Genomic DNA, 144,179 nt, shown 5'->3' with positions numbered 1-144,179 from the left:
CCCCCTCCACAGTGTAATTTCATACAGATGCAGCAGGGGCTCGCTGCAGTTTCCTGGTGTTTCTTTCCTCTGATCACATTCAGAAGAATGGCAGTGAATCTCTGGGAGGGGCTGTGTCTGAGGACTGAGAAGGAGAACTGGTCCCAGCTGCCCCATTCGATGTACAGAGGTGTATTACGGCTGTAAAGGCATCACATGTGGAAGAGCATCAGTTCCCTTCTTTATCAGCACTACTGTGGGTGGGAGGTGGTGCCTAACATTCGGCTGAATTCAAATTTGTGCTGGATTTTAATGAGGGAGGAGAGGGGAGGCTTTTTGATTGACTGCTGCTCTGGATCCTCTCCTCCTCTACCAACTCTCATGGTGATGGGAGAGCAGAGGAGTCTTCTCTGGCTGCAGCCTACAACATGTAGAAGGGGAACAGATTACTCTCCCTTACTTCCCCCGGACAGTTTAGAGCTGGTGGATAACCAGAAACTAAGCAGTCTTCTTCCCATACCAGGCAGAAGGACTGCTGTAGACAGACAAGCTGAACGCCATCCTTCTTTTCTCCAATACCGCTCCACAGACAGTGACCTGAGCACAATCTTCTCTGCTGTACCCTGCTGCCCTGATTGCCTCTAGGGACTTTTGGCAGATGTGGGAACACACGAGCAGGGAACCACTGAGCACCTTCAGTCACTGGCAAACCCATGTATGAGCTATGTTAGTTGGGGTTTGGGGCCAGATTTAACCTAGGGGACACCCAGCACACGCAGTGGGATTCCTGACCATCTTGGCTAATAGCCATTGATGGACCTATCATCTATGACTCTATCCAAATCTTTTTGAACCCAATTATACTTTTGGACTTCACAACATCCCCTTGCAATAAGTTTCATGGTTTGCCTGCACTGCATGAAGTACTTACTTAGGCCTGTTTTAAACCTGCTGCCTATTAATTTCATTGGGTGACCCCTGGGTCTTGTGCCTTATGAAGAGAGAAATAACAGCCCTGTTCATTTTCTCCATATTCATGATTTTATAGACCTTTATCATATCCCCCCTTAGCAATCTCTTTGTCATTCAATGGCATTACTTGTGCAGTCAGGTACTAGGATTTGATGTGACATCAGAATATGGCCCTAAATGTCAGGGAGTCATTGATAGAATTCCTAGAAGAGAGGAATCTACAATGGTCTCAGATCTGTGCACTGGGGCACACAGTCTGTTGTGACAGAGTTAGCAATACTCAAAATGAGCAAAGGGTGAGGATGTGTGGGAAGGATGGTCTCTTGTTCTGTATGTCCATGCTTGGGATTTATGGGCTGCAAGGCACCTCTGCATTCCTCTTGGGGGGCTACTCATATCATGAGTTGCAATGTAAGAGGATGGAGTTGCTGATCTCCCTCCTTCTCAAGTTGGTGGGGAGGGGAAGAGTGTAGATGAAGCCTTGACTCTGTCCCCATCATGGAATCCCAGGGTTAGAAGGGACCTCAGGAGGTCATCTACTCCCACCCCCTCCTCAAAGCAGGACCAATCCCCAGACAGATTTTTGACTCGGATCCCTAAATAGCTCTCTCAAAGATTGAGCTCACAACCCTGGGTTTAGCAGGGCAATGCTTAAACCACTGAGCTATCCCTACCCCACAGTGCTAGGCTAGTGCGTAGTGGGAAGCAATCGGATATTGGTATAGACAAGGAGCAGATTACTTCTTCCTGGGAGCAAATGAGGAAAACAGAGAGAATTATGACTCTCCGTCACAATTTGCTTCCTGGCCTGCTTCTGGGGCAGCTTTTAGTCCAGCACCTCAACCAGATGTGCCAGAGTTGGCACTGCCCAGCCCAGACACCCACAGGCAGCTGATGGGTCCCTCACCCTCAGGTGAATCCACTTAGCTTTCTTTTGTGAAGTGAAAACCAGTTCTTGTGATCAGACAACACAGGAGTTTGACCAAACCTAACATTCTCATGGTAAAATCAACATATTTTCTTTTGCTTTTCAGGAAACTGACAAAATGGGTTTCTGCTGCTAAAAGTGCAGTAATACTTCATCTGAGCCAGAACAGGATAGGCAAAACCCACCCTGCCTACCCAGAGACTACAGCCCCCACATGCTTAATAGCCCTCAGCCATCAGATGCAACTATAAACAACATAGAGAAGAAAGCAGATTAATCCCAGCTGTCCTTTGTCAACACCACAATGGTGAGACAGAAATAAGACTTGCTGGAGAGGCAAACTATGTGCTCAGATTCAAAGGCCTGTGACTTTATTAGAGGCACTTTCTAAGCCAGCGTTTCTCAAATGTGGCCACCAGGGACTTCTCTTGTGGCCACAAACTCCTGGGCAGTGATGGGGAGGCGCAAAGCAGTGCCCCCCCATCCTCCAGGGCCACGAGCAGTGGTTGGACCCTGCCCACCTTTGGAGACACAAAAGCTGGAGGAGCAGACAGCCAGCCAGTTTGTTCCCACCTTCCCAGGGTTTGTGGGGTCAGGCTCCAGCTCTTGGGTGGCAGGCTCCAGTCCTGGGGCTTCAGGCTCCCTTCCCTGGCCATACAGTGGTAGGTTCTGGCCCCAAGGTTATCCCCCTTCCAGGCACCTGCTGCTTCCATATCCACCTCCCCATCCAGGGCTTGCTGGGGCTGAGTAAGTCTGCTGTGAAAAGTGATATATTTATATGATTGTTAATATCACTTTTCACAGCAGACTCAGTAACTAGCGCATCTTGAAAAAAAGAAAACAACCAAAAGAAAGCCAAAGACAAGAACATATAAAGCACCTTATTTGTGTTTCTATTATGTTTAGGTCCAGTAAAGAATAGGGACAACTGTACATTATGTGTATTATTGAGTCTGGGGGAAAAATCCTACGTAAACAGATTGCAATGATTTGGACGTGTATATGATCATATTTATTTGTTTTTCCTAAAGTTAATTAAGTATTTTAGGAAAAATTGTCAGGGCGGCCACCAGCAAGAGATGGTGGCTGCATTCTGAGGCCACCAAAAAAAATTGTTGTGAGACCCTCTGTTCTAAGCAATGCTGTAAATGCACTAAAAGGGGTTTAGAAGAGGCTATACATCAGGTGGTAGGTGAGCTCCATGCTGTCCCATGAAAGGTGAGCACAAAGAAAAAACATAGTGAAATCACAAACCCAAATGCAGCAAGGAAAACTGGACCAATGCCTAGGAAAGCCAAGCCTGGATTCCTAGGGAATGATACCGTCATTGCCATGAAATCTAATCAAACAAAAGAGAAAATCTGAGTGGGTTTTCTCACTTTCTTCTAGAAATCTACAAGCAACTCAGAACGCAGGAGAGAAAAATCACCCTTTGAGGATTGTTTATGGACTCTCCAAAGGCTCTGGAAACAGCAAAGACAATTCATCCTGGAACAACAGACCCTACCTTTTTAATGCTCACATACCTCCATTTTAGATCTTTGAGTCTATCTTTGTCCCTCTCATTAGTGAGAAAGAGGATTTTTATTTTTTTTCTCCCTCGGGCAAAACTTCTTAGGTATAGAAGAAACATCATTGCAGACAGGCCTGTAGCAATAGGTTCTTGCAGCAGATCTAATCAAAGAAAAGGCAACACTATCCAGGATGGAAATCTACCAAGCAGAGAATGGGGTTATACATCCCAGAGAGATGAAGCAAGTTGTGCTTCTTTACAGAGTGATGGTATCTCTCTTCAAAAATCAGCAGAAACTTATTTTTAAAATTCCCTTTGCCTTAGAATCATAGAATCTCAGGGTTGGAAGGGACCTCAGGAGGTCATCTAGTGCAACCCCTGACAGATTTTTGCCCCAGATCCCTAAATGGCCCCCTCAAGGATTGAATTTACAGCCCTGGGTTTAGAAGACTAATGCTCAAACCACTGAGCTATCCCTCCCCCCTGCTTAAGCAATAGCAGGCTTTTTCCAAGCTCATTTCCAAAATTTTAAACTCTCGGTCTATTCTGGGGTACGAGAATTGTTCAAAAACTGGAATTTCTGTTCTGTGGGAAATTCTAATATTTTGAAATTGGCTTTCACTCTGAACTGGAATGAAAAAAACTGATACCTTGTCATTTGGAGACATTTCAATTTGGAAAGAATGTTTAATCATTTCATTTAGATAATGTGGAAATGTTTTGTTTGGAAACATCATATACTAACCAAACAGGAACTATAATATATATGGGATAACATTAAATACAATATACAGGATGAACTAAAATGAGAAAGTTGAAATGAAATGGTTTTATCTTACCAAAATGCAACACTTGGACATTAAAACAAAGCAAGAAATTAAAAAAAAAGAAGATTCATTTAATTTCCCCACACTCGGCATTTTCATTGAAATCAGCACATTCTCGTGAACCATTTTGATAAAAGTACATTTTTCAATGTACTGTTCCATCAAAAAAAAATGTCAACTAGCAATGTTGGCACAGCTATACCAGCTCAGCAGTGAGTCAGGCTGTCGGCTATTAGTTATGACTTCCTATGTCAGATTTACCTCTCTGTCGTCATCTTACCTGCTAAGTCTTGCTAAGCTGGATCATTGGTAGCATTGGCACAAGGGCTCACATTGCACCATGGAAATCAATGGGAGTTTTGTTACTGACATCAATGGGGCCATAGTAGGGGCCATAAAATTTGGATGTACTTTGATGTCAACAGACAATAACACTCCCTGACGCTAACTAGCGAGGGTAGCACTTTATGAGATTTTTTAAAATAAAGTGTCTATCCATTCCTTCTAACGTGTCCCTTTCCAATGTTCTGGACGTGAGGCAACAATTGATATGTTGGGAACTAGGGAGGGCATAATTGTCTCTTGTTTGGATAATAATGATACACCTCTACCTCGATAGAACTCTGTCCTTGGGAGCCAAAAAATCTTACTGTGTTAGAGGTGAAATCATGTTATATTGAACTTGCTTTGATCCACCAGAGTGTGCAGTCCACCTCCCCCGGAGCACTGCTTTACCGCATTATATCTGAATTTGTGTTATATCAGGTGGCACTATATCGAGGTAGCAGTGTATTTGAATGCAAAAACTATGATTAATATAAAGGTAAGGTTGAGAAATCAAGTGTTCGAAGGCCAGGCAGTTCTACAAAGAAAGGTTTTTACTGCACTGTTAATTCAGCCAGTTGGCCCCTTTTTTGGTACAATGTAAATTCCATAAAGTGGAAAGTGTTAAGATTTATATGTAACAAGGAAAGCATGGTGTTAATACCACGTGTGCAACATAGCCAAGTTCATGCTGCCTCAGTCTATTCACATTGCCAAACTTCCAGGCAGAGTGCTTGAATTCTCAGCCCAGATGCTATGTTTAAACCACTTAAAAAAAAAATTTAATGGGCCAGATACATCCCTATATCAGTTGTGTAATATGCATCCCTCTGTGTGCCTGAGCCCCAGCGAATGTGTGTCCGTAACAGGCTCCAGCTACAGAACTTGCCTTGCTAGCTCGAACTGTAAAGGACGTCCACACAGCATTTTGGAGCTGGGGAAGTGAACTTTCCAGCCCAGGGCAACGGACTCTGGCCAGCAGGGCTCATGCTAGCACACTAAAGATAGCAGTGTAGCAGTATTTTGGAGTTGCAGCTCCGAGCCCAAGTTGCAGTGTCAAAGCACTGCCTACCTAGCTCTTTTTAGAGCGCTAGCCTGAGTCTGTTGGCCTGGGCTGGGAGGCTTGCCCTATCAGGCTCCAAAATGCTGCACCGACATAGCTAGAGAGAGAGAGAGAGATGCCTTTACCTCTGGAGAGACTCTAGTAAATCCCTGCGTGTGGGCCAAGATGGCAGTAATCATGGAAATGGGAATTTACCCAGGATTTGAACTGCTTGGGTTGAGCTTCTTCTGTCCAGAAGGTGTGTGTAACTCATGGGCTAGCGTGTGTTGTGTCCCTCTGTGTGTCTGATCTTCAGAGGATGTGAGTCTGTTACAGAGCCTGACTTCTTAGCTCCAGCTGTCAAGGCACAGGCATTTAGCTCTGTAGGTTCCTGGTTAAGTCATTGGTGTGCTGACCAAGATGGCAGCTCCCACGCTGGGAGATGTAGGAGACATTCAGGGGCTACACAAACTTGCAGCCCTGTTGCAGTGGGCCCAGTGGGGTTCTGCTGGTGCACAGAATCAGCATCAAGACTTATGTCCACATTGGCCACACACACCATCTCTCTTCTGGCCTGTTCTTCTCCACATCTGTGACCCATCCCAGAATATCACTTTACCTGGGGCTGCTATAGAAGTGGCACAGAGCTAGCAGACCTTACTCTGTGCTTAGAAGAACCCCACCCACTGCAGATTTTCCCCAGGTATTTCTTGCAAGTGCATCATGGCCAATTTTGGGCAGCCTAGGTGGTGCAGAGGTGCTCAGGACAATGATGAAATGAACCCACGCTATCTGAGTTCTGTTAAAGAAAGAAGCCTGTTTAATCATTTTGAGGCTGTCTTCTAGTTGCTAAAGCACTTTGGCTCAAATCCTGCTGTCCACAAAATTTGGCCCTTGAGATGTTCCTCAGCAACGTTCACTCTTCTCAGAGCGTCCTCAGCCATCTAAGCAGCAGTATGAATCATTAACATTCAACCACTGAACCAAATTTGAAACTAACTTGCATTTCAAGGGATTCTTCTTCATTTCCTGGCTTACTGCATAGTGCTGGCTGATGTTGCTGTGTGCTACTAAACAGCTGCTGTGTTCCATCTTGGTAGTAGCTGCATCTGAGTGGTGGGTGAAGTGTTTCTTACGCAGGTTATGATCCATCAAAACTCTTACACACATGCGTAACTTGAAGTGTGTGCTTAAATCCCCACTGAAATCAATGGGACTTAAGCAAGTGTTTCATTAAATTGAGGCTGCACAGTGTCCCTGCTCTACCTCATACATGTGCTGTGAAGTTTAGGTAATGAATACACATGAATGAGATCCTCATTGGAAAGATGCTGGTGAGGCATCAAGTTTTCTAATTCATAGAAAGTAAATGGTTAGATGACACCATTTTGTATTTTTCAGCATAGTGCTGGGATTTGTAACAAAAAACTAAAAAAAAATAAATCACATTTGCAGTAGGACTTCTTCCAAATAAACTACAAAGCAATGCAAATAAATTGAGATGCACAGCATCCCTCCCACATACACTATAAATAACAGAAAACAATATACCTAGACCACAGAGACAAAGGGTTAGATTCACAGAGGCATTTAGGTGTGGCCCCTTTGAGCATCATCACGCCTAACTTTTAGGTGTCTAGAAAATCACTGAGGCTATGAGATCATCTTCACACATGGCACTACAGTGGCATAGTGAAGTGTGCTCCTACGCCGACAGAAGAGCTTCTCCCGTCAGTGTAGTTAATCCACCTCCCTGAAAGGTGGTAACTCTGTCAGCGGGAGAAGCCCTCCCTTTGACTTAGCGCTGTCTATACAGGGAAGTTAGATCAGTATAACTATGTAGCTCAGGAGGGGTGGATTTTTCACATCCCTGAATGATGTAGCTATACCTATATAGTTCTGTAGTGTAGACCTGGTTTATGTCCACACTTAAAATGCTACAGTGGCAAAGCTGCAGCTACACCCCTGTAGCACTTCAGTGTAGACATTCACTACAGTGCTAGGAGAGGTTCTTCCATCTCTGTATTTACTCCATCTCCCAGAGAGGCAGTAGCTAGGTTGATAGACAAATTCTTCCATTGATCTAGTGCTGTCTACACTGGGGGTTAGGTCGGCGTCATTGCAGTGCTCATAGCTGTGGATTTTTCACACTCCTGAGAGATGTAGCTATGCTGATGTGAGTTTTTAGCATAGACAGCCCTGAGATGCACAAAGCCTGAGTTGGGAGCCTAGGTTCCCTATACAATGAATGGGGAGAGACCAGTGCCTCAGAATGGGATGCACCAAGGCCAGGTAGGGAGCCACCTAAGGTAGGGAGATGCCAAGGAGATCCAGGGGGAGAAGGGATTTGAAGAGGAATCTGCCATCTCTCTGGTGGGTGCTCTAGCCTTTAGGCTATGGGACGTTCTAATGGGATGCTCCCTCAGGCTCTCCCATTGATGATGCTCCACTCTGGCTAAATAAATAAAATATACATTGGAGCAGGCGAATTAGTTCCTGGGTCTTCACCTCCTAGGGGAGTGCTCTAACCTCAAGGCTACATCATTCTCATGCTTGTGCTTTCTCTCTCTCTGGCCAAGTGACACTTCCTTATTTATTCTGTGTGGAACAACGTCAATGGGAGAGATCGAGGAAGCCCCACATTAGACTATCACATAGCAGAGTGACTGGGCCACCCATCTGAGAGGTGGCAGATGAACTGGAGTGGGGAGGTCTCACATCCTGGGTGAGTATCTCATAACTGCTGGGCTGAAAGTTACAAGGAAGGTCATTCTGCTCTGAACATACTTCCTGGATCAGGCCCAGCAGGCGAGTTAGGCAAAGGAATGTCTGTCTTTGCCTGCTTTCTGCCTTGTTCTGAGACTTAATTGCCCAGACGCTCAGAAGCAGAAATAGAGGCAGCTAGGAAAATGTACTGCAAAAGTTTAGACACTGAGCAAGTTATAAAGTTTGACGGCAGCTGAGCAGGGGTTTTATGAAACCCAGTGATGCCTGACTCTAGGATTTAGGCACATAAGTGATTTTATGAATCTAACCCTAAGGGAACAGGAAGCATCCTTGTCTTGAATCTCATTCTGAAGAGTGCCACAGATTCATTGATCTAATCGACGTATGTTTCTCTCTCTGTCTATAAGACAGGTGGCATTAGCCAGATTTCAGAGGTGACCTTTCATCTGTTCACGCTAAACAAGTCAGTCTTTCCAGCCACTGAGCAGATGAAACTCACGTGCTGGCTGTATGGAGCTGCTCCAGAGTCTTGCTGTGAGCATCCCACTCCATATCTGAGGTGGAGCAGGGCGAAGGAGCAGGCCTGTAAAACTTACCGCCCACTCCTTTCCCCTCCAGACCTGTCTTTATTTCCACCTAGGGTAACTGTGGGAAATCGGAGTGGGAGTCAGTGTCTCTCCTTGGGGCCTTAATACCACATGCACTGTGGTAGGCAGGGCCGGCTCCAGGCCACAGTGTGCCAAGTGCGTGCTTGAGGCAGCATGCCACGGGGGGTGCTCTGCCGGTTGCCGGGAGGGTGGCAGGCGGCTCCGCTGGAGCTCCCTCAGGCGTCCCTGTGGAGGATCCGCTGGTCCCGCGGCTCCGGTGGAGCATCCGCAGGCACGCCTGCGGGAGGTCCACTGGAGCCGCAGGACCGGCGAGTGGCAGAGCACCCCCTGCGGCATTCTGCCGTGCTTGGGGCGGCGAAATTGCTAGAGCCGGCCCCAGTGGTAGGTCCCAGCCTATGCTCTAGTTTGTGGAGTTTCCATTTTATTCATTTTCCGGGGGGGGGGGAAATAAAAAGACTACTAAGAAAAACGTCAGAATAATTAGAAGCTGTTGCACAATGAGACACCTGGCACAAAATGGCTACCACATTCTATCCCTGAGGCAACAACACAGCGGCTCAGCTGTGGGCTATGTTTTCTAAAGCGCTTTGAGATCCTAGGGGGCATGCAATATTGATTTGCTCATTCTTGCACTTGGCCAGATGGGAGGAATGCCTTGGTTTGCCTGGGGATTGCCAGCCACCAGTTCCCATTTCAGCTTGAACAAGGTCGCTCAGCAGCGAACACCACGGATGGTATAATTGATCGCATCCCCCAGCCCTTTCAAACGGTTGCTCTTTTCTGATGGCGGTTGCCTACCCACTCTTTCCTGGAAGCCGGTTGTCTTTGAGGCTTTGTTCTGTTTGCTAGGTAGGAGGGAACTGTTAGATCTGTACACGGAGACGGAGAGAGAGAGAGAACATGACGTCCACTCTAAAACCCAAACCCTGGGAGTCATCTGCATTGGCCAGGGATCAAAGGAGCTGTTCCATTTTTAACTGCTGCCCTGCCCCACCTTACTATAGCAGTGCATCCAAGCATGTTTTCCCATCATTTCATTGTGTGCCAAAGGATAAACAAAAGCCACCCCCTCAGTCTGAGAGAAGGATGCATTCTTGAGAACTGCAAACCGTCCCATACAGATAACTGCCTTTCCCACTGCGGGCTGTGACGGCTTCTGTAAACCTTGCCTGAGCCAGCTTTCCTGAGCTCACATGACATAACCGCATCCCAAAGGAGATGGATGGCTTTATTTTTGTTAAGAACAAACCTACAGATGTTGGCTTTAACCAAAAAAAAAAAAAAAAAGAGTCAGTGTGTGTGATTGAAAGGAGCGGGGAGAACAGGCCAGAGATTCATACAGAGAAGTAATGTATACAAGCAGCTTAAAATAACACCAGTGGAAGCTGACATCATTTGCTTACTAAGAGCCAATTGCGCCTGGGTCTGCATAATGGTGGAAAGGCCTGCGGGCTGAAAGGGGTCCTGCTCCATCACTGCTTTGGCCCTTGTGTAGGTCTCTGGTGCCACACAGGAGTCTGCCCTCCCTGCCAATGAGGACTTGGGTCTCCATTGTTTGCGACAGGGTTAGAACTCCCAATGGGGGACAAAGACAAGTCCTGGCTTTACCCCACTCCATGACTGGGGGCATATCAAAGGGCATGTTCTCCCAGGCAGCAGTTTAGCCTTCAATGGGAACTAGCAAAGCTTTGCCATCAAGGGCAAAGGCAAGAACAGTATCTTACTATTAACCTAGAATCTTTAATCATAGATAAATTTCCTTTTCCTCTCCCTTCCGTGTCCCTGTGCAAATTCTACCTTGGTGGGGCCATTTCTGAAAGCTTCCATAGCCATCCCATTGCGACAGCTGTGTGAGGGGGACCAGCCAAAGCAGAACCTGCTCCTATCAGCTGTTCACCAGTTTCACCAAAATCCCCACAATGCCTTCTCGTCTGGTGGGGCTCTCCACTGAAGTTCAGCTTCTGCTGCTTGGAACCCCTTCGCAGAACGTGGCTACGTGGACCGTACAGTCCGGGGTGCTGGAGAGGCTGCCTGGCATGCACCTTTCACGGGGGAGAGAAACTGTTAAACTGGGATGAAGAGATGTTTATTTTATTGCACTGTTAGTTTCTGAGTGGGGCAGAGCCCCTGGGCACAGCCATCACTGTTTGGGTTTTGGAAGGAGGAGGTTAAGGGCCAGATGTGCACAGAGGTGTGGTGGTATGGGGGAGGGATAGCTGAGTGGTTTGAGCAGTGGCCTGCTAAACCCAGGGTTATGAGTTCAATCCTTGAATGGGTCATTTAGGGATCTGGGGCAAAAATATGTCTGGGGATTGATCCTGCTTTGAGTAGGGGGGTAGACTAGATGAGGTCCCTGACATTCTATGATTCTATACTCCACTGCAGGGGACATTTCAGAAGTCATCATGCCTCTATGAATTGTCAGCTCCAGGGAGCCCACCCTGTGCTCTCCATTTTGGGACTGACCCTGAATCTGCCTACTACCATCACCACTATGCAAAGGCCAGGCAAAAATTTAGCTGTGAAGAACCTGCTTAAGGCCACACAGCAATTCCAAGACAGAACCTTGATCCCTTGCCTCCCAGTCTTATGTTCTAACCGCAAAACCTTCTTGCCACCTAGAGAATTCATAGCCAAATGATAGAACCTGCAACAACAAGTGGTAAATATTACCAGTTTGACCGACCTTGCTCAGATTCACCAAAGAAGAAATTTGGACAGATGTCCTGAGGAGACAAAGGGTTGACGCCAAAGAGTGGTATGGTCTAACAGTGGTCTGATCAGAAGGATAGGAGCCTGGAGTGCCTGAGTTTTAATTCAGGGACACTGACTCCTCCTGGAGCCTTGGGGAAACCATTTAGGCCCAGATTTAAGAGCCTAAATCTGTTTCAAAGGTGAATTAGGCACTTAGGCACTTAATTCCCATTGACAGTTAATGAGATTTTAGCTCCTAAGTGCCTAAATCCCTTTGAAAGTGAGATTTAGGCTACTAAATCAGTTAGGCATTGCAGTGAGGAGCACAGCACTACCTATCTTTCTTTCATAATCTGGGTGTTAGCCTTTCTGTGCCTCAGTTTCCCATCTGTAAAATGGGGATAATACTCCCCTGCGTTAGAGAAGTGCTACAAGGACTCATTGATTAAAGCTTGTAAAGTGCTTTACGGATGCAATTTAGAACTTCAGAGGAAACAAATGTTGAACAAAATCTGTAAACTGGCGTATAACTTATTTTAACTTCCAACATTTAGTGTTGTGCTTGCAAAGAGAAAGTCATACATGCTCTCTTCCTTTTTATGTCCCTAACAAAGAATTGGGGAGGGCTGTCCTTCTGTGGCAGGGATGGGAGAACTGCTTCACATCAAACTGATCTAAACTGGACCCAAACTCTTTTCTACATTACAAACACCTCACACATTATACTTACCAGGGTCCTAACCTGTGAAGGCCCTATCTAGAGGCATGTAACAAGGTGCACTTTCTTACCACTCTGTTGCCTCCTCGGGGCCCATCACGGGATTAGCTCTCCACATGGTCTGAGGCCCCTTCCTGCAAGTGTTCAGTCAGTTGTCCCGCTCACTCACTCCATGGACTCTCTCATGTCTCCACAGCTGCAGTGATTTCCTCTTCAGGACTTAGGCCTCCAGCCCCACCTGCTTCTGTCCAGGTGAGCTTCATCCTCAATTAAGCCTCATTGTCTCCTTGATCCCCTTCAGGTGCAGCCTGTGGCTAATTGGTCAGAGCAAGTGTGGGGCCAATGCCCCATCACAAGGTAAATGGATAGTTCCTGCTCTGAGACCCATCCAGCCCTTGGCCCTTCTGCTGAGGCTGCTGTGGCTAGCGAGCATCCAGTTTTTATGGTGCGTTTGTTGTGCCTGGGATGCGCTTACCTGACTATCAGGAAATGGAGTGAGACCATCAACTCCTTGTGCACAAGCCATCAGATGGTAACAACTTTCAGCCGCTAGCGTTGGCTTGAGTTGGAGTCGAAAAGGCAATGGCCAGATGAATGGCTCCGTATCTCAGAGCCGCCCGGTCCCCCACGTTTTGGGGAAGTTTTAAGTTTCACCCTGAAATAGTCAGCAAATGAAATGCACATTTGTTGCCGGCTGATAACGGTCTGAGCCGTTCTGTAAATCCCCTCCCCAGGAAGCATTAACAGCAAGGACCTCTCATAATAGGCCCCTCATTGCATTTCCATCCCACAAAGGGCTGGTGTTATCTCCTGGGTGGTTGCTTGGGGGCTGTTCAGACCAGGGTCACACAAAGGTGCTTCAATGAATATTAAGGAATGACGCCCCGATCCCCAAAGATATGGAGGTACCTGACTAATGGGAGTCCGGTGCCTAATAGCTCTGAGGATCTGGGCTGAAGTGTCCCACTAACCACTGAAGAATGTCTCCTTTTTACAGACAGAGATGCAAAAAGGCCAGGTTCAGTCCTGCTGCGGGGCCAGTGGAATCGAGTTCACTTACGCCTGGATTGAATTTGGCCTGGAGATGTCTGAGAGGGATTCAGGGCCCTTCATAGTATGTCTACACTGCAAAAAAAAAAACCCCACACCCACAGCTGCAAGTCTGAGAGCTCAAGTCAGCTGACCTGGGCTCATGGGGTTCGCACCGGAAGGGCTATAGCAGTATAAGACACTGGGGCTTGGGCTGGAGCTCAGACTCAAACCCTGCCAGAGGAGAGGGTCTCAGAGCCCACTATCCAGCCCTAGCACTTAATGCCTACACTGCTATTTTTAGCCCCATAGTTTGAGGCCAAGTCAGATGACGTGGGCTCTGAGACTCGCTGCCATGGGTCTTTTTTTTTATGCTATGTAGACACATTCTTATGCACTGGCTTGTATGGGAGAGAGTGGAGTCACATCAGCTCCATTGAGAGCTCAGGGATGGATTGGACCTGAGGTGAGCCATTCCTTCTCTCTGTTCCCCAGTGCATGGGGTGGGGATGGGGGTTATCTGGTGACCAGGCAGCAATGCAGGCAGATTTGGAGGGAGGAAGGCTATGGCTCCGTCTCCTCCTCACCTCTAGGAATGGTCTTTGGGAAATTTTCACCCCGTGGATGTCAGAAGAAGTCTCTGCACTACTGTGCTTGGCCTTTGTAAAGGAAACATAAGAGGAGTGAGCTCCTGGTGCCCTCCTGGCCCTACATGCACTTCCTCTAGGCTGAGACACAATCTGCTCCTATGCAATCCAGCCAGGGTCTAAGGGTCACATGAATGTCAAAATTCCCATCCTGAGACTGGAAGAAGAGCGCCGTGTAGCTCGACAGCTTACTCCTTCCACCGACAGCAGGTTGGTCCAATAAAAGATATGACCTCCCTCACCATGTCTCTCTACAATTATCAACATTCACGGGACCAGGATTTAGCCCCACATATGTGGGATCAGATCCTTCCACAAGTGTCTAGCCATCCTAGCCCATGCTTAACCCTAATGCCATCCTTCCCCGTCTGTTGAGATCAGTTAACTCTAATTCAACAAACCCTATTTACCCCCACAGCTCATTTCTAGCCGCCCCCTTCTGCTTTGGAGCTGCCTTTTAGCATTGTGGGTGTGTCACGGAGTGTGGGGGAGTCCGGTCCTGCACCCCTCTTCCTGGGACTCACAGTGACTCTTAGCCAGCCAGTAAAACAGAAGGTTTATTGGACAACAGGAACACAGGTTACAGCAGAGCTTGCAGGCACAGTCAGGACCCCTCCACCGAGTCCTTCTGGGCTTTCAGGGTGCTTGAATCCTAGCTAGGATACCCTGAATTCCGCCCACACAGCCCCAAGCCCAAACTCAAACTGCCTCCCTCTTGCCACACCCTTCCTTTTTTTCCTTCCCAGGCAAAGGTGTTGACCTTTCCCCTCCCTTACCTAGCTCAGGTTACAGGCCCTGGCATCGTCCATCCTCTAAAGTCCTCCCCTGGTCTCCCACTCCCCACACAGACAGTCCTACTGCATCACATCATGTTCCTCATTTTGGGAGCTCTGTCTCACATGATAAAGGCCTGCGTCCCACAGCTGGACTTTGGCAGCAGGCTGAGAGCTGCATAACAGACACAAAGCTTGTTCTTTACAGACGCGTTCCACTCCCTCTAGATGGCCTTGTATTCATCTCTGCTATTCTGCCAGCAAAGAGGAAAAGAAACACAGTGACCATTAGCAGCAGGGAAACCCTTCATGGATTAATCATAGATTATTAGGGTTGGAAGGGAGCTCAGGAGATCATCTAGTCCAACCCCCTGCTCAACGCAGGACCAATCCCCAACTACATCCCCAAATGGCCCCCTCAAGGACTGAACTCACAACCCTGGGTTTAGCAAGCCAATGCTCAAACCAAGCTATCTTTCCCCCTAGAAGCAAAGGAATTGATTCTCATTTACACTATAGCTCCTTTACACCATTCAGCCAAAGTAAAGGGCTTTAAACACCCACAGCAGCAGCAGCAATAGTAACAGGACAAAATGGACATCAGTATGTTAGACTAGCATCTTATTTGGCAATTTGGCATCCTCCCTTAAGACCTGGAGAAATGTCCAGATTTTTGCTTGGCAAAATGTTGTGGTCGTGTTGTGGTCTTTTCCATATGCTTTAGCAGTGGGTCATTTTATTCCAGCATGCACGCACTTCTCAAGTTCCACCGCAAATTTGCAAATTTGCGGTCATTTGAGTGAAAGCTTGCCCACATTAATGAAAAACTTGATGTTCGCATAAAACAAAATTCCCTTTTTAAAAAAAAATAAAAACCTTAAACTGCTTAAGGCTACATTCGTCTCACAGTTTTTGCGGGAGTCATGGTTAAAATAATAATAATGATATCCATGACTTTTTGACATTTGGGGATTATGGCATGCGAGTGGGTAGATGTGATGGTAATGTTGTGCTAAATTTACCGAGAACCTTGAGTGCTGCCAAGTTAACCTCTGGGCTCGAGAGGGAGAGAGAGAAAAGTAGCAGCTTAAGGACAAATCCTGCCTCCCTTAATGACATTGAGTAGTACCTTATGCTATGACTTTTCTTCTTCACTTTGTCCTGTCTCTTATTATTTACCTCCAAGAGTTTGTGTCAAGTGCATCCTCCAAGCTGACACCAACCTTCTTCAGCTTGTTCTTTAGCATCTAGAACCACCTCTTTCTAGGTCTACTTTGGGGTCTATGTCCCATGACTACTAGCTCTTGTACTCCTGGCCAACATATTTCCCTCCTTGTCGTCCCATGTGGCCCAGCCATGTCTGTCAATACTCCTTCATATTTTCTGTGATGGGGGCTACCTGTACCATGGGTTGTAGCATTGCATTAAATAGCCTATCAGCTCTTATCTTACCCAGAATCTACCTGAGCATTTTCATGTTGGTGGAGTGAAAGAAGCAGTCCTTCTCCCTTCCTCCCTGGACAGCAGTCTGACAAATATGTCCTGGCTTGCCCAATCATGATTTTAATACATTTTGCTTTTTAGTTTACTTGACATATTCTTACTACAGAAAATTTGCATCAAACTTCCTCCCTTTACACCAAGTGCTCTTCATGAGGCCTCTAACATCTGCATCCACATTCCCATCATGCCTCAACACTGAACGGAGGTATTTAAATTGTTCCCAGATTTTAACTCAGCACCATCTAGTTTTACTGGCTTCTCGTTGTCCCTTTCAATGAAGCATCACATGTATTATTCTTTTATCAGCTGATTCATAAGCCAAGCCATTTTCTTCCACTGCAGCCTTACGTAGTTTTAGATAGCTTTCCATTTCATATTGCTTTTCTCAGAAGAGTATCATGCCATCAGCAAAAGCATGCTCCGTGGAGCCTCTTCCCTAATCTCCTCCATCCAGGGGTCCATTGCAGTCAAAAACAGGAATGGGTTTAAGGCTGATCCTTGGTGCAGCTCTACCCTCACAGGGGATGACTCACTGCAGTTGCAGCTCCTTCTCATTACTGTGGTTCTACCCTCGCACATGTCCAGGATAGTCTGAACATATGCCTACGGCAGACCGCATGACCACAGGGACCATCACCACAATTCCCTGGGTACTTTGTCATAAGACTTTTCTAAACCCACAGACTCTAAGTGCAATTCCTTGAGTTTCTCTCTGTACATTTCCTGCAATATTCAGACTGCAAACACTGCATCCATTATTGACCATCCCAGCACAAACCCAAATTACTTGATATTCTAGCTCCTCTCAAAGTCTTTTCTCACTAATTCTCTCCAGCCATTTCACTGCGTGACTCATTAACTTGATGGGTTGGTAATTACTACATTCTTACACATCTACTTTATGCTTGATGATAGGGATCAATGTGCTCTTCCTCCATTTGTTGGGCATTTTTCCAGTATGAAGAGTTAAAGTTCATCCTCATCACACCCCTTTAAATGTCTCAGTTGATACACCATTCAGTTCCACTGCCTTCCTACATTTCTCCATCTTTAACACTGTCTGAGTCTTCACCATGGTGATAGGTCTTGGAAGGCTGTTGCTTGTGCATATTCTCCTGAGCAATTTCTTCACATTTTCTTCATTGAGCAGTTTCTCTTAAAATGCTGCCACCTCCTAATGATTTCACCATCTTGGACCAGTACTCTTCTGTTTTCATCTTTGACACATTTCACAGCTCTCAAGTCCTCTGTGCTTCTTTGCCTAATCTGTGAGTAGTCTTACAAATAAGGCTTTAAATGCCTCCCCTTTCGCTTCCGCAACTGCTCTTTTCACCATTCTCGTTACTAGCTTGTATTCCTTATAACTTTTCCACCGTTCTTACTTTCTGCCGTCGCTTAAACCTTTCCTTCGTCATCGTCTTCTTCACTGCCTCCTGCACATTGTTGGACCACCACAAGGCCTTCTTGCCATGAAATGTCCCTCCTTTTGTTTGACCACAGACAGTGCATGCACTTTCTGTAAAATCTTTGGATATTTCCCTCCAAACTTCATTGGTATCATGTTGGTCAGTTTGGTCATTGTCCAACCTCTGTAGAACTTCATCCTTAAATCTGAGATTAACTTCCCTATCTGTGAGCCTCCACCACTTAAAAGTTTGTTCCAAAACTCATCTATTGTCCTCCACTAGCCTTTTCACCCAGAAGTCCATTACAAACAATCTATGTTGCTCCATAATCTGCTTTCCCAGGGTCACTTTACAATATCATGTTTTTTAGATCTCTTCCTCTTGTCAGGAAGTAATTGATCTGGGATCTGTTGGTACAGCTCTCGCATGTAATTAAGTGTTCTTCCCTTTTTACAAAGTTATGTATTGAAAACAATCAGGCCATGGGCTCTGGCTAACTCTAAGATATCCTCACCAACTTCATTGCTGGATCCAAAGCCTTATTGTCTGTGACAATCTTCGTAGCCCTCACTGTGTTCTCCCATGTCCTTTGAGATCTGCTCTGATAATCAAGTACTCAGCTTGAGGTATTCCATATAATCACTTGTTCCAGAGCTATCTGCAATTCCTCCTTCTTCTCAGCTATACAAATAACCTGCAGCATGTTTCAGCACATAACATCAAATATTTGTTCTCTGGTCAGTGCTATGTTCACGTGCATCAGCTGGTCACTTTTCCTTTGGATGTCCACTAACTTAGCCTGTAATATTTCTGTTGCTGTTATTCCTACTCCACTCCTCCTGGCTACTGAGCCATAATACATTAGCTTGTAACTCTCCCCGAGGTTCATGGATTTTGATCCCTTCCATTTTGTCTCTTAACCACACACAATATGCACTCTCCTTTTCAGCATCTTAGCTGCTTCTCTAGATGTGCCAGTCATTGTTCCCACATTCAGGGAAGCAGAATGTAGTTGTTGGGGGCTTGTTTCTCTAGCTGCATGCACCCAGAATGCAAAAGCCTTTTCCTGTTTTTCACAGTCATTAGGAAAAGCATTCATGCATTACAGTCAGGGGATGCGCTAGCATTGTACTCATATACTGCCTGAAGACGAAGACCCATAGAGTATGTGTGATGGGCAGAACTTATACAAACTGGCTGGCCGCACCTGATATTCTTGGTTTGAAATAGGAGTCCCTTTTCCTAGGTGGACTGATTACCATGGTGAACGAGCCCCCTCTGCCAGGAGCAATCTGGTTATAGGGTGCCAGACACTTGGTTTTCACACCCCTCCTTTTGGTTAAGAACACCTCTACCACAAGAAGGCAAGCGGAGAAGTGATAGAACGAGCCTCCTAAAGAAATGTCACTTATATTGCTCTATGAAAAGACCTTCTAAAATCAATGGGACTGCTTATCGAGTAAAGCCTTGATTCTGCAAAGATTTATGCACAGATGTAGCTTTTTACACAGTAGGCCTGATCCAGCTCCATTGAAATCAGTGGCAGTTCTTGCCATTGAGTTCAATGGACTTGGATCAGATTCTGTGAATAATCCAACTGAATGAAATGGGAGTACTGCCCAATGAACTTCAACAGCACTACTCACAGTGCATGTCTTTGCAGGATCAGGGCCTAAAATATGACTCACTATGAGCAATAAAAACATAAGAGCTGACACACTGGGTTAGATCAATGGTCTGTCTAGCCCAGTATCCTCTCTCTGACAGTGACCAGTATCAGGCCATGAAGGAGAGGGTACAGAACAGTGAAATTTTGGAGTGATCCACCCTTGTCCTCCACTCCTAGCTTCTGGCAGTCAGCGGTATAGAGTCACTCCAAGCATGGAGTTGCATCCTTGACCATCTTGGCTAATAGCCATTGAGGGACCAATCCTCCATTATCTTAGCTAGTTCTTTTTTGAACCCAGTCATACTTTTGGCCATCACAACAACCCAGGACAATAAGTCCCACAGGTTAATTGTGCATTGTATGACGAAATACTTCCTCTTGTTTGTGCTAAACCTGTTGCCTATTAACTTCATTGGGTGACCCCTGGTTTTTATATTGTGGGAACAGATAAATAAGACTTCTTGATTCATTTTTTCCACACCATTCATGATCTTATGGATCTCTATCATATCTCCCTTTAGTCATCTCTTGTTAAGTTGAACATCTTTAATCTTTTTAGTCTCTCCATTCCCTTGATCATCTTTGCTGCCCTTCTCTGAACTTCTGCCATTTCCGCTATGTCCTTTCCGAGATGGGGAAACTGGAACTGGACACAGAATTCAAGGTGTGGGCGTACCATGGATTTATGCAGTGGCATTATGGTATTTTCTGTTTTATTATATATCCCTTTCCCAATAGTTCCTAACATGGTTAGCTTTTTTTTTTTTTTTTTTTACGGCTGCTGCACATTGAACTGAAGTTTTCAGAGAACTATCCACTCCAAGATTTCTTTAAGTGGCAATCACCAATTTAGAACCCATCATTATATATGTATGATTGGGATTATTTTTTCCAATATGCATTACTTTGCACTTATAAATGTTGAATTTCTGAGGTCATTTTGTTGCGGAAATCAGAATCCGTTCCTTAAAGTGCAGCTGAATTCCTCCAGTGGTGGTGAAGTTTCTTCCTTTCTCCAGTGTAGTAACAGACATTTCAGTCCAGATTCTGCTATTACCACCCACATTGGGTAGTATCTACCATTGGTTTTAGTGTTGCCTCTTATGGAGTAAGGTGCTACTCCGTATAAGTAAGGGTGACAGAACAGGGCCTTTGAAAGCAAACCGACTGGTAAATTGGTTTGATTCAGTATTGCAGGCTAGTATCCGCACATCTGTTTACTGTTAACATAGCACAAGCAAGGTTCCAGTTATAACTGGCACTACAGTGAGACACAGCAGCGTCCTGACATTTGACTTTGCAATTACTATTAAAGCTGCTCTACATTTTTTTTGAATTTCAATTTTTCTATAAACTTTTTCTTGCAAAATTTCAAAATAAAAAAAAAAGAGAGAACGGAGTGGAATTTCCACAAAATCCCTGTGACTCTAGTTACTCTCATTCCAGGCTTTTTCATCATGATCACCTCATGACTTTTGCTATTTAAAACACACCACAATGAAAAAATCCCACAGTTTTAATAAAACATGCAACACTCTCCCACCACAGGCACAGAAGAGGAGAGTTAAATTTCTTGAGGCTTTTAGCCATATACCAAAATAGGCCAGTTTCACTTAACATGGGAAAAGGTGGCACTGAGGTGCCCCTCCTTTTCCCCTCTCTCCTGTCAGGTATGACCAGAACCTTTCTTCAGTTGTGACAATTATACTCAAGAAGCAAAGGGAACAGAAGGCAAAGAAAAATAAGAATTCTCCAAGCAAAATTAGGTTTGAAAAAAGTGGGTTTGTTTAGTCTGGCGAAGAAAAGACTGGGAGGAGGGGTATGATAACAGTTTTAAAGTTCATAAAAGATTGTTACAAAGAGAAGAGTGAAAAATTGTTCTTCTTAACCTCTGAGGACATGACAAGAAGCAATGGGCTTAAACGGTAGCAAGGACATTAGGTTGGACGTTAGAAAAAACTTCCTATCAGGGTAGTTATGCACTGAAACAAAACCGCCTAGGGAGGTTGTAGAATCTCCATCACTGGCAGTTTTTAAGAACAGGATAGATAAACATGTGTCAGGCACGGTCTAGTTATTACATTCTGTTTGCCAGAAGCCGGGAATGAGCAACAGGGGATGGATCACTTGATGATTCCCTGTTCTGTTCATTCCCTCTGGGGCACCTGGCACTGTTGGAAGACAAAATACTGGGCTAGATGGACCTTTGGTCTGACCCAGTAGGGCCATTCTTCTGTTCATAGTCCTAACTTGAGTGAAGGGGACTGGACTAGATGACCTCTTGAGGTTCCTTCCAGTCCTACATTTCTGTGATTTCATTTTAGGGGGTAAAAAGTTCTTGAGTGGCTACAGAGCCAATAGCATCATTAACAATGGCGCATTACCCAAACAAATCCCATTCAATGGAACTATGTCCAGCCCGGTTAATGGTGGGCACATTTTCCTTCTATTTGTGGTTGGCCTGAAGAAGTGGATTGCAGAGGGCGGGAAGTGGAATGGAGGAAGGAATGAGTTTCTGTGTTGTGGGAGCATTTCAGTTTCAGTTTGATCTCCAAGTTTTAGTGGTTGAGCTGAACAAGATCTTGTTTGAGTTTCACAAATGACTAAGAGGGAAAACTTGACTGTTCTTTTTCCGAGCTCTAAGGGTTTACCCAGGAAATCTGCTGCTATAGTACAAACACCAAACACTCAGAGCAAAGGCTCGGGCTGAAAAACCACCACCACATATTATTCATTGCAACAAATAACAGTGAACAAGAAACTGCAACAATAGGTAACAAGGAGCAGCAACAGTCTCCAAGGTTACATGATAACCAAAAATCAGAACCCAAAAGACACACAATGACCATGACAACAAAGGAGCTGAAGACGCAAGAAGCACAGGAAACAAGCCATCAACACACACCATATGCTGAAACAACTACTACAGCCAGCAAATATCTACATCAGTTACAACAACACCAAGCAACTGCCAGCTATAACCACAATGCATTCCCAGAACAAGCCTTCAGTAAGTCCCAACCGCTCTAGAAAATGGCCATCCAAGCAATAACCCTGTCAAAACCAAAAAAGAAACCCCAAGACATTGATAGCCACTAGCCTTCCCATGGGAGGAAAACCCGACACAACTGACTATAACAAAGTGTGTAACGAGAGTGGTGTGAAACTGTGTGCGACCATGTGTCTTTCTAAAGTGCCCCTTGTCATAGTGCCTGCAAAATTAAAGACAAAACAGACATTCTCTGGACAGAAGAATTCTCTTCCCCCTCATGTCTAGGAGAGCTGTAAAACATGGTTATTTTGGGAAACTCCTGATTACAGAGTAGTATCTAATTGTGCTCCCTAAAGTTGGGGAGAGCGGGCCTAAGTCTATTGTTCAGTGAAAACTGTCCTCAGTCATGGACTCTCCACGGAGAACACCATACCCATGAATGCCTATCAGCTAAAGAAACCCCATGCAGCATCTATATACCAATGAGATGGAGACCTGTTGCATGGTTTCTGTAGTGAATGGGCGTTTTCCTTGACTTCAGCAGGAGTTGGAATGGGCCTATAAGTAAAAGTGCCTTCAACTCCCAGTAAAGTCAATGTGAAGTGAGAGCAGCAAAGAATCCTGTGGCACTTTATAGACTAACAGACGTTTTGGAGCATGAGCTTTCGTGGGTGAATATCCACTTCCTCAGATACATGTCAAGTGAGGGTGCTCAGCACCTCACAGAGCCAGGCAGCAAAAGAGGTGTCAAGATAGACTCCAACAAGGCTCAGCAGGCAAAAATCCTCAGGAGAGAAGAGAGCTGTAGCTGCCCCTTACCATCCTCAGTGGCCTGTCTAAAAAAAGAACAAATGGAGCCGGCTTAAACCAGTTCTCTTCACACCTGCCAGGTCCCGTAGATGAGAGAACACAACTGCATGATCCAAGGCATCAGAAGCCTACCAAAAGGCTCTACAAAATCCGCAAAGCCATTTGTCCTCTGCCACGAGAAGACAATCGATTGGTGCTGTAAGTGCCCTACGGACAGCTGGACTCAGACAGGAAGAGGGCCAATATGTCAGAGGAGGGGAGGTTTTCTGGTTGGCGTTTTGCCACTGCTTGTGAGGGAACTAACAAATGGTTTTCTGGTGCCATGACTCTGTGTGGCTGCACTCAGTTGTCCAACTGGCCATCACTGTGCAAACAATTTTAATACAGTTTCACAATGTTGCCCCATTTTTAGCTGGGGCAGAAGAAATTGGACGCTGTAGCATGAGCATGGGTCTAGGAACCAGCCTCTCGAGTTCTAATCCTAGTTTTGCCACTAATCCATTGGGTAGAACTGGGCAAGTCACATCTGTCCCTGCTCCCCCACGCGTACCCTGAGAATAGCTAATGACACCTATCTGTGTCACAGGGGACTGTGAAAATTAACTAGTCAAGCTTTCTATTATTATTATGACTTTTGCCAAGAACTCCCAGCCCCCACCCTGATGCAAACTCTGGCCCCACCCACAACAATGAATCCTTCCCCTGGGCCTTTCATAAAGCTGCTAAAAGGTCAGAAGGTGCCAGTATTCCATACAAACCTTTCCCAAGGGCTCCAAGTACAAGTGCTAAAAGGAAAGCTATTTATGTTAGAACCCACGCAGCCCTTTCTTAGCCAACCTCCAGCAGCTTCAGGAACAAAGGATGTGAGCAAGTTGGGAATTTTTCAGGGAAACTACTTTTTTGTTGGAAAATGCCTGTTTGTCAGAAACTGAAATGGGTTTCTTGGGTCCAGGATGAAACTTTCACTCAAAACCAGGTTGAGAGAGACAGTGTGCCCACCTCAGTAGTTAGGACACTCACTTGGTGTTGGAAACAGATTCAGGTTCCCCCTTTGGGCCTTAACTTGACTATTCTGCAGTGGCTCCCCACAACTCCACAAAAGACTGTGCTGAGCTCAGATTCTGATCCCCCACACTGCACTGTCAGGAGGTCCCTGGGCTGGCTTGTGCCAAAATATTGCAAGGTTTGGGTTGTGTTTAGGAAGCCAGGAATTGGCTACCTCATCTCACTGTCCACATTTCTCTAGCACACTGTTACTTGTCCCCCTGTCTTATTCACTCCCACGTTGCTTTCTTTCTTGCCCTCTCCATCCTCATTGTGGAGCAAGGAACTGGAACTGTGTGGGTGGGAGAGGGAACTTAATGAAGGATTATTTCATTAAGATTTTCAGTGCTTCATACATGTCACGTCCCTGAGTGGAGGCAGAGACTGACCCTGAGACCAGGGTCTCCCTCTCTGCTGAATCATTTTAGGCACCTGAGACACACACTTTTCCTTTAACGTCAAGGTCTCTTAAGCCCAAGGTTAGCAATAGCAACTCAGCTCCATCGTCTTCTGCAGCAGAAGCTATTTCCCAGCTAAGGGAAAGGAGCTGGCACCTTCAGCACTTCGGGGCTGTTGTGCATCCTTTCAGGAGAGGAACCAGGAAAGTTCTCGGCTCAGCTACTAGCGGACAGTAGCTCAACTCACAGAATTATCTTTGTTGCATGACATTTGAAACAGTCTAGAGGCCTAGAACTGAACTAATGTGAGAACAGTTTTATAATGGGACCTGCTAGGCCTTACTAGTATAGCTGAACATTAGTTAATGTTTCTTTTAAGAACTCCATTTTTAGGGATAGACTATACCAGTGGCACCTGTTGAAAATACTGAGCCTATGTATTAACATCAAAAACACACATAAAGAGCTAAGAAACAATAGTGGAGCTTGCATTTCAGAGAGGAAGAATGGCCATGTGGTTAAGGCACTAAACAAACTCATGAGACTTAGGCCTGGGGTGGGAGGGGAGAAATCGATCTACGTTACACAAGTTCAGCTACTTGAATAACATAGCTGAAGTCAACGTACCTAGATCTACTTACCACAGTGTCTTCACTGTGGTAAGTCGATGGCCGACCCTCCCCCGTCAACTCCGCCTCTCGCCCTGGTGGAGTACAGGAGTCGACCAGAGAGTGCTCGGTGGTTGATTTATCGGGTCTAGACTAGATATGATAAATTGACCCCTGCTGGATTGATCGCTGCCCATCAATCCAGCCAGTAACATAGACAAGTTTTTACATTCAATGCCTTACTTTGACATCAACTTCCCTTGTGTGGATAAGTCAACTAATCCCTCCATGTCTCACTTTCCCATCTGTAAAGTGAGGACAATAATACTTCTGGTCTATTTAGACTGTTAGGGCAGAGGACTGTCTCTTAGTGTGTGTTTGTACAGCACCTAGCACAATGGGGCCCAATCTTTGTTGGGTCTCCAGGCACTATTTTAACAGCAATAATTATAATAATAAATAATTAACTCCATTCTGGAATTTTATTCCCAGGCAGGTGAAAATGTGCACAGAGGGTCTCAGCTCCAAAGAAAATGTTTTATCAAATGTAGCGGTGAGGAACACAGTTTGATCACTTTCCTTTTATTTAAAAAAAAAGAATTCAGTGTTGATGAAAGCAGTGGGACCAGAAGCCTTGGAGAACAAGACCTCTATCCAAATGGCAGGAACAACTTTAACATCTCTTATTGTGTATCAGCCCTTGTCAGAGTACCAAATGGGACAAGCTCCAGTGGTGAGGAAGAAATTCATTCTCCATCTTCATGGCATGTTTAAAACCTTAATCTTGCTGGGATTTCAAGAGGAGTACCAACTGTCTGCATGGCTTTTGTGATCTGTGGCATCTGTCCACAAGGCATTGACCTGACAAGACCCACCAGCTCATTTCAGAGAGGCCATGCAACAGTTGCCAGATGCATAAAGTGTTGTAGTGAAACCCCAATGACAGAAAAACGTCATTACAAGCTGGGTCAAGGTGGATGGGATTCCTGCACTTCTCAGTAAACCTGGGATGAATTCCTAGCAGTTTTGAGGGAACCTGAGCCAAGTTAATCAGGTGGCAGGGAGGGAGCTTGGTGGAAACCCGGCAGAACACAGAGGCTCAGGCTGAGTTTCACTTAAAGCTTTGATCTCATTCAAACCCAAAACATTCAGATCAAAACTCAAGGAGCGAAAACCCCTGTGAATCAAAGCAAGTAGAGACATCTTCATACAGCCTCCGAGCGCCAAAGTGACTGAGGCACAAGCCTACAGCTGCTGAGCATTCTCATTTTCCAACAGACCGAAGGCTGAAGTCCAATTCCTATTTAATGGGAGTTTGTCTGAGAGGGGCCTCAGGCTTTGGCCTAACAAGAAAGGTGCTCAGCACCTCTCAGGATACGGCGCAATGACTTTTGCTTGACATTGACAAAGGCTGGATTCAAAGTGGTAACTTTCTAGTAATGCTGTAAAGCTGCACAACACATTGAACCAAACCCCCCAGGTATCTTCAAAGGACAGGCAGTGACAATGCAGAATACGAAAATGGGAAAAACATCCCTTTCCAATGGCTTCCTCCTAGAATGTGCTATTATTAGAATTTTTCCTGCCACTGGCAGCTGATTGCTCTGAATATCTTGGAGTAAAACAAATTAATTTTGTAAGAAAAAGGTGGTTCCCAGTGACTCAGGACCAGCATTTGACCAATAATTCAGGGTTCCAAGTCCTGAAGTGCTCATCGACAAAGAAGTTAGCGATGGCTCTGAAAGCCCGAGAGCTCTGAAAGGCCCAGAATGTAGTGAAAACGGTTTTTTTTTCAAACTAAATAAATTACATCCTGTAGAATTAAAATCAAAATAATTAAAAGAAAAACACAGCTTTAAAGTTCTCACATATCTTCCACATCCCCACTTGCACTATTAATTCCAAGCTATCCTGTTCACTGTGTCTCTTGTTCGTATATGTGCAGAGGTTGTTGGGACAGGAGGGTAACCAGATGTTAAGGGAAAAAAATATATTTTTTTTACACTCACCTGTCCGTGAATTCGGCAGCAATTCGGCAGACAGCCCTTCAGTCGGGACGGTCTTTGGCGGTATTTCGGCTGCGAATAATAAATCTTTCCGCCAAAGACCGCTCAAGACTGAAGGACTCTCCGCCGAATTGCCGAAGACCAGGAAACAAAATATCGGGACAAATGGCGTCCCGATCGTACTCTGGTCGGGACACGGGACAAACTCCTCAAAATCGGGATAGTCCTGAATCGGGACGTCTGGTCACCCTAGTAAGGGAAATATTGACTGAACTGCAGATGAGAGGCCTGATTTACCCTGTACCTGCTAGTCATTTGCACCAATGCAGATCAGAGTGGTTGCCTTTACAGCTGCTTTGTATTGGTATAATTGACTACACAAAATGTAGGGCAATAATTAGTCAGGCCTTTCCCTCAAACGATGATGCCTGTGAAGATGCACAGCTCACAGAGGAATGAGGTCACTATAGGGGAGCGTAAAGTGAAGGAAACACTGATGGCATTGCTGGGATAAGCTCCTTGTATATGGTTGCAGCCAACAACTACTCTGTTCCTCCAGCTCAAGCAAACTCAGCTAATTAGTTCTATGGCTCAAGAGGGAAAACCCAGCAGGGAGCAATAAGAGGTAACTAATAGTATTGGGGGTGTATGTTGGTGACAGCCGAAGACCAGCATATATATCCAAGAAGTGGGAATGGCCAAGCACCCATCAGAAACCGGAAGCCCAGCACTCTGACATGGGTCACAGTGAGAAGAACAACGGGCACAATGGAAGGATGCCCACCAAAGCCAGAGTCTATCTGTGGGATGTGAAAAGCCAGGAAGGATGTTTTTGTCAGTACGATGATGAGCAGCTCCATGAGAACTCTTACAGAAGACGTGGGCCTGTGCACACAACATGGAGCACATCACAGTGATGGAGGACAGAGGTCACAACAAGCACACCAGTCTAACACACCAGTCAACTGCACAGCAGCGCCTCCCCGCCAAGTCGTAGAAAGAGAGACAATAAGCACATCTCCTATGGGCTTTCATGCAGACTTGAAGGTCAGCATGGAGTGTCAGCAGAAGTGCCTATGAGCTGTCCATGCAGTGAGCTGGCCGTGCTACACATCACAGCTGTGCATGCCTTTCTGCATGATTTGGCAGCTATAGGTCGCATTCTTATAGCCTCTCGCTGCTGTATTACTACATCTAGAACATGTAGAACTTCTAGAACTACTTGTAGAACTTCTAGAATGTGTAAAACTTCTTGAACTACTTGTAGAACCCATGTGTTTGGAGGACGAACATGCCACGCTGGGCTCCGTCCTTTGAGCACACTTTCTCTTCCACTTTCTATACTCACTTCTCAAACATACACCACTTGCATTTCCAGCTGCCATGCTCACCTCTCCATACCTAATTATGCCCTGTGGCAACAAAACAAAGTAAAAAAATTCATCACTTTTCCATCTTTGCTGACTACTTTGCGTTAAGCCAGGTCTATGCTACTGACTTCTGCTGGCACAGCTACATTGGTTGGGGGTGTGAAGAGGCGTGATCCCTGACTGACAGAGTTGTGCCAGCAAAAACCCCTAATGTAAACTCAGTTATGCTGGTCAAACTACACTTTTATTAGTCTGGCTTGTTTCTTTTTTTTCCATGTGTGTGCAAAACTAAGCTGGCAAAAGTGCCACTTTGCTGGTATAAGCTATGTCCACACAAGTAGCTGGTGTACTTACCCTGATAAAGTGTTCCTAGTGTCGATCTGGCCTAAGATGCACTTTTCCCCTTGTTTTCACACTGTATCTCTTAAAGGACAATCTTTTACCTTTCATAATGAAATCAGGGTGAATCTTGAAATGTGACCCTCTTGCTTGCTGGAGGTGAAATTGTGTCTCTCCTACATTTACAGCCTGATTGGAAGTCATTGAGAGTCTCCCCGTTAACTTAAAAGGACATTGGATCTGGACTGTTGGGCTTTGAAGAGCTCCATCGTTACATCTTGAGCTGTGTGAGAAAATAAAAAGGGGGTGGAAATCATGAACATTTTTCCTGCTCATGTTTTTACATTTTTGGTACTTAAATAAAAAAAAATGTTTAAAATTCACAATTGTCAAAAATTTGAAAAATTAAACCCAGCTCAGCGGTTGGTTGAAAAATGGGTGGGGGGAGCAAATTTATGAAAATATTGTCAAAAAGCCTGTTTTTCACTGAATTTCAAAATGTTGACAAAATTTTAAAATTCAAAACCCGCCAACCAGTTCTAGCCCTATCTATCTATGATCTAATGGTCCCTTCTGGCCTTAAAAACAAACAACCCCCCACCTACTATGAATCTATATCTATTTATTTTCTGTCAGGGTAGCATCAATATGCATGTGCTATGTACAGATGCTATATCTGTCACACACATATATACATGCAGACGAGTCCAGCAACATGTAATCCTCTCTTTTTCTTTCACTGAAAGACAAATATCTAGGCAGACGGATATGTAGAATATTGAGTGTAGTTATTGTAACTTTATCTTATAAGTTTAATTTAAATCTTGACTCACGGCCTTTCATTCTAAATTGCGAAGTAGTTGCATGTTTAATTTGGAAAATGTGGGATTGTGGAAAAGAACCCTGACATTTGGCTCAAGAGCTAAACAGCGGGGCTGTCAGCTCCAAGACGCCTCATAGCTAAAACCACAGACGACGACAACGAAGCTGTCTGTCCCCGGGAATCTAGAGGTAGAAAGGAGAAGCAGCAAGCTGGGACAAAATATGAAGTTTTAGATCTCACAGGAGGAATCCTGCTGAAAATGAGAACCATTTGAAAGCTCTGGGGGTTCTAAAGTGGAATTCCCACTTGTACATTACACAAGAGTTATTAAGTGTGTATATGAGACTCCTGTTTTACTTCATGTACATGATTATTTTATACAGGGAAGTTTGGAAAGAATTATAGACTGAGCCTGAGGCCAAGCCAAGAAGCAAGTTCAGCAGCAGCTAAAGGAGAAAGGTTGAGCTGCCAGTGGAGGAGCAGCCAGGCCAGACAGGGGTTATTTATAGTGCCTGGAGCCTGGGAATGTTAATTGAAATCAATCAATGGCCACCAGGACACTAAGTTACATCATCAAATTAGACCAATTAAAAAGCCCATCTCAAAGGGATGAAAGTGCCCTGACATTTTCTTAAAGGGATGGAGATGCAGCTATTTGCATAGGAGTGAGGAAGAAAAAAACGGTGGGGAGGGGGCTGGAGCCCATTTGTCTGAATGAGAAGCCACATCAAACCTGCTGTCCTTGCCCAAAGCTGTCCAGTGCTACAGCTAGTATAAACAGGCATAGCTCTATGAAATAGACGGCGGATCCATTTAGGCTGTATCCTGCCTCTGGTTTGACTAACGCACAATGCAAGAAGACTGCAATTAATTTTCTTTTCAGACAGCAGGTCTGATTCTCCTCTCACTTAAAGCAGGTGTAAATCAGAAGTAGCTTCAGTGAAGGTATACTGGTTTAAACCAGGGCAAGTGAGAGATATTCATATATATTTTAATTGCATTGTTTAAATTGTTGACAGCACACTTCCCATGTCTTCACCTTGTGTGAGGTAAGGTGAGTGCTCTGTTTGTTTTGAGGTAGGGAATGTGCGTGTGCGTGTCCTCCTTTTATTTATCAGGGAGATAAGCCCTGATTGACGAAGTTACAAATATTGGGAAATCCACAAACTTGTATTTTTTGGCCTGCGTAGTGGTCAAGGATTGGCTATGTTATGGGCTATTTGCAGAGAATGGAGGGGAAAAAGTGCTCTCCGGACAACCCCATTGGGCAGGTCTTTCTTGAGACGTCTTCTGAGGACTGACCCCCTTCCATGTTTATTAGGAAAATGTTGGGTCCCACCAGTTAAAAGAAGTTTAAGAAATTTACATGTGTATATACAGTTCAAAACACCCAACTGTTCACTAACATTTTTAAAAAAGTTTAAAATTTAAAATGAACTTTCATTATTCCCAACAATTACGACAGTCCCTTAACTTGGTCTGGGGTTTTTATAGAATTTGGCCATCTGAAAGAGGCGATTCCAAACCCTTCCACGGTGCTGAAACCTATATTAAAATTGAACCTATTAATACTACAGTTTCTTTACTGACAACTCCATTCTTCTACACGAGAAGGCCTTTTTCTTTGAGCTTGGACCTCCTTTGGAAAGAAAATCCCATTCTGAATCTTCTGCAGAATTAGCTCCCCTTTCTATTGAGTTCTCTGGAGTTTCACCAGGATGAGCTTGGCCTAGTGTGCTTAATAGGGTACAAGCTTTGGATACAATACCCACTGCTACATTGCCTCACTAGCACTGCTGCACTGTAGGATGCAAAATGCTACACTAGCCAGCATTTTGTATCTATTTAACCCAACTTTGTAGTACTCATTCTGGTAGTAGGACGCCCAGGATCTGTTGTCACTAAATTAAGCAACGGAGTAAGCTTGCTGGTCTCTGGTCCTGAAACAAAGGGCCTGGTTCTCCTCTCACTCCAGTTTTGCACTAGTCTGATTCCACTGAGCTCAGCAGAGGTACTTCTGATTGACACTAGGATGAGAGAAGACACAGACTAGGACTGTTCACTTGGATGCCTTCACTGAACCAACAGATGCACTGGCCACTTCAAAGAAAAAAATAATCTAATGGCAAAGATGGTTTAGGATCTTGGGATGGCTAAAAACTTGAGATCCAGGTGAGCATTCTGCCAAGGAACTGATGGAATGACACAATCAAGGAGGTCTTTCTTGATATATACCCATCAGTAATCCCACAAAATTCACCAAGTTGGTACAATTTGGCATTACTAGTACTGGGACAGGAGAGTCAACAGTCTCTCTCTCAGCCCTATATTCCTTTTAAAACAAACTACTTAAATTAAAGGTAAAATTGTAGGTAGGAGAATAAGGAGAGGGTCTAATGTTATGACTACAACTATTGTACTCAGCCTTAGGGAAAAGATACTTTTCTTGTCAATAACCTAAGAGAAAGACAGACAGACTCTGCCACTATTCCTTTCCAAATGTCTCTGTAATTAAGAGGGGGTTGATTTCACAGTTGCACCTCCAATTACTCCTAATGTTTGACCATCCAAGCTAAATATGAAAAAAAATATCTTTCATTTGAGGAGGTTTCCGATACCCCAGGGCTAGCGTAAATCAGTGTTTATTGGCAGTGGGGCTGTGCACATAAGTATATGAGAAGGGAGCACAAAGGGAGAAAAGCAGCACATGGGCAATGCATATAAAAGGCAGAAAATTGCCTGGCTCTGGTTGGGAACAGCCAGATCAGGACCTTGCTAATTTGATACCAATTTACTTTTCCAATTTCTTTGTTCCTTATTTGTTTTACAGGAAAGCTCAGCGAATGGACAGAGCTCTGGGGAAAACAGTGTGCTCTCTGTATGGTTTCTTGAAAAGTATTGTGGCCCATGGTGGGGATTTCATTAACATGGCACAACCCATCCGGAGCATACTGTGCTCTCTGACTGGAATTAGTAGAAGGCATGAGGAGGAGGACACACCCGCATCATTTCTGGCATCTGGTTTCAGAAATAAGAGTCAGACCCAGTGATGGGCTCCACCATCAAACCAGAGCAAGGGTTAAGGGGATTCCTCTCTCCCTACTAGAATTCATCCCTCCTTGGCTTATGTTTAACCATTCCTGTTAGAGGTGTCTTAATGCAGAGGAGCAGAAAATGTCTGGAGTGCAATTTTTTTTCAATTTAACTAGGAATTCACCAGGTGCGAGGTGTTTTCAAAAACTTTTCCAAAAGAAGATTATTGGATACCTCGTCAAGCTACACAGAGACCCTTTCTGATTGCACAAGTTGAACTCTGCACAATGCTATCAATGCACTCTGTGTATTTTTTCAGGAACAAAGTATAAATATTTCCAGCAAAGTGCCCTTAATGTTTTAGTTTGCTTGCTAAGTGGCACACACACTCTCCAGGCTTATGGTTATAAGAAAATGGTTGTGTTTAAATGCAAGGACATAGGAACCGATTTGCCGGTGCCTCACTCCTTTGTCTAAGAGCACATGTACCCCTCCCCCCACCCCCACCCCCGGATACTTAGGATTTAACATGGTTTAAGAGGAGGAGAGAAATGATAGGAGCCCTTGTAAAAATACTGGCGGCACAATCACTGTTTTTCTATCCATAAAAAGGTGATAGAAGCAGTTGTCCTAGCTTTGTCGAGGAGAGTTACTTGTGCCTGTATTTCTTCCCTCTATGTTGCAGCTTTGCAACTGTACCAAAATAGACCTGTTCAGAGGCCTTTTCCATCCTGTACTGAACAAAGAACATAGGTGTTTGCACCAATTTAACCTATGCAAGTTTGTGTGTGAGCAAGACCTTTATCTGTGAAGCCCATTCTTGCTCATTGCTAAACACTGTCTTGCAGGCCACAAAGTTTCTGAATTCCATAACCATCTGTCTGTCCAAACGTTCACATTGTTATCAACCTCTTTACTGAATTTGCATTCCTCCAGGGAGATGTGACACCCTCGTGAAACATGGGGTGTTTCAGAACTGTGTAAGTCACCCAACTTTTAGTTCAGGAGCAAAACTGATCGTGGGTTAACCCAAAATGTTTTGAATTTCTGGGAAAACTGAAAGAGTTTGGGAACCAAAACATTCTGGGTTACACAAAATCCAGGCTCTTTCATGCAAACCGAAACAATTTTTTTGTGGGGGGGAACGGTGGCAACCTTAAAAAAAAAATTAAATTAAAAAAACAACAACCTTGAAATTAAATTCTAAATGAAAAATTGTTTATTTCAGCCAATCCTCACTCCTCTGAAATCTAATTAGGTGAATTTGACACAAATTTGAAAATTGTTTCAGCTAACCTGAATCTGGTTCCCCACCACCACCAAAAAAAAATTTTTCCTGAAAAATTTTACCCAGTTCTACTTTCAACGTTAATTTCCCCCCTGTGTGTCCTAATTCTCCCTGTAGAGTAGCAGCCGCCTGGAATTACCCACTCAAAAGGGAGAGTGCTAATAGCACAGGCAAGTGTTAAGCAACCCAACCTCAACTGCGGCATGCTGCCTGCATTCATGAAGTGGGTTTTAGCCCACGAAAGCTTGTGCCCAAATAAATTTGTTAGTCTCTAAGGTGCCACAAGGACTCCTCATTGTTTTTGCTGATACACACTAACGCAGCTACCACTCTGAAACCTACATTCACACCATATCTCTGTATCACAGTTGCCATCTTTCATGCAGTAAATAAGCACCCTGACTTGCACAATAAGCCAAAAATCAAGCTAATCCCATTTCAAAACAAGCCAGTCCCTAAGAACCCCAACACTCTAGGTGACTAGATCCCCCCAGCATGCAGTCTAGGACTGTGGTGGGCCTGCTGTGCCTCCCTGACTCTCTCCCCGCCCCTTGCCCCTCCTTGCCGGGAGCCAATCAAAAAGAAAGAAGCATCAAGCCAAAAAACTAGCCAACAAGCAACTCATAAGTCAAATAAGCCCAAAACCAAGCCCAATGTCTGCATTTTGGGGGCAGGTTTGGCATGTCTGCTCTGCATATGTGCCACGGCAGGATGCCTAGCACATGTACATAGGGCCCATAGCAGCATTCCCTTTAAGGAAGTACTTCACATATCTGAAGACACTAAATAAAGTTGAAAGGTATTGTGGGTGTGGCTGATGCCAGAGGTTTAGGGGAAGTGTCATTCTGCCATGAGCAGCATCTGGGTTTGGATTGTGAGCAGAGTCCTTAGCTCACAGGCATGTGTCAATTACTCCCAAATTCTCCTGACGGACACACAGCACAGCCCTGACAAACTTCAGCAGGAACTCCCTACAGCTTTCCCATCTCTGCCTGAGGGGCATAATGATGTAATGCTTTAGAAGATGGTAATGGGGTGGGGAGGGTGGGTGTGTGGAAAGAGGTGGATACAGAATAATCTGCCTCTAACCATAAAAAATAAACTAAGGATGCTAAGGTGCTTCCCCATTAAGGAAGCCTGTTCCTTGTGTAACACCATCTAATGGGGAGCGAGAAGGAAGTGATGTGCAGATAATAGGGAGTCTGACAGAACAGACCCCTGCGAAAGCTTTGTTATTCTATTGTGTTTGAGACCTGCTTGAACCCCAAAGTCTCCATGAGAGTTGAGATTCTTGAGGGGTGGGGTGAGGTAGAAAGTTGCTGGACCTGTTTAACCCATCTATGTAACAATTTTCATTTGGTCATCAGTGCAGATGAGAAGCCCTGATCTGTAGAGCTAAGAGCATGATGCTGTACAGCTTATGCTAAGAGAGCAGACTCATATCTTCTGTGGAGCAGGCACAGAGGGGCAAGTGGAACCCAGTGAACTGAAACCAACTCATATCTTGTGTTCACCTTGCTGGAGCAATCACCAGTGGGCTCTCACGCCCCAATGGACACAAGGTCAGTAGTAGAAACCACTTGAAGAGGCGAGCATGTTGATCTTGACAAAGGAGGCTTTATTTCAGATTAGACTGAAATGACCTATAGTGATAGGTCTGCCTAGGAATGAAGCATTCTCATGGACAGCATTTCTCACCAGAGAGGCGACCAAACGCTATTCAACAGTGGATGAGAATTGTTCAGTCACTGTTCTGAAGCTAAGTAATGGGCAAGATTGTGCCATTCACACATAGCCCTGCGCTGGGGGCACCATTGCTGGCTGGTAGCTCCAGGAGAGAGGCACAATGGCTCCTAGATTTTCCCAGGGTGCTAGGGAGCAGGCCCACAGCACTACTTCTTTGAAGCCTGGCTACTCTTGCTAGGTACTCAGCAGGGCCTATAATTCCAGTCAAGTCAGTGGGTCTAATCCTGAAGTCTTAACTCAGTTTCAACTGAGATTTTCGCCTGAGTAAGAGCTGAGTAAAAACTACATAAAAGTTTCAGGACTTGACCATCAACTTCCGTGGGACAGTTCCAATGCATAAGAGCCCACATGGTCAGGTCCTATCTTTGGGCCCGTTCCCATGCTCACTTTGAAGTCCATGGCAACATTCCCATTGATTTCACTACAAGAGGACAGCAGGATGGAGCTCTATGTTCTGAAAATGATGAATGATTCTCTGGAGGGATAAATCCATGAAATGTCACAATTTTAGGCCTGGGAGGATCAAAACACATGAACTGAATACCCCCGTGACTGCTCATGGAGAAAGAATAGGTTTTGCATGCAAATATCATCCAAACAAAGTGGAAATGAGTCATTTCACAGCAGCTCTGGCTCTAGGCACTGAGAGAGAGAGACTTCTCCTCTGTGACTCCTACACTTGTCTGCTTCCTTTTATTCCTCTGGTCAGTCCTTGTCATCTCCAGCTCCCTTGGTTTTCTAGGCTGGTTTGACTATTTAGACTCTGTTCATTTTACATCAGATATTAGGCAGGGGCTGGGGTGGTTTCTTTGCTGTTTGATTTGTTTTACACTCAGATTTTTATAACTTTGAGGTTTTCGCTTGCTGCTTTCGGTGTCAGTTTCAGTTGCTTAATGTTGACTCCTGGTAGCTAGAGAGGCCAGCAGAGTTTCCAGAGCACAGCTGTGGTATTTGTATTGGCTTATGGACTTGCTTAGGTATTAACGTGGCTTGGCTTGCAGTCCCATGTGCATTAGCTGTTTTCTTTTATCATTATCGTTATTGTTTGCCTCTGTGATCCATATGTGGAGCAAACCCATTTTACAATGGGAACAGCAACAACAAAAACCAGGAAGAACAAAAGTTCATTGACAGGGTTGTCCTCAGCTGGTTGTATGAGCTTGGAGATTAAGGGACAAAATGAATCCAGAGAACTCCCCATCTCCTCCAGAGGGAGAGGGAAAGTTGGAGGTTTTTTGGCTGCCTTAATGGAAAAACAAATACCCTCCCACAAATAAGCCGTTCTCACAGCCTCAAATTAGTGCTGGCAGAAACACTTATGGCTGCATTGCTCAAGGTAGCATTTCTGAAAAGACCAGGGTAAATCTCAGGCCTTGAAGAAGATCCTGTGTGATTCATTGAAGAGTTGACATGGTTGCTGTGAGAAGACAAATGAAAAAAATGGGAGAGAGCATGAAGGAGGAAAAAAAAAAATTCTCAAAAAAAATCGTTAAAGTGAAAGGGGATATGTGCTTCGTTTCAGAAAAGCAGGACTCTTCAGGTTTGATCCAGCCACTTAAGCACTGGCTGGCAGAGCCAGTGACCTGCAGAAAGAATAAAAACCAACACAGGGATCTAACAAGGGTACGTATAGCTGAACTGAATGCACAAGGGAAGTTTAGAATAATAGAGCAACAGTCATATTGCACAGAGAAGCCGCAGGTCGTTCTGTTTTCTCCCCCTTTCTCCACACCAATGTTTCCTCCTCTTTCCCAGAACTGACCTCCTCCGCCTGCCCTCCTCGCTAGCCAGCAAAGCCTGCCAGCATAGGGGTTACAGCATGACATAATTGCAACATGTATAAACAGTATTTGCCATTAAGGGATACTTTTAATGAGAAACAGAGCTGCGAAGGGGAAGCATCAAAGTGGCTCGCGGAAGGAAACCGCCTGGAACGAAATCCTACTTGATGCCTCAATTAATATGTCTCCTAATTCTATTTCCTGCACTTGTGGTCCCACAGCCTCCTTGCTTTAATTTCTTCGGGAGGATGGAGAGGAAGGAACCTGGAAATGCAGAGTCTTCATGGCTGACTGGATATGCAGGCACTGCGCATATTAGAACGAATTAGAGAATTAAAAAATAACCGACGACAGACTGAGGAAATGTCATCCCAGGATAATAGTCTTAATTGAGACCTGGGTTTTGCAGGGCAGGCCACTTTTAGCAAAACAAAGTTGAAAGCTGGAGCAAAGAAGCTGAATGAAGTAACATGGGGATATCCCTTATTGCATCCCACAATCTATCCATCTTTCCTTCTTAACTCAAAAATTAAGGTGCAAATCTTAGCATTGTCCCTCTCAAAGAAACAAAGGCCAAGTATCCGATCTCAGTCATGAACACGGCAGACCAATAGCCCACATGGATCAAATGATGAAATAACAACAACCAAATGGGCACACATACATAATATGCACCTTCATTCTACTGCAGGTTCACGGCTGGCTCCAGCTTTTTCGCCATCCCAAGTGGCGAAGGAAAATAAAGAAAAAGATAAAGCCGTGATTGGTTGCAGCTCTCCCGTGCTGCTTCATTCCTTGGTAGCAATTCGGCGGCCGATCCTTCCCTCTGAGAGGGACTGAGGGACCCGCTGCCAAATTGCCACCGAAGGCCTGGATGTGTCGCCCCTCTCCATTGGCTGCCCTAAGCACCTGCTTCCTGAGCTGGTGCCTGGAGCTGGCCCTGTGTAGGTTAAAGGCCACTTGAATATTCCCCTTGTTCATCTATCCAGATCTCTCATGTACTTGAGTGCCTTCTGTGAGGTGCTACTGTCTTCAGCTCCTAGAGGTCTCATGTTTGGTCCCAAAGTAGAGTTTAATTTCCATTGCAGACAGCTGAAAGACACTTATGATCTACAAGAGACCAGCTTGGTTTACAAGTTTGACTCCACTATAGGAAGAATTTAAATGTCAATGATTCTCTAGGCTTTACTGGAATCAGAGAAAAATATCCCTGTGTACAAAAAATGGCTTTTCTACAATGAAATACTTGAGGGATAGACACAAGAGACAAAATGAGAGCAAGAAAGACAGAAATAGATGCCTTGGTAACAGGGCCGCCTGGGGGGGGCAAGTGGGGCAATTTGTCCCAGGCCCCGGGCCCTACAGGGGCCCCCATGGAAGTTTTTCGGGGCCCCTGGAGCGGGGTCCTTCACTCGCTCCAAGGGCCCTGGAAAACTCTCGAGGGGCCCAGGTCCCTGGAGCTTCTTCCACTCCAGGTCTTCGGTGGCGGAGGATTCTTCACTTTGGGGCGGAAGGACCCCCCCCGCCGAATGACCACTAAAGCAGGACCCGTCTCTGAAGTGCCAGGTCCCGCTTCAGCAGTAATTCAGCTGAGGGGGGCCCCCCTGCGGGTCTTTAGGGCACTTCGGTGGTGGGTCCTGGAGCGGAAGGACCCCCCGCTGCCGAATTACAGCCGAAGTGGGGGTCCCCCACTGCTGAAGACCCCAGGCTCCCTGAATCCTCTGGGCGGCCCTGCTTGGTAATGGTCAGACTAAATATTTTGTGGAGATGAGCAGTCTGGTAACCACCTCTCCTCTTCAACTTTCATCCACACTGTGAAATTAACTATAGCAGAACCTCAGAGGTACTAACACCAGAGTTATGAACCAACTAATCAACCACACACCTCATGTGGAACCGGGAGTACACACAAACTCCTTCATGCCCCCAAACGCACACACAAATACTGTGCAGTGCTGTGCTAAACATAAACTACTAAAAAAATAAATAAAGAGAAAGAAGAATTTTTCGTCTGTATAGTAAAGTTTCAAAGCTGTATCAAGTCAAAGTTCAGTTGTAAACTTTTGAAAGAACCATAACATTATGTTCGGAGTTACAAACATTTCAGTGCTATGAACAACCTCTATTCCAAGTGTTTGGAGCTCTGAGTTTCTACTGTAAAGGATATAGTCAGAAATCATTGAAGTTTAAAAAATGCATTTTGTATCTCCATCCTTTTCTGTACTTCCAGGCTGTAACCAGGACCAGAAGTGAAAGTACCAAAAAGATGGGTTTCAGAGTAGCAGCCGTGTTAGTCTGTATGCATTCTATGCATCTGATGAAGTGGGTTGTAGCCCACTAAAGCTTATGATCAAATAAATTTGTTAGTCTCTAAGGAGGCATAAGTACTCCTGTTCTTTTTACCAAAAAGATGCTCATCGTCACATAATGTCTAGCACAAATGGGTGTAGGGAATCCCAGAGAAATCTCCCAAGGAAGCATATGCTCCTTGATTTTCAGCCCAGATTTAGATACACAAGAGTTTCAGGTAGCTGGAATAAACTCCAGATAAACGTCATAATTTTGGATGTGAACCTGAACTGGCCTCAATCAATCATCATCATCCAGTTTTATCGGAGATTCTTTGTAAGAGTGACAGCAGCCTGTAGGTGATCCCTGAAATCTCTCAATTTTTTGACAATAAAGAGGAAAACAACATGACACAGATATCTACATCCATGCAGATTGCACTCTGGGTGCAGCTCTTAAGAAGAGGAGAACCTGAAATGAGGATTTCCACATTTGCCTGGACTCTGGGCTTAGAAAGAACAAAATGAGGATTTGGCACCTGCCTAGTGTCCAGATATATTACATATCAAGTAGAGATAGCTTTTAGGACCTGAAAGACCCATGGCCCAGGAAGGGGATCTATTCCATAGGCTGTAGATCTCTTATACAGCTAGTGGAATATAGACCAGTGTGCTTTCTTCTGGTTTGGTGCGGAAAAACCCCTGGCTCCCTGGTTTCCTCCATCATCTTCCCTTCTCTCTTTCTATAATTCCTGTTACTGAAGTATCTAAGTACTGGTGAAGATAATTCCCAGACTGATTTTCCTATTGATTTTGCTCGGTAAGATAGACTTAGATCCCATGCATTCCCATTGAAACCAAAGGAAGTAAAGGACACTCAGCAACTCCCAGGATGTTGTAAGCACTTCAGAGACCCCGATCCAGAAGCAGCCCAAAAGGCCATTACTGCTGGTTGGCCAGTGTGTTACATGCCTGTTGTCCTTGCTTATTATAACTTTAATTTTAGTTATTTCTGTTAAAAAGACCAACAGTCTTTATTCACGGGGACATATTAAAACTAGAGCTGTTTGACATTTTTTGCATGCAGAGTTGTGTAAAACAAAGTCTTCTTACAAAAACCTGAAACTTTTCACCAAAACTTTCCAACTTTATCTAAATTCTGAGTTTTGTGAAATGTTTCACATTTAATATTTTTATTGATGTTATTAATCATGATTGTTTTCAAAGTTGGTATTGAATTCTTTTATTTACCAAAAAAGAAAAATGTGATTTCTTATTAAAAAAAAAAATTTGGATAAGCCTTTCTTAAACAATTTTGACAAAAATATCTATTAAAATATCACAGAGTCTCAGAAAATAGGTCCACTTCAAACCTTTGAAATGTCAATGTTTTCCACAGCTGTTTCCCAATTTTTCACCAGCTCTAACTGAAACTTATATTTACCATATAAAATAAAGTCATTGAGCCACTGAGTCTTACAAAGGGTTTTCAGAATAGTTTCCTCTACACCTGATACTCAGTATCATAATTGATTTAAATAATTTATGTCCAGTCTCAGGCCCCCTTACACAGAATGATGTCAAAGGGCCTTAATGTAAATAAAAATTAGGCCTTATACAAATAGTTACAATTCAGATCTCACTGTATTAAACATATAAAATGAGAAACCATTCACTAGAGTGCTGCAAATGTTTCATGATGGAACAAAAAAACCCAAACCAAAACAGCTGAGTTTTACCTTGTCTGGGGCTAGGCCATTTGAAACTTGGACTGAGTTTGAAGTGAACTTGGGCTGAGTTTTCAGAGGTCTGGGACAACTTTGAGAGGACCTGAGCCAATTCAAGGTTTGGGTCAAACCACAAACAATTGAGCTTTTCCTGTTTTTGACCCAAAGCCAGGCAAAACTCAATAGTTTAAAGTGAATTTTGTAAAACACCACTCACAAATTGCTCACAGTGTTGTTGCAGCTGTGTTGACCCCAGGAATTAGAGAGAGAGAGAAGGTGGGTGAGGTAGTATCTTTTATTTTCACCAACAGAAGTTGGTGCAAGAGACAAGCTTTCAACCTGAAGCCTGAGATCTGAAGAAGAGGTCTGTGCAAGCTTTCAGGTTTCTCTTTCACCAACAGTGAAAACTTAACATGTGCAACCCTGCAAATCAAGCCTGCTGAATTTCATGCAGCTCTAAAACCTACCTTTTCTCCAGACTGGAGACCTCGGTAGGTAAAAGGTTCTGCACATGGAAAATGAGGCTACAGGGGAGAATGAAAGTGTAGATGCTAAGTTAGCCCAACTTCTGTGGTCGGTTCTCCTGCCTCCTCATCAACCTTTTCCTCAGGAGATTTTCCTGTACCCCACCTTCCATTTAACACATCATTTCCTTCTAACAGGTCTCAGGTCTGGGTGGAATAGGAGCTGGAGGATAAGTTGCTGAGGAACAAAAGGATCATGGCAATCTGTATGTTTAATAAAAACTTAGTTGCATGTCTGGGAAAGTTTTGGCAGGAATACAGAACTGCAAAAGAGGCCCTCGCTCACATGATCTGGGGTTCAGTCCTGCAAGATGTTGAATGTCTTCTGCCATCAATGGGAGCTGAAGATGTTCAGCACCTTGCTGGCTTGGTCCATCATTTATAACTCCTTGTTTTACTATACCTTTTAATGGACTCAACTTCCTCTTTGGTCCCAGCATATTGTCAATGGATTGGACACTCACATACTCTGACTTCCAACCCCAAAACAGTCCATATAATTGCATGGAATTCCATTGCAGCTGTAAACCGAAACACCTCTTTACAGAGGCTGTACTTTGTGCTGTCTATTGCTAAGAGGATGTAGCTAGGCCTATTCAGCCCTCATGTACATGATAGATCCCCAAAGGGGATGCATTTAGGAAACCAGAAAGGCCTCCCCCTACTTCAGACAGGAAGGACCAGGAAAAAAAACCCCAAAACATGGGGATCCACTACTTCCAGGGGACAACAAATGAAAACACAGGAATGGAGAGTGAGTGTCATAGGTTTACAAGCAGGGTTCCAGAGGGGGACACAGAGCAGAAGATCCCAAGGATGCAGATAGGATGGTCCTGTTCCGGGTCTAGATTTCACCAGTATCAGCACAAACAGAATTCATTGAAAAATGGCTTGTTTTGCAAAAACACACCCAAATGTTGGGGTTTTTTTGGGGGGGGTATATTTAGGGACCCCATTTCCTCTCCCTTTATTTTTTCCTCCTTTTTCAGTGGCAAGGGAAAGAAAAAAAAGGAGAGAGAGAAAAGGGGAAACTCACCCCCCCTCAAAAAAAAAACAACAACAACAATCTGTAGGCCAAAGTATTTTGGCTTTTAGTTTTCAGAAACAGATTGTTGATTTTTCACTTCTTTCATTATGAACTTTTGTTTTTTCTCCCCTAAATGAAGCCTTCTCCCCCTCCCCCAACAAAAACAAAGTTTAGAATGAAAAATTTCAGCTGGCTCTAGTTATGAGCAAGACAGAGGAAACTGTTCCCTCCCTCCCCCTAAAAAAGGGAACAATTTAGGCTAACATTTTCCAAGCAACCATAGGACTTTGGTTGCCTACCTACTGTCAGGCCTGTATGCTGGTCATTGGTTAGAACCAGGCTGAGTGGGCCAGAAACCAGAGCCAAGGGCTGAAGCCAGAGTCAGGAACCAGGCAGGAACAGGGCTGGAGCGGGACAACCACAATGCAGGAGCAAGCCTGGAGCTGATGCAGGACAGGAGCAAGAACAATCACAGCTGTGGACTAAAACATTGGGTAGACAATGACTTCCTACTGCTGCTGACCTTAAAAGCGGGCCTGCTTGCTCCCCATAGCAAATCCAGTGGGCTGCCCAATCAGGCAGTCCTACCATCACCCAGCTGAGCTCATTAATCTGCCAGGAGGCAGAGCTGGCTACTCCTCTAGCTCAGGTGCTCAGACCTGATGCCTCCCATTAAAGGGACTGGCAAGTGGGAATCCCAAGATCCTAACAAGCTTTGAAAATCACTGTTCACTGAAGTAACTATTGAAAAGATTCCAGGGATAAAACTCCTTTCCTGTATGGGGGCTCAAAGGGAGAAAGAGGGTTTTGGGACCTGATCCCGCCATATCCTGTACAACAGCCAGGTGGAATTCCGCCCGTGCAATGCTCAGGAAAAGAGCTGTGTAAATAACAGATTTTGAGGGCTTGCTGGCAATTTCAAAAAGGAGAAAAAAATTATTTCAAGATGTGCCAAAACCAAAAGTTTTTTAAAATTTTGGCAAATTGAAAAGTCAAAAAAGGTTTCATTTTGGGTCAAACAAAACATTTTATTTCAACCAAATCAAAAGGTTTCATTTTGAATGTGACCATTTTTTCATACTTCTGATTAAAAAAAAAAAAGAATTAAAAGACATTTTGAAACAAAGAATCGTTTTGAAGCTACCAGAGCCAACTGAGTCTGAAGCACTGTGCTGCATACATCATGAGGCCAGCAAGCCCACTTCAGACCTTGTCTGCACTTGGGGATTACGGAGGCCACACAAAAATAAAACCTAATGGAGATGAAAGTTACCTATATTTTTCAAACCGCCAAATGATTTTTTCAATTTGATTTATGTTTATGGCAAAAGTTTGGGTCACCCTTATTTTCTATAAACCCGTTCTCCCACAGCGAATTAGCTTTTCCCCTAGGATTTCTGCGAGAACCAAATGTCGGAATTCAAGAAATTGGGCAGAAGTGGTAATTTGACACACTGAAATTAGTTCGTCTAGAATCTTCCACTGCTTTGAAGTAGCACAGTTTACACAGAGTCTTCTCCTGTTCAAATAAGACCTGCTAGCAACTGAGAGCATTCAATGAATGCTGGAATTTCAGCCTTTCCAAATGCTATCTTTCTTCTGGATGTCTTTTCTCCCTCCTCTTGTCTGACTTGAGTATTTCAACTGTAAGCCCTTTGGCGTGAGTGTGTGTACAGTGCTTAGAGGAAAGGAGAACTGATCTCACTTGAGGCAGCTAAAGTTCTCTGTAAATAATAAGATAAAATAATAAGAAGATAGGAAATTAAAAAAAAAAAAGGATTAGTCCTGAGATTTTGCCCTTGTCTCAATTTTCCAGTAATCTCCTGCAGGTCAGTTAATTTCTCTTGTGCCCTTTCCTGCTTCTCATTACAATACACATGTGAGGGCAGTGAGCCAAAACAATATGTATGGTCACCCTACAGCATGAAAGACCCTGGAAGGCAGCTATGTGAATCCAAATCTCCAAGTGGAAGCCACCTCTCTCCTCGCCTTCTCTCTCTCAAGCCCACATACTGCACTGAACGGCAGGCCGGTGCCCTGGTAGAGTGTATTTTCATTCAAGGAAGCCAGCCAATGGCTGGGGCTCTGCTTCAGTCCAGGCCTCTCAGTAACTCAGGAACTTGGCTTAGAATCATTTCATTAACTGTGAATGGATTTTGCATTACCAGATATCAGGCCTGTTTCTTAAACGCCCCCCGCCCCCACATGCACCACCCCATAACTTCCTGCAAGCAGCAGCAATACAAGGCCTCATTTAAAGTCTAAGACTTGTCTGCTTAGTGTCTTCATACAAGGAGGAGAAAAAAAGATGCGGGAATAAGGCCTAAATAAGTAGCTTGTTTCTTTAATTTTTTTTTTGATTTTGCCAGATCTCCCCCAGGGGTACTGACTGCAAAGGGAGCAACATGTATTTACAAATTCTATTAACAAGATACAAATCGTTTGCAGTGCAGCATCCACCACACAGATTCATTTCAGTCACCCCTTGATTGCTGTTACAACCACCCCCCAAGCCCACTCTCACACACGTGCATACAGTACATAGTCAATTCTTCCTCCCTCCACCCCAGTTTTTCCTAAGTTCAAGACAAGTTGAAGGGTCAAAAAGGCAAAGGGTGTTTCAGAAGTTTAGCAGACAGCATTTGGTGAAGGATAAAGAGAGCGGGGGGGGGGGGAGGGAAGAGAGAGAGCGAGACAGAGAGAGAGAAGGAATCTGGCATGCATTAGGCTGAGCAGTTCCAAGCCTCCATCCTCCATGGACTTGTCACTTTCTTTCTCTCTTTTAAATCTGTGGTTTATTCATGACTTTTCTTTTCATATCAGCCAACAATTGTATTTTTGTCCCTTCCCACCTCCCCTTTCTCTGCCTGCCTGCTTCCTAAAGAGTCGATTCACTTACAATTTTCTAATGATGATTTTACGTAGGCCCCCGCCCCCAAGTGTGTCTTACATGCTTCATCAAAGAGCTGCTGCAAAGAGTTTGTAATGGAGGCTGTAAACACGTATTGATACATACAATTCTCCTCTCTGGGTGGGATCTGCAGCAGGGAGGGTCCCAGAGCCCAGACTCCAGCCCGAGCCCGAATATCTACTTCGCAGTTAAACAGCCCCGTAGCCCGACCCCTGCAAGCCCAAATCAGCTGACATGGGCCAGCCACAGGTGTTTAACTGCAGTGTCGACATACCCATTATATCTTCCAGGATGGATTTTTGAAAGTGTTCAGCGTGGGTCTAATTTCCATTGTCTTCAGTAGATCGGTGCTTAGTGTTTTATGATTTGCCCCATTGGCCCCACAAAATGTCCCCTGTGTTCTATTGATCCAAATTTTTGAAGTGGCCTATCACAATGGTAACTATGTGCCATTTTGGGGGTCTTTTCACACCACATCAGATGAAAGCAATGTCATGTAAGAATCATTCTGACTATCTAATAATTACAGTACTACACAAATTGGTGCAGCCAGTGATGCCTTTGGAAAACTTTAGGGTCATCCCTGGACTGAACATGATGTCAGACTGCAAACAAAAATTTATGTTTAGTGGCTATCGTCATCACCCCACTCCTCTATGATTGTGATATGTGAACTACTTATCAACACCACATAAAACACTTGGACCAATTCCATCTACAATGGCTATGGCAGATGATGGGAATTAAATGGCAAGATCTGGTTGCAAACACTGAGGTCCCTGCATGCTGCACAATCACAGGCTTGAAGTTTGTATAGGGCGAGTGCAGCTGGGATGGTGCAGTCCTGGGCTCCATGTCTGACAGTAGAATGCCGAAGGCCGTCGTTTACAGAGAATTGCAGACCGGAACTCGTTTTAGGGGCAGACCAAAAAAACATTACAGAGACAATCTTAAGGCCAACCTCCAATCTTACAATGACCTCAACACCTGGGAGCTGTTAGCACAAGAGAAGAGCCACCTAGATTGTAGCTCATCTGTCAAACTTCATGGGAGGCTCCATCATCAATGTCTGATGCAAAACGACATTTCAAATGGGCCATGGGGCTGATTCAGATACTGACTTCTCAAGAATACTAGGAGCCTCACTTGGAAAAGATGACACCTTTGATGGCATAAAGGGAAGAGAATTGATTTGGAGTTAAACCGTCCCCCTTACGCCCATAGCATGACATGTTCTGTGATATTCCCAACCCTCCTCAGTAATGAATACGTAGGGAGAAGAAGGCTGTACGTGTTTGTTGGTTGTTTGTTTATACACACCTTATTCGGGATCTCAAACCTTTTCTTTCCTGTTTTTGGGGAAGCCCTGTATGGAGGACCCTAGACCTGGAGTGGGATATTTCTCAGCCCTTGACTTAAGAGGTGGGATTGTTGAATCTCTAACAACATGAGTGTTTTTCTGGGCTGTCAGAAGTTTGAGTTGCACAGGTGGGTTAACAAAAACAAGCTGACTAGAGTGTGTTCTCATTTCAGATCTCTCTTCCCTGGTTCTTCTGAAGACACAGTCCTGCCAGGTCTCCAATCATCCATAGAATCTTCCAGGAAAGCAGGGGAGAAAAGACCTAAATATTGAATGTGGAAAAAAAAAGAAAACGAGCAAGAAGAGGATCCTACATTTTGGGGTGTGGAACGCCATTCAGGCTTCCTTTAGACATCAGACAAATATCAAAAGGGAGCACAAACTGGACCACGTTTAGTTGGTATATGTGGAGTAGATGGGTTTTAAAGCCCTTTTTACATGTGCTGAGAACTGGAAGGGATTATTCATGAGCTGGCCTAAGTGCTCATGCAGGAGAGTCAGGAAGGCAGCTTCTTATTCCCCTACTCTGGTGACCTGCATCACAGGCGGTAACATGCAGGGGCGGCTCCGGACCCCAGCATGCCAAGTGCGTGCTTGGGGCGGCAAGCCGCGGGGGGTGCTCTGCCAGTCGTCACAGGGGCGGCAGGCAGGCTGCCTTTGGCAGCTTGCTTGCGGGAGGTCCACTGGTCCGCAGCTGAGGGAAGTCCATTGAAGCTGCGGGACCAGCGGACCCTCCGCAGGCAAGCCGCCGAACGCAGCCTGCCTGCCGTGCTTGGGGTGGCGAAATGCCTAGAGCCGCCCCTGGTAATATGAGAGTAAAGCAGCCACTGCTGGCTCACTCCATCCCATCCCACAGAGGTGGGGGTGGCGTGGGTGGATAGGAGGGGGAAAACGAGGCATCACTTCTCCTCCTCAGCACACTAGCCAGCACAGCTGAGCCAACATGGCAGGTTACGTAAGCTGCACCAGAAAAAGGGCAGACACAACTTAGTTTCCCCATAGAGCAAAGGAGAGCAGGGACTGAACCGTGACTCCGAGTGACAATTTGGTCCATGCTCTGCTCCTTGGGCAGCACTACTATGCAGTGCTCCTCACTTAGGGCAGAATACAAGGTTCCTGCCTAAGCCTAAGTATGGCCCCTTCCCTCTTACTGTGAGTGCTCTGGGTCATGTCTAGCTACTAACGCACACATTTCTGTAGCGAGCGGCTTTCAAAATATAGTTGAAGTTGGAAAAAAACAAATTCGCCTCCCCCTCACCCCCCATTTAAATGATAGTTTTCAAATGTCGAGAATATAAAATCTCCTGACAATGTCGGTGCATGGCACACGGACCTTGGGTCTTTGGAGTCACTACTGCATCTACTTGCATAATCCGAAGGCGAATAGGAAGATGTGGCCTTGGAAATACTCTAAGTGCATAAACAGCTGTGGCCACATTTCCATGTCTGACATCTCAAGGTTCCTGCTGGGAGTGAAGAATAAGGGCAAACAAGAAGTGTCTTTCAGGCTCTCCAAAAAAATAGGACAAAATATTCCTCATGTATGAGCTATTCTTAAAAGATATCAGCTATTTAATTAGTAGAAAGAGATTTAGCTTGCTTTCTGGTGGCTGCTTTAATTTCTTTTGCAATAGCATCTATCTATTGCGCTATGTCCATCAACATAGTAGCTGAATTCATATCAATATTGCAATAGGTTAAATAGCAAATATAGTCAAATAGAATATTGCAAACATCCACATACTTATAGTTGGGTCCAAAAAGATGGTGCACTTCTGACTACAATACAAGTATAATAAACCATTTTGCAACATGCCTGGCTGAAAGAGGAAGGCAAATTATTCCCAACAGGAGAGAGGAATTTAGAGCCAAATGACCAAGCAGCACTATGCTCGTCTTGTCTGGGACAGCTCTGGTGAAGTGGGGCGGCCTAGATAGCCTCAGTGTGGACGTAAGTGCTTGGCGCAGTGAGTGCTGCGAGATGCCATGCGGAAAGGATGCAGGATATTCAGAAGTGTACAACGGAAGTTCTCAATCTGTGGTGGTCCACGGATCACTATGTCTAAGGGGTCCATGAAAGCCTTAGACTGCAAACTGACTGAACAGAATTCAACTATATATATACACAGGCAATAGATTTCCAAAGGGGTCTGCATCTCCATTTGAAATTTCCAAAGGGGTCTGCCCATGAAAAAAGGTTGAGAACCACTAGTGTATAACTCTCCACGATGCGGTGGAGAAGAAGGCAGAGACCAGAGATGGAAGCCCCTGTCCGATCAGCAGGGGACCACCAAGGGCCCAGGTAGAGGAAACAGGACCCTGAGGAAACAGTATTCTACAACTGAGTGTGCTGGGTGTGTGCCCTCTGGAAGCTGGTAGTGCTCGCAGCTCATGTGAAATACTATATATTCTTTTCCCCTGGGTGCTCCACAGTGTCCCAGAGAGCATTAATGGAGGGCCAATCAGAAATGCAGGTCCTCATGGGTCCTGGTTTTCAGTTTCATGGTTGGCAGATGGAGCATTCCCGTCTGTTCATATTCCCTTCCATCTCCATTTTGAGGCCAAAGACACATGGCGTGCCCTCTGGCCAGCTTTCCATGCAGCGTGTAGATGAAGCCTCTGAGTTTGTTTGTCTTGAATCTGAAAGTGTATTTGCATAGAACGCAATGTCCACACAGGAGCCGTCTCCCTGAACAAAAGTCAGCCGGCTTCAGCTACAACCTCCTGCAGCAAGCACTGCCTAGCCCTGGAGGGAACTTGGACCCTGTGGAAATAAAGCGACAGGTCGGCATGGGTATACAATGGAGCAGATGTGAGCCCCTAACCTACCCAAGCACCCTGCTTCTGGAGCCATAATCCTCCCTCCCTCTGAGGCTGACTGGGTCGCAGATCTGAGACCAATCCCATCCAAGGGCAATGCCCACAGCATCCACTAGCAGAGATGCCACCATCCTTCTCCCGGTTCATGGCGGCTGTGTGGCAAACCAGTCCTTTGGCATTAATTAGAGCAATCTGTAGGATGCTTTAGATTACGGTGTCCCCAGGGGGCTAAGGCATCAATCAGGAACTGCTGAAGTGCAGGAAAGTCTCTGTGCTGACTGTGGGAGAGGCCGTTGGCAAGCAAGGAGCTACATCATCTCTACACCACCAGAGCTAGCTCTCCTACCCCTACAAGGGGGTGAGTGGCCAGGTTTAGGGCAACCATATTCCATCTGGCACATTGGAGGATCTGGCCCCGCCATTCTGTCCAGGGATCAGAGCCCTGTCTCCTTCATGTTATGCTTTGGAATTTCCCGCGTGTTGCATGATTTGGTTTGTACGTGGCCCTTCCCGTATCACCAGGCTACAGAAATAAAGCAGAATATATTGAGCATCTTGTCATCATAAATATGAATAAACTCTTTATAACAGATGTCTCAACCCAGAGTGTTCCTTTGAATATGCTGTGCTGAGCGTTTCAGCAGAGAGCAGAAGAGCTGCTGGGGCTGTGACAGATGAAACCAGCTGATGCGGGAAACGAGTGCGGAAGGGCCGAGGGAAAGACCGAATCCAAGTCTAGCCCCATGGTTGGGCACAGCTGTCTGTAATCCCTAGGAAGGGGAAGAACTGAGGGCATCATTTTTCAACTTGTTTTGTTGCCCACATGGGCAGAATAGCACATACTCCAGTGACATGTTGCTGTAATTAAGAGTTAATGGAGCTGGGACAGGGTGTTATAATGAAGACCCTTATAACCGAGGCAGAATGCACATTACTACCCATCTTGACCCTAGCAATACTTCTGCAATATGTATTGGCAAGAGGGAGAAGTGTAATGCAGAATTCCATAGGCCAAGACAAATGAACATGCCGCAAGGCAAGGCTTTCTTCTGTTCCTCTTCACCAATTACTGTTGGGACATTCCAAAGGATCTCAAAGCACCTTGCAAATTATGTGCACAGAGCACCAATGAAATGCAGCTACTTCAGGGAGTGAAATGGCACCCAATACATGGCACTCAAAAGAGGAAGGGTTTGCTTTGGCTAGAACAGATGGCCAACCTTGTATTCTTGAAATATGAGCCACAGCACAGTGTGAACACAAACACTCAGGGCCAGACCCTGAGCTGGTGTCATTTGGCATAGCTACAATGAAGTCACGCTGATTTACAGCAGCTCAGGATTCAGCCCTCAGTCTTTAAGTTCTCTCTTGAAACTTGTCTGCAGACAGTAAGCTGCATGATGCTCACTTTGTTGTCCTGAGCTGGCTGGAAGGCTGAACTGACTGCTTGGATTGGAGCCTGTTATCCCCAAGGCTTGGCATCACAAACCTGGTTCTTTAGACCTCTGCACTACCCTCTCCTGCCCTAAAGAGGGGCACTAGGGAACCATGTTTTGGATTGGCCTTTTCTTAGGGCACCAAGAGGCAGAATGAGTTAGATGGAGAAGACAAAGATGACAAAGTGCAGAGCCAGAGATGATCCTTTATATTGGCCTAACAGTACAGGCATGGATGAGACTCCTTTGGCAGGAGACTATGGAGACAGCTTGAATGGCAGCTGCCCAGGGCTGTACCTCTTCTGAGGCTACTAAGCCTTGGTCTACACTGGGGCAGGGGAGTCGACATGAGATACGTGTCACGGAGTGTGGGGGAGTCTGGTCCTGCACCCCTCTTCCTGGGACTCACAGTGACTCTTAGCCAGCCAGTAAAACAGAAGGTTTATTGGACAACAGGAACACAGGTTACAGCAGAGCTTGTAGGCACAGTCAGGACCCCTCCCTCGAGTCCTTCTGGGCTTTCAGGGTGCTTGGATCTAGCTAGGATACCCTGAATTCCGCCCACACAGCCCCAAGCCCAAACTCAAACTGCTTCCCTCTTGCCACTCCCTTCCTTTGTCCCCTTCCCGGGCAAAGGTGTTGACCTTTCCCCTCCCTTACCTAGCTCAGGTTACAGGCCCTGGCATCATCTATCCCCTAAAGTCCTCCCTTGCTCTCCCACTCCCCACACAGACAGTCCCTACTGCATCACATCTCTCCCCCCTTCGAGACTGAACTGAGCAGGGTCACTCTGCCCAGTGACCTGGGGAAGCTCAGGGCCCCCTCTCAGGGACAACGCATCCGCTGTCAGCTTGGAACTTCCCTTCACATGGACCACGTCCATGTCATAGTCCTGCAGGAGCAGGCTCTACCTCAGGAGCTTGGCGTTGGCTCCTTTCATCTGGTGCAGCCAGGTCAGGGGAGAGTGGTCGGTGTACACAGTGAAGTGTCGCCCAAAGAGATATGGCTCTAGCTTCTTAAGGGCCCACACCATGGCCAGGCATTCCGTCTTGATGGCTGCGTAGCGTTGTTCCCGGGGTAGCAGCTTCTTACTCAGGTACACGATGGGGTGTCTCTCCCCCTTTTCATCCTCCTGCATTAACACCGCCCCCAGTCCCGTGTCTGAGGCATCGGTGAACACCATAAAGGGTTTGTCAAAATCTGGGTTTGCCAGAACTGGGCCACTAACCAGAGCCTCCTTCAGCACCCGGAAAGCCTCCTGGCACTGCTCAGTTCAGATCACCTTGTCTGGCTTCCCCTTTTTGCACAGTTCAGTGATGGGGCTGGCTATGGCACTGAAGTGGGGCACGAACCTTCGATAGTACCCCGCCATCCCAATAAAGGCCTGGACCTGCTTTTTGGTTTGGGGAGCAGGCCAGTCTCTGATCACCTCCACCTTGGCTGGTTCTGGCTTCAGGCAGCCGCTCCCCACCCGATGGCCCAGGTAAGATACTTCAGCCATCCCCACCTTGCACTTCTCAACCTTTACTGTTAACCCAGCCTTTCGGAGTCGGTCCAGGACTTGTTTAACCTGGAACATGTGGTCCTCCCAGGTCTGGCTGAAGACGCAGATGTCGTCAATATACACCACGGCAAAACTCTCCACCCCCGCAGTAGCTGATCCACCAGGCGCTGGAAGGTGGCCGGTGCTCCCTTGAGGCCGAAGGGCAGGGTCAGAAACTCATAGAGCCCCAGAGGGGTGATGAGGCCGATTTCAGCCTGGCATCTGCGTCCAGCGGCACTTGCCAGTAGCCTTTGGTAAGATCCATAGTGGTGAGGTACCGAGCACCTCCCAGCTTGTCTAGGAGCTCGTCAGGCCTGGGCATAGGGTAGGCATCAGATACAGTGATGGCATTGAGCTTTTGATAGTCCACACAGAACCGGATTGACCCATCCTTCTTGGGGACCAGCACCACTGGCGAGGCCCAAGGGCTGGAAGACGGCTGGATCACCCCCAAAGCCAGCATGTCCCTGACCTCTCTTTCAAGATCCTAGGCAGTTTTACCAGTGACCCGAAAAGGGGAGCATCTTATAGGGGGATGTGACCCGGTCTCCACCCGGTGGATAGTCAAATTAGTGCGTCCAGGCTGGTTGGAAAACAGCTGTCGGTATAGATGCAGCACCCCCCTGATCTCAGCGTGCTGGCCCGGGGTCAGTTGATCAGAGAGGGGAATCGCCTCCAGGGGGAACCAGCTTTTGTCCCAGGGAATAGATCTACTAAGGGGTCATCTCCCTGCCCCTCCCAATGTCCACACACAGCCAACACCACATTCCCCCTGTCATAGTATGGTTTCATCATGTTCACATGGTACACCCGACGGTGATGTGCCCGGTTTGACAGCTCCACCACACAGTTTACCTCATTCAGTTGCTTGATAACCTTAAAGGGCCCTTCCCAGGCGGCCTGGAGTTTGTTTCTCCTCACGGGGATGAGAACCATCACCTGATCCCCGGTGGCGAAGGCACGGGCTCGTGCCGTGCGGTCATACCAGACCTTCTGCCTCCTCTGGGCTAGGGCCAGATTCTCCCTGGCCAGGCCCATGAGCTCGGCCAGTCTTTCCCAGAAGGTCAGGACATACTCCACCACTGACTCTCCCTCGGGAGCAGCCTTCCCCTCCCATTCGTCCCTCATCAGGTCTAGGGGCCCCCTTACCCACCTTCCATACAACAGTTCGAAAGGTGAAAATCCAGTAGATTCCTGGGGTACCTCCCTGTACGCGAACAGCAGGTGAGGTAAGTACTTGTCCCAATCCTGCGGGTGCTGGTTCATAGATGCTTTTAGCATCATCTTCAGCGTCCCGTTGAACCTTTCTATCAGCCCGTTGGACTGGGGGTGATACGCTGAGGCCCAGTTGTGCTGGACCCCACATTTCTGCCATAAGGACCGGAGCAGGGCCGACATGAAGTTGGACCCCTGGTTCATTAAGACCTCCTTGGGGAACCCCACCCGGCTGAAAATTGTCAGCAGCGCATCTGCCACTGTGTCTGCTTCAATAGAGGGCAAGGCCACCGCCTCGGGGTAGCGAGTGGCAAAATCCACCACCACCAGGATGTATTTCTTCCCTGATCAGGTTGTCTTGCTGAGGGGTCTCACTATGTCCATGGCCACCTTCTGGAAAGGTTCTTCTATGATGGGTAAAGGCCTCAAAGCCGCTTTCCCCTTGTCCTGGGCCTTCCCCACCCTCTGGCAGGGGTCACAGGATTGGCAGTACTGTCGGACATGGGTAAAGACCCCAGGCCAGTAAAAGTTCTGTAGCAGCCTCTGCCTGGTGCGCCGGATTCCCTGGTGCCCTGCGAGAGGGATGTCATGGGCCAGGTACAACAGCTTGTGACGAAACTTCTGGGGAACCACCAGCTGCCTCCTGATCCCCCATGACTCTACTTCCCCTGGGGGGAGCCCATTCTCGGTACAGGAACCCCTTCTCCCACAGGAACCTCTCCTTGCAACCTCTCCTCATGGTCTGTACTGCACTAAGGTCAGCCCGGTCCCTGTGCTTCCGCAAGGAGGGATCTTTCTGCAACTCGGCCTGGAACTCAGCAGCTGGGACAGGGATGGGGACCGGCTCTCTCTTGCTGGCTGGGTCTGAGGCCGCAGCCTCTCTGAACCGTGCCCCTGGGCGTTCCCCGCTCCCTGGGTTAGGGTCCTGCACCTCGGGTCGAGTACCTTCCCTGTTGTCGGGGTGCAGTGCCCTTTGCCGACTCTGACTACGAGTCACGACCAGGGCACTCTGGGTGTTACTAGGCCAGTCCTCGAGGTCCCCTCCCATTAACACGTCAGTGGGCAAATATCGGTGTACCCCCACATCCTTGGGGCCCTCCTTGGCCCCCCATTTCAGGTGTACCCTTGCCACGGGCACCTTGAATGGGGTCCCGCCCACACCCATCAGGGTCAGGTAGGTGTCGGGCACCATCCGATCTGAGGCCACCACCTCGGGCTGGGCCTGCGTCACCTCTGCGCCCATGTCCCAGTACCCAGTGACCTTCCTCCCATCTACCTCCAGGGAAACAATGCACTCTTTCTGGAGGGGCAGCCCCGCGCCCACCCGGTAAACCAAAAACCCGGAGCCTGGAGCATCCACAGGTGGTATGGTGCCAGCCCCCCTTTTCTGGGAATGTAGCCCCTCCTCCGATTGGGTTTTTACCCAGTCCACCCTCTGCGGGTTGGGTCTGCTTGGTCTGTCCCTGAGCTTGGGGCACTGGGCCCGTATGTGACCTCGTTGGCCACAGCAATAGCAGCCCATGTCTCGTGGGTCCCCTTGAGTGGGTCGGAGGGACCTGACGCTGGATGTTCCCCTTTTGGGGGGGTTCTCCATAGGCCCCCTTTGGGAGGTCCCAGGATGACTCTCTCTCTGCGTTGAGGCAGGCCTGCTCCTTCGAGACTCCTCCCTGCCATCCCCTGCCCGACTGTCCACAAATTGGTTGGCCAGCTGGCCTGCGTGCTGTGGGTTCTCCGGCTTCTGGTCCATCAACCACAGCCTCAAGTCGGACGGGCACTGCTCGTACAGGTGCTCCAGTATGAATAGGTCAAGCAGGTCCTCTTTAGTTTGGGCCCCAGCTGTCCACTTGCAGGCATACCCCTGCGCCCGGTTGACCAGTTGTAGGTATGTGACCTCACGGGTTTTATGCTGGCTCCGGAACTTTTTCCGGTACATCTCAGGAGTCAGCCCAAACTCGCGGAGCAGGGCCTGTTTGAACAGTTCGTAGTCCCCTGCCTCCACCCCTTTCAGTCGGCTGTACACCTCCACGGCTGTGGAGTCCACTAAGGGGATGAGAACTGCGATCCTGTTTGCAGGGTCAACCCTGTGCAGCTCACAGGCATTCTCAAAGGCCATCAGGAAGGTATCTATGTCCTCCCCCTCCTTACGCCGGGGCAGCAAGTGCTTATCAAAGCTCTTTGTAGGCTTGGGTCCCCCCTCACTCACCGCAGCTGGGACCTCACTTCTCCTCAGCCGGGCCAGGTCCAGCTCATGTTTACGCTGTTTCTCCTTCTCCTCCTGCTCATGTTTACGGTGGTTCTCCTTCTCCTCCCACTCACGCTGGCGCTGGTTCTCCTCATGTTTACGCTGGTTCGCCTTCTCCTCTTGCCTCTTTAACTCGAGCTCCCCCCATTTCAGCTCCCTTTCATATTCCAGCCGCATCCGCTCCACGGATGCTGAGCGTTGCCGGGAGGATCCCCTGCTGGGGGGTGAGCTTCGCCGGGAGGATCCCCTGCTGGCCGGGGGTGTCACGGTGTCCTCGGTATACACTGGGCTCCTCCCTGCCCTTCCCCTAGGCCTAGGAAGGGGGGGGTCTCGGGAAGCCCTCGTCCGCCGGCTGACCACTCCCAGCGGGGACAGACACTGGTGCCTGCGCTGCATCTGCCCGGCTGCTTCCCTCAGAGACAGGGCTCCATTCATTCATGCGGTCTCCCTGCTCCAGCTGGGCAATCAGCTGGTCCTTGCTGAGCCTCCCCGGGCGCAGCCCCCTCTGCTTGCATAGCTCCAGCAGGTCGCACTTGCGCCGCTTGGCATACATCTTCCTGCTGGCCACTCACAGGCCGGGGTGCTCGCCGCTCCCCACGGTTTCCAGGGGGACCCCTAGTGCACCAGCCCTTCTTGAGGTCATCACCTCTCTGCCAGTGTCGAGCTGCAGACTCCTCCGCCCCGGGACCGCTCGCTGCAATCCCCCGGGGGACCCTGTTACTGCAAAGTCTTTCTCACTGGGCACACACCCCCAGGGGTTAACCACCCCTTCGTTTTACTGCTCCCCAGTCACTTACTATAGGAAGCGCCGTCCACGGGGTGCAGTATATCCCACCGCTGCCACCAGTTGTCACGGAGTGTGGGGGAGTCCGGTCCTGCACCCCTCTTCCTGGGACTCACAGTGACTCTCAGCCAGCCAGTAAAACAGAAGGTTTATTGGACAACAGGAAAACAGGTTACAGCAGAGCTTGCAGGCACAGTCAGGACCCCTCCCTCGAGTCCTTCTGGGCTTTCAGGGTGCTTGGATCCTAGCTAGGATACCCTGAATTCTGCCCACACAGCCCCAAGCCCAAACTCAAACTGCTTCCCTCTTGCCACTCCCTTCCTTTGTCCCCTTCCCGGGCAAAGGTGTTGACCTTTCCCCTCCCTTACCTAGCTCAGGTTACAGGCCCTGGCATCGTCCATCCCCTAAAGTCCTCCCCTGCTCTCCCACTCCCCACACAGACAGTCCCTACTGCATCACAATACACAACTTCAGCTATGCGAAAAGCGTAGCTGAAGTCAGTGTATCTTAGGGTGATTTACCTGGCCGTAAGGACAGCGGCGAGTCGACCACTGCCGCTCCCCTGTTGACTCCGCTTCTGCCTCTCTTGCGCGGTGGAGTTCCAGAGTCAATGGCAGAGCGATCGGGGATTGATTTTATCGCGTCTACACTAGACGTGATAAATCCATCCTCAATAGATCGATCACTACCCGCCGATCCGGGTAGTGTAGACGTACCCTAAAGAGAGGCCTTCGATCTTTGGAGCTCTCCAACCCTCACCCTTCAGTAGCTGTGGATTCACTTTTAAAGAAAATATTTTTCTTTTTAAAAAAATCAAGGGCTAAAAAAAAAGGCAACTAGACAAAAACTGACAGGGCCAAATCCTGGGAGGTGCTGAGCACTGGTACTGGAGTCAGTGAGCATTCCAAAGGCCCAGTCCTTCTAGCGGAATTCAGCCTGTTTCCTATGTGTCTTAGGGACATTCACTCTCTCTGAACCATCCCTGAGCAAAACAAGTGGCAGGCGGCACGTCCTGCCTGTGAATCGGCTGTAGCAGATGGACAGCTGTGCAGAACGGGCAAGCTAGGGTTTCACGTCGTTCATTTCCATGTGAGCTCACTGGGTTCTGGAGCATCACTAACATTTGTGTGCGTGTCACAGAGCGAGTGAGCAAGCGAATGAGCATGAATATTCCAGTGACATTCATCCCCCACTGCAACCGGCTCAAAGCCAGCTTCAGCTTAGCCATGCCAGCGTAAATCCAGAGTTAACTCCGTTGGTTTCAATGGGATTTACTCCAACGTAACTGGCAGCAAAACTTGGCCCAGTTGGTGCATATGCCAGCACTAAAGCTCTCGCTGTCTCTCCCTGACTTTCAGTTTCTCTAATGGATTCTCTCCCCTTCTCCGCAACTAATGACCCTGGGGACCTCGATTTTACACCACTGCACAAGAGCAATTCCCACTGAAAGCTCTGGGGAAGAGATGGCATTGGCGGGGATTCAAATGGCACACCTGGTACCATCTGCTGCAATTTCATGTTGCCTTTAGTTCTGTCTCCTTTTTAGTTGGAAGAGGATTAGGTGTCAGGAACAGGAGGGCCAGTAACACTCATGTGCCAACATGCTAACCTTGGCTGTTATCTGTAGAGGCAAGATTTCAACAGGTCGGCTCTGCGGTTGGCTCTGAAGTTGGAAAAGTTCATCAGCTGCTGACTTTGGCAGAAGTCTTGCCACCTGCTGGAAGGACACTGACCCCCTCTGGGAGGTCAACTTCTGTGCTGACTTATCCCTGTGCGATCCTGATGGAGTCTAATTCAGCACAGCTCTCCTTCACTCCCTTGTGCTGCTGCCATATCCCTGGCTCTTAATGAGGCATTACCTTACCGGACAGTTCTTCAGTGCATTGGACAGAACTGCAGTGTCAGGAGCAGCACAGCAACTAGCAGGATCCTCTCTTGGGTGGCAAATGTTCCCAACTCCCAAGCCTGTGGCAATAGCTGGAGCCCTCAGCTTTCACACTGTAATAGTTGAGTTACTCGTGAGTGAATGAACTTTGTTCCAGACTCAGGATCAAAGGTTTTTTGATTTGTCCTCTCCGCAGATGAATTCAGATAGAGCAGATGTCCATGGGCCAGATTCTGGTTGGCACATTGCACTGGCACGACTCAGAGGCAGCGATGGGAGCACTTCAATCCCTAGTGCCTTGATGCAGGATGTAGCTATAATTTGGGAACTAGTTCCAGGGAACACTAAGGTATGGGGGTGGGCCATCTAGGGAAGGGGTGGGCAAACTATAGGAACTGCAGCCGATGGTAGCTTTGGGGAAGGTACCTGCAGGCGAGGGCAGCACGCTGAGCCCTCTGCCCCGCCCCTTCCTCAGGGGCTGCAGGGACGTCGTGCAGGGCCAGGACAGGCAGGGAACCTACCTTAGCCCCTCTGAGCGCCACTGCCAACCCTGGAGCTGCTCAAATTAAGCGGCGCAAGGCCCAAGACCACACCCCAAACCCCTCCTGCACCCAGGGGTGAAAGTAATTTACAGGATTTACTGGTACTGCTGGAGTCCTGAGGGGGCGTGGCCTCATCCTCCAGCCCTGTGGCCGGGATTCAAAGGGCTCTGGGCTGCCTGCAGAGGTGGGGAGCTTTGAGCCCTTTAAATCCCCAGCCCAGCCGCTGGAGCCGTGGCTGGGATTCAAAGGGCTCTGGGCTGCCTGCAGCAGGATCTGGGCTGCCCGGACTGGACTGGCTTACTTTCACCTCTGGAGCAGCAGAAATACCGTCCCTCCTGTCCCCCCACCCCTCAAAAGGACACCAACGCCCTCCCACGGGATAGTAATACATACTGTATGTATGTGTATGAATGTGTCACAAACAATGCAGCTGCAGCCTGCCACCGACCAGCAGCGACCCCAGCAACCCGCCCCTGTGGGCTGCTGCCTGCAGAGATCCAGCAGGTGCCGCTGGGCTGGGTCTGCCAAGGAGTAAGTAACCAAGGCAAAAACCACAGCCAGCCAGGGAGGGAACCGGGGGTGGGGGGAGTCAGGGGTGAATGAAGGATAACTGGAATAGCCTTCATGAAATATACAAGATATTTAGAGAAAGTTTTGTCAATTTCAGCCTCTGCACTCTGCAGGCAGGACAAAACAAAAAGAGATCTGAGATTGCACCCAATGTCCTAAGGACATTTCAGGTGTTTAAATCAATATATAAAGAGGGTGAATTGGAATGAAAACTACTATTTCTTTCAAAGGAGGCACAATAATTTCCCTGAATATTCAGTTTTCCCCTCCAATCCCTTTGTGGTTTTGTCTATGGGAGCTATTTGCTTTCCCTGTGAATCTTTAGTTGCTTTAGCAAAATTACTTGCCCAAAATAAACCCTAATCATCATGACACATCTTTCCACCATGTTCTCCATGTTTTTTGTGTTGTTTTTTTTAAACAGTGACATCTCAAAGAGGATCTGCAAGCGGTTTGGACATCACAACCATGATCCTCTGCTGGGAGTGAATGGGATAGATTTGAACTTGGAAATGGTTCCTGATTTTGATTGTGTTTAGGAGATCCCCTCATCCCGGGGGCAGAAAAGAACTGCCCCTGCCATGGTCAAACAAACCCAACGACAACTGGGAGTGAAATTAACAAGCATGCCAGAAACAGCTCCTAACTCTGGGCACTGAACTGCACAGGGAACAGCTGAGTTTAAACTGTTCTTTTGCAGGAAGCAGCAGCAGGCATCTCAGCCAATCTCCCTACTGCAAGCTAGAGCCTAGAGGAAAACCCCTGCTGGAGCAGGGGGAGGAATGCAGAGCCTTGTCTGCAGCCTGGCTGGAGGAGGGGGAGGGAGGAGACGAGAAACCAATGTGACAGTGAGTTTTCCCCTTCCACCTGCTTTTATTAGCTCTGGATTTAAGCTGTGCAGCCAAATACTTGTATTTGTTGTGTATATTAGTATTGGAGACAAGATCCCTTTATCCCTGGGGGCAGACAAGGACTGCCCCAGCCATGGTCAAACACACCCTCCCCGCGACCCCCTCTCCCCAGCTACTGGGAGTGAAATTAACAAGGATGCCAGTAACCTAGCCCTGAGGGCTGAACCATCAGGGAACAGCTGAGTTTAAACTATTCTTATGCAGGGAGCAGGCTTCTCTCTTCCTCCCTCACTCAGTCTCCTTTTCTTACCAGTCCTCCGTACCGACCCATACCAGCTTACTTTCACCTCTGCCTGCACTTCAATCCCCTTCCCCAAGTCCCCTTGTATAATCCGCACCCCTCCTCCACCCCAACCCCTTGCCCTGAGCCCCTTCCTGCACACTGCAGCCCCTCCCACACCTCGCACACCCTCCCATACCCCAAATCCCTGCCCCAGCCCTACATTCATGGCCCTGCATGCAATTTCCCCACTCAGATGTGGCCCTCAGGCCAAAAAGTTCGCCCACTCCTGCTCTAGGGTGTGGGCAGAGTTAACTAGCCTCAGAGGGAGTATGACTGGGACAGGTTCAAAGCCTTGCTTCGTGGGTGCACACGAAAGGACCATCAGGAGCACATGAGGAAAGCAAGGTGTTCCTTTCCTACAGCCAGACCCACTCTCCAAAATGAAAAAGTTCTGGTTTTGGGGTCAAAACAAATTTTCACTTAGAGATTTAAGTTAATTTATAGTAAAAAAAAAAAAAAAATCCCAATCAAAGCTAAACAGTTCAATTGAGCCAATCCAATTTTTTGTCTTCAGATTTTTGGTGTGTTAAACTTTCATGATTTTGTCTTTTTGTCATGATTTGGGATTGGGGGAAAAATTCCAGCTCTGAAAAATTCTTACAGGATGGGAAAACGTTTCCAGTCAGCTCTCCTTCAGTTCTCTGTGCTGCTGCCGTCTGACTGGCACGGGGCCTGAAGCCAGCCTCCATCCCAGTGTTGGATGGTCTGCGACTGTGACCGAGCCTCCTTCAGACCTCCATCCAAATGTTGGTTTGTGTGGGATCTAGGGTTACTTCCCTTCAAACCCCTTCCCTGGAGCCCTATGCCAGTGTCTGGGGGCCAGTCATTCTGAAACGCACCATTTCTGCTTTTAGATAGCCCAGTCGCTGACTGAAGGCACAGAAGCCATCCCTCTTCCTGAAGGCATCCGCCAAGCACTGCATGTGCTGCCTAAACACAGCGAGGATTTTGTTGTTGGGTTTGGTTTTTTCTTTCTCGCTGCCTACAAAGCCAAAGGGCCTATTTGCTTTCCTGTTACTCATCAGGAGGATTTATCCGCGATTGCTTGAGAGAGGGGAAAACTCCATCGCCACAGGCAGGCAGGCTTAGCGATCACACACGTAATGGCTGGGGCCCGCGGGCCCATATGCTAGCCATCCCAAGAGGTGGAAGGCAAGCTCTGATCACATCCAGCTGCTCAGGATACAATTGATCAGGTGTGGCTGGATGTCAGAAAATGGGGTCGGGGTGAGTAGGGGCTGGAGAAGGGGAACAATATAGAGGAGCTATTTAAAGTGTGTCATAGAAATGAGAATTTTCCTGTACAAACATCAGGGCTGGGAGGAAAACACCAAAGAAAGGAAGGGAGGGAGGTTATATTTCCCTCAAAGCTCTGAGGATGCTACAGCAGCTGACATGAGAAAAGGGACTAAACTTTCATGTTGCACTGAATAATTCCTGCATTTTCAGGTTCTTGTCATTCCCCTTCCCTCCACCCCCAGATTAAGACCTAGGAATTCAACTTGTTTATTGTTGCTTTTGTTACTGACTATCCGTGAAATGCTAAATGGTCCCATGAACTAATTAGGTATTAACCTTGCATTACTGCTGCATATCAACCACAGACACAGACCATTTGTAACCAGGGATATTTCAAGGAGATTTATGAAATATTCAAGGATCAGGTGGGCTGGCTAGAAAACAGGGAGTATTCCAAAGGACAAGGAAAGAGAGAGAGCGAGGGAGAAGGAGAGAGACAGATTTACAACGGAGGGAAAGATCCTTGTCTATAGTTCCTATCAGAGGCAAAATAAAGACACAGAATAGGAAATGTCGAGTTGATGGGGCAAGAACTAAGGGATCCTGATTGCCATTTGCACCTTTGAAAAATCGATCCCTACAGCCCTGGGAATCAGGGGCAGGAGACATTTGTGGGTGACAGGAAGACGTGCAAGGTTCTATTTTAGCCTATCCTGAAATTCCTTGCTTGTTCTGTAATCAGCATCTCACTACCCACAATGCCTCCTTGAAAGGTAGTTTTGGAGGTCATCGTAACCTAATTAGGTCTTCATTGATCTGAAACTTGATCTGTGCACTCAGAAAGGTACGATTTCTTGGAGTTTGGCTTCACTTTTACTTCTCGGGTCCCCCTAGGCACTCCTTACCCCACCCCTTCTGAAAGCAAAAGGCACTGTAAAGTAACAGAGAGGTGTAAACTTTGAGTACCATGGTATACTCGTACTTTATTACTATCAGTCAAGCTGTTAGGACTATGCTTTGAATAGTTACACAACAGCTTCCAGCCAAAATTCTCACATTTAACTTTGCACTAATAGTTGTGGGCCATAGTGTGATCCTCTTACTCACACATAAGAAATACCATAGGGCCTGATTTTTAAAGGGATTTAGATACCTGAAGATGCAGATAGTTGCCGAATGGGATTTTCAAAAGTGTCTAGTCAACTCAAGGGGACTATTCATGGTGCAAATTACTATGCAGTGGGAGTAAGAGTTATCTCAGTCTGGTCCCTAGCAAATACTTACAGTATTAGAAGCCAAATATATAGGAAATGCTCTTCTCTTTCAATTTTTCTCCCCACAACTCTCTCTCATATTTATCTGTTTACATCTGCTTCAATAGTCACACTCAGAAACACACATGTTCTTACCTCTGTCCTCTGCTGACCCGAAACCATTCTTCTCCATCTGCCCCTGAGCCCACCCCGTTTCCTGCGGCGGGATGGATACGGCTGTGTGGCTGATACCCTAAGTAACAGATGCTGGCTTTGTAACTCTAACCCCATTCATTTGCCTACCCTCCCCCTCCCCCCCCCCCGCTCTTCCTCTCTCCTCAGGCATCTGTAGCTTACATGCCATCCAATTTGTTACCTACAACAGGAAGGTCAGAGTCCTGCTGGCTGCTGCACTTCTCCACTCAGCTTGGGGCACTTGGCCTGTACATTTCTTTTCACAAGATGTTGGCAGGGGGAGGGGAAGATTGGCAGAGAACTGAACTTTGGAGATAGAGCAACTAGGGGCATGTTTTTGGGGACAACCTTTTGTTTTTTCCTGACAGTCTCACAGATCCCACCCTTTGAAGCGCTGAGCACCTTGTGCAAGGCGCTGAGCCCTTTCGGTTTCCATTGCATCCGATAGGGCGTAGTTACTGCTGACGCGAGCCAGTGCAATTCCACTGAGAGGGACTGACTGGGGGTGCTTGGGGTCGGGGGGCTGTAACAGTGTGTATAGTGGGGGTGCTGAAAGCCATTGACTCAAACTATAAATCCTGTGTATGATGGAAACCACTTCAAGCCCGGGGTGCGGCATCCCCCCTAGTTCCAGCACCTATGCTTGGGGCTACACCCTGTGAGACAAAGGCTCAGGTGGAGGAGAAGCAGAGATGACTTTACATTACCTTTGAACCCGCTGGATTTGGGCAGCCTTGCAGGAAAGAATGTCCCCAGTCACAAGTTACTGCTAGCCAATGAGAATTAGTTCAGGTCCATGCCTCACTGAGGTACGTAAGTCTTGACAATTGGTTGAACATACTGGGCCAGTGCCTTAAAGATGAGAAGTGCTCTGTGCTAAGTATGAAGGGTCAGAACTATAGGGAAGCTCGAAACTAGATCCAAATCCAAACTTCTCGTCCGACCCCTTGTTCTATGACTGGCCTAACCCCAACCCTGGAACATTTCCACACTACAGAAAGTCCATTGGTCCAAAGCCTGAAGCCTTTACTCCATTTAAACCAATGAGCGTTTGGCCTGAGGAAGGACCGAGTATAAATGGAGGCCCCAGTCCTATGACCAACTCCGTGTGGGCTGGTAGGCTGACAGAATTACTGTGGAATCCCTCACACATCCGGGGGTTCCCACCTGGGAGCAGAAGTCTGCTTGAACAGAGTTGGCTGCAGGTTTGGGGCCTGACCATTGACCTCCAGCTTTGGCCCATTAATTATAATTAATAAACATTATAGTCAGAATCCAAAATAGATATAAATATTAATATCTTTTAGCCAACATTTCAATTATCCATATATTTCATAAGTATCCCAAGAATTTGAATAATTGCAGTTTATTGGGTTTTTCCACTTTTTTTCTTCCTTTCCTGAAGTAGAAAATTCCACTCAGCTATTCACCTGGGGCAATTTTTTTTTCAGATGAGTGAGTAAAATATCATTAATTTTCTACCGATGTCACTGTATGCTAATGGCGTGCTGAACAGCTGGGAAGAAGGCAGCTTTCTAAGGGCTGAGGAGGAAGCGAGAAAAGGGGCACTGGAAATGATCCCTGGAAGTATTTGTTGTAGCTGGAAAGGATTTTTTTCCCCTGTAGGACACAACTAATCCCAATTGGAGCCCAGGAACAAGGGAAATGGACCCCAGAAATACAACTGGTTCAGTTGTATTTGATGGGCAAGTTGATTTTGTGCCTGGGTTACTAAAGCTTCCAGATGATTTTTGCAGGACTTTGTTAAATGCTGGAAGGATTCAGGTTGTGACATTTGGGGCAAGAATCAGATTTGAAACCAATCCGTTGCCTGCCAGTTAATCATTACTACTTCATTAAGATCTGATTTAGTCAAACACAAGTTACTGGGGTCAATACAGGAGTAACTGGGTGATATTTAATGGCTTGTGCTATACAGGAGGTCAGATTAGATGATCTAATTGTCCCTTCTGGTATTACAATCAATGGATACATTTTAAGTATGATTATATCACATTGGTTATTTCTGAAGCTAAATTAATGCAGAAAGTGTCAAGAATCCTATCTCCTGCTGGGATTATATATAATTGTATATTTTCATTGTTAATAAATGAGATCCACAGTGCATGGGGCAAAATGAGACGTGCTTGATTAGGGAATTGATATTTTAGGGCCTTCAGTAGGCAAGATGTTAATATTTAGTAATACTGTAGAATTACAGAGCAATTTTCACCTGAGGGATTTCAAAGAACTTTGCAGACATAGATTCATTAATTTTCAGAACACCTTTGTGAGGTAGACAAGAGTTAATATCTGCATTTTACATGAAGCTAACTGATTTGCCCAGGGCCCACAACGAGTCATTGGCAGAGCCTGGACCCCTGGAGGCTTGATACCCAATCTCCTGACCAGCACAAAGCCAAAACAGAGACCGACTGACAGGCCTAGATGGTCACACAGATACAGCAACAGCAGGCAGAGTTATTTTGAACATCACACCACATGCTGGCATCTTTGCAAACACTGCTTTATAAAACAGAGCTACTCTGCACGTCGGAGCCAGGGGATAGAGAGAATCAGAAGGATTACACCAGAGAGTCCATTGGAACAGGAAATAATGGAGCATCCGAAGAAATGTTTTCAATGTATTATTTATTCATATATTTTTAATAATCTTTGTTTGGAAAGCTAGCCTGATATCTGAAGTTTAAGACTCTTAACAGTGCTTGGTCCCGATGGGATCCTGAAGTAGAAAATGGGGGATGCAAAAAAACGTTTGTGAATCTTGCCATGGATTGGGCAGGGGGAAAGAGACAAGGGGCGGGATAAATCACTGACAGCCTATCAGAGTTAAGGATGCCATAGACAGTGCAATGAAAAGACCTACATTAGCACCGCTTCAGGACCCAACTATAACCTCCATTCCTTCTCCCCGTCCCACAAGGGACCTACCCTTGTCCCGGCATTGAAAACCTGTTAAAACCTTTTTGATGTAGCCACAAGCGGAGTGTGAAAAACCTGCCACTGTGTCGGCTCTCCCCATCGTCTCAGAGCCCAGCTCCGCAGCCAGCCAATATCATGTGCATCTAGGTGTGATGGCAACATGGATCTGATTTGGGCATGAAGTGTTCGTGAATCCTCGAACTGTGTACAGACCGAGCATCTGACTGTCATCTAATATGCTCCACTTATTGCTGCCTGGCTGGCTACAACTGCACACCAGAGGAAACCCAAAGGGAGGGACCTGAATATGCTCTTAGATATAGCTCTCACTAAGTTTTCTATTCTGCTACACCCACCAATCACAGCCGGAATGTAAGGTCTATTGGAGTGATGTGGGAAGGGCTGTAGGAAACTCTGGGATCACACAATCTGATAGGTGTCTACTTTATTTCTCTTCTAATTTCAGTGAAATGAACAGTTTAGATGATGGATGTGCACTCTGTGCGACTCTTTGGCAGGAGGACGATTTCACAGGAAGACACAAAGGAGATTTTGTGTTGAGGCTGCCGGATACAGAGATACCACTTGGTTTTTCTCTGGTGCTTTACATTTCAGGCTGACTAACGTGGCCTGTGCCTCTTTAAATCCTGGCCTGGAATCAGGGAGGGATGGCTGACTGCACTCTAAGGATATCTTCCAATGTTGTAGTAGCCATGTCGGTCCCAGGATATTAGAGAGACAAGCTTTTGAGCTTACACACAACCACTGGCTCAGCTGGTAGGGCACTCATGTGGGATATTGTAGATTCAGGTTCAAGTCTCTGCTCTGCCTTACCTAACCACCAGGCTAGAGAGTGAATCTCTCCTGTTGGAGCTCTCTCACTTTGTATAAACATACACTGGACCAGAGAGGCCGGGGATTTGTGTCTATGCTCTTTCCTTAGAGAAGTCATAGCTCTTTCACATATGGCAATGAACTCTGGGGGTGAGAGAGGTCTCGTCTGAAAGGTTATGGATGCTATATATGGAAAGCACGCCTGTGTCTGAGATTCCACACACCTGCAAAACACCTTTTAAGCTAAGATTTTATAGACATGGCTCCACCAAGACTACATGCGGCTACTGAGGTGTATGAATGTAAGGGTAGAACAAAGCTGTTAGTTTCGGCCAGTCCCTCATTTCACAGCTTCTGGCCATGGTGACAGGACAGAAGTGGAAGGGGTAAGGAAACCTTTCTTGACCAGCAGACAAGCTGATATTCAGCTGAGTTTATTTCACATAAGGTGGCTGTAGGAAGGGGTACAACCACAAGGAAATTGATTGAGACTCACCCACACATATTTCACACTAGGGCTCCAAGCAGGGATCTAATGCACCAAGAAAAGGCTGACGCCCCGAAGAATGCATTTCAAGTATGTCTTCCAGGGAGGAATTTAATCCACATCCCAATAGTGATGGTCCAGTGCACTGATTGCTTCTTCACCTGTCAAAGGGATAGATTATGTTCAAAAAATAATCCAGATTGATAAACCAAACTCCATTTTTTACGTGCAGGGAATGTTCTAGTCCTGGACTCCTAACTCAGACAAAATTCCCAGTGAATTCAGTGGAAGTTATGCCTGCATAAGAAGCCTAGCATCTGGCCCACTGATTTTAATGGATGCCCCATATACTAATCTGTACTGAGAACTCTATAGATCTAGAGTGCAGAACAGCAGAGAATTGGTGTGCCTCATGAACTTATGCAGCAGTGACTTTCAGTGTACATGCCCATTGATGAGGGCAGGTCTCTCAGCCTTCCAAGAGCCCCCCAAAGTAGAGCACTTGATTTATAAAACACACTTACATTTACACAGGACCATGGACAGCAGTTCCTTGTTCCAAGACTGTGTGGAGTAGCCTAGGCCAAAGAGGTGGGTTCCCTCACATTCTGCCCATCTCAGTCCCTGGCTTTCAGGGTTCTTCACTGGAAAGCAGTATTGAAAGGTGTCAGTCTAGTGGGTCCCACCTTCTGTTTCTTGGGCTGAAACAAAATATTCAGAAGATTCTGACAAAGGATGTCCCATGCAGCTGGATTTTCTACATCGACATACCAACAAGATGGAAAGGAGAACTTTATTCCCATTAGGAGATCACTACACATCTTTTTGTAAGAGGAAGGAAGACCACTTACTATGTTCAGTCCCAGCCAAGGTTCTGCAGCAAACTGTGATAAGTAGCTTTTTTCATTTATCAAGGGTTGATACTATTGTTTTTCTCTACATGTCCATCTCTGGGCAATTTTTATTATACTGCTCCCACCTACACCATTCAAACAGCCCATCAGCCAACCTTCACTGGCCTCCAGGAGATGCTTTCACTGAAGAGGGTAGGAGCAGGACTTCATGGGTGGAACTGTTGGAGTGTCCTATAAGACTTTTCTTTCTCTCTCAACACCTAAAGGTCAACAGGAAGGTCAAAGACACAAGAGTGAAATGGCTATCCACATTTGGCATGGAAGAGTCACGGTTTTCAGGGCAGCTTCTGCACACAAGTGGCTGAAAACCTTAACCATAAATTGAAGGATGGAGGAAAGAAATGGGGGCAGGGGGAGAGAAAGAAAAGAAGGGAAGGTTGATGGACAGTCGGACTTGTTGAGGGTGAAATCAATTAAAGTGCATCAAATCCAGAATTCATGCTTTTTCAAAGTGACAAATCTGTGCTGGAAATTGAGAAAGACAAAGAGAGAATAATGTCTTTGACCTCCCGGAGACCGGCTGTTCCTTCCGTCAGAGGAGCCAGGACTGAAGTGAGATGCATTCATGATAAATTATAACAGCCAGTCAGCCACCTTAAAAAAGAACGAGGTGAAAAGGTTACAGAAGGGACCCAAAATGCATGGAATTCAACCAAACATCAAGATAAATCAACTCAGGCCCTGGTGTATGCGTGCCAGGCCTGCATGGCTAATCTCAATTTGTTAGTCTTGTTATCTAAAATGTAATAGACACACACTCATCTTTACAAAGACATCAGAAAATGTTGTCACTGGGGAATGAGTCACTCCAGCCTTATAAGACTAATAGATCTAGTGACAAAGAGCCCTGCCATCCTATTGATGGATGCTGCTGGAGGGTAAGAATACTTCTCTGGTGCACAGATATCCTTCCCCATCTTGTGTTTGTTTCACCTTATATATATGTATTTTAGTTAAGATTTTCAAAGATCTGGACGCCCACTTCCCATGAAAACGAATGGGAAATGGATGTCCAACTCTCCTAGGTAGCTGTGAAAATCTTGACCTGGATGTCTGTTGTTTTCCTTTTATACTTATATAACATCTTCCATCTGAGAGCATCAAAGCACAGCACAAACATTTGTTAATTGGGATGGAATTCATGTCTCCCTACAGATGGGTAAACTGAGGCACAAGGCAGTTAACTGACTTGCCCAAGGACACAGAGTGAAATAGTGGCAGAGCCAGGGAGGAAACCCTGTCACCCTGACTATTAGTACTCAGCTGAAGGTGCTCATAGACTCTCCTTTTCCAAATATATTTTGGTTTTCATACTGAGACTTAGCAGGAAATATTAACTGATCGTCCCTCAACCCCTGATAATCTTTCATATAGATTCTGCTCTCAGGAATAACGTGTGGTCAACCTGGTCTGAGGAAGGCACAGAGAAGAGATACTAAGATCAGAGTACTAGAACAGTCTGGAAACTAGACTTTTCCTTTCCACATTTATTATTTGAATATACTCTGTAAAATCTTTTGAGAAAACAAAATGAAAGGCAGATTTTAGAAGCCATGGATACGATCCCAGTTCTTTCTGAGACTGTAATATGCCAGGAGCCTCAGCTTCAGGAGCAACTGGGAAGCATCAAGGTTAGCATGTAGGTAAAGAGGAATTGTGCTGTATTTTTAGAGAAACTTCTCCCCTCAACACCAAGGAGGCGCTATCCCCCCTAGCTTTGTGAAGGGCAAGGAAGAAAATGCCCTGGGGATATTCTGGGAATCCCTTGGCCAATCTGAATTTGGTTTGCAGATATACCATCCTCAACCAATGAGTTTTTCATGGTTCTCCCCAAAACCATATGCTGGCCAATGTTCCTCCAAAACCCTGCTCAGACTCACCTCAAAACTGAATCAGGTTTGGCCTAGATTTGGCTGAAATTTAGCCCATGTTCATCCAAAATTTGGCTTCAGTTTGGCTTAAATTTATCCCAGCTTCATCCCAGCCTGGACACTTTTGTCCAATTTGGGAGTGGAGATTGTTATGCAGCCTGAAAAAACAAGAGAAACCTGATTTGAGGATGCACCACTCAAGTGTCTTATGCTTTAACTCTAATTTCAATGTTTGGAACAATTCTACAATTTGTGTGTTTTTCTAGAGCCTACCTGAACTTCTTTGGACGCCAAATTTGAGATTTCACAAGGACAGGCTTTTCGCTGCACTTGGATCATGTTGGGAATACTGGGAAAATAGCCTTTTTAATGGTGTTTTTTCATTTCCACAACAAACCAGGAATTGCGGCCACACTTGACCTTATTTTGAAATTAAACATTTTTGAACTTCAGAAAAGCTTCTGTTGAAGTTTCAGGTTCTGTTCAAAGGTCAGTCTAAGAGTCATATCAATTCTCATTGGATCCAAGCCAAATCATGTACCCCTAAAACACACTTGCCTAGTGTGCTATTAGGCAGTGCTAACTAATTGCAAATTGAAATTAACGCAGTTGGAACTGGCACCTTTTCACCCTTGCCAATCCTTTGACACAGCAACACCCCAAACAAAATGAAACCAAACCAAATTCAGAAAACGATACGTTCCTCCCAACAGTGGGTTCTATCATGAAAGGGCACATTTTATAGCCAGAGGAGTACTGTCCAGGGAAAATCTCCTCCTGGTTCCATACCCATAGTTTGGAAAAAATACCGTGACAGCCTTCCAAATAATCCATACCACATTTTACATGAAACCCAATGCAAGTCAGGACAGGACACTTATGCATCATCTAATTAGTTCTGCATATGCACCAGGCAAGACACACGCAAATACAACCATCAATTCTTTTACCTTAATACAGAGTCTGTCTTGATAAAGGACTGAGTATGTGCTTCAGGTTTGGGTCTATATTTATTTATTTCACCCATTGATCCATAATGTTGTGATGTTTGTTTCTTTCATGAATCCCTTCACAGTTAGTTAGTGATGGACATTACCTTGAGGTCGGGGCAAAAACAGGGCATTGACAAAGGTTCAGTTGTGCAATGATCAACTGTACTTACATCACATGCTGCTCTCAGCTGGCACAGACCAGGGCACCCCATTAGCACCCCATCTAGTGTTGTGACCGGACTGGTTGCAAAAATTTTCACCCAACCTTTTTGCTGTCAAAACCAAAAAGTTTCATAGAAATGTGTCGCTCTCAATGAATTTTTTTGCTGGGAAGGTTTATCTAATCCAGGATGGTATTTCTAGACAAAACTAGAGAGAGAGAGAGAGACCCCTCTCCACTCCCCCAGATATCTAGCCTGGCACTCACCTGGGAGACCACGTTTAAGTCCCTGCTTTGCCTAATTCAGGCAAGAGCTTGCACCGAGGTCTTCCCCATCCCAAGCAAATGCCCCAAGTCCCAGTCTAGCATCAGTCTCACACACTCTTGGGCCCGATGAATATTGAATTAGTTCTATAAAGTGGAACGTTTCCTATAGAGAGAAAATAATCCATAGGCCCAGGTTTAAATCCCTGCTCTGAATTTTCTGGCCTGAGCTAGGAAACTACAAGCACTGCTGTGTGGAATCTCCCAGGACTGGAGTTCCAACTAGCGTTAATGTAGCTCTGCTTTGCAGATGCTGACACCAATGGGGCAAAGCTGACTTGGACATCACTGCTGGAGTCCCCCCTGGGATCCTCCCCAGCTCAGCCCTTGGAAAGCAGTGGCAGTCGACTGACCGACACCCCCTAAGCCAACGTTGCTGTGTTCTCCTTCACGGCAACCTTTTCTGGACGGTCCCTTCCCTGAAACGGCACGCATCTCTCCTGGTGATGCGAGCTCACGTCAACAAATTGTTCCCGACACTGCCCTGCAGCACTTTCACTATGATAGGCTATTCAGAGTGATGGGACACACTAGTTAGATCTCTCTGTGTGTTTATCAATCCCTTCGCAACCATTTTCTTGTGTAAATCCATCAAAACTCTTTCTTCAAGCTCTGCAGGAGCAGTTAGGAGCCCTCTCCTCAGAGGATCCTGACATGCCAGTTGAATTTCTCCCTCCTCCTTGTAGAAGTTACTGTTATCAGCAAGCAAGAGAACTGGCCTGCGCAGCGCAGAAACAGCAGCAGCCATGATACAGTAAGTGCTCTTGAAATATATGGGCCTTAAAAGACGGCTGCTGCGAGATCCCCTAAACCTGGGAAGGGGAGAGGAACGAGAGCCCTCCTAACCCTGGACAGCACAGGAGAGGATGGAATGAGTCCAGTGACGAAACAGTAAGAGGGTTGAAGTCAATAGGAGTGGCGGGTGCTCTGTCATGCCTGATTAGAGAAACACCCCAAAATGTGAATCCTTCTCTCCTGAGTGTACAGAACTGAACCAGGAAGCTCCCGAGAACAGCCTTTCCTGGCGTATTTTGCCATATTTGCTTTGTGCCAGCGTAGAGACAAACATGAACTATCCACGTATCTATTCAATTGTGATTACATGGGGATCACCTATCTTTAACCAATGGAACATTTCAAAATCCAGAAGTGTCTCTGTCCCTACGATTGAATAACTTCTGCTCTAGCATCTGATGTCGCACGTCATAAGGCCAGATTAAAAAGGACTAAATGGCAAAACCAAAACAGCTTCAGTGGGAACAGTCTGGTAACTAACTCTTAACCCTAGAGCTCCACATCACAGACATCAGTGGGGGATAGGAGTGGGGGAGAGATTCTTAAGGGCCAGGCAGACATTTGTAAGGTTTAGGATTGAAATGTGCCCATTTGTACAAAAGACTTGCAGCCTCTTTGTTCTTCTTTCTGAATTGCGCCAAATTGTTTTCATTCACTGCATGAAATCCCCCATCTTCACCTTTGCAAAATGTCAGGGTCCCCCCCCCACATCTATCCTCATTCCTTTTTCATTTCTGTGGGTTCCCAAATAACAGAATTTTTTATTATTATTTAAGCCGGGAGATGAAATTTGTAAATTGGAAAAAAAAATCAAAATCATTCTCATAACTCCATCATCCTGCCCATTTTTCTCGTCATTGGTTCTAATGATGACCATGGTCTTTTGATTGTTAGAAAAAAAAACCCCATCAAGGAGTGAGTGGAAACGTCTCCTCTTCTGATCTCAGATACTGGGCTCCTCAGGGCTGGTGCCACGTATGGGGCTAGGGCATCACGTTGAGATCTATCCCATAGCAAGGGGCAGTGCAATGTTGGGCTGACCCTGGAGCAGTCTGGCAGGGAGACTGTTGACTCAGGGAGTCATAGTCACCCTCACAGTCTCCTCAGTTCAGGGAGGGAAATAAACAGTGACAGGTCTTGTTGCAGTATAATCTTCCCAATGAGTTGGCATAACTACGACAATGGGCAACCATGAGTGGGTGGAGGTAGTGACTCTGCCTGAGTGCAGAAAGCTGCATGCGAGAGAGCAAAGTGGCTTCCTTATGCCCCTTGTACTCCCTTGTGCCCATACACAGACCAAATCATGCTCTGGCCTATCAGGACTAAGAGTCTAGTCTTGCTCCCACTGGATGCCCAAGAAGAGAAGTTGGCCATTGCTTCCAGTGGGAGCACGGCGTTGGCTTATGAGCAAAATGGCCCCTGCAAGGCAGCGGCTTCCAAGATGCTGATTTGATTGAGGAATTTTATTTTCCATCAGGAAGTGCTTTGTCATGTGAATCATTGCAATCCACCACTAAGTCAAATGGGAGCTGCCATCTCTGATGCTCAGATCCCGCATTAGCTGTGAAATTGAGGAGGAAGGATCCCGCTCGGAGCTGCACTTAGAATTCAGCTTGTGTAATTCACCATTTTCCAACTCCCAGAAGCCTTGACTTGTACAGATCTTGTAAAACTCCTGTAGCTCTAAGCAGCCTCCCTCTTCCTCCCCCATCACCTCCCCAGTCCAGCTTCCTATCCCACCCCTGTGGGATACTAAATCTTTCACTTGCCATTTTCCTCCAGTCCAAGAGGATATGAAATCTGTAGTTCCTCAGCCGAGCTGCCATCGAGAGCCATGAAATACAACAGGAAAAGGATGGAAAGGACCTGCATTCACTCCACACACAGTCACACAAGGGCAGGGATGGACAACCTATTAAACAGAGAAAGCAGCAGCTGCCAAGGACACCATGGTGTGAAGGAGGTGGGGGAAGGGGGACATGAGGAACTGCATCCTAGCACACAGTGAAATCAGAAGGAGACTTATCCACCTCAGGAAGCAAGATAGGGCCCTTGTCTCAGAGCTCTGTGTGGGAAACTGACACTAGCTGGGAATATATTCTTCTCTTAAATTTCTTATACAGTTTAATGCTGGTGAAAAGTACCGGGCTGATAGCTTTGGGGAATGAAGATTTATTTATCGACACAGCAGTTTGAAGAGGAGGGTGGGGCAAGTTTCCCAATTCTGCCATGCAATGTGCCTCAGACATAATCAAGGAGGGAGATGATGCCCCTTGGCAAACAAATATACACTCAACAGCCCTTAGCTGGTTACATTTTGGCTTCCCTCTTGAAAACTACACTGAAAGCACTGGGCTGCATTCTGTGGTGATTCCGGAACTGCAATAGCAAACCCCTTATTGGCTGAGGGAAGAGGAGCTAGAAAAAGGGAAGGTTTGGCTAATTTGTTTGATTAACATCTGCAGACAGAATATCACTATATGATAATAATAATTCTATTGTTATTCGGCCTTTTTCATCAGCTTACTTACTATGTGCAAACATAAAATAGAAAATTGTATTTCATACATACATATATAAAGACATGCATATTCATACAGATAAGTGCTCTGTAGGTCAGTTATAATATGAATGTTAAAGGAGATCACAATTATAAAACAGGTCATCACTTTGAGTTTAATGGAATTATTCAAGATTTACAATGATGTCAATGAGAGCAGCTTTTGGCCTATGGTGTTCATCTTTAAAGGTCCAACAAGAGCTAGTTTGCAACTGACTACAGTGGGGACATAACCAGCCTTTAGCTGTGCATATCCTGGCTTAGTAAAACCACACTGAGTGTGCTCAGTACAACAAAGTTTTCTAACTTTGGTAAATCAGAAGTATTTCCTGCCCTCCCACTCCCACCCCCACCTCCAAAGCAACCCTACAAGTACAAGATGGTGCATCTAGAAACAAAGACTATAAGCTGCATTTACAGGATGGAGGTCTTTGAAAAGGACTGATGGGTCGTTGCTGATAAACTGAACTTGAGTTTTATCTCTGTTTATGGCACTGTTGAGACCACTACTAGAGGACCATGCTGGAGAGGGTTACAGAAGAGGTGAAAGACCGATCTGAGTTTTGGAAAACATGCCGTACTATAGCAGATTTAAGGGTGTCAATCTATTCAGATTTAAGGGTGTCAATCTATTCATCTTATTGAAGAGGAGGGAAAGGGGAGACTATCATGGTGCCTAAGTTCATGCATATGGAGAAGAGCTCTGATTTTAGACGGCTCTCCAGTTTAGCAGACAAAGGCATAACAAGATCCAAAGACTGAAAGTTGAAGCCAATCTCAAAGTGAAAATAAGGGTGTATCTTTTTTAAAAGTGAGGGTACTTAACCACTGGAACAACTCACCGAGAGATGTGGTGACTGACCATCACTTAGAGACTTCAGTCAAGATTGGATATCTTCATAAAAGATCTGCTGCCCTTCAACCACAGTTATTGAGCTTGATGTAAGAACCATTGGATGAAAATGTTGTGGCCTCTGCTATTCAGGAGGCCAGACTAGGTGATTGTAGTGACTCTCTCAGCCTGAATGTCTATGAATAATCTATGAACCTGTAGACCTTCCTCCTTCACACCAGCCAAAGGAGCAGTGCAGAGAGCAGATCACACTGCACCCTCTCGCTTTGTGTGGTAGTGGCCATTTTCCCCAATGTGGGCCTGTGTCTAACAGTCACAATTGACCTTAACTGGGTCCTTAATGACAGCTTCAGAAGAGATACTTGAATATGTGCTGGCACAATTTGCATAGTGTGTGCAGGAGAGGTGGGGGCGCGTACTGAAAGCCATTGAACAAAACCCTGTATATGATGGAAACCAGGATGTGGTTACATCCCCAGCACCTATGGACACTTGTGAAATGGGGTGATCATCATATTGGTCCCACAGTCAGTGAAACACACTCACAGACATAGGACAAGAGAGACAAAAAGCGACTCCTTGCTAAGGAATACATTAGGATGCAGAGCAGTTAGGATCCCTTCCAGTCACCTACTGAAGGAACGAGATGAGCTCACTAGTAACCGGTAGTGTTCTGCCCTCTTTCTGGGCTTCCATTCTGTTTCTTCCTTGAACATGACAATAGGCCATTTCATGGTGCTGAGAGCCGCCAACCCCCACTGCAATCACATGGCAGGGATGATATCTGCTTGCTCTGGCTGTAGCAGGACATTCCCCTCCGTTCTCTCTCTCTCTTCACCTGCTGTTTGCATTTGCTTTTATTTCTTAGTCCCGAGCATTCTTGATTCCCAAGCACTTAAAGACAAGAGTTAAGCTCTAAACTCCCTTGGGCACCAGGCATGGCCGTTCACATTATTCTCTTCCTCCACTGTGTCCCTGTCACAGGGTGCTCTACTACCGCTGGAGCACCTCCTTCTGGCCACATTGGGGGTTTAGTTCTGCCACACAGACGCCCCTTCCTGCAGTGGCAAGCTGTCACTTTCTCTGCGTCTTGCTCTCTCGGGATGCAATTGCTCTCGCTTCGTGGCTTGGCCATCTGGCCAGGTCACCATAGTCCACCCTTTCTGGGATAGCAAAGTCTCCCACTGTCCCAGACAGTCTTCCCACTCATTGCCCCTTAACGGTTCCACTTCCCCGGTGGCTGGAAGGGGAACTCAGGCCTGCCCTCTACACTGGGTTCCAGCCCAGGGACCCTACAAGAAGCAGTACAGTCCTGAACATTACAGCTGTATCTCTGGGCTACTTCCTTCCTTGCCTTCACTCACCCTGAGAGTGACTGCAGCCTCTCTCTGCAGCCCTCAGCTGCCCTGAGCTTCTGGGCTTTATACAGACCTCTCCTGTTCCTGTCCAGCGGAGCTTCATCTCTAATTAGTCCTTGCTCCCTGGCTCCTCCAAGGCCACCTTAACCCCTCCAGGCCTTGTGTGTGGTGGATACCCTGTCACAGTCCCCCTTTCCTCTGTCCTTTCCTTCCGCTCACTCCTTATTGCCACCAGCTACCTGCTGCCTCAGTCAGCCCTCATCCCCATCCTCCATTCCAAGGGACGGTAGCACACCCCTCCCCTTCCTCAATTGTCTCCGCTGTGGATGTTTATCCACCCAGAGGGTGATAAATACATCAAGCCTGTCAGTGTCCTCCTGTAGCTTTGGCTGGACAGAGGTGCCCCCCTGCTGGGTGACATCACTTCCCAACCAAGACGGATGGCTTTCCCCTGACAGAGCAATCGGTGTCCCGCCGAGACAAGTGGACGGTGGATGTTAAATGGCACTTAGGCCTGCTGGAGGGGAGATGGGGGCGGGGGGAGGGAAGAAGGGGTTTAGTCCTGTTCAAATGTTGCTGCTCTCACTTGCTCTCATGTTGACAAAGGGACTGACTGGCTCTTCTCAGTCTTTTGCCATAGATTTTCTAGGCAGAAGGCAGTGCAGAGAAACCAGAAATGTAATGTCCCCATGCTCGGCTCAGGATAAGCATCGTTATAGCTCCTATGCAAGAATGGTACCACAAAGTGCAGCTTTTGGGGCTTAAATGTATCGGTTGACATGAAGCCAAGAAAAGTGAGGGATGGGGAAGGGGAAGGGAAACGTTCCTGTCAATGTTCTTGAGGTGAACACTTGAGTTCCCACTGGAGACCAATTTGCACAGAGTAGCTCTGCGCTGCCCTGCTTGATATGAACAAGTCTATGGAACTACACCTGGTCAGGGGATTGGTTCCATGTCCCATGCACATTTTTGAAGAAATTAATTTGTTTGGTCATGGATTTTTGGGGAGTTTTGTCAATATCTGAGACGTTGAAGTAAAGCATGATGTGATGTGTCTGATCTCGAGAACTTAGGCTTGTACCATAGCTCTGTTATCCTAGGAGTGAAGCTACTGCCCTAGGGAATGTCTGCACTGGAGACATGATGTAATTTCCATGCTAGCACCGATCGAGCTAGTGTGCTAAAAATAGTCATGTACCCATGGCTCCATGCGGAGCAGCACTGGCTAGGGGCTCTGAGAACATATCTAGGGTCTCTGGTGGGATTGTACTTGGGATGGATTGCCTGGCCCATCACCCATGCTACTATTTTTATCACACAAGCCTGATCAGAGCTAGCCCTTGTATGTCATTCTGGTACTTTCACTAAAGAATAAATTAGTGAACTTACTACTGAGGTAGACCAAGCAATAAGGTAGATCATTTGAGGCTTCTCAATCTTTACTCTGGGATTTTCAAAGGAACTGTTGAAATCATTTTCATATACAGTACACACAGCATTGTTAAAACCCCCTGAAGTCTCTTTGGTCCATTGTTCTTGAAGCTGATCTGTGAACAATACATTCATTTTCCATGATGTCTAATAAAGATGTTTCTGTCCCTGAATATTATAGCTGCAGGGTATTTAATGGGGAAAAATAGCTATTATCATCATCAGTGGTCCAGATGAGTTTCTTGGCAATGAGAATGGTAGTTATTTGGGCATTCAAACAAGGCCATTATTACTTCCAATGCATTTTTGAGGAAATTATTGCTGTTTTAACTCTAATCAGCACTCAATCCAGCAATACCTCATTTAAAAGCACAAAAGCTTTCACTCAACAGACCATCTCGCCTTTCCCCCCTTTTAAATAGCTGGACAATTAAATAAATCTCATGACACTTCACCAGTTTCCCCACCAGCCAGAAAATGCATTCTGGGTCTTTACATTAGCGAGATTATGATATTAAAGAAAAAGTTGGAGGGAACATAAGCAAGTGAAAGGAGATCTATTAAGATTATATACTTGCCCCGTGTTAAAATACTGTACCATTTTAGGGGTAGATTTTTCTACCCTTAGTCTCATCTACCTATATGGCCCCCAACATGTTAGCCCTTCATGATTCTCAGAACACCCCTAAGAGGAAGGGGATTATTATCTCCATTTTACAGAAGAGAAACTGAGGCACAGAGTAGAGTAAATGACTTGCCCAAGGCCATAGATTCATAGATTATAAAACCAGAAGGGACCATTGTGATAATCTAGTCTGACCTCCTGTATAACAGGCCATAGGACTTTCCTGAATTGCTTTCTGTTTGAAACAGAAGATATCTTTTAGTCCCTCCAACTTTGATTTAAAAATTGCTAGTGATGGAGAATCCACCGCAGCCCCTGGGAAGCTGTTCCAGTGGCTAATCACTTTTGAATTTGACTTCTGGAGACTTAGTATTCAAGCCTGATTTATGACAAAGCAAGTGCAAAGTTTGACAATTTCATTCTAGAACCTGACCTTATTGCTTACACCACAAGAAAGATGGTGGCATCTTGTAAGACAGCACTGGAGCAAACATGTTAAGGAACAATCCTGCATTAGCATGGTCTTCATGTGTTCGCAGGCTAAAACCACCCAAAACACTTCCAGTCAACTCCCATGGGATGGACAGACAAGTTCTTCCATGACCCACTAAGAAAAAAGCCCCAGAGCAGCTGCAGCTGGCAAGGGGGCTAGGAACCCTGGGATATGACAGCATGCAGTTCACAGAAGCTGAAGTTCTGACTTGGGTAGGTGTAGAGCAGTATGGTTGTGAAGCCAGGGTTTCCAATGCAGTGTGGACACTCAGAGGCAGGCTCAGAAGCTCAAAAAGTCTGCAGACAAGGCTCACAGAGACCCAGGCTTAGTGTGCTGTGTAGAAATGCCCAGGAGCGGCGACAGGGTTTTTGGCGCTCTAGGCACAGGGCCGGCTCGCCGGTCCCGTGGCTCCGGTGGACCTCCCACAGGCGTCCCTTGGACCTGCCGCAGGCATGCCTGCAGATGCTACACCGGAGCTGCGGGACCAGCGGACCCTCCGCAGGCACGCCTGTAGGAGGTCCACCAGAGCAGTCTGCCGCCCTCCCAAATCCTGGCGCCCTAGGCGACCACCTAGGTTGCCTAAATGGAAGCGCCGGCCCTGGAAATGCCCCATCAGTTAATAGACTATAGATCTCTAATTCCAATGGTTCTATTCATCTGTTGGACTTCTGCACATGAGGCTCTGCTGTCTCTTGAACAGTGAGTAGTCTTTGAACACCATTATTCAGAGGCTACTATTAAATTAGCTGCTAAGCCCACGAGGTGCTGAGTACCTCCTGCAAGGTGCCAAGGGCCCTCAACTAACATGGACCTTCATGGGCATTTGAAAGATGGAATCCTCAGACCTCACAGATGATAACAGTCTTAGTTGGTGAGGATGAAGCAAGACTGCAGGGCCCTAAACAGGTCTTTGAGTGTGACATACATGTATACACACACACACACACACACACACACACACACACACACACACACCCACAACCTCCTTTCTACTATAATGTCCAGAAGATAAAGATGCCAGAAAATTTCTCAGAAATTATTCCTGAGCATCTACATCTCAAAAGATGAAGGGGTCCAAAAGAGGTTCCTTCCAGATCCCCATATCTTTAATTTTTCTAGAGGACCCCAGACATACTCAACAGAAATGGAACTTCATTTTTATCTCCCTTCAACCACACACTCCCATGTCTAGCAGAAGAATTGCAATGACCGGCAATGATATTTGTGATGGGTTGTAAAGAGTTAAAATCCTGCTCTCTCCCCCCCCTCCTTATTGTTTTAATTGACTGGTCTGATGACCTGACCGCTTCTCTGATACACATCAAACGCCTGCCTGTGAAATACAGAGCATGTCAGCCCCTCGAACAAGGGTCAACCCGATTGTCAATAAGACCATCAATCAGCTTTGCCAGAGCGATGGGACCCATTCCAGGCTAAACGCATCAGATGCAAATGAAACAGCCCAACTGATAAAAGCCCAGTGTGGGTGCAAGGGCCGGTGGCTCGTGGAAGGGTCATTGGCGCTGCAGCCAAGGAACTGCAAACTTCAAACTGGGAAGAGACTACAGTGAGCAAACAGGAAAAAAAAAGTAACTGTCACTCCAGAACAAACAAGCTAAGCAAAGGTGAGAGAGGTACGCACTGCAGGGAGTCAACAAGTGAGACTATGGGGAGGTGTCCTTAATGGGATAAACAACTAAGCCTACTGATCTAGCATGTATCCGTGTACAAAACCTAAGGAGGAAACAACCACTAGAACACAAGGGCTTTCCAGAAGCAGCAGGAAAGAGACACATAATGAACTCAGTCCTCTTATACCGTGGAGGAAAGTCAAAGCCTCCAATGACAAACCACTGGGGTAAGGCTGGCAGGGAGCCCTTACCTTACTCATTCTGAAACGCCATAGGATTTGGGTTCCCCTAGCTCCATCATGGCATAGCCTACGGGAGGGGCTAGGTCTGTTCCAGGATCCTGATGTGGAGAATTCAGGAGGGAATGTCTAAGATGCACACACAATCCCATAGACTGCACATACACCATCATACAGACGTGCCGATGCTCATCACATATATACACAATCACACAGGGGTACACCCACACATAAATGTACACAAAACATACATACTAAATTGAAGATGGTGCTAGAGCGTACTATGGTGTTTGGACTGGGGGACCATCCTTGGGGATGGTTAGAAGTTTCTGGTATTTTGCTGTTTGGGGCTATTCCTCTGCAAAAACAAACAAACAAAAACCCAACAACGTTGATCACACGTGCACACAGAAACAGGCATGCATACATAATCACACAAGCACATATGTTGACCCTGACGTACATCTTATAGGTGCATAATCACACAAATACATATGCATAAGCTTGCCAACACATAATCACACCTGTACACATACACCTTCATGCACCTCTCCCACATTCCCCCGCTCAGTATTGAGAATTCCCATTTCTTCCCATGCCCCACAATCCCTTCAGTGAAGCTGTCCTTTGTTATGACCATCAAGCCAATTGCAGTAATGGCTGTGTGCTAACTTCACACTCTCTGCTTCTCCAGCCCACCCTCACCTGCACCTCCTTGTGGTGCTGCTCACGTCCAGTGAGACAGAGGTTGGTGAGGCACAAATATTTGAACAATCGCTGGGGGTAACACATGGTGCACTGGCCTTCGGGGACATGCAGCCAGCCTGAAAGTTTACCCTGGAATAACAAACAGCATGGAGAGCAAAGAAAAGGAGAAAGAGGCAGATAAGATAAAAAGAGAGTCACCATGCCAAATGGAATAAAATCAACATAGGCAACAGAGAAAAGAAATCCTGAAAGATCACTGAATCCAGGGGCAGCCTAGTCCATCAGAAGAGCTCTTTCAAAAGCAGGGTTGGTGGGACTGGTCATCTCAGGAGACTGATAATGGTACACAGAGCTCTTCACCTCTTTATCTCCCCCGTGTCATGTCCATAGTGAAAAAAAATTAATGTCATCTGGTGATCTATCTAAAATGATGAGTTTGTGGCCTCGGCCAGGTTTCCTGTGAGTGGAAAGTTGCCCGTATCATGAACCCACAGTCATAAATGGAACTTGCATCAGACAGTCCAGGACTGAATGGGCAGAAAGCCTGATTTTCCCATTCACTCCACATTGTGGGCCTTCCAAAGCGAGGCAGAGGCCCCTGGGCATGGTTGAACAGGCTGTCCCATGGATATCGGAAGGGTTTCAAACGCTGCTGCTGGGAATTCACCTTGTGTTGTGGATTTGGAGATTGCTTCCTCAAGGGCAGAGATGGCCCAATTGTAAGGGTTTCTTCTGCCGTTTAAGACATATCCCTCAAGCATATTACACACTTGTCGAGGCTTTTAATCCATTCATCTGACTGATTTATAAAGCATCCGTCCCGTTTATCAAGGCGCCCTGCTGAATGCAATGCACACAATGATGAATCCAAAAGGAGGAAAGGAAAGGAAGTCTGACCTTGAAAGTGCTAAGAGAACCACAGGTGTGAAGAGCGTATGGAAAGGTGTCTCACCAGCTTGGGACCAGATGGGAGAAAGCCCTGTCCCTGGATGTTGCCCAGAACACTGCTGATATAGCAAGTGATAAATCATATACCAAGTGTAAAGCATAAGAGAGAACATACCGCATTATATAGGGATGAAGGGCTTGCAGGGTGGAGAACTTTAAATTAAAAGTTCATATTGAAAGTTCAGATGTTCTCCTTATGTCAGTCTATTCTCGTCTGTTATGGGAAGGGAGAGCCAGAGCAACTCCCTAAGCTAAGGAGTGAGAGGAGAGTCTGCATGCATTAAAAAAATCCAGGGTGCAGTTCAGTTTGGAATAAGCTGTAATTGAACAGTTAGATGCCATGGACCAGAAGAAGTGGTGAACAATCGTGGGGCACCTCCGACTCTCTGTAAATGGGAAAAGGAGTCAAAAAAAGTGAAGTGAAAAGAGGGGAAGGGTGGTCTAATGATTCAGGCACTGGCCCAATATTAAGGAGACATGGGCTTCGTCCCCAACCATGCCACAGAGTTTTTGCACAAGTCATTTAGGGCCTGATCCAAAGCCTACTGAAGTCAATGGGAGTCTTTTCACTGACTGCAAAGGGCTTTGCATCAGGCCGTTCATCTCTCTAGGCCTTGGTTCCCCACCTGCAAAATGAGCATGATAATCCTTCCTCTCTCCTACTTTCTGTCTTGTCTATTCACATGGTAGGTTCTTTGTGGTAAGGCTGTCCCTTACCATGTGTCTGCACAATGCCTAGCGCAATCGGGCCCCACTCTGACTGCAGTGCCTGTAAAACAAAAGAACAGGAGACGAACAAGTGAACAAAACAGGCAGTTCCTGGGGCTAATGTTCAATACACTTTCTGCATCCAAAGGACACAGGCACCTGCAATGTGGCATCTTCCTCAAGCTGTATGGACCATTACATTACCCCTCCATGAGAAGTGTAGGTTTTATGCTGATTGCTAGTTAAAGCTTTATATCTATGTGGACTTTCAAATCCAATTTATGACCTGAAAGGTTATCCATGACCTTGACTCCTCTTATATTGTCCATCTTCTCATTTCTTACCTCTCCAGGAGTATCTCCCATCATGGGAGAAGGGAAATGGGACCACTGGAGAATTACACTGTCAATAGCGTTCAGGTGCCCCATTCTGTGTGTAATCACCAAATTACTGCCCTGACAAATCTGTTTGATCCACAGCAGAATTTGTATGTCTTCCTGTGCTGTGAATCTATGTTACAGAACCAAGAGAATGAGGAATTCTTACGAAAGGAGAGTGACACACAGACCAGAGTACAAGCATATGGGACCACCAAAGATGGTCTTAAAATTACACCACCCAGCTCCTTATTTGGCCCTGTTCTGAGTAACCAGAACCTCCAGGAGCATAAGCCTTTGCCTTCACCCGGGAATCTTGGCCTCTGTTTTATAATGTCCCATATCTCACTAACTTCCTGCAAGTGACCTCTTCCAGTAAATCATGCTGGCCAGCCTCCCTCCCTCCTGGCAACATCCTGTTCTTCCCTTAAAATAAACTCCCACTCACAATCCCAAGGTTTGATATTCATCTCAAACAACTTCCTCTGTGGACTCAGCTCCCTTCTCTGAGCCACCTTAGCTCCCATCTCTCCAGAATGGCTGCAGTTCAAGAAACACATGCAGAAGCCTCTGACTCCTTTCCCATATTAAGCCTGTCCTCTTGCTTCCCCCATTTTTCTTACAGGGAGAGATGCCCATCTTCAGAGAAACACATGCAGCTACTCACATAGGACTCAGGTGTGATTTCACAAAGGAAAACTACTAAAGCTACGTAAGAACATAAGAATTGCCATACTGGGTCAGACCAAAGGTCCATCTAGCTCAGGATCCTGTCTTCTGACAGTGGCCAATGCCAGGTGCCTTAGAGGGAATGAACAGGTAATCATCAAGTGATCAATTCCCTGTCGCTCATTCCCAGCTTCTGGCAAACAGAGGCTAGGGACACCATTCCTGCCCATCCTGGCTAATAGCCATAGAAAGAAGGACAGAAAGACAGAACCACAGACAGAACAACAGACAGACAGACAGAAAGATGCAATTTTATCTAACAACCGCACTCTGAAGAGAAGTCCACACTAAACTTTTTTAACTCCCTTAAAAAGATTTCAAGTGATGGAGAATCCACAGGGGATGTTGTTTTCCATACCCCAAACCTTCAATCCTCCCTCCCGTCCACACAGGGTGGGACGGGTGGTTCCATCAACACACTAAACCCTCAAAACTCCCTGGATCCCAAACAAGGGGGAGGGGAATCTATTATCACCATTTAACTTTCAGAAACACCCTCTATCACACATAGGAAGTATTCTCTGTATGCCACTAAAATAGTGCTTGATCCAAATCTCACAGAAGCCAAAGGAGAGATTCACAGTCAAGAGGGACCAAACTGGCCCCTGGTGTTACTCTGCTGGCATCTCTCTATCTATTCCTGTGCGTATCTATTTAATTTTTTGTGCTACATGCTTCCCTGTGATAATAGGTTTGCAATAAACTTCCATGGGTTTAGACTAGGGATACATTTCCCCCCATATATTTTGTGATTTCCCTATCCATCTCTGAACTGCTACTAGGTAAGAGTGCTCCACCCTAGGGTGACAATGTGCCTAGAACTACACAAGTTAGAATCTCTCCAAGTAATGAAATCACCTGAGATCACCGACACTTGCATGCTTAACTTTCCAGTGTGCTTTGAATGTGTAGTACATCATCCCCCTTTCCTGCCTACCTGCTCTACGGTACATCTTCCTCCTGCTCTGTCTTCATCATCATCACCACCTCATTCCACCCTCAACCCAGCCCACCTGCAGACCACTCATCATCTAATTGACTTGTCTAAATCTCTTTCAAGGACTGGTAACAGATAGTTCCTCATCTGTTCCTGACCCAAAAGGAACCTTGTGGATTGTCCTATGTTCACAGCCCCTTCTTTTCTAAATACAAAGGTTACTAATTCATTATTAGTTAATTAGATCGTGAGCCAGTGATTATCCTTAAGAAAAGCAGCAGCAAACAAGCATATTTCCAAGTCAGGAAGGGAATCAGCAAATACAGACTTTAGTCACAAAAACAAAGTGGGTAGGTGAGAAGGCATGGCAGTCTCCTAAAATGCCCTCAGAGTTTACAAACTCATCTTATTCCATAATCCCCGCCTTCACCCAAGCTCCCTGCCCTTGTCCTCTATTTCCTTATCAGCCATGTCACTGACATATGTACTTAGCCACAGTTATCATCAGCGGCACATAAACAAATGGCAGGTATCAAAGAAACAAGGCCGTGGACTCGTCATGAATATTTCAGAGACAAGTGACATGAGCAGCCCGAGCAGCCCAGCGTCTCCAATTTCTAACAGAAGGGAGGAAAAATACAAACCACCCTCACACAGGAGATTTGTTAGTTTGGCCATCACATGCGTGTAGTTCATTTCAAGGCGAGCCCACATATGTTGCGAGACAATCTGTCACTTTTTCAAAATATATTAATATATATCATACGGCTCCTCCGTATAATGTGCAAACACTAAGCAGCTGGCAAGAGGGCAGTGGTGATTTAATGCAAGAAAACTGTGCTTTGCTGAAGGGGTTAGGGGACTGGATAACTAGGGCTGGAACAAGAAGCCTCTTTGACAAAGGCGCAGAGTGGCATCTTTTCACACAATTATATGTGGGTCACATTAACCTCTGCGTGGCAGAATTCCCCTGAGCTGCTTCAGTCTGCATGTCGCTGCAAAGAAATCAAAGCAGCAATCCTCCTTTTTAGCTTTTCCTTTTCTTTTTGCCAAGACATAGGGAAGATGACAAGAGTGGGGAAAAAGAGGAGGGTCTCCGCTCATCAAACAAAGATGCCGGCTGTTGGCAGGAATGCAGCCCAGATCGAGCCACAGCCCAGATCTGATTTTGTTGGTGAACTCAATGGCTAAGTCCATACTTCAGTATCCAAGTTATTTTCATTAATTAGACAAGTCAACGGAAGGGCTCATCTTAAGTTTTCAAGCAGTTTTAATGGAATCTGCTGGTATTATTCAGACACATATTTACATCCCAGCAGACTTACTTAAGATTCACAACTTCAAAGCCTATTTGCAAAATATTTGCATTTATTTCTACAGCTAGCTAGCTAGTTTTCATAGGCTTTTCGATACAGTAATTTTTCTTTTTTTTAGGTACAGTGGAAATTCACAAATACAAATCTCATAGAAACCACCATACTCCATTAAACAAAAACAAATGCCTCCTTTACTAGCTCTTCCTTCAGGAGGGCCCAGTTGTTCTTAGAAACATGCATTGCAAATGTATTAATCTGACAGCTCCATTATTTTTTTGAACAGCTTAACTTTCCATGACATTTTTTTCTCCCTGTGGTGCTCTGGAAGATTGTTCTTTTAATTGATTTATTCTCTCACCAGGCAATGTATCATATTCCTCTCGGACACCTACAATGGATTCCTCTGGTGTACAGCTAGTGCATAGCCTTTTGTACTTCACAGCAAATAGGATTTAAATTCTGCGGCAAGATTTCCTAGATTGTGTGGCACTCAGGTGAGGCAGACTGGAAATTCGGTGTGGCTTCATTTACATTAAAATGTGGAAGTTCACAATGAATTAACTAGGGAAGTTAATAATATACTCAGAGTAGTAACCTCTGTGTTACTTCAAGTGACATTAAATTCCACTTATTGTAAGCCACTCCCACATTTTCACTTTTCAATCTGCTGCAGATTTTTACATTGGCAATGCATGACTTCCTGGCACAAACTGGAGAGAGGTGGTTTGAAGTTTGGGATAAGCACGTTAGTTGGGCATCTCTGCTAAAACGATCAGAAGTGAGAATTAATGCCTAAATCTAAATGGCCATCTTTAGGTTTCAGAGTTAACATACCCATTATGATGAACAGGGCAATTCTCACCTCTCAGTGTTATCATTTAAGCAGACTAAGATGATAACATTGTACTGGTTTATACAGACGATAGATAGATAGATACTTTTTAAAAAGCTTAGATTCTGTAGCAAATTCTGCAGCCATAGAACTACAGACTACACAGGGACTAGAGCTGTATTTACTTATTTATTTATTTGCAGTAACGTAGTGTCTAGAGGCCCCAGCCTAGAACTGGGGCCACATTGTGACAGGCACTGTACAGCATAAAATGAGAGACTCTCATGGTATGAAGAATGTACTGCGCATATCCTATAATGCAGTGAGGATCATGCAACCTGAATATGAGCATGAACTCCCTAAATGAATCCCTCCAGAAAATCCTTTAAGTTTTTCCTTTGTTCATCTTTTTGAGAGATTTGGGCATAGTGCTGACCCATACAGGGGGTGAGGATTCCTGCAATCCATTTCTGGACAAAGCTACTGACTTTCTACAGAGCGACAACTAATCGCTGGCAACACCCGAGGAATAATTATAAATAAACCAAGACATAGCGATCAGCTCACAGGGAATTCACACAAAAAGTGAAAGTGAAATGCACTGAATAAAGCGTTTGTGATGAATTATTTGCCCATGTCTATTTATAACCTTTGCTTGATCACCATTATCCATGGGAGAATTCTCATGTCAACCTAGCTGCCATCTCTCAGGGAGGTGGAGTACCCATGTGGATGGGAGAACCCTTCCCACTGGCACAGGTGGTGGCTTCACTGAAGCACTACAGCTGCATTGCACAGTTTTAAGTATGGGCAAGCCCCAAGGCCCAGATTCAGCTAAATATGTGCTGAAGTTCTTTGCTAAAATAGGGATTTAGGGGCTGACTGTCTTCTCCTGTGCACTGGTGTAAAATAGGAGTAACTCAGGTGAAGACTTTGGGACATATCATCTGGCATAAATTGGCTTCGATGCAGCTGTGTCATTTTACACCACCCGAGGATCTGGCCCACTGGAATGGAACATACATAAAATGAATGTAGATGAGGGTAAGTCTTGTCTTGTGCTAGTGAATAACTGACCCTCAGAGGCCTATATTGTTTTCTTTTGCACCAAAAGCAAAAAGCCATCTGATCTGGAGGGCTAAGTCAATCGAACTCAGTTCAAGAATGTTGCTTATTGGATCAGAACCAGAACATCCCCCCCTCCCCCCATTTTGCCACGTGCAGGCAGGAGCTGCTGTCACTGAGACAAGCAGTGCACAGTAGGTTTTTCCATGTAAAGTGATCTGAAACCCACGGACTCACATGAACCCATCCAGATGTCTCAATGGGTCTGTGCTGACATAAGGAGCAAACACGCTCAGCAGAGATAATGAGGTGAGGGGGGGTCAGCTTTGGGTTTTTCTCTGCTTCCTAGTCAGTTTGGAAAATGCATTTTTCCGTTCTTGTTCCGCTGTGTATTTTTCAGCGGGAAGTGCTCCCTTGGATTTGGGAGGCATTAGCAAAAGCCAGCGACGCTGTCTGAACAAGCCTACGGCAAGCCTGCAAAAGCAGGCCTGCAACGTGTGCAAACATACTTCACCAATGCCACATGCAAGTAGAAATACTGTACATCCAGAATCACACCTGCCACATGCACGTCAGCCACATGCTGTCCACGTCTTATGCTTGCCAGCATGCTGCGCACACATGGAGACACATACACGTCACATTCCGACAAGTCACAGATATGCTGTACATGTCACATGCATGGAGACATCTTGTACAAACATATAGAACCCCCACCATGCGCGCATGTGTGCACATATACATGCACAATTGACAAAATCCAGCGTGACCTTCCACATTCTACCTCTCCTCCCTGATCCCCAGCCCTGTCCTCTCCTCCTCCCTAGTGACAGATCCTGAAAGCATGTTGTCTTCTGTCTGTTTCTAGCCTCTCTTCCTGTGCTCCTGACCCTTTGTCCTCCCAACTATGTACCTTTCTTGCATGCTACAGGCATCCATCCATGGTTCCCTCCACTTAGACACATACAATGTCACAAACGAAAGCTGTTTTCTAGGGCAGCATTATGAGTCTACCATAATCCAAAAGCACCTCCGTGAAAGGGGAGATCTTCCCAAACTGATTAAATTAATTAGCTTGGCATAGCAATAAATGACACCTGTACGAAAAGCTCTAGTATTTAGACTTATAGTCACAACTGGTGATCACTCAGCAGCAAGACATGCTATCTACAAATCAACCAATGAAATCAAGGCTGGAAAAGAGCCATTTTAGCCATCCCAGGAACACGAAAGGGTTCAGGGGGAAGACAAGTCAATGACTTTTTCAGCAGATGATCGTGTTTGGCCTATTTTGAACTGAGATTCTAGAGTCCCAAAGCCTTCCCTCTGAATGTCCTGTTGGCAGCCCACCTCTCTCTTATAATGAGGGGGTTCCCCCCAGCTCAAGTGCTTCCATTGCCTGCAGCTGGGGCAATATGGCATGAGGAGAGGTGGTCTCTAAGGTAGGTAGATCTGTCGCCATTGAAGGCTTTACAGCATATGACCTGTAACACGAGTATAATGTAGTCAAAGAGCCTTGGAAATCAAGAGCTGAATTTGTTTCTGGTAAGACAAACTGACCCATGACGAGACAGCCCCCTCACCAGATGACGTAACCCAGATGCGGCTTTGACTTGACATTAACTGTCCAGCACACTAGAAAAGAGGAACAACACCCTCTTGATCATGCAACACCCAGGACTTCCCCTGCATCATGCAACTCTCAAGACAACCCCACCACCCCAGTTGTCTCCCTTGGGGAAAACAAGATGTTGTCTCTGGGGCGTCATTCATCAAAGCAATGTCTTATAATTAATAGCACTATTTGTTTGGGGATTCCAATGTGTCGTGAAATTCCAGGCATGAAAGCATGGTTATTGTCTCATCCCAGCCTGGAATAGATATAAATATGCCAAGAAGCCATGTGACTCAGGATTTGCTGAACACCTCAAAGGGGTTTTTATGGGGTGTCCAGATATCACAAGACAAGCTGAGGAATGCACAGTGGAGAGGTGGAGCATCAGGGGTTCTAAGGATCATCTTTGTGCTCCTCTGATCCCGGCCTGGCTGTGTGCTGGGCCAGTGCCCCCGCAGAAGTGAAAGCAGTTTAAGTTATACCAGTTACCAAAGACTCCAGGGGACTGGTAGACAGCAAGGCACAAGGAAGCTGTGAACATGCACCCTTTCTCCTGGTCACATCTCCTTGAACAGCAGTGGGGAGGGTGGTTGGTGGAGGAAGGTTGCTGTCCCACCACCTCTGTGAGATGACACTCCCAGGTGATCTTCCTGTGCCAGACCCCAGGCTTGAGACCCCTTTTAGCTAGCGGCTCAGCACAGAGCAGCTGCCCACAACACAGGATCTAGCCCTGCTGCTGCTGCTTTGCGACTGGTGGGTGGCCACCATGCCAACAAGGAGGAATTTTAAAATTGTTCCTTAGTGTATTTGCTCCTCCAGTACTGCTAGGAAGGTTTTTACTTCTGATGAAGTCTCTCAGGCTTATTTTCTAAAAGACCTGAGGTCAGCTCCCATAGTCGCAAATGTGAGAATGATGTGAGTCACCTCTAAGGAGAAAGAATGAGGAGTACTTGTGGCACCTTAGAGACTAACAAATTTATTTGGGCATAAACTTTCATGGGCTACAGCCCACTTCATCAGATGCATGGAGTGGAAAATACAGTAGGAAGATATACACAGAGAACATGAAAAAATGGGTGTTGCCATACCAACTCTAACAAGACTAATCAATTAAGGTGGGCTATTATCAGCAGGAGGAAAAAAAACTTTTGTAGTGATAATCAGGATGGCCCATTTCAAGCAGCTGACAAGAAGGTGTGAACAGTAGGTGGAAAATTAGCATGGGGAAACAGTTGTTAGTTTGTGTAATGAGGCAACCACTCCCAGTCCTTATTCAAGCCTAATTTAATGATGTCCAGTTTGCAAATTAATTCCAGTTCTGCAGTTTCTTGTTGGAGTCTGTTTTTGAAGTTTTGTTGTTGAAGAATTGTCACTTTTAGGTCTGTAACTGAGTGTCCAGGGAGGTTGAAGTGTTCTCCGACTGGTTTTTGAATGTTATGATTCTTGACGTCTGATTTGTGTCCATTTATTCTTTGTCCAGTATGGCAGAGGGGCATTGTTCTAAGTAGCTGATAGATGGACTACGTCACAAGGCTAGGATAGAGTGGTGTCAGAGGTATTGTTCCCCATGCTTAACAGCCCCTAACTGAGGGTAGAAAAACATATGCCTAGTGACAGAGAGAAAGGATAGTTTTGGGGTTAAGACACCATCCTCCCCAGGGCTTTGGGTTCAATGTGCTGCTGCAGACTCTGTGTGTGACTTTGGACAAGTTGTTTAATCTCTGTGCCTCAGTTTTCCACCTATTGTCTGTTTAGATTGGAAGTTCTTTGGGGCAGGGACTGCCTCTCGCTCTCTGTTCATTACAGCACCTACCACAGTGGGACCCCATCTCAGTTTGATTTTCCTAATCGCTACGGTAACAGAAGCAGTAATAACATATAACTTTGTACGCTATAAGGGATTCTCCATTACTTCCTTTGAACTGTCCACAGGTCAGAAACTAGATGGACCACTGGTTTGTTGTAGTGTGGCAATTCCGATGTAGCTGTGACAAATCTCCTCACAGTTAAGCTCCCGGACACGGCAAGGCAGGAATTAAAGCATATTCATTAATACCTGGTTTGTTAGGTATTAACACAAGTAGACATGAATGATCTGCACCCGCATAAATGCAGGCAGCCCGGCTGCCAGCTAACCTCAGAACACAGTGCCAGGGAGAAAAGCTCAAGCCCCCCACCTCCTAAAGCACAGACTTCTGTGCAGTGAGAGCAGCAGCACCTCCCTTTTGCTAATGACTTGATCCCGCAAAAGGGCTCTCGAGAAGTATTGAGTACCCAGAACTCTCAGGGAAGTCAGCGAGAGCTGAGGATCCTCAGCCCCTTCCAGGAGGCACTCAGCACTTCATGGGATCAAACCCTAATTGTAAGGTAAAGGGATGGATCACCCACCAGGATCCATATGTAGAGGGGACCCTTCCTCCAGGCATTGATCTCCCCACCCCACTGATAAAGAGTGACAGGGTTCAGTAGCCTCCGAATTCCCATCCCTGGACCTGCAGAGAGTGTCCTGTGGGCCCAGGGTGCTGTGCGGGCAAGCAAGACTCGACAGCAGAGATGTGTGCTCTCCTAGCAAACAGTGAGGGATCCATCTGGTAATGAAGCCAGAGGGTGCATTAACTCTCCTGCAATCTCTCATCTCTGCCACAGAACCCCCTTGAATGGGCTACTTACGACAGGGTGATGCTGATGTCACTGCAGGATAACCCATATCCAGTGTGGAGTTGTAGGGGAGCTGTGTATTTGGGGTCAGTCCCTTCTGCTTCCCCACCCTGCCTGCACCCAACGGATGGAAGAACTTGGAGGGAATTCCATGAGGTTTCCCACCAACCTTGATTCCTTCCTGTGGGTTCTCCCCTGAGAATTCCTCATTTCCTCCCATCCCTTTGCTATGGATTTTCCCATGGAAAAATCCAAGACACTCCACTGAAAAAGCAACAATCAGCCTTGTAAATTCATAGCAAGGCAGGAGCCTGATTCTTGCAGGAAAGGGGGCGCATTCACCTACCCCATCGATTGCTACTACTGCCCACTAGAGAAAGGAGAGGCCTGAGGGGAACATTCAGCCTGTTTTGCCTTTCCCATTGCGCTACCGCTAGTCCTGAGTTCACCTAGGGGAAAAGGGTAGCTTGGTGCTGAACCTATCCCAGTTTGTGTTGGGTGAGAGGCACAAGGCAGAGCAGGGGAAAAGCAAAGAATTTCAATGGGCAAACTGAGGCACAGAGCAGTCCAGGGCCTGATTTTCATACAGCGGTCTCCGTATGGGCATTGCAAATTTTGCCTGCAGGAGCTGCCCCCCTCATTTTTGTAACCACAGTTAATTGCAGGGGCAAATCTTGCCATTTGGGAGCTCTGCACTTTGCTTTCACCTCCAGTTAAGTATTTAGCCATCTAAATACCAAGTTTGGTGCCAGCATTGAATCTGGGTTATAAAAATGCAAGGGCACAATATGCACCAATTGCAAAAGGGGGCTTTGAAATTCTGCCTCCCCCCCTGAGACTTGCCCAGTGTCACAGCAAATCAGTGGCAGATCTGGGCATGAAACCCAGGAGTCCTGCCTCCCAGTCCTGTGCTCTAACCACTAGACCATGATGCTTCCAATCAGAGTAATGTCAACGTGACCTTTTTATTCGGCTGAGGAAACAAGCGTGACTGCAGCCCTTTGTCTCGACTGGCCCCAGATATTTCCCTAAAGAGCTATCCGCACTTGAGATAGTTCATCCTAAAGCGTGTTTATAAAGTTAATTCAAGGATAGACCTCAGAATCAGTGAATTAATGCTGCAGACCCTTGAAGAGAAGCCCTGCTCATCAGCCAGCCAGCTCACTTGATTTGATCTGCTTGTTTTATGGCACGAGATTATTGAATTACTTATCATGCAGTCATGCTTAGCGGGCCTAGCAGAGAGGGATCTCATTGTGTTCGGAGCTGTACAAACATGAAAAGAGGCAGTGCCCGCCCCCAGACGCTTGCAATCTAAACTGACAAGGCAAACGATGGGTGAGAGAAAATAAAGCAACATCCCCTTTCTGTAGCTAGGGAAATGAACCACAGTGAGCTAGCTGATTTCCTGACGTCACTCAAGCACTCTGCAGCACAGACAGGATCTGAAACACAGATCTTCAGCTGCCCTCAATCACGAGATCGCTCTTCCTCTCCAAGCAGTGCATCACCTGGCTTGCGATGGCATGGTATTCTTCTAGCCTTGCAAACACTCTGCAGCGAATCTACTGCAGTGTTAAGACAGCCAGAGAGGTCTCTCCACCCCAAGGCCATTCCAGCCCCTATTCCTTTGGCAAAGGATCCTCCTATGCTAAGATAAACACCCAGATCTGGTGCCGTTTCCAATGCTCCCTTCACTGGCTCGGTGCTAACCTCCAAGTCCTTGCCTCCCTTTCGAGCCGGAATCCAATTTAAGAAGCCTTTAATTTTAAACTCTCTCATCATGGACTTAATAAAGCCAAATGACAGGTAATGGTCCCAGAAGCCAGGAACAATTGGTTCTCTCCCGACACTAATAAGGCCTGATCACATGCCCGCACGCTCTTTTTCCAGCTCACAAAAGCACAGCTCCCCAAGGACACCACGACAAGGGGGAGAAACGGGAAATAAACCCTGGTACAGGCAAGGGGAGGAAAAAAGACACCTATAGAAACATTTAAAACCAAAAATGGTAGCGCAGGATCATGCTGGCTGCTGCCTGCTCTCTCCCGGAATTCATCCCGGGCCCACGTGCTCACTCCATTTCCCCAACAGGGCACTGGGGGCTCTCGTCGGCGCTACAGGCACCGTGGCTGTACATAGGCATGTTGCAAACCGGCTCTGATTTCTGCCCAACGGCATCAGTGTCATACTGGTCGGGATGTCAGCTCGGGAGAACGTCAAGGCAGCAGTCAGGGTGCGCTGTCACAAAGAGAAATAGATATCATTTCAAACACACAGCTCCGGAGTAAGGGCGGGGGAGGAAGACAAGAGAATCCCACAATGCACTTTGGGGGGGCTTAATTCTGCTTTGGCTGCATTGGAGAAGGATCCGTGGTTTGCACGACACACCGCAGGCCTGGAGAGTGTGGGAGGGAAATCGCAGGGGGCCTGATTCTCAGTCACACTAAGGCTGTTTGATGCTGCTCTGACAGTGTAAAGAGGCGGAAAATGCTTCCCCTCCAAATGCCCCCTGCACAAAGGACCTCATTAGCTGGCAGAAGCTGGTGTAAGGACAATATGCTAATTTTCCCTATGCCCTAGCATAGGAGGCAGATCGGGGGCGTACTTCTCTCCATCTCTTTTCTGCTTCCCGGGGCCCATGGGGTGGGCATGGTAAGCAGAGTATAAGTTAGAGCAGCCTTAAAACTGCTCTACCTTACACCATGCACTGAGCAGGTAGGGATTTTGCACCAGAGGCTGGGCAAACCTCCACCCCGCCAGAATAAGGTGATAAAAGGAATCTTAAAACCATTTTTCTCTCCTCCCCACCCCACTGACTTCCCAGCCCTAGCAGAGAAACTGAGTAACTGAGAATCAGGCCCAGGCCGTTTACATTGTTTTACTGGCTCATGTAATAATACGCTGGACATTCCATCCAAGGGGAGCCAAGCACTGGAGTCAAAGATAGTCAAAGCCCCCTTATGAGGAGAGACCGCACAAGCCCTATGTGCCAAATAAGCCCTATTTTGAGGGTGTCAGTGCTTCCCAGGAATCGGGCTGGCCCTTAGCATGGGGATGGATTTCACCCATTAAGGAATGAAGCCTTATGGTCCCCCTGTCAGGGAAGACACTGGTATTTCCCCCATTTTTCAGAGAGGGAAACTGAGGCAAACAAAGGAGTGATTTGTCCCAGGTCATAGAAGGAATCTGTGGCAGCGCCAAGGCTAGAATGCAGTGCTCCAGATGCCCAGCCTCAGCTATGAGACCATCCCTAGGCAGCACCTTTTTTTTTTCTGGTTGTAGTCTTTGGTTTCTCTTTTACTTCACTCCCATTCAGCACTGCGACAGCTCCGTCGCTGCCCCTCCTTCCGAGGGCGCTCTCTTACAAAGCTGGCGAGTCACCTTCCCTGGCGGCACGTGCATTTGCCAGGCAGCAGGCAGATGGTTAAACCATTTTTACTCTTTGAAGGAGCAGTCAAAATGGGAAGCACTTAACTCCAGTCACCTTCCCACTGAGAGCGGCTGTTAGTGAGCTGCCGACTGGAAAGGCAAAAGCGAAACACATGGGGCATTACAGCAGCTCCTGGAGAAGTGACAGGTCAGCATCACCCTGCTACAGTGACACCACTCAACAGGGGTATAAAATAAAGAGCACTAGACTGACGGTCTGCCAGAGTAGACAGCCCTGCAGATACTGCCTGGAAAGAGCTTTCCCACTTGGCCCAGTGGTTAGATCCTGTCTAGAGACAAGTTTAGGCAGCAAGGTTCAGATCTGGGTCTAGATTAGGTTTAGGTTAGAGTTTGGGGTTTGATGCTAATCCAGGACTAAGGTTTGAGTCTGAGGTATTTTGAAATCTTGCACAACGTTCTCATGGATTTTAGCCCCAGATGGCAGGAATCTTGTGATGCCAGCTGCTGTCCAAGACATCTGCCAGCTTCATCTACTAAAATCTCACAAAATAACCTGACAGCATGAGATTTCTGCCATTCTGAATGTGGAAATCCCATGAGGACTTCTGATCACACGAGATTTCTGCTATCTTTAATTGTGGAAATCTCGTGAGGTCATCTGATGCCACAAGATTTCTGCCATCTCGGGTACAATCACTGTATTCTCAAACCAAAAACTGGGATGCTTTTGGGCCAACATTTTTAGGGTCACAAAAGAGCCACCCAAACCATACTTTATTTTAACCGCAGCGTGCTAGAGTTGCAACTGCCAGCGTTTGATAGTCCAACAACCCGAGTGCATTTCTCAGACAGGATGATATTGTCCTCAGTATATCAGCTGTTCTAAACGAGTTCATCCCGAAACGCTGAGCACTTGTCATTAATATGGACTCTGAGCAAATGTACAGATTCTGTTGGGGTCGGCACTCATTTGATTGTTCTCCTCACTCCAAACACACCTCATCCCACTGAATGCTTGTGCTACTGCCCTGTTTGTCCCTGGAAAACACCAAGCAAGTTCTGTTTGCTGTAGCAACAAGCAGTTTGCCATTACAAGATAATAAATGTTTTGACAGATGTAATGAGAAATTAGAACAATTCAGGTGTCCTGAAAGAAGTTCCTAGGATTTGGGGACATCAAATAAAAAAACTGGAACCATGACAGCAAAACCAGGACAGACGGTCACTTTAATCTTGGGCTGTATCTAAACCACTTCTGGAAAACAGGCTTGTTTAGACTGTGGATCTGACGCAGACGCAAAGCCATAGGGCTATGATTGGATTTGCCCATCCCTTAGGCAAAGCACCTTGAACCTTTCACCCAAAGCTTGAGTACTATGTAAAACAGATTGGAGGTTTCAAATAAACCACTTGACAATATTGTTAAGGCGCAAGGGCATTCTCGTCATATCTCTAGTATTGTTAGAAACAGTAGGCAGCAGAAATCCTGTAGGAAAGCCCTTTCTCATAAGATGTCTAGCAACATGCTCCGGTCACATATCTTCCTCTCAGGAATGCTCCCCATGACCCAAAGCCATCTGCTAGCCAAGCCCTATTAGAGTATAGCACAGCTCCAACCCTCAGGAATGCCCTTGGTGTGCCCTCTACCCCAGAGGCTGCAGGAGTGGGGTGGGATTGAAGCCCGCTATGCCAGTGGTACACCATCGGGGGGCTGCCCCACACCAGAGGACAGTGTGCCAATCCTCAACAAAGCAAATCCGTCTGCTTTCTGCCCATTTGCACATGGAAGCAGCACATAGGCACAAGAGCAGGGCTCTCAGGGCCATCAAAATAGCTGTGTGGCATCAGCAGGTCTTGTGGACAACCCATAAAGCCCACTCTGCCTTCTTACGTTTGCCATTTATTTTTGGGTAGCATCTTTGATCCATGAAGTACATCTCACAGAAAGCCTCGGCACCTGTTGCAATATAATCCATCTGATAGGAAATCTTGCACTGGAGAGAGGCCAGAATTTCCATCACACTCAACCTCTTTCGGTAACCACTGAACTCTCCCTTCCTCCTTTCATCGTCCACATTATTTCTCTCTTTTCTTTTTTCCAGATCCCTACGAAGAGCCTCTGAAAACCTATTGACACAATTGCTACCTTCGGTAACTTGTTACGCATATGACCGACAGGCTGTCTGGTGCAATCGTGCCTAAATTCCTTGCATGCTGTCTCCTCCCTTGCCTATATCAGGGATCTCTTATTCTTGCACGTGACACTAATTCAAATAGCCGTATGGCCTCTCACTTCTCTAGTCCCTTCAAATACTCCGCCTCCCATTTTGATTTGCACGTGTCATTCTTTCAGCCTTTTTTGAATAACTTGAAATCCCAGAAGACCCTGCCTCATTCTGTTCACCCTCTGCTTTGCCCTGGGCTCTGCATCTTTCTCCTATAATACAGCAACCAGAGCTGCACACTACATACAATACATAGGACCCTTTGCTTTCAGTTTTTATTTTATTTTATTTTTCCCAGGCATGTATCCGTGTTTATTACCATAACCACAAAAACAGGTGACAATCAGTGCAAAAACTATTAATAATTTTTCTGGGTAAATATTGGGGTTTATTTTGGTGGACGGAAAGATGGTGCAAAAAAGTATTCCGTGGGTTAATGCTTTGAATTCCGTTCATCAGTGTGGTTTGCTGCAGAACTAAAAGAGAAAACTCAACACACGACACCACCTCTGAGTTTAAGAAAACAACACATCTCAAACCCCCAAATAAAACTTTGCATTTGAATAAACAATTTACTGTTGTTGACTTGGAACTATGACCCCATATTTACGTTTAATACTGGGCCACACCATTTGCAGCACATACAAACATATTAATCCTTTTCTTCTGCTTTTGTTTTTGTTTTTTTAAACTTTCAAATACTTCCTTGAGTTCTGAAACATATTCTGGTACAATTGTTTGGTTTTTTCCCCATTTTAGTGCATCAAATCTTTAAATGGTTCTCTGCTAACTGCTTGAAATGTCTACATGGTGGGTGTGAGATTCATCAGTATGTTCAGATGCACATGCACTTCAGAACCTGCGCGCAGGCCTCTTTGTTTATGATGTGTAACTTCTAGACTAATATTTAGCCTTACTTCAACAGGCAGCTTTGCATATACACACAGACTAATGTATTATTACAATACATATGGCTCTTTCAACATATTGTACTTTCCTAATAAAACAAGTTATTTTATATATATATATATATATATATATATATAAAGGACACAAAAGTAGGTTGAACATCAGACACAAAAAAATGAATAATCCTTTTTGTAAAACTGGGGAAATTTTCAGTAAAAATTGGTTTAAACTGAAAATGAAGGGGTTTAATAATATAGCAGCAGAAAGAAGGGCGATTTATGCAAGTGACTTCTTATAGGAGCAATATACCAATTTGGATCCTTTCCCAACATCTGCTCTGGGTCCGGACGAAGGGAAAGGAAGATGCCACAATTTCTGTAGCTTGTATGTGAAATAAAAAGCCATCTCACTGAGTAAATGGAGATTTACGATAGAATACTTCTAACCCATGGGACATGGGTGTGGATAGCCTCCTAGAAAGATGTATGGCAGTGGTAAGATTGCCAAGACTTGCATCATTGGCTCTTTTATACAACCTTCTAAAAGTAAATAGCACTTATATAGCTCTTTACAGCACCAAAGTGCTGTACAGATATTAACTAATTCAGCCCTGTAAGAATAGATCGTATTAATATCACCATGCTACTGGCAGGGGAATTGGGGCTTAGTAAAGTGAAGTAGTGCTGAAGGTCAAAGAATGGAATGAGGAAGATGCTGAAGGTCAAAGAATGGAACGAGGAAGAGAACCCAGGTGTCCTGGTGCATAGTCTTGTGATCTAGCCACTGGGACACATTCCAACTTTGGGAAGAGGGCATTTTCCCCTGTTTCCATCTTCTAGTCGGTTCCCTGCTACACCCAATTGCCAAACCAAATCTAGGGTGACCAGACAGGAAGTGTGAAAAATCATGACAAAGGGTATGGGCGGGGTAATAGGCGCCTATATAAGACACAGCCCCAAATATCAGGACTGTCCCTATAAAATCGGGAGATCTGGTCACCGTAACCAAATCAGAGCAGCAGGGGATCTAGTCCAATATTCTGTCTCTCCAGATGCTTCATTTCCTTGTGAAGCAATCCCTAGTGGACAATCATGGAATAATCACAACATAAAGCAAGTTTTTTCCTATTCCTCATCACACCCTGGATCATAAGGATTTATAACCCTTATAAAGAAACAAACGTGAGCATACAAGGGAAAGAGATGGGTAGGGTTCTAAAAAGAATTAGACTCTGCTCCCACTGAAGTCAATGGGCATTTTACCATTGATTTTACTGAGAGCAGAGTTAGGCCAAGACAGAATGCTTTGGAAACTCCCACCTCTCAGAGCCTGAAATGCTGCCAATTTTGCACATCAGTAAATGGCTGCACAAGTGACATGGCAATGGAGAACTGGGGCTGCAGACCAACATTTTCGCTAAGCGGATAGTTAGCTAAGCTGGGCACCCATTTGCACTAAGCTGGGCTCCCAAACACTGCGTCCTCCAGAGCCCATGAAAACATTGGCCTAAATGTCTACACTTCTCTTTGAACTCTACTGCATTCTCACACACAGCATTACATCTTGTGGCAGCAAGTTGCACAGACAGCAGAAAACAGTTCTTTTACAACTAGGGCTGATCCTTAGGAGGATCTCTTTCCAGCTCACATGCAGTCCAGCAGTTGAATTTCTCACAATGGACCTACAGGCCCACACGAGGAAGAGGACTCTTATGCTTAAAGCAGAAGATCTATGTTCAGTTCCCGGCCACAAGCTCCTTGCTGTACTGTGGGCAAATCGTTCTGTCTTCGTGCCTCAGTTCCCCATCTGTAAAAGGGGATAATAATACTCCCTTTCTCCTCCTCTTTGTCTACCCTATCTATTGAAATTGCAAGCTCTTCACAGAAAGGGACTGTCTCTTGCCATGTGGCCATACAGTGCCTATAGAGGGCCTCTGATCTCAGCTGGGATTCTCTAGGAGCTACAAAGAGTAAATTATAATGTGGAATCTGTTTGCCCCAAGGCTATAAAAATTAAGGGCCACATGCTGCAACTCTTACACCATTGTTCCTTTGATTTTAACGAGATGGCACAATGTCAGCACTGTTCAACACCGTTCAGGGTTGCAAAATCTGGCCCTTGAGAAATAGAGACATAGAAACTATGAACAACAGAATCTCAGTTGTTGTTTCAAGCTGTGGCTTCTTCTTAAGCAATTAATGTATTAAGGGAAAGTACATCTCTTCAAAATCTTCCTCTCCTCCCCCCTCTGGAGAGTTTTCCTCTTGAGTTTTCTGGTACATTTAATAAGGTGCAGCTTTCAAAGGAGCCAAGTCTGACCATATGCTCCAGCAAAACGGAGTTTGCAAAATACAACTCCTTTTTAGATGGGGAAATTGGGGTGTACATGTGTCATTTTTTTTGGTTATTAAATGTAGGTGTTAGACTGCTGCACCTAGAGAACAGCTGAGACCAGAGGTTTCTTTTCTGTTAATACCCACCCTGCTCCAGTTCAGTCTGTGATAGACACTTGTCCTGCTCGCTGCCTGTTGTCTTTTCAGATCGCACAAACATACCATTGTTCAGACGGCAACATCACAGAGAGAGGTTCTCATCACACTCTTCTGTCAGAGTTGGACACCGTTCAGATTTCAAAGCCCAGAGGAAGGGTTTCAACTGAAGTTTTTCTGCTGGGAGCATGTTGACAAGCTGAGTGACTTGATCTCAGATGTGCCAGGCCATAATAAAATGACCAGTCACCCAGGATCCTCCATAGAGCCAGACAAAGGTACTGCAAGGGCAGAGAAAACAGATGCCCTGCAAATACCAGAAATCACGTGGTGTTTACTAGGAGTCTCAGCCTTGTTCCTGCCTCTCCACTGGATCAGTTCCAGATTTTCAGGGTTCGCACTGGACTGAATCCAGATTGAATGACAATGTAATAATTTGTGTGTCTCTCTCTCTGCTTTGATTTTAAAGCCAACAGTTAAAGCAACACAGGAGCATAGGAACATAGTAATTTCCATGCTTGAGCCGACCTTTGTCCATTTAGCCCAGTACCTTATTCAATACCCTGGCGAGTGTAATAGTGACAACATAGATCTCTCTGTTCGGATGCTTGGGGTACTGTTACTTTAAGAGAGATGGAAGGAGGAGACCTAGCTGGTAAAGAGTAAACAAGAAGGAGGGCCTACTAAAAGGAGAACTTGGAAGCTGCTGCTTAAATGCTTTGTCTGGGTCACTAAAACAAGGTGCAAGACACTTGTTAACCAGATTGTGTTGCACATACAATAACATGACTGGGCTGGGGGGAGATGGGAAATTCTGTTTTGCGGAAGACTGCAACATTTCTTTTTTGTTCCGATTTGGCATGAAATCTGAATATCTGGACGTTCTCCATGAAAGAAACTTTTGTTTCAACTGATCAAAACATTTCAAATTTGAATTTTTTAAAAATTCTACATTGCATCTATACACACACACACACACACACACAAAAAAATGTAAAATAATAGAAATATTATAAATATTCAAAATAAAATGTCATTTTGAAAGGAAACTCTAAGTGTTTTATTCTGTCAAGGGGAAATCATCTATCCCCCCTTTTTTTCCTCTGAAATCCTGGGTTCTATTCCTAGATCTGCTACTGGCCTTCAGGGTGATGCTGAGCAAGTTACTTCCCCTCTCTGTGCCTCAGTTTCCCCCACATTTAAAATGGGTATACTGCTAATTGGTATCATTTGTTAAGAGCTTTGAGGTCTACTAATGAGGAGTGCTATATAACAGCTGGGTATTATTCATATTAGTATTAAATAAGACCATGCCTAGAAAATATTGGGGTCATTGTGTAATCCTTAGAGCAACCAATGTACCGTATTATAATATTGGGAAGGAACACTGTGATTGGACGTGGCACATCAGAGTGTGTGACTCTTACTGTTTTGTTTTCATCTTGAAATCAGCAATGGTCTTGTATCCTCAGCTCAGCTGTACCCTGTTATAGAGGAGACACACATGCAGAGCTCTCAGACATGGAGTCTTTTGTTCATTCTTGGCTTGCTGTTTTCCCTTAAAAAAGTCATTCAGACTGAAAATAAACGGTTGCTCTTTATGGACAGAAAACATATCAGTAGTTGACACCTGTGCCAGGACAATGTAATAGATTGGTGCTTACCCAGCCCATATCTGAACCATTTAAACCTCTCCGAGTCTACAAATTTCTCTGACCACCGTACAGGAACAAACTTTCTTGGTAGATTTTTGGGGCTTCTTGCTTTCGGCCACACCAGCAATACTGCGGATGTGTTTGTCCAGGACATTTTTATATTCCTGCTCCTAGCGCTGGCTGAAGGCAGGAAACTGAGGGTCAAAACAAACGAATCTTGCATGGGCTAGATGGAATTTAAATACAGCCTGTGTAATGGGTGGTGTGTGAGTTGTACTGCCCCAGCAATAGCCCCCTGAGGCACAATCCTGCTCCTGTTACCGCCTGGCTCCTGGCTGGTAGTCATTTATTCCTGGCCTGTGCCAGCAGCAGATTACTACCTCCCCCTGCTCCCACCTTGTTCAGCTGCTCTGAGTAGTGAACATAGTTGCAGAGCCATAACTTGGCCTTTCTTCAGCCTCTCCCCACCCACATGATCTTAACGAGCACTCCCACCAATTCCTATTTGCTCAGAGACAATGTTGGCATAGTGCCCATAGGGGTCTGATTGAGATTGTTACCTCTCTGCATGGGCATCGAGTCTGACTAGCAATCTAGCCCTAGATAGCTAATTTCTTCTGAAATTATCCAAACTTGTCCAAAGCTTTCAAAAAACTTGGATCAGGTTCTGTTCCCATTTTGGGTGAAAAGTCCAGCCAGCCCTTTACCTCTCCCAACTCAACGTGTCCATCTCTTCACCTAATCCCAGCAGAGGAACTCTGATTAAACCACATGCTCCTCTGGCCTGGGCAGAAATAACTGTTGCACAGGACAGAGCATTAGAAAGGTCCTTATCTTGACACTTTAAAGATCCCCCTTCCCCCTGGACAATTTGGTGTCACACTCTGGATGATTTGGAAATCTTATTCTGAAGGGCTTTGAGCCCTTTGATCTTCATAAAAACCAGTCACAGAATGTCTTATACTGTAATGCCTTGAGGAATGCCATAAACCCAGAACCATTGCTATATCCGGTCTTTGGTACATCTAATCTCACGGTATTTATGACCTCATATTTTCTTTAAAGGGACGCTATCTGCTTAAAAATCGAGTATTAAAAACACAAATGTTATTACCCACGTCTGCCTTTTAAATTATTAAAAGAGAAAGAATTCTAAAAACATAATAACTTTTTTTTACATGCTTTTCAAGTCCTTTGCCTCTACTGGCTGTCTGATAATGAAAACTGATTAGTCAGTTTCATACTTGTTTCTAGTCAGTTTCATTTTTCCAGGTCTCAGAGGCCTTGCAATCTTTTGCGTGGCAAGGGAATGTTTACATCCAACCAAAAAGATACTTGATTATTTTTAATTGCCAACATTTATTTTACTATTGTTTTTGTAATGCTGTTTAAAAAAAATGCAGGGCCTAAGCCAGCTAATGATGATTATTCAAGGTACTCCATAGGTCAGGGGTGGGCAAACTACGGCCTGCAGGCCGGATCTGGCCCACCAGTTGTCGTAATCCGGCCCTCGAGCTCCCACTGGGGAGTGGGGTCTGGGGCTAGCCCCACTCCAGCACTCCAGCCACACAGCAGGGTCGAGAGCCGCTCCATGAAGCTCCCGGAAGCAGCGGCATGGCCCCACTCTGGCTCCTACGCATAGGAGCAGCCAGGGGGCTCCACTCTGCACACTGCCCCCACCCCAAATGCCGCCCCCACAGCTCCCATTGGGCTTGAACCACAGCCAATGGGAGCTGAAGGGGTGGTGCCTGCAGATGGGGTGGCGCCTGCAGATGGGGTGGTGCCTGCAGATGGGGCGGTGCGCAGAGCCACCTTGCCGTGCCTCTGGGTAGGAGCCGGAGAAGGGATATGCCGCTGCTTCCGGGAGCCGCTTTGGGTAAGTGCCATCTGCAGCCCTGAGTCACCCCCACCCTGCACCCTAACCCCCTGCCCCAGCCCTGATCCCCTTCTGCCCTCCAAACTCCTCGATCCCAGCCTGGAGCACCCTTCTGCCCCCCAGGCCCCTCATCCCCAGCCCCACTCCAGAGCCTGCACCCACAGCCAGAGCCCTCAACCCACTCCCCACAGCCCTGCCCCAGCCTGGAACCCCCTCCCGCACCCTGAACTCCTCATTTCTGGCCCCAGCCTGGAACCTGCACTCCCAACCAGAGCCCTCACCTCCTCCCGCACCCCAACCCCAATTTTGTGAGCATTCATGGCCCAGCCATACAATTTCTATTCCCAGATGTGGCCCTCGGGCCAAAAAGTTTGCCCACCCCTGCCATTGGTAAACAAGATAAAATATCAGGAAGTTGATTCTGCAAATCCTTATTCACTCAAATATCTCTCTATCTGTGATATTTCTGAAAGGCTTATCACTTGTTATCTTAACGCCTGATCCTGCAAGGTACTGAGATCTTTCTGAAAGGTCCTCAGCTTTTCAGTGGGAGCGGAGGGTAGTAATCAGTAGCCAGGATCATGGAAGTCAATGGGACTAACTGGACAAGTAGGAGTTTGCAAGATCAGGGCCTAGCATGTGCAACATTACACTGCCCTTAACTGTCAAACGTTTGCATTTCCCAAAATAAGTCAAGATTTGGGGCTAACCGTCATAGAGAGGAGCCGCCAGGGTATCCTGCTTTCCAGACTTTCCTGATCATGAAAGGTGCCTTGGTCCCAGAGCCAACATTTGCAAGCTCGAATGCAAGGACAGGGCCTGCCAGCAAGAAGGGTGTTCCACGCTGCAGGACGGATTGGCCAGCGAGCACCCCTCCCTTTCCAGTCCTGTGAGACAGGAAAGGGGCAAAAGCTGCATCCCCACCTAGTCTCATTGACAAAGATACCTCCTATTCCGGACCTGCTGCCAGCATGGGAGATTGGACAGCAAGTGGACTCTCACTCCTGTCTATATGGTGGAAAGTGAAGATCCAGCTAGCTCAAGAGGTCTGAGTTTTTATGCACCTCTCAGGAGGAGCCTCAGACAAGCATTTGCATTGCCTGTGCTTAGGGCAAGCACAGCAAGACTTCTCTTAAGTACAGAGTGCCAGTGATTTAGAAAGTGAGGCAGGGACATGATGGTTGATTAAGCTTATGGTGCTACTTAACCTTTCACCACATCTTCCCCATCCCTTATCAACAAGAGTGCCAATGAATAAGTATATCCCAGGTCTTCATTCAAGGAAAGAAATGACAAATGCAAACAGAACTCCATAGGAATTATGCTGTCATTACAGAAGTGAGGGAGGAAGGCTTCCAATGTCATTACATTTCTCATTTGTCCGGCATAGTGATCACAAGAATCAAGTCAGGAGGGAAAAAAAAAAAAGAAACAACAAATAAAGAAGTAACACTAGAAAGAATAGAACATAGCAAGAAAGAAAAGCAAGAAAGAAGCCCCCTGTAAAAATAACAGTCCCCAAGACGACAATGTCTCTCTTTCCTTTCCCTTTGGAGGGTGGGCTAAACCAGGTCATAACATTTTGTGCACAGTGCTAAGGAAGAAAAGGGACTGGAGGAGGAGAATTAAAAAAATTACAGGTCCCAGAGAGTGATTTGTAGAGAAGGAATAAAAAGGGCACCTCTGTAGGTCGGCAGAGCTTTGGAGGCACCTGGTACAGCTCCCATCGACAAAGGCTCGAATCTGTGTCATTAGCAGACAGTTCCACAGGTTTGGGGGTTAATTTATGATTTCTAGATTGCCAGCTGTGACATAATTCACCGGGCAGCAAGGCTGAGGTCAATATACGTTTAAGTAAAAAGGTTTTTCAAAAGCCTCTGGGGTCAATCAGGAAAAGCTGTAGTTATTGCATGGGAGGGGGGGTTGGGAGAAGCTGAGGGCTGGGGCCGGCGGGGTGGGGGGTGAATACAGCAGTCGATTCCTGTTAAGTAAATAAGGCTGTTTTATTGCTAAACTGCAGTCTAGCACCAAGGCAAGTCCCGGAACTTCGGAGCCAATAGATCTATCCTTTGGAAAGGAAGAGTCTGCAAAACCACCTCTCACTCGCTCCTCCTCATTCTCTAAGCACCGTCTCAGACTCAGAGCCTTTCTTCCTTCAGAGCAGAGAGAAGACCCACAGCTCAGGTCATCAGTAAACCTCATGGTCTGGGACAGATTAAAGCAATCCAGGGCCCTAGACATGCCTGCCCCCAGGGCTCTGGCCCTGTGGCTCACACTGCACCATGGCTTCATGCCACAGTCTTGAGTGCCAGTGAGATTCCTCTTCTCCTGCCCTTCCAGAGAGGCAGGGACCCACGCTGGGGCCATCTTCTTTCCCTCACCAGGATTGGCCGTAGGGTCGCTCTCTACTGCTTGGGAGCAGATGTCACTGCATTAGTTCCACTCAGGTCCCATTTTCAAGTTTTTCTTTGTAACTGTGAAGGTTAGAAACTTACATTTTTTAAAGTGAAAGCTGAAATTCTCATGCTGTCCCATGACTCCAGGAGCTGGGGCCCTAGGAAAAGGCCTGGATTACCCATGCCTTAATGTAGCCCTGTTCATGAGGATGAAGTGATGGAGTTTCTGCTGGATAGAACTGGGCTCAGAACCATTTATCTAAATACTCTCTGGAACTCTGCCTAACATGGGATCCCATTCGAAACCTCCCACCTCTCCCCGACCCGAGCAACAAGCTCTTCAGAATCAAAACCATGCCTAGTTTTGCCTGTCTCCACCCCAGTGTCACTGTGCTGTACGTTTCATTAAGGCACGGAGAGCTCATGTTTAATGCTTCCATTATATCTGACTAGCAATCAGAGCCTGCTGGCAGCTGCAGCCTGCAGCACTCCATTCTGTCCATCTGAAGTCCCGAGATTCACCTTCCATAACAGAGGATAACTTTTGATCTTTGTGAGCAGCCCCTGCTTTCTTACGCAATGACAGCTGCTCCACAGACTCACATTGCTCACGATGGCTCTGGGATCTCAGATCCAAATTCCAGGGGACAGATTCACTGCTATTCTCTGGCTGCTTTGCACCACTCCAAAGCAATTGGGAACCTAACTTAACTGGCCAGGTTAAGCTAGAGCCAAGCAAAGCAGCCGGAGCAAACCAATGCAAAAGTGGGTGGAAAATGTTGCCCAAGTAGAGTGAGAAGTGCTTTGCACTCCCGGTGCACAGGTATCAATGGTGACAAGAGGTGACAAGAAATGGCAGACCAGTCCCAAAACATTCCTAGAACAATCACAAATCAAACTGCTTAGAGCCCATTCATGAACAGGAAAATGGGCTGTTTGTTGCTAACAGTTGGACAAGCTCTATTTAAGATCCAGCCTGCAGCCTGTACAACAGGCATGAAGCAGCTGCTCCTTCAGCCTGATGGGCCTGGAAGGCTGGATGATTGCTGAACGCTCTGTGCTGACTCTAGTCAAGAGGGGATTGGTGCTGCTGCTCATTTCAGGTCATCATGGAACGAGAACCTGGCTGCAAAACCACTCAGGCCCATCATTCAGCACCAGTGGCATAACTGGTGGAAGATGTAGTATTGACAGGTGGGCTGAGGTAGGGGTCTTGGTTTAAAGGCCGGAGCCCTGTCTACAGTACGACTTCCATCTGAAGGGTATGCTTATATTCATTTTGGATAAAATGTGGTTTGCAGGGTGCTTATGCAGAGGGAAGCCTGCTGTGGCTCACCACCCTAGGAACATTCTAGAGAAGGCCTGGGGAGGGGGAAGAGCTCAGCATGTGGAATGAAGAACTATGACCATGTGATAAACAAATCCATTTATGGAAAGGTTAAATCTGATTGATTAGAGGTTTGTGTTATGTAACTTGTTATGTAAGTGCCATGTGCTATAGAATAGCACGGGGAGGGGCTCCTTGCTGGAGGGACTCTGCCTGATTTTTTGTACCAGGTGCTCCCCTTTTGTACATATTAAATAAAGCCTTGTTGAATTGAATCGCATCAAATCGAAATCCCTTCATTCTATCCAGCATCAGACTCATTGGGAACCACAGAATCCCAACACATCATTGCCACAACTGCTGGAGCTGCAGCAGCAGGCACCAAGGATAATTTATAGGTTCCATTTTTGATAAGGTTCAGGAATAAGGACTCCTGGGTTCTATTCCTGGCTTTTCCACTATCTCACCCGGTGGGTGTGGGCAACCAATTTAGCCTTGCTTGCTTCAGTTTAGCCACCTTCCAGCCTGTTTGGCTCCAAAACCCCCTACCAACAGAAATCCTAACCCTAGCTGCAAATACAGTACCCCAGGGAACCCAAACCTAGGGCAGGGAGCCCTACCCATGGGAACCCTAACCCTAACGTCAAGTACCCTACCCATAGGAACCCAAACCCTAGGGCAGGGAGCCCTACCCATAGGAACCCTAACCCTAACGTCAAGTACCCTACCCATAGGAACCCAAACCCTAACACCAAGTACCCTGCCCATGGGAACCCTATCCCTAGGGCAGGGAGCCCTACCCATAGGAACCCAAACCCTAACACCAAGTACCCTACCCATGGGAGCCCTAACCTCAGCTTCAAATACCCTACCCATAGGAATCCTAACCCTAGGGTGGGGAGCTCTACCCATAGGAACCCAAACTCTATCTCCAGCTACCCTACCCACAGGGCTCCCAGTGTTTTCTTTCCCTTCTTTGGCTGCTGCCTGGATGCCTTTCCCTTAGCTGCCCAAATAGCCTGATAGTTTCCTTCCAAAGGTGCTCTGGTGCACATGGCACATCTGCAAGGCAAGTACCGACACCTGAAAACTTCGCCTAGGTGCCCACGTTTCATATGGCCTCTTCTGCCACTGCTGGGCCTCTTTTCCTCTGCCCCAGATATCTGGCCATTTCTGTGTCACCAGCAAGAGCAAATGCAACATCTTTATCAAAATGCAACTGCTGCATGTCAGTACATTCACATTGTGCATAGGGGCCTGGCTATGAAACAGAATGCGTAGGTTCTGCTCCTGCCTCAGCAATTGGCTTGGGTGACTTAACCTCCAAGGAGCCTCAGGGAGTTAGGTCCTTTGATTTTCATTGGGATTTGGGCACCTCTGTGCTTCCCTTATCCATCGGTAAACCAGGGATCACACCTGTGATGCTTCATTCATGAACATTTGGACATGGCCTTCAGATCCTCAGTTGGAAGGTGCCACTTAAGCTACATACATTCCCTTCATTATTACTGCAGAGGAGGTAAACGGCAAGAGTGGCTCATGTTTTCTCCCGGCTCCTAACTTGCGGGAAAGCTCGTTTTCAGCAGGGCATCCTTGAAACAGCAACCAAGAGCATTAACTTTTAATATTTAATGTATTCCTCAGGCTCTGGGAGAGCAACGTGAGAAATATCCCGTAAAAATCTATTAGTGTTAATAAAATACCACCCAACAGGTTGGCCATTATCAGCAATTAAAGTTTTCAAAGTGCGTCGAATAACTCCCCACAATGATTTGTGTGGCCTTTAGATCCGTTCTTCTCCGGCTTCATTTTTTTTCTTTATTAAAGTTTCTGAACCCTTTCCCCCTCTTTCCCACAGTAGCTTCTGAGCTCTAACCAGTGAATTACAGCACTAATGAGGTGTTTATACTCTCTGCCCATCAATCACAGATGCGTGTGAGTGAAAGCACCAGCTGATAGCTGGGAAGCGTTCTGTTGCTGCATCTAGCAAAACATTTCATTCGATCTAGCTGAAGCCCCACCCAACCCTCCCCTCCCCTCCCTTGTGACTTTTGCACTCCTAGCAAGTGAACAGAAGTGGGGAGACCATCGTATCTGATTTTAAACCTGAGAGAGATTTAGGGCTCCCCCTTGTTCACTTCCACACCCTCCCTCTCCTCTCCGCCCCACTTTTCATGCACTTTGCCACCTACCTAGAGCGCCATATCCCCTGTAACTGATGCCCTTGAAGTCTGGCAGATCAGGTAACATGAGATAGCAGTGCTCCCCCAGGCCCCACGCAGTACGGCACATCAGCCACACAAAGAATTCTCACTCTCCTGGCTCCAGGAGAAACACTCGATGCTTTTTTCATTTCCTTTTCCTTTTCAGTGTCTGGCCCTCTGTTCAACTAGTGGCACCACTGAAGGAGCGCTGTCAAGGGCATAACTAACAACCATGTAAAAACAAGTAAAAAGGACCTTTGGACTTTGAATATGAGGATTTGGGGATTTCTTTAAATAAACTCACATCTAAATAAAAAACAGTGTTGATATGGAACCTACAATTGTTTCATGTACTGCAAGCTGGGTAATAACAGGAGAGGGCTCCATATTTCTAAAACTAAACGTCTTCTTTATCAAGCAAACTATTTATAGAGGTGCGGCAACTCAAGATAGCATTCCAGCCATGTGCATGCAGACTGACTTCCTGGTGCTGCCTCCAAACTCTTCCTTCCTGCAACCTCTCCTCCTCCCTCCACGTTCCATGCAGGGTGCTACAACAATAGAAGAGTTATGTGCTCAGCTTCCCTCCCTGGCCCAGAGCAAATAACTAGAGTTGCCAATCCTCCAGGATTGCCCTGGAGTCTCCAGAAATTAAAGATTAATCTTTAATTAAAGAGTATGTCATGTGATGAAACCTCCAGGAATACATCCAACCAAAACTGGCAGCCCTACAAATAACCAGCAAACAGTGGGCCAAATCCCGATGCAATATGTATGGTGCTGTAAGATACATCCCAGAAAGTGGTTTACTGCGGTCTCCATCTAGCCTACAGAAATAGAGCAGAGGATCTGGCCCAACGTTCCTACTAATTGTGTGTCAGAGGGGAGTGTCATGGCAAGTCTCTAAGGGGAGACTATGAATAGAAGGAGTTAAGCCCATCACATCTGTCCCTTTCTGATTTTCACCCCGAGCCATCTCCCTCTGTCTGGCTTTTGCTTCGTTTCTCTAAATCCCGGCCCTGGTTCAAATCTTTCTCCATATCTTGCTCTCACTCCATCTTCCCCTATCCAGCTGCCACTCTCAGGTTGCTTCCCTTGATCCAGTTCCTTTTCTCTTGGATCCTGCTATTCCTTCTGCTATCTAGCTGCTCCTCCCTTTGCACTGTTTCTGCAATGATATTATCATTTACCACCAACACCACCTTACTTTGAGTCTTTGCCTTTCAGGGGATTAATTTTCTAGACCTTCAATTTTAAAACACTAATCAGCAAAGGAGTGAATTGCTTTATTAACTAAAGCCCCTAAACAGCCCCTCTGCAGCTTCATGCCACGGTCAGATTTCCACCAAGGAGAAGACTAACATCTTGGGAAAGAGAGAAGTTGGGTTCTGTGATGGAGAAAATGTTGGCAGCTCTTCTTAGCAAAGCAGGAAGCCTTAAGACCCAGAGAGGCTTGGGTAACCTCTGTGCTGACCGTTCTGATCCAGGCGCCACTGCTTTCCCATAGGGGAGAGAAAACGAAACGAAAGAAAGACACAGACTGAATGTGGAACAAACCATCAGGTGCAGCACATGGGACATTATGCTAAGGCAGGTTGATAACGATCCCTAAAACAGAGAGGAATGGTACCATGAGTATACAAGGAAGAAGAGCCATTGCCCTGCTGTACTGTATGGGTCACATTTGCAAAAGTGCTCGGCTCCCATTTAGGCCCCGAAATAAGAGGTGGGATTTTCAGAATTGCTCAGCATGTTGGAAGCTGAGTCCATTTGAAAATCTGGCCACGGGAAGCATGATGTGAGCTGCTGGGAGCCGAATTCCTTTGAAAACCTGGCCCCAGCTGTGGGGCGCTGAACCCTGCCTGAGCTGTCTTGAACATCTGGCACTTGTGATTTTGCAGAGTTAGTGTCAGCACAGAGATCACTAACTGTCCCCTGCTCCAGTTCTCCTGAACAGCGGGAACAGTTCTGAATACTGGACACTTGGTATAGCTTTTTTTTTCTTTGCTTGAATTGATCAATAAAGTTTTTTAAGCTCTGGAGCAGGCTTCCAAGAGAGACTGCGGAATCCCCTTCATTGGAGGTTTTGAAGAACAGGTTAGACAAACAACTGTCAGGGATGGTCTAGGTTTACTTGATCATGACACAGAGCAGGAGCCTGGACTAGATGACCTCTCAAAGTCTCTTCCAGCCCTACATTTCTATGAATAAACATCATTTGTCCCTGAAATGTGTTAGATAATTCCATTGCTGTGGAGTGATGCTTATCCCAAATCACTCCCACTCACCATTTAAATGCAACCACCTCTAGAGTGGAACATAGTAGCTGTTAAACAGGGCACAGTAACTCTACAGAAGAGAGACTTAGATATCTCATTGCTGAGACCTTAGATTAGATTAAGAGAGAGATCAAGCACAGCACAATGGTTTGTGGACAGGATTTTCAAAAGATCGAAATGACTTAGGAACACAAGTGTCACTGTAAATCAATTGAAAGTCAATAGGACCTAGGCAGTACTGACTCAGAGGGCAAATGTGTGTGTGTGTTGGGGACTGACAGTTCATACATAGATGAGGACTTGTATGTAAGAATCAGTTGTTTCAAATTTAAAGCAAGGATCATTTTGAATTAAGGACACTCCTAAATATTCCCTGCATGACCCTTGCGTTTTTACATTCTGCATCATTCATCCTTACACTTACACAAGCACATTGATGTATATGACCTCCAAGGTCAACAATCCCACTTTGGGCAGCACCCAAGGCCTGACCCAGCAGAGCTTATGAGACGTGACCAGATCACAACCGGAGCCCCAGGAATGGATGAACTAAGGAGACTGCCTGTGCAACGCGGGGCGTGGACAGGAGAATATAGCAACAAAGCAGGTCTTCTTGCAAAAACAGTGTCTGTGAGCACTCGTGAATTCCCAATACCTGCGTGGCTGAACCGTGGTTTTGGAAATATGAGCCTAAGTATCTAGTCCAAGGTTGCACAAAGAGTCAGTGGAGCAGCCAGGATTAGAACGGAGGCTAGAACACACTCCCTCTTTGAGTGGGCTATTTAGGGTATGTCAACACAGCAAAGAAAAACCCATGGCTGGCCCACCCCAGCCGACTCAGGCTCGCAGGGTTCAGACTGCAGGGCTGGTTCATTGCTGTGTAGCCTTCCGGGCTTGGGCTGGAGCCTGGACTCTAGGACCCTGCAGGGTGAGGGTCCCATGTCTACTGCCCTGCAGCCCAAGCCCTGTGACCCCGAGTCAGCTGGCACCAGCTGCGGGTTTCTCTTTGCTGGGTAGACAAACCCGTAGAGCCCAGCTGATCACTGTCTGATCCCACAAGAAGTCCCACTGAAACCAACAAGACTCCCAAGGTGCTACTCAATGTGTGAACATGGCAGAATCAACTCTTAGGAATCAAGGGAGGGATTTGGAGGCTAAAGGGGGGCAGCCCAAACAGGTCTAACAGTCCATGGCAAATATAAGAGGTGGGGACAACTGCTCTTTCATTTGCCTATGCCCCCCACATTGACCACAACACATGCCATCCTGTTTGTATGCCTGGCCCCCCATGACATTTCTCTCATTACATTCTTGCTGGCCAGCCCTCTTCCTTTCCAACAATCTTACCCTTTCCTTCACTCTCTGCTCCCCCAACATACACGCATCCCTGCTGCGGGAGGGTCAGCTGCTTTGCAACAATGACAAGAGAAAGCCATGCCGGCTGCAGGCAGATGTTGCCAGCGCCAATTCCTCAAGTGCACTGCAACCCTGGTGCCCGGTTACACCACCTCCGTCATGTGTGTCCTCCACAGTCGCTTTCAACCCTCCGAACAGCCTTCGCAGAAGTCCATCGATATCATTAGCCCCCTTAATGCCTTTTCCTGCCACAGCCCGAGCCCAGGAACGAGATGAGCAGATGAGAAAAATAAAACAGGTGCTTATACTGCCTGCAGTTTCTTTCTTTTTGCCTTTCTTCCCTTTTTTTCACTCCTCTTTTCTTTCTTTCCTATTAAAAAAAAATACAGACAAGAAAGCAAACACAGGCAGCCAAAAGCTCATTAACATACTTGACCTTTCAGAAGAAAATTAATTCCAACTTCGCACATACCGGCTGTGTTGCTCAGTTTTGTCAAAACGGTGGCATCATTAGAGAGGAGAAGAGATGGCTCAAGGGGACGGGGTGTCTGCCACCTCGATGGAACTTGCACGAAGTTACTGAGTGCTGGCATAAATAAAGCAGTGACATGGGCCATTCTGTCAGCTTTTCACATGAAATTAATCTTCGTTTCGTTGGCTGTGTAAATTTTTATCACCACGGAGTGGGGGGTGATGAATATAGCACAGCATCCTGACAGCCATGGCCTGAAAACTCGAGATTGTCTCTGCATCTTAACTGCTATGGTGCTTTGAAAATACACAAAGAGGGAATAGTAGGATGGGGTGTGGGTCTGTCTGTGCATGTGAGCGATTGCCTGACACTCTCTCTAGATACGAATGTGCCGTGGCTTTGGAACTTTGCCAAGCTTAGGTTTCCTGGCTTGGGGGCAGTGGCAAACGAATCATTGCTTCTCTCTTCTCTGCACCCCAATGCAAAAGTGAACTTGGATCCAGCATGCATTGGGGGCTGCCAATTTGCTAACTGCTCTTTAAAGGAGAATAGGAGCAGCTCCTCCTGTATCTCCACTGTTTGTTGTTGTTTTTAATCCTGGGAGGGGTGGGAGAATGTCGTGGTACCTTCCAGGTTGGGAGGTGACATTATTTGCTGCTATCAGATATGTGTGAATAACCCACGTATCCGTACCATAAACACAAACACATCTGCCCCAGCACGATCACCCACATACCCCCGCACACACAGTCAACATATACATGTGCATTCCTAAACACACCCGCAACTCGCAAGAAAGCACGGGTTCATACTTATTATAAACTCAGGCATGCACACACCACAACCATACCGACACACATTTGCTGAAACAAAAGACACATATTTGCAGACCCCCTTATGGCCACCATCTCCCGTGTTGCATGGATGCAATTGGTGGGGTGGAGCTGGTAAGATGGCATCAAGAGCCTTAACCCTTTCGCTCACTCAGACAGCAGCAGTGCAGAATTCTCTACCGACTGCTCAAACATTGGCGAAGAGTGAAGCCTGCCTGCACCAAACTGACTGACAACTAGTGGCCCTGAGAGCATGTGGACTGCTGGCTGAGAGAGACCGGGCCTCCAGCCAGCTCTCAAACATGCTGTGGTTGGCATCCCATGCTAGTCAGGGACACAGACTGCTCTTTTTCAGAGCAGCAGTGACATGGGCCAGCAGAGCATCTCTCCTGGCCTGAACGAGCTATCCTGCCCTACACCAGGGCAGATGCTCAAGGACAATATGTAAGGCTGGAACTGTGTTTCTTCCCCCCCACCCCGCCCCAGCTGCCAGCAGTAAAAGAAGGGGGTTGCCCCTGCACTCAAAATGCATGACCGGCTATGGTACCCATTACAGTAGTATCAGAGACCTCACAATCTTTGATGCATTTACCTTCACAACACTCTTCTGAAATAGGGAAGTGCCAGTGTCTGGGAATTGGTCCTACTTTGAGCAGGGGGTTGGACTAGATGACCTCCTGAGGTCCCTTCCAACCCTGATATTCTGTGATTATCCCCATTTTACAGAAGGGGAACTGAGGCACAGGGAGGCCAAATGACTTACCCCAGCCATCACAGTTCAGGGCAACTGAACCTGTATTCCCTGTGGATGGTCCCTCAAGGGCACTCACTCTAGATTCCCAGCTCCTCAGAAGTCAACTATCTCAGGTACAGACTTGGGTCTCTCTCCCTCCTTTCCAAGCTGCTCAGCTCCCTGCCTACACCATGATATTCCTAGCAAACCAGGTAGTTTAAGGAGGCCAGCTCTCTGAAGGCTATGAACAGCTATAACTGTCAGCAGCCACAGGTTACCACACAGCCAGCAAGCACATTTATTCTTAAGGTGAAAGCATTAAAGAGAAAATGTATTTAAAATAATAAAAGAACCTCCAGGCATGCTAAAAGCTTGCCAGAGATCACCCCAACTCCATCCTCGGGCTCTGGTAGGTGTCAGCCCTTCAAAACCCACAATTGGGTTTTCTCCATGATTATAAGTTCATAACTGTCTCAGATTCAGAACCAGAATCACCAGAAATAGTTCAGTCTTTCCCTTATCCAACTGGGGCCTTTGCTCTTGGCCTCATGTAACTGGTGATCAGCAGACAAAAAACCCTCTCTTCAGGGCCAAGCATCAAAAGGCTGGGGTTTTGCATAACTGGAGGTGGGAAATTTGTATTCCCCCCTTCCCAGGCAAGCCACTCCACATGTATTGTTCCAAAAGTCTATTCTTGTCTGGCATTTTCACTATAGCCCTTTCAACCACCATATCTCACATCTCCTCCCTCAAGAGGTTACTTACAATCCCAGCCCACAATAATACACAAACGATTCATCTAATATAATGGAAACTAAAGATACTTAAGCTTAATTCAATAAGGTTTCCCAAGTCTCCAGGAAATTGCCATCTCTGTCAAGTCAACATCAGGAAGTTTGCAAGGGAGCAGGAAATTGAACCCAAGTATCCCGCGACATAGGCTAGTGCCCCCAGCCACTGTGCCATCCTTCTTCTCGCAAGGGACATAAAAGGTAAGAAGAAGAAGTTCTTTAAATACATTAGGAGCAAGAGAAAGACAAAGGAAAGAGTAGGTCCTCTACTTGGTGGAGAAGGAGAGCTAATAACTGAGGACATCAAGAAAGCGGAGATGCTTAATGCTTATTTTGCTTCACTCTTCACTAATAAGATGAATGATGACCAAATACTCAACACAATATTAACAACAAGAGGGAAGAGATGCAAGCCAAAATAGGAAAAGATCAGGTTAAAGAATATTTAAATAAGTTGGATGTTTTCAAGTTGGCAGGCCCTGATGATATTCATCCGAGGGTACTTAAGGAACTAGCTGAAGCAATCTCAGAACCCCTAATTATCTTTGAGAACTCCTAGAGGACATGTGAGGTCCCAGAAGACTGGAGAAACACAAACCTAGTACCTATCTTTTAAAAGGGGAAGAAACAGGACCCAGGGAATAATAAACTAGTCAGCCTGACTTCGATACTTGGAAAGATACTGGAACAGACTACTCAACAACCAGTTTGTAAGTGTCTGGAGGATAATAGGGTTATAAGGAATATCCAGCATGGATTTGTCAAGAACAATTCATGCCTAACCAACCTAATTTCCTTCTTTAACAGGGTTATGGCCTACTGGATGTATGGGGAGCAGTAGATGTGACATATATTGATTTTAATAAGGCTTTGGACACAGTCCCACATGATATCCAAGTAAACAAAAGAGGGAAATGTGGTCTAGATGAAATTACTACAAGGTGGATGCACAGCTGGTTGAAAGACTGTACTCAAAAGAGTAGTTATCAATGGGAGGGCATAACTAGTGGGGGCCCAAAGGGGTCAGTCCTGGGTCAGTCCAGTGACTCAGATAATAGAGTGGAGAGTGAGCTTATATAATTTGCAGATGACACCAAGCTGGGAGGGGTTGCAAACACTTTGGGGGACAGGATTAGAATTCAGAATGGTCTTACATTTGAGAGCTGGTCTGAATTCAACAATAAATAAAAACAAGTGCAAAGTAGGAAGGGAAAAATCAGATGCACAACTACAAAATGGAGAATAACTGGCTAGGTGGTTGCATTGCTGAAAAGGATCTGGGAGTTACAGTGGATCACAAACTGAATATGAGTCAACAGCGCGATGCAGCTATGAAGAAAGCTAATATTATGGGGTGTGTTAACAGGAGTGTGGTATATAAGACATAGAAGATAATTGTTCCTCTCTACTCAGCACTGGTGAGGGCCTCAGCTGGAGTATTGTGTCTCATTCTGGACACCACACTTTAGGAAAGTGTGGACAAATTGGAGACACTCCAGAGGAGAGCAACAAAAGATGATCAAAGGTTTAGAAAACTTGACCTACGAGGAAAGGTTAAAAAAACTGGGCATGTTTAGTCTCGAGAAAAGAAGGCTGTGCGGCGAGCTGATAACAGTTTTCAAATATGTTAAGGGCTGCTGTAAGAGGACAGTGATCAATTGTTCCTCCATGTCCACCGAAGGTAGGACAAGAGGCAATGGGGATTTAGGTTAGATATTGGGAACGTCATTCTAACTGGAAGGGCAGTTAAGCTCTGTAATAGGATTCCAAGGTGGGTGTGGAATCCCCACCAGTGGAGGTTTTTAAGAATAGGTTGGACAAACAACTGTCAAGGATGGTCTGGTTTTACTTGGGCCTGCCTGCCTCAGGGCAGGGTGCTGAACTTGATGATTTCTCCAGCTCTGCAGTTGTTTCCTTCCACCTCTACAGTTCTACGGCTCTCCTCTACTGTATTTCCCAAACAAAAATGCTGACCCAGACACACAAGCTTGTGTACACCCACATGAATGCCCATGTGGGCACAACGACACACCAACCCTTATGAATCTTAGAATCATATGCTCGTATCAGTCCCCAAAACACATATATATGGAACCCACCAAAACCTACCATACAGGCACGCAGACAGGGACCTATGATACATGCACATATGCACACAGCAGGAACTCCCACCCAGATAAACTGGCATGGAGGTAGGCACGAAAAGGGGGAAAAAATATTTTTAATACAGATGAATGTCACTCAGACTTTTAAAGCCAAAAGAGACCACTGTGATCATCTCATCTGACCAGCACATGGCAGGCCACAGAACCTCACCCACCCATGTCCGTAATAGGCCCACACGCACCTCAAAACACATGCATCTGCTAGGGAACATACATGAACACACATGTAGACAAGAATACCCGTTCATGCTTTTCCAAGCAGACGCACATTGGAAGACCCAGCACACGAGACCGTTTCTAAACACTTGAACACAAATGTGCACAAACACAAAGAATAAGGGAGCAAATTCTGCTTCTGAGCTACAACCGTGCAAATCTGAAGCAATTCCATTAAGCTCTATTCTGCATTGACACTGGTGTAATAGAGACCAGCGTCAAACTCCCTTTACGCTCAACCTCAAATAGCTCTAAAGAGCCAGATGCACATTGCGCACATATGCACGCATACGCACATTGTCATATGCACTCTCACATCGCCCCCCCGAACCACAGGTACACTCTCAAATGCTCACATGCCCTGTGTGTGCCATTAATCAGTTATCACGCACATGAATGAGTGGATCTTGCACTCTGACAGGCAAACATCAAGGAAGCCCCATGGCATGCCGTGTGCATTGTCCCATCTCACAGTTGACTTGAGCTCTTAAGACCTTTCTTTGCTTGAGGTTGAAAAGTATATCAGCAGGGAGCATGGGGCTTCTTCTAATAGGGATCTGAAAGGAAGAGAAAGAAAAATTCCCTTTCCTCATTCAGCCACAAACCTTACAAAAATTGTGCAGGATACCAGAGGGGTAGGAGCCTCTGTAGAACAGAATTTGGCATTGTTCACACCCAGATTGTACCAGGCTTTCAAACCAGTGCAACCAGATCAATGCAACTGTCAAGTCAGGGTTGATTAGAAGCTGTTTTACTGAGAAATCGTAGCCAGGATACTGGTGTTATCTCTTCCGCCTTCCCAAAAGCACCATGGAGTCAGTCATGTCTCCTAGGGGCAAACCCACCATCAGGCAGAGGAATCTCACAGGTTAGCGCCTCATCTGAGGGCAGGCCTCATAACACAGCAGCAATCCTTCTGCAGTGTCAGCCCTGGGTGTGAACCCAAGTCCTAGGCAGAGATCAGATAAAGTTGTGATGGGTACATAGGCGGCGAGTTATATGGGCCTGTGATGCCCGTGCTCCACCAATATTTAGGAACGTGGGTCCAGCTCCACCAGTGTTGGGCTTACTGCACTTTAGGGGGGCCCCACACTAACACCCCAGCTGCCCTGGACCCCGCATCCCTCTGAAGCACGGGGCCCAGGGCTGTTGCCCCGGTCCATCCTATGGACAGGAAAGCTCTGCTTGGACTCGTTCTGGGGCACCACCAGAAATTATATAAACCTGGCACCCATGGATGGGCACTAATATTAGAACCTGGAGGGTGGGGGAGAGATGGAGAGATAGGACAGATCAGAAGGCCAGTTCCCCAAAGTGATGGGAAGGTAACATGTGCCTAGTCTCACAGATTTTAAGGCAGAAGGGACCATTATGATTATCTAGTCTGACCTCTTGCTTAGCGCGCTGAACTTGCTGAGACCTGAGTCCCATCATGTCCCGGCTCACCCTGCTTGGAAGCAAAGCCACTGCCTTGTGCTTTCTTTTGTATTGTTCACCTATTCTGCTGTCAGTACAGGGATAGCCAGGAGAAAAGGGGGAGCTGCAGCTGTCTGCCCTGATTGACAGGTGCATCCTGCTGGCTCTCTCTCTCTCCTCCCCCACCTAATTGGATAATTTCCCCTCTTCCCGTCCTTGCTGAGTCCTCTTTGTAGCTTGTTTGTGTGTGTGTGTATGCGTGTCTTTTGTTCATTTCAGTGGCTTGGGTCTTTTTGATAGGAGATTAAAAGGTGCCCGTTTCTCGTTTCAGCTGCGTGGGCTTGTTAGCAAAGATCTCAGTGGGAAGAGGCACCACTGGAGCATCTCTCTCTCTCTTGCCAGCCCTTTGTAGCTTGTGGAAGTAACACAGTCATCGAGGGAGAATGTCTTATGTCTTGAGACAAACCACATCCCTCCAGGGCGCACATCCACCCTGGAACAGAGTGGAAGTGAGACAAGGGAACGGGCCAAGTCTCTCCAAGGCGTCAGTGCACACACGCTGAATGCAATGACTCAGCCCCAGTGGAAGCGAAAGGGTGAGAAGAGACAAAGCCAAGCATCCCTGAAAGGACTTCAAAAGGTAGAACTAGAACAATCTGAATCTCTGTCCTCCTCACCGCAATCCCACTGTCACGGGGGGAGACAGATTTGATCTGACTGGAAAAGGTGATCAGAGCAGGGCCCAAACAGAAGGTAGCACAGTATAAAAGTGCTGAGCCCAAATGCATGTTAAATATGGTATTCCTAGCTTGCACAGCTTCTAACATGCACAGCCTGCCATTCAGCCCTCACACACACACACACACACACACACACCCACACACACACACACACACACACGGCACACCTGCCATCAATCCTGGGCACACCCAGAGGCATGGCACACACTGACATTCTAAATTCCTGCACTGGGACATACCAATTAAAAGCAGTACAAATGTCATGGAGCCAAATGTTTGAGTAACCGGGGGGATCTTGATACCTTTTGCAGAGGAAGTTGTGAAACACATTGCTAACAACTAAAAATACATACTATGGAAGAGAAGAGGAGAGGAACTTTCAGTCATTCACCCATGTACATTCTGTATGATCCAGTTGGAGTCAATAAGATTCAGTAACAGTAAAGACAGATCCAATACAATATGCCAGATTCAAGCCCCCTGAATGCCAAGGGAGTTCAAATCCAAATCCAGACCTGAACCTGGTCTGTTACTGAAAAAGGTGGTGGCAAGTTACCATTACAAGACTGGGAGTTCTTCAAAGGAGCTGAGCTGTTATAGTTCATTAGTTAGTTTGTAATCAGTGAGCTATGTATGCAAATCTGCAGAACATGGGTGAGAGGGCTATACACCATGATCATTATATCTGATAAGGTGGATGAGGGGGAATGCATAAGCAGGCGACCAGAATAAATGATTTACCAGAGTAATAAAAGATCAAGGCAAATGTTCCTAATGCATCTCAGAGCATCTAAAGCCTGAAGTGGAGCGGTGTATACCCTGAGGCTGTCGGCCCCACTAAAACTTCTTGCAATAAACAAACATCTTGCATTACATTATCCAAAAGGTGGAAACTTATTCAGAAGGTTCCCTTCTCTCTCATTCCCACCAGGAAACCAACACTGGGTAAAAATCTGCCCAGCCAGGGTCTGATTCTCCTTTTAAATAAGACCCTTTCCAAGTGCTCTGGTAGTGTAAAGTGATGTCGCTTCCAAAGCGCATCAACATGTTGTGCCGTAAACCGTAACTTGCCCATGTAGACCCTGCTGGCAAAAACAAAAAGTTCCCTAGTGTACTTGAACATTGTGCTGTTCCAAACAGTACCGAATTAAAGTGCATTAGGGAACTTTTAGTCTGTGTCAGCGGGGTCTACACAGGCCAGTTAACGCACAACATATTGGTGTGCTTTAGAAACCAAACCACTCTAGCATGTTTTGCCGCTGCTTGGAGACATGCCCTTGGAGCACATCTACACATGGAGTTAGTATGGAATAGCTATTCCTGAGTAATGACTCCCGATTAGCTTCTTGTGTAGATTAGGCTAATTTGGAACGAGGTACTCTGATTTCAGAATAAGAGCATCCAGACATGGAGTTGATCAGGAACAGTTAGATTCACCCTCTATTCACCTTATTCCAGATTAACTTCCAAGTGTAGACAAGCCCTTGGTGTAACTATAAATCACATCTTTCAAAATTCAAACAAATCCTCACTCCAGTTCTCAAGTAACAAATGACATTTATGAATATTGGTTTAAATAGTGCCCTTTGCTTGACCCTCTCAAATCTAGGGTAGTTTGAACCTCAAAGTCCAGGTTCAATTTATAGACACAGACTTTGGGATTGAAAAAAGAAACGACAAGACTGGATCCATAAAGATGCTGTATTAATTTAGGGCTGGACTTTGTCACCCTTACTCACAGTGAGTAGCCTCTTACTCTGCAAGTAGTCTCACTGACATTGTAACACGATGCCCCCGGGTGGACCCACTGGCACTGGGGAATGAACTCAGGGCCTGTGATATAAAACCACCAGCCGCTACTGCCTGAGCTAAAAAAGCCACTTCTGTTGGCTGAAAGGCCATGGTGGGCTCATACACATCCATATTGTCCAGGCACTGGAGGGTGACATGAAGCAATACTGTGTAAACATGGGCTACAAAGTCAATGGGCTGGATTATGATACTCCTATTTATTTGGAGCAGTACTTTACCTCCATGGAGATCTGTGGGCCAGACTCTGGATGCACTAGTTCTGTGATATCCACTCCAGTGCCCTATCCACTAAACCTCCAGTTCAGTGAGACTTCCTTGAGTCTCTGACTTCAGTTGGAGCAGGATGGGGCCATTAGAAAGATGCACCACTGGCATTGCACTTCCCGTCCAACTGCCTGCTGCTGACCACAGCATGTACACAGAGGATGCGCAGGTCTGAGAACCTCATAGATTCATAACATAGCACCAACTCTATGGGTGCTCAGTGGATGCTTAGCATCCACCAGCAGCCAAGCTTCCCCCTTCCCCCAGTGCTTCCCGCCCGCCGGCAGCCCGCAGATCAACTCCTCACACACTACGGAACAGCTGGTCAGCAGCATGCAGGAGGTGCTGGGAGGGAGCGGGAGGAGTGGGGAGGGGGGAGAAGAAGAGGCAGGGAGGGGGCAGAGCAGGGGCAGGAAGAGGTGGGGCAGGGCTGGGGACTTGGAGGAAGGGGTAGAGCGGGTGCGGGTCTGGAGCAGACGAAGTCAGCGCCTATGATTCATAGATTAGAAGGCCAGAAGGAGGCACTGTGATTATGTAGTCTGACCTCCTGTATAATACAGGGCCATTGCACTTCCCTGTGCCAGATGACCATTCTCCCCCTGGGACACAGACACAAGCAGCACTTTGGAGGAAAGGAGTGAAATCCTGCCTCCACTGAAGTCAATGGGAGTTTTGTCGCTGACCCGAGGGGAGCCAGGGTTTCATTCTAGGGGATATCTTGCCCTGCTCCTGTGCTGGGAGGGGTTCCCTGCACTCATTAAAGACGGGGCAGGGTTTAGCCCTTAGTTTGCATAATTTCCATAATGCAACGCTGTGCCATAAAAAGGTTTGATTTAAGTTATGCCACCAGTGATGAGAAAGTTGGGTAAGATTTGCTTTTCAGCTTTTTCCTCTGAAACTGTCGTTAAAAATGATTGATAGCTAAGACAAAGTCTAAGCAACAACATGATTAGAGCGGAGCCCCACCATAAATTTAAAGGCTTTTTTCCCTCTGTTGCACTGTATCGAGTTACTAGAACAGTATAACCGTATGAATCCAGGGACGGCAAAGTCTGATGACTGAAACTCAACTGCTAAGTGTTTAAAAGGTGATATCTCATGAAACACGTTGGTTGCTCAGGTTAAAACAATGATTCCTTGTAGAAAATAATAAACCACTACTTTAAAAAAAGAAGTTACATTGTAAAATGACATTCCCCATAAGCAGCAGACTAATAAGCCACTGGACATGGTGAACTGTGATGCATAGCACAGTGATAATGCTCTGCAAATGTTGAGAGGGGAGAGAGTGAAAAAATGGGCTGAGATTTTCAAAGCTGCATTAAAGGATTTGGATAGAGCTGATCAGAATTTCTTTTTCTCGTGGAAATTTTTTTCCATTGAAAATTTTCACTTTTCATAAAAAAAAAACCCTTGAATTTTGGTGTCTTTAACATAAACTTGAAATTTTCTGTGGGAAGAAGACAATTTGCATGCAAAAAAAAATCTTTAGTCAATATCCCAATTGGCTGTCAAAAACCAGTTTTGACAGAAGATTTTCAATCAGCCCTAGATTTGGATGGAACGGGGTGTCCAAAAACCTTAGGCAGCTATGGAAATCTCATCTTGGGAGACGACAAGGATTAACAAAAAATATTTTGCCACCATTTTTTGTTTTGTTTTTACTTAAATGAACCATTGGAACACAGTGACATGGCACCATTCAGATGCCACGTTTTACAACACACCACAGGCATGGAGAGATTATGCAGTATCAGATAGGTAGAGTGGAGGCAGTTCAGCTAAAATAAGAAATCTCATGAAATTTTTGCCCATTTTTAAAAACAAAAACAAATTCAAGCCTTAAACATTTGAGGTTCTGAAATATTCAGGTTTGAGAATCTTCAGCACTGATTTTAGGAACTGGAACTGGAACAGACAAAAATACCATAGGGAAAGGTTGGTCTTATAGTATTTTAACCAGAAGTAGCAAGAATCTCACCAGAAAATGTGCAAAGAGTCCTGTGGCACCTTATAGACTAACAGACGTATTGGCGCATGAGCTTTCGTGGGTGAATACCCACTTCGTCGGATGCAAGTGGGTATTCACCCACAAAAGCTCATGCTCCAGTACGTCTGTTAGTCTATAAGGTGCCACAGGACTCTTTGCTGCTTTTACAGATCCAGACTAACACGACTCCCCCTCTGATACCAGAAAACTTGTTTGCAGAAAATTTATCATCATATTTTTGCATAGGTCTGGAAAGTTGGATCCACCTCCTAATTTCTAGGGCTTAAGTTAAAATCCGGTTTAAGTGGGAACAAGTCCACTGAAATCAAAGGATTTGCATCTACTTACGCTAGGTCTGGATTTGGCCCATCACAGTTGAAGTTTTTGAGGTTTGTCCTGCTTAGTAGATGCAGCAGTGCTAATAGGATTATGGATTGTATTGTCTGCATTAGCCATCACAGCTGAATCAGTGCTGCGTTAGATACTGCTACAGTAACATTATAGTTTCCACAAAGACGCTTCAGCAATTTACCCTGGTGATTAAACTGCAGCCATATATTGTGCAGAATAAATAACAGGGTAACTGTGAATTATGGGGCTACGATTCCATCGACGAGTTCTGGTGACATCATAAACCACAAGAACCAAGCCTGAGTCATCAGAACTCCCGAGATGGAATTGTAAGACCTAACATTCAAATGGTGCTCTTTAAAGATATTTGATATAATATATAGATCTAACAGAATGAGAGAGAGAGGCAGAGACAGACCGCCAGACTCTAGGCCGACCACGCACTCTCCTGGCCACCACAAGTCTGCAGCCAGAGAGTGGTAACAGCTGCAGCTGCCACAGAGCACTGGAAACAGACTGCCAGGCATTCGGCTCAGCCAGGTACATGTCTTTAGTCAGCTGTGAAACCTAAGACTGATCTCCCCTGTGGGACTGCAGGGAGCTCTTAGCCTTGCAGCCAGCCCATGTAATCTGGATTCCCAGCAAAGGGTTCTAGGAGTGTCAGGAGCCATGAAGCACCAGGGGAAGCATAGTAGCTGAATTAGGAGCTCTGGTTCCTTAGTGAATTCATCTTTATTGGAGAGGGGTGAACCCCAAGAGTTATGAGTTCAGGTTAGAGCCACAAAGTTCAGCAAGCTGCATTCCACCCAGTGTTGCAACTTTATGATGCTAGACTTCATGTCCTGTTGGGGTCCATAGCACAAACTGAGGCCATTATATATTATATATATATATATATTCTGTAAGAGGGATAATGGGCCGGTTCTCTACTAGTGTAAATTGGTGGCATTGGTTTACACGAGCTGAGGATCTGGCCCAATGCCTGTGGAGTTGGGGCAATACATTCCTACCATTAATGACCGTGGTCGTTGATAGCCATTGATTGCTTTGTACATTTTGGCCAATTAAATGTTATTTAAACATGCTGATGTATCAGAGGACTGAGTATCGCAGAAGACTGGTGATAGAAGATGGAACCTTTCACCTCTAAAGGTTGCCAGATCAAATCTAACATTCACCAGAATGTATCATTAGCAGATAACAAAAATGAAGCTGTGTTTCTGTCCCTCTCTGGGTTTAGGATCATTTGAGTAACCACCCTGTGGTTGTCCTATGAGCCATAGAAATGAGCTGGTAGCTCTGAGTTTTATTCCCCACAGGACAGGTGTTCACATCACAAAAGCCAGCACCATAATGAAAACCCTGATTGCAAGAATCAGCAAAGAGGCCAAAACTGTCCTTGAACTGGACAAACAATATGGTGACCTCCCAAAAAGTGAAGTAAACACCTACCTTATCTCTTTCCTTCCCTTATACTCTGCCACTATATCTCACACAACAGCTTGAGTTCATGGATCCAGGTTCTTAGTTTGATCCTCTTCTAGGCGAAATATACATATAGGGCATAATTTTTTTAAGTATTCAGCCTAACTCTGATCCTGTTGAAGTCAATGATTAAGCTCCCACAGGGAACTGTTAGACCAATATTGGGCACTTTTGAAAATCCCACACGTATATTTTTTGATATAGTGTATAACGAGACGTGCATTGTAATGCGCTTTATTAGACACAGAAACAAAACCACATTTTAATAGCTTCTTATATCGATTTTAGAGTGGTGGGTCACAGGATTGCAATAAAGAACATTTTTCAGACTCTAAAAAAACACAACAAACTCTTGAGCTTGTTTCTGACCTCAGTGTAAATCTGGAATGACTTGAATGAAGTCAGTTACGAGATCAGAACGAGATCAGAATGTGGTACATTATGTTTTTGCTTGCAATTCACCTTATCTTGCCTCTTCTTGATAGGAAGAGGAGTCATATGGACGAAGAAATCATAAAATGCCCATGTCTTTTGTAACTGGAAAACAAGTGGAAGGTTTAAGCGTTGTTAAAAGTCCCTTGACCCAGTGGAACTATATTTGCTTGCATCAGGTCTGAATTCATCCCGGTGTGTCTATCTTCCAGTTTATAAGGGTTCCCTCTACTCACCCACCATATTTTTGAGCTGTTGTCCACGCTGTATGGATTTCCACCATTTTTCCTCCTTTTCACGATCATGGCTTATGTTTGTCTTGATATTTCTTAGACAGTTGCAATTTTCATCAGATGCTTTATTGGGGTGGGGGAGATAATACTCCTGACCCACTTTGCAAATCTAGTTCCTGCATCTGCCCTGGGAAACAATCATCCTTGCAATACTCCACTGCAGCTATGCTACGAACAAGAGGCAGTGTTGTTTAGCGGAAAGGGCTGTGATGCTGGCCTGGGGTCTACATGTGGCTCTGGCATGACTTGCTCTATGACTCTGAGCAAGTCATTTTCTCTCTGTTGCCCTGAGAGCCCTTTGTCTTGTCCAAAGTGTAGGTTCTTTAGAGCAGGGACTGTCTCTCATTCACTGTTCATACAGTGTCTAGCGCAGTGGGGCCCAGATCTGAGCCTCTAGATGGTATTGCAATATAAAAAATAACTGGGACAACAGAATTCATTTCACCAACGACCCAAAGACTCACAATCATTTCAAATGAATCTGCCAGTTCCTCCATTCCCAGTGCATTGAGGGTGGGAAAAGAACTCAGCTTCTTTGTCACATTCATTTTACCCTCCTAACCATCGACCCAAAACATTGCCTCCTCTAATGTGGCTGCGGGGGAAAGTTCCACCCATCACAAGCATAGCCCAGCGCTCTCTCGGGGGTTGGAAAAACAAGCGTACCTGCTTTCCATTTGAGAGGAGGTCATGTGTGAGATTCACTTGGCTTGATTTGGGAAAACCCTGCATGATATAGTCCCCTTTATCCCCCCACCCCTTCTGAAAAAGAAGGAGGAAAAAAGCCTGAAACTGACTTTTTGTGGATTCATTTTACTTCTGTTAGAGCTTCACTTGGAATAAACCAAATAAATAAAAGACACTGAAAACAAAACAACAAACCCCGAAGCCTCTCTCTTAGTGTCACTGTTTCCACACAGAAGAGTAAAGCAAAGAGGTTTCCAAATCCAGACTTATTAAATTAAGCTATTTCCTCTCTACAAGAGGTTGGCAGGATGAGGAGCAAGGTTTGAAGTTTTATTTCTCATCAGATTTCACTTGCTGAGCACATGCCCCAAGTAAAATGGCCTGAAAAAAAGAAGAAAAATAAATAGAGGCAATCAAGAAAGGGAAATATCCCTTTGGTATGCGTGGCAGAGAATCCAGTACAGCAACTCAGGCATACAAAGTGCTTCCAGGGGGTCCTTTCACCTCTCATCACATTTCTGATGGTCGAGCAGAAATAGGGTTACCAGATAGCAAATGTGAAAAAACGGGACAGGAGGTGGGGGGTAAAAGGCACCTATACAAGGAAAAAGCCACAAAAAATGGGACTGTCCCTTTAAAAACGGGACATCTGGTTACCCTAAGCAGAAACCTAGTCTCAGCTACATGCATATTTGGGTTACATGAACGCAATTTACACTTCCTGACGCTGATCTGCTGCTTCTAAACTCTCCATCTTCCTCTCCTCCCTCAGGTTGGCCCATCCCATGTGTTTCCACGTTTGGTTGCTGAAAACGGGGTTGTGTTGTTCAAGATTCACCTCCCCGGGATTGTTCTTGCATCTCACAGCTCAACGAGAGAGGACATCTCAGGTATGCTGGAAACGTCAGGAATCTGAACAGCCCAACTTCTGAGAGCTAATTGCTCCTTATAGTCTTATCCTGGGTGACAGAAGCCCTGATCCAACTGCACTTAAAGTGTAAGAGAGGACTACCAAAGACTTCCAGAGGAGCAGAATTAGGTCCACAGAGAGTACTATAATCAGAACACTAGATTGAATCCATTCCAAGAGGGCACCAACATCCATTGCTGGATACTCTCTTTATTCCACTGCATGAAAAGAATGGGATTTCTCTGCTTGCCTCACAATGGAGCACAATTCCCTGGCTCTTTCTTTTCATTCGGAAGCTATCATGGACAAGTTCTAGATAGGGATTCAGTATGGTTCAGTCTCTATATTCATTCAGTACCAGGTTTCCACTGCCAGATCTCAACCACAATCTGGATGGACAGTTGGGGTGAAAAGAGGATTCAATCGCCAGGCTCATTTAGTCAAAGTCAAGTGTATGATTGTTGTGACGATCCATTGCAGCACCTTGAGATCTGTGCATGGAAAGGGTTACCTAAGCCTTTAAAGAAGGAAAGAGAAGAATAAGTTATCTTATTGGAACTCCTGGGGCAATTTAAGGAAGAAGAATTAAATTAGCTAAACTGGAATTTAGCCAACATACTACAGTTAATCATCTTTCCTCAGCAAAAAGTGCAGCAACATTTAAATGACCACAAACGATCAAGGCCTTGGTTTTAAGTCTTCTCCAAAAGATGTGCATATTATCTAAATATTATGTATATTATCTACACCTTCAATATTAGGCCTGTCCTCGCTGATTTTAAAATGAAGAAACCACACCACCTAGAATGACAGAACAAAACTCATCCACTATTTCCTTCCTACCATGGATTTCTTCCCTGGGCTCCACCCAATAGACCTCTGCCCGCATATGTCAGTCACTCCTTCCAAGAAGCAAATCAGTTCTTCTGGCTACTCATTTTGAGCTCAGGCCCAGCCACCTTTTGCTTTGCACTGAAGGTTGGGCTGAGACCAAGAGCATTCATCATGATTTCCAAATTAAAACATAGGCTCTCTGTAGGAACCTGTTACAGCAAAGCAAATGAGAGCACATGTTCTCTTAGGGCATGTCTACACTCAGGGTCCCAGAGCCCAGGCTCCAGCCCAAGCTGGACATCTACATTACAATTTTATAGCCCTCGCAGCCTGAACCCGGAGAGCGAATGTCAGCTGACCCAGGCCAGCCACAGGTGTTTTATTGCAGTGGAGATGTACCTTAAGAGCTACTAGACTCCTGGCTCATTTTTATGGAGCTTTCGTCTGTCTCTATTACGAAGCGGAGTACATTTTGGAAGGCTCTGCCATTTGGGAGTAATTATCACATTAGAACAATTCAGGCTTTGGACACACCAAACTGAAATAAATCAGGATCTTTTGTCGACCAAAATCACCTCTCATTTGTGAATAGCAAGGAATTCTCTCGACATTTAACAAGGTTCCTTCCCTCCCCCCAAGCATTAAGAATTTTAAAATATTAATATATAAAAAAGCCTGGAGACTACCCATGCCAGAATGACCCCTCTATGGGCTATCGTCTGGAATAGTTTATCAGTATAAACAACCTAGACTAGTCACTAGTGCTGGCTGAATAGCAAAATAAAACCGATTCACTAATATTTTCACAAATAAAACTCCCAGGTCCTCTTGACAGTGATTAGGGAAATTATAATGGGGGAAGGGGCAGAGTGTTAACCCTTTACTGTCATTTGTAAGCAATTACTCACTTGAGTAATCCCATTGAGACTGATCGTCTAAGTAGCTGCTCACTATTGCAAGACCATTGTTAGAGACACAGCTGTCTGGCAAATGTCAAAAATATTGACATTTCAACGAAAAATAAACATTTTCAATGGAGTTTTCCACAGACGTTTTTCCTCCTTGTTTTTCCACTATCTTCATTAGGTAATCTCTGAGTGTCATGGTATATTTCCCCACTCTGAACCTTAGAGTCCAAAAGTTGGGGTACCAGCATGAATTTCTCTAAGCTTAATTACCAGCTTAGATCTGATAAGCTGCCACCAATCAGGAATTCCAGTGCCTGATACACTCTGGTCCCCCCAAAACCTTCCCTGGGGACCCCCAAGACCCAGACCCCCTGGATCTTAACACAAGGAAAGTAAACCCCTTTCCTCACCATTGCCTTTCCCAGCCTTCCCCTCCTTGGGTTACCCTAGAAGATTACTGTGATTCAAACTCCTTGAATCACAACACAGAGAAATTAGGTCTCCTGGAGAGACAGACAGATTCACGCTCCGTGAATCTAAAACAAAGAGATTCCACCCTTTCCCTCCCTTCCCCTTCCCTGTTAAGTACAGACGCAATTCCCTTGAGCCTCAACAAGGGGGAAAAATCAGACAGGTCTTAAAAGCAAAACTTTTAATAAAAAGAAAGAAAAAGTAAAAGGTGTCTCTGTACTTTAGATGGTAAAAGTTACAGGGTCTGTCAGCTTATAGAAACTGGAGAAAAAGCCTCCTCCAGCAGAAATACAATTTAAAATACTTTCAGCCAAATACACATTAAAACTCTACCAGCCAGATACACATTTGCAAATAAAGAAAAAACAATCAAAAAGACTAAACCGCCTTTCTACCTTTGTACTTACTAAATTTGAACAGAAGATTAGAGAGCCTGTAGGTACGTGTGGTTACTCTCAGAACCCGAGAGAACAAAGCCAAACCCAAAAAACACAAACCAAGGCTTCCCTCCACCGAGATTTGAAAGTATCTCGTCTCCTGATTGGTCCTCTGGTCAGGTGTTTGGTTCCCTGTTTGTTAACCCTTTGCAGGTAAGAGAGACATTAACCCTTAACTATCTGTTTATGACACTGAGTATCTGCAAAGATACTATGAATCCCCCAATTAGGGTGACCAGATACCCCAATTTTATAGGGACAGTCCCAATATTTGGGGCTTTGTCTTATATAGGCACCTATTACCCCCCACCCCATGTCCCAATTTTTACACTTGCTGTCTGGTCACCCAACCCCCAATATTTCAATATTTTAGCACAAACAGTCTGAAAGTTCCTACAGGAAAGCAGTCTCTCCACTATTCTACTCTTCAGTTAAAAACACTTCAGTTACCCAATCAGGAAGCAGAAACAGTACCATGTGATTTAGATGACCAACCACACAATAGGAATCGTCGATAGTTGAAGATAATTTTTGGCGAATCATGTAAAAGTTATCTGTCTAATCTATTCGACTAATACTCATGCATAACACATCCATTTTTTGGAAATCAAGATCAGCGCACAGACAAATAGATAACCAAAATGAGACTGAATTCATAATGTATATTATTGATAATGAATAGTTTGACTATTTCTACCAGCCTTTGTATACAGATATTCAGAGCAAAGTGAATTAGTTTACTGAGATTGTCCAGATGACACTATGGATAATTTTCATCCAATATAATGAACCCAATGGCAGCTGATTACCTCTTATTCTCACTATGGTACAGTTTGGAACATGAATGGCTAGAACACCTGTAGAAAAAGGAGTCTAGATCTGACCTGAAGGGTAGGTCACAGTTTGTCAACATTTCCCATTTTTAACAGGTAGGCTCTTAAGAAGATAACAATGGCTCTTCTGATCTAGAACACGGCACAGGTTTGTGTCAGAATTTTTGTACTAGGAAGTTACCCAGTTGCAGAGAATGGTTCAATTGCTTGAACTAGTGTTGAAAGTAAGGTGACCAGATGTCCCAATTTTATAGGGACAGTCCTGATATTTTGGGTTTTGTCTTATATAGGCAACTCTTAACCCGCCATCTCCTGTCCTGATATTTCACACTTGCTGTCTGGTCGCCTTAGCTGAAAGTTTAGGGTATTATTATTTATTCATTTGCACTATGGTAGTGGCTATCTGGGACCTAAGACCCACTGTTCAAAGCACTGTACATACACTGATTCCAAAGACTAACCCTGCCCCAAAACATTTACAATCACGGCTACAAGAGGTGGACAAAACAAACAAAAGGAGGGGGATCAGAGTGAGAGGTGGAGAATGAAGTAATAGACATGTGACATATATGGCACAGTCATGGCTCACTACCTCCCTAGCCATTGTCAGCTAGCACTGTCTTGTAGGCATCATGGGAGAGCTGAGTTTTAAGGAGGGTTTTGAAGGTAGATAAGGTGGTAATTAAACAGATTTGTCAGAAAGCTTTTCCCCATGCATATTGATCATCATGAGATGAAGTCTGTAGCTGAGACAAAGCTATAGCATCAATGAAGCCACACCACTGTCTGCACCATTACAGAAGGCATGGCTGAGAAACAATTTCTAAAGAAACAAAATACAGATTATTTTTAAAAAGAAGTCATTTTTAGAAACTCTAAATATTTCCATTCTTTCCCCATAAATAAAGACCAGGACAAAGAAACCCTCACTAACTAAAATATCAGAACAAGATTTTATTTATTTACTTATTTATTTTGCAGGTACCTTATTAGGAAGTAGTAATAAAAAGAAATTAGGAAAGCTTTGTAACAGTGGTTATGACTGTATCCTAACCTGTGTGCAAAAGTGATCTTTCACTCACAGATCTCTGTTGCAGCACTGCATTCCCCTGACTAGGACCAGTAATGACTAAGAAACAGAGTGACACCCACCAATATATTTGCCATAGGCCTCTGAGCAGCCCTCTGATATTAATGGCTTTCAGTCACTACTGACATGGGTTGGAGTCGAACCAATGAGCTAGAGATGAAAGGCTCTGCACCCCATTACCAAACCTCTGAGTTATACCAACCATGTTCCTTTTTAGAGCCCTCTCCTCCTCTTTCTCACAACTTCTGTGCTGCAGGCTTTCCATTAACATCCCATCGACATGACAGAGAAATTCAGACGAGCATTGTATGTCTAAAGCTGTACTCGAGATGGCCACAAGGGGGTGGAAGAGAGATGCCCTTTTATGGGCAGGGTGAGTTCTGAAGAAGGTGACAAAGGCATTCCCATGATCCCATGAAAAGGGAAAAAAGATTTTAATGGACTGAAATGTTCTGGGGCTGGACTGAGGCTAATTTTCTCCCTTCTGTCTGGTTGGTTGGATCAACCAAATGCAAGAAGACCTGGAGCTGGCTTTTTTATTTTGGGCGGAAGAGTGGTGGGAGGTTGGGCTCTTCCTTTGAACATGGGGCCCAGATTGTCTGATCTGAACCCTCCTGCCTTAATCAGCCACTGGCGCCATTTCCCCTCTGGAGCAGAACCCTATACAGTTGCAGAGTACTTGGCAGGCCCTACCACCAAGGAAGCACTCGCATGAGACACAAAACAAAATACAGTTTCTTCTCATCTGTGTGCAAAGGTGCAGGGGAGGAGAGTGGAGACTGGGGATATCACCCGCTGATTGTTTGGTGTATTTAAAAAAAAATGTTGTTCACAAAGACAGTGAAATGAAAAAATGTGCCTCTAATTATTACCCCTTTGTGCTTCCTAAAAGCCCCTCTCTGAACTTTTAAGTCTGCTCAAGTTTCAGGTCCTCTCTCTTCATTTTTTTTATTTAAACTAATCTAAAAAAGCTATAAAAAGCCTCTGACACTATAAATTCCCTTGTAAAGCCTGGTTTTATAGGTTTAATTGCCTCATTTTACTGCTTTGCATGCTTTGTTCCTTGAGCATTTTGAAGAGCAGCCCCGGTACTTCAGTGCAAGCAGCAGGCTTAGGAGAAAGAGGTTGTCAGTGAGCCGGCTGCTGGGGTTGGACTCCATCAGGGTCTTGGCATGATCAGTGTCCGACGGACACTGAGCCTTGAAACACTTCCAAGCAGACTTACCATATGTGGTAAGTTGACCCAGACAGAAATAGGAAGCACTTGGAAATTCAAGTGTCACGTGATATGGGAAGCACTGAATCTCCCAAAGCTTAAAGGAAGGGAAGGAGATCAGCCTTAAAGGCATTCTCATCAGGATTGGTTAATAACAATAATATTACCTAGCTTACAACCAAAGTCAATATCTATTTTCTAGATGGGGAAACTGAGACACAGGGAGGGGAGTCACTTGCCCAAGTTCAGGTTGCAGGCAAGTAGCAGTGTTGGAAATAGAGCCCAGGTCTTCTGAGTCCAAGTCCAGTTCCCTATCCACTAGGTTATATCACCTCCCCATTTTTGGAGCTCATCCTTATTTATTATTTTCATTATGCTGGCCCCTAGGACTCCCAGCCAAGGATCAGAGCCCCATTGTGCTAGGCACTCACTAGGCAAGAAAAACAGAAGATGGCCTCTGTCCTAGAAAGCTCACAGTCTAGATTGGTTAGGAGTACATGAGAGAAGAGGCAGCGGGTCCCAGAGAGACTTTCCCTTTGTTCTTTATAGTTTTGAGATAGCTGACTCCTGTTAGCAGCCCACAGCATTTTTATAAACAATGGCCAAAATCCAGTCCTGGTGTAAACGTGTGAAAATCCTAGTTATGTCAATAGATGGATCTGATTACCTAGAGCCAAACTCCGTATGTAGCGCTGGGGTAGCCATGTTGGTCCCAGGATATTAGAGAGACACAAGGTGGGTGAAGTAACATCTTGTATTGGACCAAACTCTGTTCGTGAGAGAGACGAGTTTTCAAGCTTACACAGACCTGGAGAAGAGCTCAGGAGGCTCAAAAACTTGTTCCTCACTCCAAGAGAAGTTAGTCCAATAAAGATATTACCTCACACACTTGGTCTCTCTAAAGCCACAGGTGACCTTATGGCTAGATTGTGTCTGGCGCTGCATGGGTGAAAAGCCAGATGGCTGCAAGGAAAATTCCTTGGCACAAGGATATTTTTGCTGGAGCTACTACTCCAGAGGGTAAGCAGCCCTAGGCCAGGCTGCCAAGCAGAGTGTGCTGGCCATGGGGAATACAGGAAAGCAGCAGCCCATGTGACAGGTGTTGTGGTTGATTATGCCCTAAAGCCTATAGGGTTCAAGTCAATAGTGGAAAAATCATTCCAAGTCGGATTGATTTCAGCACACTGTCCTTTGACTTGGTTGTGGGAAAAGCCAAGAGACTTCATTTCTGTCCTGCTAGAGGACCCATCAGGTCTCAGCCTGAGCGCTGTTTCACAAGATCAAAGCTTGGCAAATCCAGGCTGCTCAGAAAGTCAAATTCTTCTGCCTAGGAGAGTTTTCAAGTTAATTTGGACCAGAATGTCCACCTACCTAGTACTCAGTCTCTGTCTTCAGGGGACAAATTAAACAGTCTCTCTGCCTGAGTATCAGCCCCTCATGCTCACTGAACTAATAGGTCTGGTTTGAAAACTTCTCTCACAGTAACTTGAGAGTTGGACTCTGATCACTGGCAAAATAAACTGGAGTGGTCCATCGTTGGCCATGATTGTTAACACCTTCTAATGGAAGAGCAGGACAGCACCTCTCTGACACGGATGGCTGTTAGGCCCATGCTGCAAAAGAATCCATCTTTTGATATTATTGATCTGACCAGATGTTGCACTATTTCTAAGCTCCTCTCTTAGGGAAAATTTGAGAAGACTGTGAAAAAAACAGCTTCAGGGTTATCTGAGCATACAGATTTCCTTCTAATTTTGCTAATGTAGAAATATGGTAATTTCTTTGAAGTCCAGTGTAAGAACAGTCTTTGTCCCACTAGTACTCCCCCACTAGTTCTAGTTCAAAGAAGAAGTCTGGTGCATAAAGGTATTTAGAAATAGAAAATAACAGGGAGCAACTGGAGGTAAGCAATATTCAGAGCCTTGAACGAATTAGTTTTGGTTAAGTCAAGAAATGGAGAAGGTCCCAGCGTGCGTTGTTTTGGGGTGATATTTTTTATTTTCTTCTGAACTTGTTCTTCCTTCCCTAGTTAGGGTAACACTTAGTGTATTGTGTAGCTTAGTTGGGACCGGGGAACTGGTTTGCATAAAATCAGTACACGCCCACGCTTTTGCGCCAAACCAAACCCCAAGATTTTTTTTTTCAAATGCAACAGCAGTCAGCCAGCTTTGTTTTCCTTTTCCCCCACCTCATTTCATGCACCACCAGAGATCAGTAGCAGGATATCATAAACTGGATTATTCTCCCACTGGAGAAGCAACTAACAATCTGCATTCACCAGAACATTCAGCTGCCCCCAAAATACCAGTCCCATTCCACTGTTCCATGAAACACTTTCCCTCTCATACTCTATTCTTTTCCTATCCCCTGAATAGCCTGTCTCTCCTTATCCCCCACTGCTTGCTTCTCTTGGCTTCCTAGATCTTCCCCGCCCAGCTCTGATGGGTAGACCCCATAGTCTCTTATGATTCACTGATGTGCTGTGTCTCCCGGGCTTAAATTCCAAGAGACCAGCCTTGATTTATCATTGCTTCTCATACTATTTCATGTCTGGCTGAGCACAGAAAGTGCTGGATCTCTCATGAGAAAGATCATTCACTTGTAATTTCCAGGCCAGTTTCCAGAGTAAAGAGGTTTCTTATTCAAACCAAACCTTCTGAAACTGCATTGCTACATCTAGTCTCTCCTGAAGTTTTCTATGGTACCTTACTCTCCTAAGGGTACCATTACCAATCTCCCATGTCTCAAGAAGAAACATTCCTTACTCATGAAAACAGAGTTTCACATCCAAACATGGTGGACACACACATACACATACACACAATTCCCCATGACTTGTGGTTCCAGAAAGGAGAAGTCATTTGTTTTATTCATTAAGCTGTTGGCAGCCAGGAAGGGGAGACAGGCAATCAGGAAAGCCTCCAGAGGGAAGGGGAAAAGAGATGGAGGCAGCTGAAAGGAGTGAAATCTGGAGGAAAAAGTACATTAAAAACAAATGAACTGAAGAAAGAACTTCTTGTTGATGAAGTTAATCGTACATGCAGCCCTGCTATCTTGTAAAAGAGGTTTTATTTGTTTTTTGCAGGAGTCCTGGGAGGAAACTATGAAGGAACTCACTCTCACTCTGTGTGTGGTGTGTGGTGTGTGCTGTGTGTTGTGTGTTGGTGTGTGTGTGTGTGTGTGTGTGTGTGTGTGTGTGTGTTTCCCCAGCCTTTACAAGGGCTAACTAGGTTTGCAAGGTTAAAACCTGGGGGCCTTAGTTGGCACTGTAAGGCTTTTTACAAAGTGCAAAGAATCCAAGGAATTAGCTAAGAGTCAGAGCCCAGGACTGTCAGAGAAGTAACCCAGCCCTGACCACCAGACTCATCTGTGACTCCATATATCAGGGGCAAGTTAATCAACAGGGCTGAGCACAACACAAGCTGTGGGCCAGAGGCAGAGCAAGGAGGACCTGTGACAAAACTGTGGATGGAGCAACCTCAAAGAGTTCCTCAAAGACACCTGCAAAGCTGCGTGGTGGTAACCAGGCTTTTGATTGGGGCTTGCCATTGTTTTCTGGGACTCTCTGCTGCCCTCTGCCCATGCTGGGTGAATTTGAATCTTTAGGCGGTTATCCTGCTGCCACTAACATCACTGGGAAAATTCCCATTGACATTGACAAGAGCAGGATCAAGTCTTTGGGGTAGCTGAAGCAGGGAAGTTTTCTGCATTACAGCAGTATCCAAATTTCAGTACCAGATTAGCCAGATTAGAGAATGAAGCTCACTAGCTTCCTTCCAGATCCCTAAAGGAAATATTTCAGGAGCAGGTGCTTCTCCAGATGCAAGGGAAGTTTCTTTGAAAGTGATGTGGTAAAAGCTGAGGACTAGTCCTCAGCATGGCTGATAATTCCCAGCTTTGCCACTCACCCACTGGATGACCTTGGGCAAGTCACTTCACCTCTCTGGGCCTTCATTTCCTCATCTGTAAAATAGGGCTAATACTATTGCCTTACTCCAGGCCATAGGGATGCTGGGAGCCCAGTTTCATTAGTAGGCACAGTTCACACCTACGCAGCAGACCAGACCAAAGGCCAAGTCCCACTTACGCCCTATACCAGAGATTTAAGTGAAGCGTAAGCCTTGGGGGTGTCCCTCTCTGCACAGAGAAAAATTTCACCTTCATGGTTTAAGAAGTGCTTTGAGCTTCTTGCTTAAAAGGTGCCATCAGAATGCAAAGTTTACTTAGTTATTGGCATTATAAAGGCTTATGGAAAGAACTATTTCTTGGAAGGAGGATGCAAGTTAGTAAAAGAGAATTTCACATGGAAAAGGATGAACAAGCCCTTGATGAACTTGGTATGGATGGAAGAAGCAGATCCCTCTCAAGCAAATTTAAAGGATACTATTTCATATGCAAGAAAAAAATAATTTGGGAGAATTCAGTTCACTATAGCAGTTCATTAAAGAAGGAATTTTCATAAATGTATATTTTCTTCCTGATAATAAAGGTGGTTCCTATTTCAAAGCAGCCAAGAGAACTAGCGACTCAGTGATATTCATCCATGGGCCAGCACAAGACCCGTGCACAGGCTCTGTCTTAGTTGCTGGAAAAGGTTAACAACTCTTACATCATCTCAGATCATGTGAGCTAGCTTCATAATTTGATATGAACATGATTCAACATCAAAACCATCTCAGCAAAACTGCACGTAGCTATTTCATGTTCAGCAGGATCGTCCTAATTTTCCTGACACTTCTCAGCCTGTGCACATTAAATGATGCAGGATCTTAGAATACAAGTATCCACTGGAGTTACCCCTGAGTCCCTAACTAAAGAACAATCTCTAGTTCTTTAACTGTAGAATGTCATGAAAAGAGTGATCATCTCCTCAAACCAGAAACAGGACACATCATATTACTGCAGCACGCTGCACACACTTTCCTGTCCTCTTCACAATGATGAGAGCTGGTTGAAAAATTTCAACATTTTTCAGTGAAAGGCAAAAGGGACAATTTTCTCCATTTTTTTAGAACTCAGTGGCTGATTGAAAAACTTCAAAATTCAAGTTTCAAAAAGAAAACAGGGTCCCAATTTTCAACAAAAAAATGTCAAATGTTGGTCAAAAAAGGGACAATGTTTTCATGAAATTTATCTTTTCCAAAAAAAACAAAAGTGTCCCTTTTCTTGACCAGTTGTAATAGCGACATATAGTAGCTCAGTAGCCACCAGGGATCTCATGGCTGGTACCAAGCTGCTCTCAGATTTTCATGGTGACAATAGGGAGAGACTAGATGCTGCTGTTCCCAAAGCAGAGGCCCACACTGCTTAACGTGAAGGAGAATCTCTTAAGTTTTAGCAGCATAAGGTCTACCACACCACCTCGTAAATGTTGTCTAGTGGAGGGCTCTGGTACATATAGACAGTAGTCAGTTCATTGCAATACTTCCACTGTGTCTTTATATTGCATTACTATCTGATGGTCTAAAACGTACTATTATTCTCAGCTCTTTTTCTTAGCATGTAAGCAAACGTCCAGTCTTGGGAAGACTGGATGTCAGTTGATGTTAGTTTTGTTATGCAAAGTTTAAGATGGAGGGAGGTGTGAGAGCAGCAGGAGAATTTGCTCTCTGCCTTGGGCTCTGGTTGGAGTTAATTCTTGAGGCAGAGTTTCTCCCTGGGAACCAAGCACTGCTAGGGATAGATTGCCCTGTATGCTATTTGACCACTTCTATTCCAGGACTGTGCATATGTGTAATTAAGACAAGTGACACTTAGCATATATTCAGACTCTGCATCACTGATTTCTCTTCCACTGGGGAAACCAACCCCCAAGTCCCTGGACATCTGTTACAATTAGGCAGGAAGGTAGCAGTAATTTGCAAATGTGGGTTACTCTTATCCTATAGATAAGGAGACTATGGCAGCAGGTAGCTTGCCAGTTGTGATAGCAGCTC

The 144,179-nt window shown here is 45.8% G+C and overlaps 1 long non-coding RNA gene across 1 annotated transcript; it reads right to left on the bottom strand.

Annotated features, from left to right (window-relative positions):
• Window positions 1-49,870: 49,870 nt before the first annotated feature.
• LOC115661096 lies at window positions 49,871-104,022 on the bottom strand. The gene is made up of 4 exons (XR_004003012.1): window positions 103,838-104,022; window positions 69,141-69,317; window positions 68,626-68,777; window positions 49,871-50,198 (listed from the first exon to the last, which is right to left on the bottom strand). It is a non-coding gene; the product is annotated as an uncharacterized LOC115661096 (long non-coding RNA).
• Between the last annotated feature and the right edge of the window lie 40,157 nt (window positions 104,023-144,179).

The sequence above is a fragment of the Gopherus evgoodei genome, chromosome 13 (assembly GCF_007399415.2).
Source record: "Gopherus evgoodei ecotype Sinaloan lineage chromosome 13, rGopEvg1_v1.p, whole genome shotgun sequence".
Lineage (NCBI taxonomy): Eukaryota > Metazoa > Chordata > Testudines > Testudinidae > Gopherus > Gopherus evgoodei.
The sequence above is the reverse complement of the archived record's forward strand: the minus strand, read 5'-3'. Positions and strand labels throughout refer to the sequence as shown.